The sequence below is a fragment of the Microtus pennsylvanicus genome, chromosome 7 (genome assembly GCF_037038515.1).
Source record: "Microtus pennsylvanicus isolate mMicPen1 chromosome 7, mMicPen1.hap1, whole genome shotgun sequence".
Lineage (NCBI taxonomy): Eukaryota > Metazoa > Chordata > Mammalia > Rodentia > Cricetidae > Microtus > Microtus pennsylvanicus.
The window spans coordinates 5,543,944-5,659,432 of NC_134585.1; the positions used below are offsets into that span (position 1 = coordinate 5,543,944).

General features: G+C 50.8%; 2 protein-coding genes across 5 annotated transcripts; both read left to right on the top strand.

Moving 5' to 3' along the window:
* Window positions 1-59,139: 59,139 nt before the first annotated feature.
* Cdkn1a (cyclin dependent kinase inhibitor 1A) lies at window positions 59,140-69,208 on the top strand. Of its 2 annotated transcripts, none has more exons than XM_075979721.1 (3): window positions 59,140-59,251; window positions 66,671-67,127; window positions 67,887-69,208. In XM_075979721.1, the coding sequence occupies exons 1-3, from the start codon at window positions 59,231-59,233 to the stop codon at window positions 67,934-67,936; spliced, it is 528 nt and encodes a 175-aa protein (XP_075835836.1). In that variant the 5' UTR covers window positions 59,140-59,230; the 3' UTR covers window positions 67,937-69,208. The 2 variants fall into 2 exon arrangements, with proteins under 2 accessions (XP_075835836.1, XP_075835837.1); XM_075979722.1 differs by lacking the exon at window positions 59,140-59,251 and adding an exon at window positions 61,814-62,011.
* A 6,955-nt stretch (window positions 69,209-76,163) lies between these two features.
* Rab44 (RAB44, member RAS oncogene family) lies at window positions 76,164-109,986 on the top strand. 3 transcript variants are annotated; one of them, XM_075979723.1, is made up of 14 exons: window positions 76,164-76,287; window positions 82,448-82,666; window positions 92,037-92,145; window positions 93,796-93,970; window positions 95,199-95,345; window positions 95,729-95,819; window positions 96,146-96,241; window positions 97,155-97,342; window positions 97,833-99,265; window positions 104,269-104,350; window positions 104,858-104,972; window positions 106,625-106,726; window positions 108,316-108,392; window positions 109,192-109,986. In XM_075979723.1, the coding sequence occupies exons 2-14, from the start codon at window positions 82,460-82,462 to the stop codon at window positions 109,280-109,282; spliced, it is 2,913 nt and encodes a 970-aa protein (XP_075835838.1). In that variant the 5' UTR covers window positions 76,164-76,287; window positions 82,448-82,459; the 3' UTR covers window positions 109,283-109,986. The 3 variants fall into 3 exon arrangements, with proteins under 3 accessions (XP_075835838.1, XP_075835839.1, XP_075835840.1); XM_075979724.1 differs by lacking the exon at window positions 95,199-95,345; XM_075979725.1 differs by lacking the exon at window positions 97,155-97,342 and having other exon boundaries at window positions 76,167-76,287; window positions 99,019-99,265.
* Window positions 109,987-115,489: the final 5,503 nt, after the last annotated feature.

Consider the following 115,489-nt stretch of genomic DNA (forward strand, 5'->3'; position numbering starts at 1 on the left):
ACTATTTTGTGGCAGTCATTTCTGTGATGTTTGAGACTGAATCCAAGGGTCTTGCGAGAGTAACATAAGCACTCCCCTACTGAAAGAGCATCAGTCCAGGTCCTTGAATGCCAAACAACACTCGGAGCTCTTGCACTAGCCCCAAGTGTTAGCTCCACCTAGCACTGAACTGTAGGTAGAAAATGTAGGTATGTAGCTCAGCAACAGAATCCCCTTGCGTCCTTCATACCCTAGGCTTGATCCTCAGTGCTGGAGGTGTATGTGAGGCCTTAATAATAAACAACTTATAAGTCTGACTAGTCATAGATGCTCAAAGCACACAGGGAAGATCCAGTGCACTCACTGATGTAACTGGCAGGGAGGTAATGAGCTGGGGAAGTAAGACGTGGAGGGCAAACATGCTGAACTGGAGGATGGCAAGCCCACTGCTTTGATCAGCATGCAGGTCCTCCCAGCCAACATGCAAATAACTAAGTGCTGGAACCTGGGATGGGGTGGCCTACCTGCTCCTCCATACCTGATAGGATGGCTGAGATTGCAGGTGTGTGCCACCATGCAGCCCCTAGTGCTCAAGCTTTTCCATGCATTTTTATCTCATACTAGTGGATTCAGTCCCTTGAATGATAGTTTCTAGCATGCCAAGCAGTTAATATCTGCACCATTTCCCCAAGCTAACTGCCGCAGGGCATGCTGACACTTTCACAAACCTCTGAAGATTCAGTTGCTCAGCTCCCCACTAGGAGGCAGTGCTGCCCTGCTGAGAATCCAGGGACCAGGTCCTTTGCCTGAGGCCATACATCCAGAGCAGAGATGAGTCAACATTGACAGGAGTTACTGAAGTGAGTATTCCTTGGAATTAAGCATTTTATTTCTCTTCCCACAAGGTCTGGAGCTTCACTGACTGGCTGAGGTGGGTCCTTGTCATATGTTGAAACTGAGGCTCAGGGCTAAGACTCTTAGCAGTTTGTGTGGAAGAGTTTTAACTTCCGTGTTTCACCTCCAGAACCTAAAGCCATAGAATCGCACAGGCAGGAGAAGTGCCCTGCGGGAACCGGTAAATCCACAGCCCTGTAACTTTGCTGAGGGTAGTGACTAAAGAGACCTTAGGGATGGCTAGAGGTGGTAATTTTCTAATTTCGAAAGTAGAAAAGCAAGCTGGATATAGTGGTGCACACCTTTAATCCCAGTACTCAAGAGGCAGAAACAGGTGGATCTCTAAGTTCAAGGCCAGCCCACTTTACAGAGCGAGTTACAGGACATCCAGGACTATACAGAGAAACCCTGTTTCGAAAAGATAAAAACAAAAAGGGTTTATATTTGTGTGTGTGTGTGTGTGTGCGCGCGCGCGCGCGCGCGTGTGCGCGCAGCTGGGGCCACCTCCCTGCTCGTCCAGTTCCCTGGCTGATCAACCCTTCACGGTGAGAGGGTGCTGGCAGCTTGCCAGCTACCCTGGCAGATAGAGCTTCAGACAGATGGCAAACAGTGCTCTCTCTAAGAGTCAACACAGGTCTGATTCAGCCCATGGTTTGTGCCTGTGCCAGCCCTGAGGGTGCCTTCTCATTCTCTGCCCCTTTATCACTCCTGTTCCCGTGGCCAGGCTGGGACTCCTGTGAGCCTGGGACCTACACTGATTATAAAGAGGCTGTTCAGACCCAGACTGGCCTGCCCATCCCCCAGGGCAGGCGCACACAGCAATGCCCATCATCACAGTTTCAGCATGAGGGTGGAGCCTGCACAGAGCTGGCCGCAGCAATGCCAGGTTGGCCCTCGGTAACAGACTCTTTGCCAACAGGTATTGCCTCTGAGACACAGTGGAATAGGTGAGCTGCCCACCTCCAGGGCTTCACAAGTGTCATCTGTTCTGGGCTTTGAGAGAGACTGTCAACTTGCAGGTGGCAGAACTCTTAGAAAATTTTGTTTGGTTTGATTTTCTGAGACAGGCTTTCACTGTGTAGCCATGGCTGTCCTGAAAATTGCTCTGTAGACCAGGCTGGCCTCGAACTAAGTGATCTCCCTGCTTCTGCCTCCCAAGAGCTGCGGTTAAAGGCGTGTGTCACCCCCACCTGTTTTTTGTTTTGTTTTGTTTTTGTGTTTTAGCATATGTGGTAGCTTGAATGTTTTTGGCTCCCATAATCTCAGAGGTTTGGCTTTATTGGAGTGGGTTATGGCCTTGTTGGAGAAAGTGTGTCATTTTGGGGAGGGCTTCAAGGTTTCCTATGCTCAGGATACCACCCAGTGTGTTAGTTGACTTCCTGTTGCCTGCAAGTTATAGCACTCAGTTCTAGCACCACCTCTGCCTGCATGCCACCACGTTCCCTGCCATGAAGATAATTTACTGAACCTCTGAAACTGTAAACTAGTCCCCTCAATTCCTTTAATCCCAGCACTTGGGAGGCAGAGACAGGCAGATCTCTGTGAGTTTGAGGCCAGTCTGGTCTACAGAGTGAGTTCCAGAATAGCCAAGGCAGAGAAACCCTGTATCTTTTTTTTTTTACTTTTTTAAAAATATTTATTATGTATACATAGTCTGTCTGTGTGTATGCCTGCAAGCCAGAAAAGGGCACCAGACCTCATTACAGATGGTTGTGAGCCACCATGTGGTTGCTGGGAATTGAACTCAGGACCTTTGGAAGAGCAGGCATCTCTCCAGCCTTTTTTTTTTTTTTTTTTTTGGTTTTTCGAGACAGGGTTTCTCTGTGGTTTTGGAGCCTGTCCTGGAACTAGCTCTTGTAGACCAGGCTGGTCTCGAACTCACAGAGATCCGCCTGCCTCTGCCTCCCGAGTGCTGGGATTAAAGGCGTGCGCCACCACCGCCCAGCCAGCCCTTTTTTTTTGACTTTTCGAGACAGGGTTTCTCTGTAGCTTTGGGCCTGTCCCAGCACTAGCTCTTGTAGACCAGGCTGGCCTCAAACTCACAGAGATCCACCCACCTCTGCCTCCCGAGTGCTGGGATTAAAGGTGTGTGCCACCACTGCCCGGCGAGAAACCCTGTCTTGGGGAAAAAAACAAAAAGAGTTGCTCTGCATGGTCTTCAGAGCAGTAAAAACCTAATCAAGGCAGAAGCTGTTGCCTGGAGTGGAGTATTGCTGTCACAGGGCCTGATCATGTTTTTGTTTGGAATAACACAGACCTTGGAACTGTGGATTAGAAAAGCAGTTAAATGCATGAAGTGCTGTTTACTGAGTCATCCTAGTAGGAGCACGGAAGGCAGCACTGGCAAGTGTGATTGGATAAAACTGTTGCACTTTGACCAATAGCCTTTCATAGAATCTCACGGTGAGGGGGTACCTCAGGAGGTTTCAGAGAATTTTAGTATGTTTCCTAGAAATCATTCTTGTGGTATTTTTGGTGAAGGAAGTGTCTGCCTTTTGCCCTTGTCCAAAGAGCCTACCTGAGGCTAAAATGAAGTGTTTTAGATTAGTTCCATTGGCAGAAGAAATCTCAAAAGAGCCTAGTCTAGGGCTGGAGAGATGGCTCAGCGGTTAAGAGCATTGCCTGCTCTTTCAAAGGTCCTGAGTTCAATTCCCTGCAACCACATGGTGGCTCACAACCATCTAAAATGAGATCTGGTGCCCTCTTCTGGCCTGCAGGGAGACACACACACAATATTGTATACATAATAAATAAATAAATAAATAAACGAACAAATAAAGAGCCTAGTATAGACACTGTCATGTGGTTATTAGTGGTCGCTCTAATGAAGATACATAATGAAAGGAGCAAGCTGAGCAAGGAAAAATATCTGAGGAGAAAAGGGGCACAAGAAAGTGGAATGCAGCCAAATCCTCTGTTCAAGGAGTTAAACGGACCAAGAATTGGAATAGAGGTGGTAGTGACCTCAGACAATCGTGGCGCGTGATTAATGATAGCACTCCAGAGGCAAAGGCCAGCGGAGGCAGGCAGCCTGGTCTACAGAGCAAGTGTCCGGACAGTCATGCTTAGGCAGTGAAAGACAGAAAGCTGGTGAAGATGTGATTAACAAGGGGACCATGTTCCAGCCGCAGCAAGTGGTTCTGTCTTTAGAGACTCGGGAGGCAGAGGCAGGCGGATCTCTGTGAGTTTGAGACCAGCCTGGTCTACAGAGCTAGTTCCAGGACAGGCTCCAAAGCCACAGCGAAACCTTGTTTTGAAAAAAAAAAAAGAGAGGAACGTATTTAAGATTCTGCGGTTCTGAGAAGCTGGGGCTGAAGAACCAGCAATGAACCAGCTGTGGTTAACATGATACCGGCACTACTAAAGCATTTTTTTTGCTGGGATATTTGATGCTGGTTAGCTGGAGCTAAGAAATTGGTGGTGATTAAGAAGAAACCAGGGGCTGGAGAGATGGCTCAGAGGTTAAGAGCACTGACTGCTCTTCCAGAGGTCCTGAGTTCAATTCCCAGCAACCACATGGTGGCTCACAACCACCTATAATGAGATCTGGTGCCCTCTTCTGGCCTACAGGCAGGATACTGTATAAATAAATCTTAAAAAAAAATAAAAATAAAAAGAAGAAACCAGCATCCCTGGTGAAGTCTGGGAAGTGTTTCCGTAGAGCACAGAGAAGCTGTTCCAGAGGCAGCCCAGGCTGTGCCGCATGCTGGCACCCAGACTTGGGTGTGTGTAAGAGTCACCCAGGTGCTACTGGCTTTGAAGGCATGAAGGAGTCTTGGAAAGCAGCTGAGGCCTGGCACTGTGAGAGGCAGGAGAGGCCATTAGTGAAGGTGCAGCCTCACCGGCAGTTGAAGGCTCAGGAAAGACCATGAGATCCTACAAGAGGCTACTGGTGAAAGTGCAGACCAGCTGCAGCAGAAGAGACGCCAGTACCCTGGGATGATCACAAGAACAGCAGCAGCAGTGGAGTGGAGCCAGCTGGAGCCTAGAAGAGGAGCAGAGCCGGAGAAGTGGCCCAAGCCCTTTGAGTCCAGCAGATCATGAGTGGATCCCAGATATTGGACAGTGTAATAACATATTGTGTAATGTTAGACATGCCAGAGTCATGGGATACCTGCCAAGGAGAGCCGCTAACGGAGTGGAACCAGCTCAAGGGGAAGAATTGTGTTGCAGACAACAAAGCTAAATGGAATCGGAGGTGCAGAGAGCGTTTTGACATTAGACATGGAGATGGAGAGTTTGGAGTTTTAGCTAAGAGATCACATGAATCCCAGAAGAGACTTGGAGCTTCGGACTTTTAAACATGTTGAAACTGTGATAGACTATGGGATTTTTGAAGTTGGACTAAATGTGTCTTGCATTATGATATTGTTAAAGGGTATGGGGGCCAGGGAGTGGAATGTGGTAGTTTGAATGTATTTGGCCACCAATTCTCACAGGGAGTGGCACTATTAGGAGGTGTGGCTTTGTTGGAGTGGATATGGCCTTGTTGGAGAAAATGTCATTTTGGGGTGCGCTTGGAGGTTTCCTATGCTCAGGATACCACCCAGTGTGTCAGTTGGCTTCCTGCTGCCTGCAAGATGCAGCAATCTCAGCTCCTGCACCATGTCTGGTTGCATACCCCCATGCTTCCTGCCGTGACAATAACTGACCAAACCTCTGAAACTGTAAGCGAGCTCCCTCAATTAAATGTTTTCTTTATAAGAGTTACTTGGGTCATGGTGTCTCTTCACAGCAATAAAAACCTAAGACATAAACATTATTTTATGTGTATGGGTATTTTACCTGCATGTATGCCTTTGTACCATGTGGGTGACTGGTGCCCACCGAGGCCAAAAGAGGGTGTTGTGTCCCCTAGAACTGGAGTTACTGTTGTGAGCCACCATGGGTGCTGGGAATCAAACCTGGGTCCCCTGGGAGAACAGTCGGTGCTCTTAGCTACCTGAGTCATCTCTCCCTCCTCTGTTCTCTCTCATTTTGAGGCAGTGTCTCACTGTAATCCTGACTGCTCTGGAACTCCTATGTACAACAGGCTAACCTTGAACCCACAGAGATTTGCCTGCCTTCTCCTGAGCTCTGGTATTGAAGATGTGTGCCATCAGCACTGGCTGCTCTTCCAGAGGATCCGGGTTCAAGTCCCAGCACCACATGGTAGCTCACTACTGTCTGTGACTCCAGTTCCTCACTCAGACATACATGTAGGCAAAACACCAATGTAAATAAAAATAATTATCTAGAAAGATGTATGCCACCCACACTCGGCTATTTTCCTTCCTCCCTCCATCCTTTACTCCTTTCTTCCTCTTAGAGAATGACTTTAGAAGTTAGGTAGTGACCTGGGTGCCGGTGGCACACGCCTTTGTTTCTGGATTAGGACTGTCTTCCCTACCAGAGCCCAAGGACTAGCGGTCAGAGTATTTTTCCTCACTTTCAAGGATGTTTTGCTTTTTCTTTGTTTTCTGTCTTTCCTGTTTTCGCATGATTGTTTTGCAGTTCCCAGCAGGTACTGCCATTGTTTTCTGGAACAGACACATATTTCTAGTGCTAAATATAATCCCATGTTGAAACTGCACACGGTCAGTGAACTGTGAGAAAGCTGTGTCCCCAGATTTACATCCTGCAGAATGCAAAAAAGTCGTATCTAGAAAACCTGGCAGTTGATAGCTGTGTTATCACTTCAATGTTCCTTCAGGGGCCCACACAACTGGCATGGTCAGATCTGCTGGTTCTGAAGGTCCAGAGGGCAGGGACAGCCAGGCTGAGCTGGCACACACCTGTGTGAGATATCACAGCTGTCCTGGAGCAGATGGTGATACGTCAGACTTGGCTGGCGCTTCAGGCCAGATGTGGCCTTGATAAGGAGACACCTTGGGCTGCGCGGTTTCTTCCCAAACCAGTGTGTCTAAGATTCAGGGTCTCTAGAGGAAGAATGATGCTTTGTGAGCATGGCAGTTCTGGGGACAGGGAGATGTCCCCAGGGATGGGATGGTTCACAGGTGATCCCCTCAAGGGATTTGGAACATACTAGTTAGTATTTAGTCAAGTTTGGGATATTTTCTTAAACTTAATCTGGGGCCAGACAGATGGCTCAGTGGGTGAAGCACCTGGTGTCATGTCTGGCCACCTCAGTTCCCCGAGACCCACCAGAGTATTGAGAAAGAAGAAGTCCTTGTTGCCCAAGCTGGCCTAGAATTTACTATGTAGAATTTGTTATATTATCATTTCTCAATAAGTAAATAGCCGTGTTTTGAAAGAACAACAAAAAATGGTTTGCATGTTGTATCAAAAATCCACTCTTTCAAGCCATCCTCTGGCCTCTCCATACACACACACACACACACACACACACACACACACACACACACACACACACACATTGCCTGCCTGCTTGCTTTTCTTTCTTTCTTTCTTTCTTTCTTTCTTTCTTTCTTTCTTTCTTTCTTTCTTTTCCTTCCTCCTCCTCCTCTTCCTCCTCCTCCTCCTCCTCCTCCTTCTTCTTCTTCCTCTCTCTCTCTCTCTCTCTCTCTCTCTCTCTCTCTCTCTCTCTCTCTCTCATTTCTTTCTTTCTTTTGAGACAGGGTCTCTCTGTCTAGCCCTGACTGTCCTGGATTTTACTCTGTAAACCAGGCTGGTCTCAAACTCATAGAGACCCTCCTGCCTGTGTCTCCCAAGAGCTGGAATTAAAGGGGTGTACCACACCTGGCCACACACACAGAATTTTTTTTCCCAAGACAGGGTTTCTCTGTGTAGCCCCGGCTGTCTTGGAACTCTGTAGACTAGGCTGGCCTTGAACTCAGAGAGCCCCCTACCTCAGTCTCCTATATGCTAGGGTTACAGGTGTGCGCCAGCACTACTGCCCAGCACACACACAGAATCTTAACAAAAGTAAAAAGACTCAATCCTCCTAGACCTCCTTTGAATTCCTACCTTCACTGCACAGAAGGAAACTGAAGCTTGTAGAAGGGAACGCTACAGCCAGGACTAGGACCCCAAGTAGGTTTGTGTTTGCGTGTTCTTGCCCGTGTATATGGGGGTGCATGTGTGCCTGTGCTGTAAAAGTCCCCTGTGAGGGTATGCAGAACTAGGCTGGCCTTCAACTTGGCAGAGATTCTCCTGCCTGCTAGAGGCTAAGCATGAGCCACACTTCTGGCTATCTATCTATCTGGCTATCTATTTCAATCTTCTTTTTGAGACAGGGTCTAGACTCAACATCCTTCCACTTGAGCTGCTGAAGTGCTGAGATTACAGCCCCGTGCCGCCTTGCCCACATTAGAAGATGGCGCGGAGTGTCAGGGACAATTTGAGGTAGACGGGCTCTCAGGAAGGCTTTTCTTTAACCCTTTCTTGAGGGCACAGGGCTCGGGAGGTGAAAGACTTGGTATTCTGCTAAGCCTGCGGAAGCTGAACCAAGGGACCACATCTCCAGCAGCCACATCAACTCAGGGTGCCTATAGTCCACAACCTTGAGTGTGTGCTCTAGGGAATACAGCTTAGCCACAAATGTAGGCGCTCTGACATCATTACAACAGAGCCACCACCCTCTAGACTACATGCTATGACCCAGTCCTCCAAACACATTAACATTCAATGTGCTTCAACAATGGTAGCAAGTGCCAGGGATGTGGCTGGCTTGGCAGAGAGAGCTAGCTTAGCACATAAAACCAGACATGATGTACACGCTTGAAATCCCACACATAAACCAGGCATGATGGTACACACACACCTGTAATCCCTACCTAAACCAGACATGACTTACACACCTGTAATCCCACATATAAACCAGACATGTACACACCTGTAATCCCACACATCAACCAGGCATGATGGTACACACACACCTGTAATCCCACACATAAACCAGACATGATGCACACACCTGTAATCCCACATATAAACCAGACATGATGGTACACACACACCTGTAATCCCACACATAAACCAGACATGATGCACATACCTGTAATCCCACACATAAACCAGACATGATGGTACACACACACCTGTAATCCCACACATAAACCAGACATGATGGTACACACACACCTGTAATCCCACACATAAACCAGACATGATGGTACACACACACCTGTAATCCCACACATAAACCAGGCATGATGGTACACACACACCTGTAATCCCACACATAAACCAGACATGATGCACACACCTGTAATCCCACACATAAACCAGACATGATGGTACACACACACCTGTAATCCCACACATAAACCAGACATGATGCACACACCTGTAATCCCACACATAAACCAGACATGATGGTACACACACACCTGTAATCCCACACATAAACCAGACATGATGGTACACACACACCTGTAATCCCACACATAAACCAGACATGATGCACACACCTGTAATCCCACACATAAACCAGGCATGATGGTACACACACACCTATAATCCCACACAAACCAGACATGATGCACACAGTTGAAATGCCAGTGCTTGGGAGCAAGAAGCAAGGAGATCAGAAATCCAGAGTTTAAAAAAAGCAAACAAAAAACAGAATAAGAAATATCCTGGGGGGAGTTGGCTCAGTGGTTAAGAATGCTTCTTGCTCTTGCAGGGGACCTGAGTTTGGCTTCCAGACTGTGTCAGGTGGTTCACAACCGCCTGGAACTCCAGCTCCAGGGGATCTGACACCTTCGTATGGCCTCTGAGGGCACACACACGTGGCATACACACATGACCATAAAAATAAATCTTAAGTTCAGAGTCATTCTTAGCTACATAAGGAACGAAAGGCCAGCCTGAGGGGTGGGGAGGATGACGGTGCAACGCTGTGTGGTAACCCATGCCTACAATACTCTGGGCATGAATGCAGCAAACAGATTACCTGAAAGGCTGCCTATCAGGCAGGGGACCTCGGAGAGAAATAATGCATAAACTGAGAGGCGAGACTATCAACCTCTGCCTGGGGACATCCTTAAGATACCCACCACATCTGGAAACTAAAAAACAGTGAAGGACAAACACAAACGAGACCGCTCAGTGGTTAAGAGCACTGGGTGCTCTTCCAGATGACCCAGGTTCAGTTCCCAGCACCCACATGGCAGCTCACAGCCACCGTTTGACAGCCCCCTTTGGCCTGTAGGGACAACAGGCATCCACATAATGTACATCATACATGCAGGCAAAACATCCAGACAAATAAAAAAGAAAGGGAAGCCAGATAAAGTGCCTCTGTCTGGAAGCACTGGGGTCTGGGCGCCTCACCACAGCAGGGCTCTAAAGAGCACCCGGGAAGGTGAGGATCATTAGCCACACCCATCGCTGCCAGCTCCAGGATATGGGCCGAGGTCATCACGAGCATTGGCCAAACTCACTGCTAGGTTCACGGTTTTCTGTGCCAAAGGAGTGTATCTGTAAGACAGCAGTCACTACTCCTGGAGTGGGGGAGGAACCTGTGCCTTTAGCCAGTCTGTACTTCAGAAGAGAGCACGCAGCCTTTCTACCCTGGGGCCCGCCTTCCTCCCTGCACAGAGTCTGCAGTTCCACCTCAGTTCACAAGGTGGCAGCAGGTGGCGGTTCCTGGCAAGCAAGGTACCCCAAGGAGTCCTTCAAAACCAGATACTTTATTTCATTTTTATGTTTCATATATTTTATATTTTAACCTTTTCCTCCCTCCCTTCCTTCCTTCCTTCCTTCCTTCCTTCCTTCCTTCCTTCCTTCCTTCCTTCCTCCTCCTCCGTTTTTTTTTTTTTTTGTTTTTTTTGAAGAGGTTCTCTATGTAGCCTTTCTTTGTAGACCAGGCTGGCTTTGAACTCACAAAGATCTGCCCACCTCTGCCTCCTAAGTGCTGGGGGATTAAGGGCATGCATCCCCTACAAGCAACCTCTAACTTTTTTTCTTTTTTTTTTTTTTTTTGGTTTTTCATGACAGGGTTTCTCTATAAACAGCCCTATCTGTCCTGGAACTAACTCTTGTAGACCAGGCTGGCCTTGAACTCACAGAGATCCACCTGCCCCTGCCTTGACCTCCTGAGTGCTAATTTCAAGTCTGGGCCACCACTAAGCCTGGTTTTTGCGGTGCTGATGCTTGACCCCAGGTCCTGTGCATGCTCTACCACTCCAGATGCAACCCCAGCCAGGACTGGCTTGTGTATTAAACATGAACGGGGGCTGGACAGACGGCTGTGCTCTTGCAACTTCTCTAGAGGACCAGAGTTCACTTCCTAGCACTTCCTGGAACTACACACACGCTCAGACACATAAATTAAAAGAAAAAGAGCCAGGTCTGTGGAGGCGCTTCTCCCTTTCCACTTCACGTGGGTTCCGGCATTGAACTCAGGTCACCAGGCTTTCAAGGCAAAGGGGACACAGGCTTTACATCACAATGTCGTCCCTTGCCCTAGAAGGTAATCTCTGTAGACCTCTCTAGGTCCTCCCCCATTCGCTGTCACAGAGGTGAATGCACCCGTGTGTATGCATGTGGGCACCCTCAGGTACATGCACGTAAGGTGTGACTATGTGCCTCTGTGTAAGACTATAGTGTCATGTGTGACTGTTCCTGTAGCCGGGAGTGTGTGGGGCGTGCCCTTGTGACTAAGTCCGGGTGAAAATGATGTAACTGTGTGTGAGAGGTTGTGCAGGTGACTGGCCATATGGGATGTGGCCCTGTGACTGAATACGGATTAGTGCCGCTGTAGGACTGCGGGGTGGGGGTGGGGATCAGCAGGTTCAGGTGTCGCCAGAGAGGCGCGGAGGAAACTATAAACCTGGGCAATGGCCCCTTATCAGTCAGTCTTTCTGCTGGGTCCACAAGGGCAGAGGGCAAAGTCCATGCAGATAGGCGTGCTGAGAGCCCGAGCTATCAGAGGAGGTGGGTCCTACACTTGGAGTCCTATTGGGACAGCAAGGGCCCATACGGCATTCCATCCAGCCCCCAGATCTGGGGTGCAACAGAGCTTGCTGCCCAAACAACCCAACCACTTTCTACAGAGCAGGCAGGAGAAGTGACCTCTCCCAGGTCAGGTTCCACACCTGCCAAACGGTAGAAGGCTGTGGTCACCCTTACAGGACCCGTGTATAATGAGAGAGTCTGTCCTAATGCATTTGGAAGGAGGCCTACTGTGGGACCATCGCCCACGTGGCAATGTGGACAAGGGGCAGGAGAGGAACCCACTCAGAGCCTGGCACAGCTCTGTTGCCCTTGGCTGGCAGTTTTCTATCCTCTGCCGCCTCAGCCTTCCAGGGACCACTGCCTTCTGGCTAGCATGAACTTACTATCCCAGGGTGTGGGTGTCTAAGTACTAGCCAGCCGGGAGGGGCTGACATCCTAGTGACCTTGGATGGCAACCCTACCCAGTTTCTGCCAGGGCTTCTGGCAGCTGAGCCTCCCGGCTCTCTAAAAACTCCAGCTTGAGTGTCACCCCGTTTCTCTTTTGGGAACTGGGGAGGGGAGCTTTGACTGTCATTAGGGAGTATTTTCAAACTACTGCCTTCCATCAGGTCCCGGCTAGAGTCAACTGGTCACCATGGAATTTCTTTTTTTAGTGTGTCAACAGCTGGGTTGTGGGCAGCTGTCGCCCAGCCAGGGCGGGAAAGATGCCTGCTACATGGAGCTGCTTGGCTCGGATTTCCTGGGCAGACATTTGCCTGCCTTTCATCTCATAGTCAGGGAGCCGGAAAGCGACTTGGAGACCACATGTCTCGTTGTGTCTAGTTATTCCGACGGCTTCACCTGGGAAGCCCTTTTCAAACGTCAAAACCACACGAAAAAGGCCAGTCAAGTATCTGGAGTGTCTGCTACTTCACAGCAAACCCCCCCCCTGCCTTGGCCACTCCCAGAGGTGGTGAGCATGAAGTACCAAGTCAGAGAGGAAGCTGAGAACCACGAGCCACTGTAGTGAGTTTCCGTGCAGGTTCTGAGGCTGGGGAGGGGAGGAGAGGTGGTGCTGGAGCCGGGAATGAGAGCTCTGGTAGGAACTACCGGAACCAGGTCCTTTAAGGAATGCAAGAGCAAAGGTGTGTGTGTGCATGCGTGTGTGTGCGTGTGCACACATGCGCGTGTGCCCTTGTGTGCACACCTGCATGCACTCAAGTACCTGCGTGTGTTAGGAAAGCAGTTGCCCTGAACAGATCACAGAATGAAGAAATTCCACACATTTATTGAACAGCTCTTATGTGCCTGGTACTTTTCCGGCCCCTGAAGTTGGTGAATGAGACAAAATCCTTCTTCTACGGGACTGTGGGATAAGAATAGAAATATAGATGGGGTGGTGAGATGGCTCAATGGGGAAAGAGGCTTGCACCAGGCCTGATGATCTGGTTTTGGTTTGTTTTTTTTTTTTTTTTTGGTTTTTCGAGACAGGGTTTCTCTGTGGTTTTGGAGCCTGTCCTGGAACTAGCTCTTGTAGACCAGGCTGGTCTCGAACTCAGAGATCTGCCTGCCTCTGCCTCCCGAGTGCTGGGATTAAAGGCGTGCGCCACCACTGCCCGGCATGATGATCTGGTTTTGAATCCCAGGACTCACACACGAGAAGGAGAAAATGTATTCCTGCATCTGTCCTCTCATCATACATGTGCTGTGGTATGCATACACACACATACATGTACACAGACAGATATGCATGCACAGACACATACATGCCTACACAAGACATACATACAAGTACACACACAGAGACAGACACATGCACACAGAGAGACATGCATACTCAGACACACACACAGAGACATACATACATACATGCATACATAGACATACACAGATACACACACAGAGACACATGCACAGTTCACATACATGCACACACATACACACACAAATATAATACAGTTTGTTTTGTTTTTGTTTTTGTTTTTCGAGACAGGGTTTCTCTGTGTAACAGCCTTGGCTGTCCTGGAACTAGCTCTTGTAGACCAGGCTGGTCTCAAACTCACAGAGATCTTCCTGCTTCTGCCTCCTGAGTGCCTGGATTAAAGGCATACAACACCACCACCTGGCTGTAATACAGTTTTTAGAATAGTACTAGCTAACATGTAGGAGTTCATGGCAATCCATGATGGAGTATGACTTAATCCCTGTACCCCATAGCAAGAGACAGGCAGATCTCTGTGTTTGAGGCCCGGCTGGTCTACATAGTAAATTCCAGGCCAGCCAAGGCTACATAGTGAAACCCTACCTCAAAAAAATTATTTAAAGGTGTATGTGGGGGTTGCTGAAGAGATGGGTTTTTTGGTCAAGAACACTAGCAGAGGACCCAGGTTTGGCTCCCAGCTCCCACATGGTGGTCCACAGCTGTCTGTAACCCAGTTTCAGAGGATCTGGGGCCCTCTTCTCCAAGGGCACCACACACACATGTACTTCAGGTGAAACAATCAGACATCACACAAAACAAAACCGAAGCTGGAAAAAAAAAGAGTTTATGATGCCAGGTACTGTTCTTATTTTCCCTTTTCTGGGCTCAAACCCGGGTTCCCCAGCTAAGTCGGCATGGCTTCCGCTGTGAGTGGCACCGGCCAAGGCACCACTTTGTGTCCCTTACCCCACCATCAGCACACAAAACTCTATGTCCCTTATTGTCCCTGTTCTGCCCATGGGGCTTCCCTGTTCCACAGCCTTCGAGAGAACAGGGCAGGAGGGAGCAGGGAGCTGATGTTTTAGGAAGATGAATCTGGGGAGGCCTCATGGGGCGGGGGAGGAGTGAGAAAATAGATAACAGTAGACAGGGCAGAGGGACATTCCGCAGGCCATGCCCTGGCTGGAATTAGCTTGGAAGGAATCCTCCTTCCTTGGCGGAGGACAGACAGCTCCTATCTCTCTGCAAGGCAGTCTCCTCACAGAACTGTAGTCCTGGGGTACAGAGCGGAGGGCATCCAGGCTGAGCCAGAGGACAGGGTAACACCCTTCCAGAGATGTCTGATCTCTGTCCTCAGCTTCCCTCAGCCAAACTCAAACTTGGTAGTTTTTGTTTTCTTTTTCAAAAATCTCGTTATTGGGCTGGAGAGACGGCTCAGCAGTTAAGAGCACTGGCTGCTCTTCTAGAATATCCAGGTTCAATTCCTAGCCCCTACAAGGTGGCTCATAACCATCTGTAACTCCAGTTCCAGGGGATCCGACTCCCTCTTCTGCTCTCCTTGGGCACCAGGCACACACGTGATGGGCAGACATACATGTAGACAAAACACCCATACGAGTAGTTTCTTTGAGAAAGGGTTTCTCTGTGTAGTCCTGGCTGGCCTTGAATTCACAGAGACCCAGCTGCCCCTGCCTCCTGAGTGTTGGCACTAATGAAGGCGTGCAGTACTTGGAGGGCAAAAGGGACAACTGGAGCAGGAAACCGGCCAATCACAGAGCACCCCGACTCTGAACCCAGAGTCAGAGAAAGAAACACACTCTGTATTTGAGACCTGGGCCAGAGAGCGAAACATCTTTATCCCTGAACCCAGGACTAAAGACATGAGCCCTGGCTCTGAAACTAATGTCAGAGAAACACACCTTGTCCTTAGAATCACAGCCAGTGAAAGAAATATGCCCTGGTCCTAAGATTAGAGTCAAAAAGCTAACAAGGACTAGTGAGAGAAACACAGTTTGGCCATGAAGTCAGAGTCACCTCTGCCCCTGCCCAACTGCCTAACTGCCCAACTGAACCAACCAATCCCTGGGCAGGAAACCAACCAATCACTGAGCACCCTGACTCTGAACCCAGAGCCAGTAAAAGAAATACACCCTGTATTTGAGGCCTGAGCCAGGAATGAAACATCTTTATCTCTTAACCCTGGACTAAAGATAGGTGCCCTGACTCTGAAACTAGTGTCAAACATACTTTGTCCCTACAGTCAGAGCCAGTGAAATAAATATGCCCTGGTCCTAAGATTAGAGTCAAAAAGGTAAAAAGGACCAGTTAAAGAAACACAGTTTGACCATGAGGTCAGAGCCATCTCTGCCCTTGACCAGCTAAACTGACCAATCCCTGAGCAGGGAAAAACTAACCAATCCCCCTTCTCCCTGAGAAAACTCCACCCCTAAGAAGCCTTATATAAACCTCTCTGCCCTTTCAGTTAGGGGCTGCCATAAGGCTTTCCTGAGCCTGCTGTTACTCTCTCCCTGGCAGAGGCAGCCACTCTCCTGGACTCCTCCTTCCCAAATAAATCTTTCTCTAGAGTCTTGGGTGATGACCTTTATTCACCTGCGCAGAGCAGAAGAACCCGGCTGAGACCTCCCTAGGGGGCCTCAGCAAGGCAGAGCAGAACAGAAGAACCTTGTTAGGCTGCCCCTTAAGCAGGGCTGAGCAAGGCCAGGCAGGGAAAAGTAACGACTGGAGCCGGAGGAGATTGCTATGTTTCTGTAGGGGCGGAGTTTCTCTTTAGCAGAGTGTTAGCAAAAGAAGAAACATCTTGGGCTGGAGAAGCAGAAAGCTAGGCCAGGACATTATATACCCTTAAGGGAACAGAGCAGAAGTCAGCTGTAGCAGCTCTCCAGGAGAAGAGCAGGATCCCTATATCCTGCGGGGAGACCATTCCCCTACCACACCCCAACTTTAGGTAGCCTGGTTTCCCCATAGTCAGGACACCTGTCCTCTAGGGCTGAGCTGTGCTCTTGCGGCTCCAGCCTATAGAGCTGTCCTATTACAGTTCTAACCTCCAGGGCTGAGCTGACCTATTGTGGCTCCACCCTCCAGAGCTGTCCTATTGTGGCTCCACCCTCCAGAGCTGTCCTACTGTGGCTCCACCCCTCAGCTGACCTATTGTGGCTCCACCCTCCAGAGCTGTCCTATTGTGGCTCCACCCCTCAGCTGACCTATTGTGGCTCCATCCCCCAGCTGACCTATTGTGGCTCCACCCCTCAGCTGACCTATTGTGGCTCCACCCCTCCAGAGCTGTCCTACTGTGGCTCCACCCCTCCAGAGCTGTCCTACTGTGGCTCCACCCCTCCAGAGCTGTCCTACTGTGGCTCCACCCCTCCAGAGCTGTCCTACTGTGGCTCCACCCTCCAGAGCTGTCCTACTGTCGCTCTAAGTATGTCCTGGCTTCCTCTACACTACTACTGCCCAGCAATAAGTAATTTTTTAATTAATTAAAAATCCTTTTCATCATTTGTTTGTTTTGGGTGCGTAAGTGTGGACATGCATGGTGTGGAACACGTGTGGAGGTCAGAGGACAAATTGCAGGGGTAAGTTCTCTTCTTCCATCCTGTGGGCTCCAGAGAGTTAGGCTTGGCAGTAAGCACCTGTGCTAGCTGACCACTCATTGGCTCCCATCTCTCAGCCTCTCTTCATCGCCCTTCCTGCAGCCCCGTTGTGGCAGCCTACAGACCCATTGCCTGGCCAGAGAATGCTATCATGAAGGTAGCCTGGTTTCTGTCATCTCCTTGTGGGAATTCTGGCTTAGGCAAGAACTCTGAACACTATTTTGGGGCCTCCAGCACTGGACTAGTCCCAGGACTCCATGTGTCTTCCCAGGTGCCCCCAACTGCAGAGCTCTGTCGTGTTTCCTCCTCTTCACAAGCTGCCTCCAGAAGGGCCTGTGCCCTCAGTGACCTTCCCGTCAAGGTCCCTTTTCCCAACGTCCCCTTAGCCTTACCCTGTCCCTAGCCTCACAGTTGACCTTGTAAACTCTTCCCTGCCTTCAGGCCCACTTGGCAGGGGTACTGGGCGGTGCTTCCCTGAGCGGGGAAACAGGGAAGGAGTTTCCAGGTTGTCAGCCTGAGGAGTCCCTGAGGCCTGGGAATTCCTGCTGGGAAATTTTCCAATATTCTGACAGCTGTTTCTTCCCTTTCGGCGGTTTTATTATTTTTGCCCAGTTCCAAATCCTCCTTTCGCTTTCAGTATGGCAGCTAGGACTGGTTTGGAGGGTGGGTGGGGACCTGGCATGTGCTGTGTCAGGAGCTATGACCTCTGCCAGGAAGGGGATGGGACCCAAGAGAAAGCAGGAGTCAGGAGAGGAAGCGAGACCTGCCGAGGGGCCTCCGGTCTTCCCGACGCTCCAGATCCCTCTGACTGCTGTGGGCTCAGGACCTGAGGAAAGCCCCTGCTACCTCAGGAAAGCCTCTGTCCAGGCCAGCGAGATGGCTCAGCAGGTGGAGACACTTGCTGCCAAGCATGGTGCGGAGACCATACCTGGAATCCACATGGAGGAAGGAGAGGGCCAGCTCCAGCAATTCCTCTCTGACCTCCACAGACGAGTACACACACACACGTGCACACACACGTGTACACACACACTAAATTAACACATAAATGTGATTTTAAAGATTTGGGGGCCACTGAAATGGCTCAGTGGATACAGGTACCTTCCCCCAAGGCTGACCTGCACTGGATCCCCAGGACCCTCAAGGCTGAAAGGAAGAACCGACTCCTGCAAACGGCCCTTCGAACCTGTACTCTGGAGCTGAGTATCACATGAATGTGACCACACATGCTCAGAAAAGCAACGAAGATTTTATATATTTAAAAACCTGCTCATCTCATACACGGGGAGGTGACATTAGCCTAGCTTGTTAGACATGCTGGGTGCTGCCTCACAAAGCAGGAGGGTGTTGGGGGCTGTGGACCCCCAGACCTGAATTTCCTGGAAACAACTTGTTATGCTTGCAGCTGCTCTGAGCACAAGACCCTCAGGAGTTCCTGATGGCAGGGGAGTGGTTTCTGGTGGGTTTAACTGGGGCGTGGCTATCAGTTAAAAGTTCCCTAAATGAGCTGCTCTGGAACACAATAAAGGAGGCATTATTGTTTCAAGGATGACCTGTGTCTCTGTGTTTGTATGTTTCAATCTCCAGTCCCTAATCCGACTTGCAAATGGTCCTGTAAGCTACAGGTGTAGTACCGTAGTACACATAGTACAGGTGCTATAGGACCTATAGGACCGTAGTACACATAGTACAGGTGCTATAGGACCTATAGGACCGTAGTACACATAGTACAGGTGCTATGGGACCTATAGGACCGTAGTACACATAGTACAGGTGCTATGGGACCGTAGTACATAGTAGGATGGATGTGTACAGAGGGCCCAGGAAACAAGGTCTGAGGTGTCATAATACCCAGAGCAGCAAGGATGCAGAAAAGGACAATTCCCAACTAGAGACATCTCTCACTACACAGTTAGGCTTGAGGGGGCTGAGGAGATAAGGAGAGTGGGGAGGTGGGGAAGTGAAGGTGAGGAGGGAGGGGGGAGCAGGGGAGGAGATAAGGAGGTGAACCTGACCTTGAGGCGGGAATCCACTGTCTACCAAAAGTTGTTTCCTGACCTCCACACACATCCAGGCACAGGGGCACTTACACAATGCAATAATAATGAATTAAAAATGTATGTTTAAAAGCCTAGCCTGGGGGCTAGAGGGGTGGCTCAGCAGTTAAGAGTACTGTTGCTCTTCCAAAGGAACTGGGTTCAATTCCGCACCCACATGACAGCTCACAACTGTCTGTAACTCCAGTTCCAGGGGATCCGACGCCCTCACATAAATATACATGAGGCAAAACACATAAAAATAAATTTAAAAAAGATTAAAAAGTAGTACATGCTCAAAAAAAAAAAAGAAAGAAAGAAAGTCTAGCGTGGTGATTCATGTCTGAAATCCCAGGATTTAGAGAGAGGCAAGAGGATTGCCACAAGTTGGAGGCTAACCTTGACCATCCAGGCTGGTCTAAGAAAAAGGCAAGGAAAGTAAATAAATGAGTCACCCTTGGCTAGGCTCTGCCAGGAGGTTCCCAGGCAGACCCAGGCTCCTGGTGGGGCGTGAAGAATGACTCTGCCTTGTTCAATTTCCCAGCTCCTCAGCCTTACTTCTCGGTCTCATCTCAGGGTCTGCATCTGGGAAGGTGTGATGCTGGTGACGACGGCGTGGCAGAAAGGAGACCACGTGCTCAGCGCCACAGTCCAGACTCCGCGGTCTGGACAGGGCAGACTGCTTCTAAGTCCCACGTCATTGACTATCGCAGAGCTTGCCCTGGGGCAGCCTTAAGCCAGGTGATGGTTTGGTGAAGTTTTCTGAGGACAGATGTCCTGGGATGATCCCTATGGGCCAGAACATCACTGCTTCAAACTTTTTTTTTTTTTCTTGAGACAGGGTTTCTCTGTAGCTTTTAGAGCCTGTCCTGGAACTAGTTCTTGTAGACCAGGCTGGCCTCGAACTCACAGAGCTGCCTGCCTCTGCCTCCTGAATGCTGTGATTAAAGGCAGGCTCCACCACCGCCCGGCTGGCTCAAATTTTTTAGCTCACTGAACCAAAATGTCCATGTGTTGGGTCAAATTTGTTACCTCTACCCAGGCCACTGGTGCCCGAATCCAGCCCCTACAGCCAAGGGCTTGCAGCCTTTCAAACCCAGGCCCTCTGGCGGGCCACACACTTGATCTGAAAGACCCTCAGAGAGGACCTTTCCTCTCTGATGAAGACCCCAGAACCAGGACACTCCGAGACCAGGCCACAGGATGCAATTAGCAAGAGGTTTATTGAGTAAACACAGGTACCTGCGGGCAGCAAGTCTTTCGGAGGACTTGCGCACCTGCCAACTGGGGGGAGGTCTTTTTATAGGGAAGAGCAAAAAGCAAGTTTACAGAAGCAAAAGCATGGTTATCGGTTGACCGGAATGAGGCGGGGGCATGAATGGTTTCCTCTCTCAGCATGGATGCCTGGTAACAGTCATCCTGTTCCTATCTTATAGCTAACCTGCTTTGTTGATATCCTATCTTATTGACATCTTGCCTTGCAGTCTTCCTATCTCTATCTCCTGCTCTCTCAGGCACCTGGGATGTTCTTACGGGAGCAGGCTGGCTGCTGATCCAGAGATTTGTTTAAAACAAACAGGACATTCCCCCGGGAGCATGCTAGCTGCGGGTTTTGAGGAGGGGGTCTGTGGGGTCTTTCATTTCCCCCTTTTTCTTTTTGTTATTGAGTTAAATCTTTTACTCAAAGCAATTACAGAACCTCGGTATCTTGTTGTGGTAACATGTGATACTGATGGGTCAGTACTAGGGCCCGAATGACTGACAGCCTGTCTTTTATAAACTGGACCAGGCGGTTTAAGATGCAGGGCCCAAACAGGAGAATCAGAAGGAGGATAATCAAGGGACCCATCAAAGAAGACAATAGAGTTGTAAACCAGGGAGACTTATTAACCCATCCGTCGAACCATCCTTGTTGTGATTCGAACAGCTTTGTCTCTGTCTTAACCTCTCTCTAAGCTTGGTCATGGATCTTCTAACCAATCCAGCATGGTCAGCATAAAAGTAACATTTTCCCCTGAGTGTAGCACAAAGACTCCCTTTCTTTAAAAGCAACAGGTCCAGGCCCCTCCTGTTATGGAGCACCACCTCTGGAAGATTTGCTCAGACAATAGCCATATGAAAACTAGTACAACTGATGGGACAAAATAACTTATACTTTACAGAGCAGTATTGGGAGAAGATAGTAGAACATCTCTAGGGTGTACATAGCTCTTAACAAAATTATCTGAATGAGGCTTGAAAGTAACTACATGGTAGACATTGTGAACCACTGTAGACCCGAGAATAGCACCCAACACTGTGGCAATAATAGTCTATTGACTACAAAGAGCTTAACTCAGCCCTAAGAAACACATGGATGCCTTCTCATAAGAGGCAAGTTCAGTATTATGAATACAAATCTCTTTTGCTGTAGACACCGGGAGTGTTGTTCCTCAACTCCAGAGAATGTGCCGGAGAAGTCAGTTTCGGTCCAGCTGGCACCACATGGCATCTACAGGTTTCCATTGCATCCTGTAGCATCAGCTTTATCCAAATGTACAGGGTTGTGTCCATTGTGAGAACTTTAACAAACAATGAGAGAAAATGCAATACAGAATGACAAATGTTTAAAACAAAACAAAAAGCCCTAAAGCCAGAGGACAGCGAATGAGGACATAAATATCTTTTTGAGACTGACTTACTCAGGCTTTACATTTGTAAGTACAGCATTAAAAAAAAGTTTTAACATCCCATTGATATCTATTTTATCAAATATTAAACCATATCTGTTTATCTTTTGAAAGCCATATCATTTCATAACCCCACAGATTAAAACAAGATTTTCCTGTAGAAAAACAAAACCTATCAAGAGGTAAGGAAGCTTTAGGTGTGTTTGCTTTTTCTCTGAAGTTATCTGCACAAAACGGTCTGATCCGGAAAAATCTCAAACTGTAAAAATAATTCCTGTCAATAGGTCCCAGACACACAGTGGAGGAACAGAACAGAATTGCCTTTTGTTTCTGCTGTCTGATATTGTGCTTCAAAAGACCCTAAAAAAATGAGCAGAGCCCTGTGGGTTTCTGACTCTAGGAAAGAAGAGCCTTAAAGGTGATGTAAGCCCACCTTATAGCGGATGTGCCTGCCCTGTGCAAGGCTTGAGCTCAGGATTTCATCACCAGGGTCAGCCACTGTCAACGGATACATGAGCAGCAGCTAACTAGCCAGGCAACAGAACTAGTGGCAGCGATTGCCGGGGTGTTTTGAACCCAGGACAGGACAGGAGGGAGGGAGGTCTGTCCAGTCATTTTTGCTGGTCTCCAGGGCCAATTATGTCAATTTGTTCTTTTAGAATCTTATTTATCCTATTTATCTGACCTGAGCTTTGGGGTTGGTAAGCTTAAGTTCCAATTGATACCCAATGTCTTGGCCACACCCTAACTTACCTGGGCAACAAAGGCAGGTCTATTATGGGGCATGATTATCTTGGGCATCCCAAACCTTAGGATGATTTTTTTTTTTATGATCTTCTTAGCCATTACATTGGATATCTCAATCTTGGTCAATGTATGATGGCTGTCTTCTTTGGCAAATGTGTGGCCTCCTGGAGGCTCAAAATTTCAGCAGATGTCAACAGTCCTTTTTGTCTGTATATTGCTTTAAAGCATACCTGCTGTTAGTATAGACGTTCCCTCTGCCATCTGTAGAGCTTGTATCAAAGCCACAAGTTCAGCGTTCTGGTCAGGCCGCCATCCCTGAAGGGAGGTTACTGGCCCAGATCATTTGCTTCCTGTCCACCAATGTTGCCCCCGCCTTCCGCTTACCTTCAGTCTTGTGTACCTGCTTAGCTCGGACTGCCAGCCTTGTGCCCCTGGCAAGCTTCGCCCTCATTTTCGGCTCTGCCTGGCACAGCTTAGCCTGCCATTTTGCCATTCGCCTGTCCTTTATGCAGATGCTGGTAGGATCCTTAGTCCATCGACGTCAGCCCAGCACAGGAGCAGTAGTCTGGCACAGGAGGGCACCTGTGGTAGCATGGTGACTGCTGTATCACAGTCTGACATGGGTGAGGGGAGCAAGACTGTAGAGTGAGCAGTCAGGGCTCATGCAGGCTTTAGAGCAAGCACAGCACCAAGGCAGTTGCTAGGAGGTGAGGATTTCTTCAGCGGTGATGGCAGGGAGAGGTGGTCATCCTGGTGAGGAGGGCGTGGTAGAGGCAGAGGCAGACAAGCAGCCTGCGTCTCCTGCAGAACTGAAAACAGCAGCGAAAGCAAAAGTCCCTCGTTTGGTCAACAAAAGGCTTTGGTCATACATTCAGAAGTGACCAGGGAGGAACGAGTCATTTATTTGTCTTTTTCCCAAATTTCTAGTTCGTAAGGTGTCCAGTTTGTACTTTTTACTCAGTTCCAGTGTCCCTCTTCATTTGTCTTTGATCTTCTGTTGCCCAGGCTCCTAATCTGTCTGAGTCCTATCTTTCTTTTGCTTCCCGCCTCTCTCTCTTTCGCTTCCCTTTCTCTGTCCTTCGTTTAACATTTTTTTTTTTGGTCTCTCCAAATTTTACTAGGTATAATCTTGTGACCTATCTACTTGCTGTAACTTTTTCTTATATCTGATGTTGCCTGTCCTATGTAGGCCATGGCTACTGCTGTCTGCTGATCTTCAGAGGTTGGGTAAAATGCCTGTAAACTTTTATTAATCATTTAAGGAGCATAGATTTTAACTGGTCCCTGGAGAACCTCTCTTACCTTGGCCGAATTAGTGGGGTGCCTTGCAGCCCCCCCCTGAGATTTGCCATGAGCCCAGAATTTTGACTGTCAGTTTCTCCCTTTAAGAATTAATTAGACATTATTATGTAGAAGAATGAAGCTAGATCCATATTTATTTCTATGCACAAAACTGAAATCCAAACAAATTAAAGACCTTAACATAAAACCAACAATATTGAACTTTTTATAGAAGGAAAAAAAAGTTTAAAATTCATTTTCAAACACAGCCTCAGTGGCATAGATATTGAGAGAAACAATCAATAAATAAGATTTTTAAAACTGAGACGCTTTTTGTATAGCAAAGGATATAATCAACGGAACGTAATATCAACCTGTAGAATGGGGGTGGGTATCATGAGACATATAAGGAACTTAGGAACTTAATCCTCATAAAAACAAATATTTCAGTACAATTATGTCACAGACCAAAACTGTAAATTCTCAACAAATGAACTTGAAATGACTGAAAGATATTTAAAATTTGCTTGTATATAACATCCTTAATCATCAGGGAAATGCAAATTAAACAATTCTGAGATTTTATCTTATTCCTGTAAAACTGACCAAGATTAAAAATATCATTTGACATAATTTATGCTTACAGCTACTTTGAACATTAGCATGGTGGATTTTCAGAATTAGATAACATATTACCTTAAAAACTTAGCGACATCCTTTATATTATCATTGACAGAATCTGAAAACAACCCGAAATGCACCTTTTTTATATTAATAATAAATGAGAATCTTTGCCATGTTTTTTTTTAAATAGCCATAAACATTATAAAGAGTCAAAAGGGCCATTTTAACTCAACCTCATCATTCAATAACACCCCCTTTGCCATCGTAGTGGGGTGAGAGGCTTTAGCAGGTCTTTGCCTTGTGGGGCAACTCGGGGCCCCCACCTTATCACAAGCATTGTGAGCAGACAAGTGTTAAATTCAGATCTAAACATGGGCTGGCTTAGAAGCTCAGCTGGGCTGTTCATAGGGCCCCGGCCCTGTGCCAGGGCTTTTACAGCAATAGTTCTTGAAGACAGTGTAGTCCTGCATCCATCTAAACAGAGCTGGGAATTTATTTTCCTCTGGACACACTGCATAGTAAGAAATATAGAAACCAACAATCTGTAGTTTTTTTTATAAGCATATTATTTTAAGGTGACTTAATTTAATTTTCCCAATTTTTAAACCAGAGGCTTTTACCTGGATGCAGCACATGATGACTGGTATAGAGCATCCCCAGAAGACAGATGTTATCAGGGCTGGTAGGCCCTTTTAATGTCAGCTTACTCCATTACCTGCCACTCCTGAATCCACATTCACCATTTACCAACAGCCACAGGGATATTTACTTGCAATCTCTTGCCCTACTGCCAAAATGGAAAGGTCCAGGTTCTTTAGGGGACCTTTGCTTTTTAATAGGGTATCCGACCCCAGAGAAATAGCCTACTGTAGGTTCCCAGGCTTACTGGGTCCTGTGGGGAGGAATTAGCACCAGCTTGGACCCAACTGGCTGGCATGTGTCTCCACAGGAGGCCTTAGTTCTGTGACCCTGGCGTTAGCACCAGCTATTTCCCCTGGGCAAGGGCCACAGATCTTTGGCACAAGGTTTTACATGGCAATTGCAGATGGGGGCTGCCATTCAGTCTCTAGCACCTTATTTTCCAGGGAAAACAAGCCTTCTCCACAGGGAACCCCACTGGGGATCCTCCCAGGACCTGGCTTCAGTCTCAGCTCCGTCCACAGTGAGCTCCTAGTTGTATAGCACAAGCTTCCCACACCCCACCTCAGTACTCACAGCAATCTAGCAGCTTTTCTCTGAATGGGATTCCAGAGGCCCCAGGAGGCATTCCCTCCAGGGAACTTCTGAGGTCAGGATTGGTCCACCATCTGGAAGCCTCAACTCAGTTCCTCTTAGCCCTCACACTGCCAGTAGCAGCTGGGAAGACCTTTGCATTGGCTGTATGGGGAGGGAACACCCTAGACTGTCTAAGGCAGCCCTCCTCCCCCAGTCCTCCCCTGCGGTGCTGGTGGGCTTCAGGTCAGCAAGGGAGGACATCACTCTCAGCACAGGGATTTCAGGGGGGCCACAGCTGCCCCCTTCTCTGACTTGGGCCAGGATTGCTGCCATGCCCTGCCCTGCGTCCTGCTGAGAAGTTTGCTCAGAGGCTGGTTGCCCGCCTAGGCCTGGCTCCAGGCTGTGCCGCAGGAGATCACAGCCCTGCTCCCTCCTCCCTTGCAACAGCAAGCAGGGCAGTTCAGCAGCACAGCCTAGAGAAGTAAAGGAGGGGCAGACTGTCAGCGTTCCTTTTGGATTTTCATAGAGTTGGGGTCAAAGAGGTGGTTATTTACTGCCCCATGGTACCAGATTTAGACTCGAGTACAAACAGATATACAAAACAAAAAACATATTAAGCACAAAAATACACAGACAATACAGATGCGCGGGCGCGGTTTCGGCGTAATGCCGAAAGCAAAATTTCAGACGGAGACTATGGGAGTCCGGACCTCCCTTCTCCAACCAGATCCACGTATCTTTCCGACACGGGTTGAGCCCCGAAGGCTCCAGACGCCCCTGGAACGTCTTCCAAAAGGCTGCGAGGGAAAGTCCGAACTCGTCAGTTCCTTTCTACCTCGCCAGATTCAGAGCACTCAGATCTGAGCGTACAGAGTTTAACAAAGAACACAAATGACACAGACACAGACTAACGAATCGGTGCTGTCCAGCTTACCTCCCGGTGGTGGGTCGGTAGCTCCTGGGTGGAGGTCTTCAATTCCCGGCCAATGCACCAAATGAAAGACCCTCAGAGAGGACCTTTCCTCTCTGATGAAGACCCCAGAACCAGGACACTCCGAGACCAGGCCACAGGATGCAATTAGCAAGAGGTTTATTGAGTAAACACAGGTACCTGCGGGCAGCAAGTCTTTCGGAGGACTTGCGCACCTGCCAACTGGGGGGAGGTCTTTTTATAGGGAAGAGCAAAAAGCAAGTTTACAGAAGCAAAAGCATGGTTATCGGTTGACCGGAATGAGGCGGGGGCATGAATGGTTTCCTCTCTCAGCATGGATGCCTGGTAACAGTCATCCTGTTCCTATCTTATAGCTAACCTGCTTTGTTGATATCCTATCTTATTGACATCTTGCCTTGCAGTCTTCCTATCTCTATCTCCTGCTCTCTCAGGCACCTGGGATGTTCTTACGGGAGCAGGCTGGCTGCTGATCCAGAGATTTGTTTAAAACAAACAGGACATTCCCCCGGGAGCATGCTAGCTGCGGGTTTTGAGGAGGGGGTCTGTGGGGTCTTTCAGATCAGGGTTTGTTTTATTGTAATCCTCTTGGATACTTTAAATTCTTCCACATGCTTTATCATTTTTTAAAGATTTGTTTTATTTGATTATTATTATTATTGAGACAGGGTCTCTCTCTGTGTAACCCTGGCTGACCTGAAATTCACTACGTAGACCAGACTGGCCTGGAACTCAGAGATCCTCCTGCCTCTGCCTCCCGTGGGCTGGAATTGCAGGCATGTGCCACCACACCCAAATATTTGTATTATATGTAATTATGCGTGTGTGTCTCTGTGTCTGTGGGTACACGCACACGACTGCAGGTGCCCCCAAAGGCAGAAGTGTTGGATTCCCGGGAGCTAGAGTTACAGCTGGTGGTGAGCTCCCTTAAGTGGGTCCTGGGAACCAAACTTTGGAGCCCTGCACGAGGAGTATGGGCTCATGACTACAGCCTCCTGGTTATGGGGTCTCACAGGTAATCAAGTGCTAGCTTCAAACTCACTAGGTCGGCAAGAACGGCCTTGAATTTCTATTCTCACCTCCCCAGTGCTACACAAGACACAAGTTTGCATTACTGTGCATTTGAAGCGACAGCCTTCCCCATACCTTTTAAATGCAAAAGTCGTCAAACTCCTGAGCCTGGGGAGCTGGCACGCGGTCCTGCTGTGTGTGCTGGGAGATGAACTGGAGCCACTTGAAACTCAGCTGAGCGCCTGACTCTGCAGAACAGCTGTTTCCTCTAGCTTTGTGGGTGGCAGCTGCTGCCTGCCCACCTCCCTGGAACTGGTGGGCGGAGGAGAGCGTGGGTGGCAGCTGGGAAGAGGAGGACAGATCAAGGACGGAGGGGCACCTGGTGGGGAGCTGGTGGCTGGGGCTGGGGAGGCCAGCTTTGATCACTCAGCTTTGGTCCCTTCAACCATAGCCTTTTCTTTTCTCTGCAGAAATACCCCGGGGAGCGGGGGACGACGGGGGGGGGGGGGATGGGCAGTCCTCTCATCTCTTTCTTTAGATGTTTGCAGAGCCAGCCAGTCACTCCCCCTAGTCAAGCTGACGTTTCTATTGCTTGGGGTCTGCAGGAGCCTGGTGGGCAGCTGGAGGGGGTGCTGGGGTCCCCTCTTAAGAACGTGGGTAGCAGCTGTGTCCCATGTTCCTGGGGCACCAATGTCAGCTAAGTCAGATGTTTAGGCTCTGAGAGCCAGCTGTGTTTTCTCCTTCCTTTTCTTTGTTCGCAGTCCCGGCTTGCCTGGGACTCTTCTATGTAGATCAGGCTTGCCTGGAACTCCCTGGGTAGATCAGCCTGTTCCGGAACTCCCTGCGTAGACCAGGCTGACCTGGAACTCGCAGAGATCCACCCGCTCTGCTGGGATTAGCGGGGTGCCCCACCACGTACAGACTGACCCTTTCTAGTTACCGCTGCTCTTTGCTGGGCTGCGAGGTTTTCCTCTCACACCTCCCTTTGAGCTTCCACAGCCTGTGCTTGCTGAGCCTCGCTTCCCAGCTGAGACCGCTAAGGGTTCCAGGTCACCTCTAATCCAAGATCGCCAACCACTTGGCAGTCACTCCCACTGTATCCAAGAGAACGAGTCTGCTGCTCCCTCCGCGTCCCTCCGTCCAGGCTTGGGTGGGCCTGAGGCTCACTCAGTCCAATTTACTGGTCTCAGCTAGCAGATCAGCTTCCCCACAGAGCTGGAATTTGAATCAGGGCGGTCCAGGGATTCTTAATGGTTGATTGCCTGAGATCACGTTTTTGTGGTTTTGTTTTTAAATTTTTCTTTCATCACCCAGGTGTGGTGACACGCACTCGTTATCCCGTCACCGGGGAGGAGGGGCAGGTGGATCTCTGTAAATTCAAGGTCAGTCTGGTCCACAGAGCGAGTGTTAGCCAGGCTGCATAGTGACTTTGTGTCTCAAAAGTTGTTTTGTTTGTTTTGGGCTTTTCTAGACAGGGTTCTCTGTGTTGCTTTGGAGCCTGTCCTGGAACTAGCTCTTCTAGACCAGGCTGGCCTCAAACTCACAGAGATCCACCTGCCTCTGTCTCCCGAGTGCTGGATTAAAGGCGTGCGCCACCACCACCTGGCTGTTTTTTCTTTTTTTTTTAATTTTTAATTAATTAATTTATTTATTATGTGTACAGCCTTCCATGTGTGCCCGCATGCCAGAAGGGGCGCCAGGTCTCATTACAGATGGTTGTGAGCCATCATGTGGTTGCTGTGAATTGAACTCAGGACCTCTGGAAGAGCAGTCAGTGCTCTTAACCACTGAGCCATCTCTCCAGCCCCCTGGCTGTTTTTTCTTATAATATTTTTATTTGGGAGCTGGAAAGATGGTTCAGTGGTTAATAATAGCATTTGTTGCTCTTGCAGAATAACTGGGTTTGATTCCCAGCACCGATATGGTATCTCACACCACCCATTCCAGGGATCAATTCCCTCCTCTGACCTCCACAGACACCAGGCATGCATGTGATGAACAAACATATATGTAGACAACTTCTCATACACACAACATACAACAAATACATCTTTTTTGTGTGGGCATTGGCTTTTTGAGACATGTTTTCTCTGTGTAGCCCAGACTGTCCTAGAACTTGTTCTGTAGACCAGGCTGGCCTTGAACTCAGAAGTCCACAGCCTCTGCCTCCTGAGTGCTGGAATTAAAGGTGTATGCCACTATGCTAGGCAGCAAATAAATTTTTAAAAATATTTTTATTTATTTATGGGGAGGCCATCTATAGTGTGTATGTGTGTGTGTAGGTGTGTGTGTGTATATGTGTAGGTGTGTGCATGTGTGTGTGTGTAGGTGTGGGTGTGTATGTATGTGTGTGTATATGTGTAGGTGTGTGTGTAGGTGTGGGTGTGTATGTATGTGTGTGTATATGTGTAGGTGTGTGTGTGTAGGTGTGTGTGTGTAGGTGTGGGTGTGTATGTGTGTGTATATGTGTAGGTGTGTATGTATGTGTGTGTATATGTGTAGGTGTGTGTGTGTGTAGGTGTGTGTGTGTAGGTGTGTGTGTGTATGTGTGTGTATATGTGTAGGTGTGTGTGTATGTGTGTGTGTGTGTGTATATGTGTAGGTGTGTGTGTAGGTGTGGGTGTGTATGTATGTGTGTGTATATGTGTAGGTGTGTGTATATGTGTAGGTGTGTGTAGGTGTGTGTATATGTGTAGGTGTGTGCATGTGTGTGTGTGTAGGTGTGGGTGTGTATGTGTGTGTATATGTGTAGGTGTGTATGTGTGTGTGTATATGTGTAGGTGTGTGTATGTGTGTGTGTGTGTGTAGTTTAGAGGACAAACTTTGTGGAGTTTGTTCTTTCCCACTTTGTGGATCCCAGGGATCAAACTTAGGTTTCAGACATGATGGGAGGTGCCTTTCACCAACTGAGCCATCTTATTGACCCCTGGATTTTTATTACATCTTTTATTGATTCTTTGATTTTATTTTATTACATCTTTATTCTTTGAATAAATTATTTCTTTATTCTTTATTCATTCCAGTTCCCCCCTCTCACTTCTACGTCACACAGCAGTCCCCTCCCCCTGGTCATCTACTAAATTCAGTCTGTGCTGTCTGCCAGAATGCTGGCGATGTCATTGGCCTGACTGTGCGCCGTCATGGGTCCGCCTATCATGCCAGGACCGGAAGACAGCAGTTCACAGCATCCCCTCCCTCTGCCTCTTGCGTTCTTTCTGCCACCTCTTCCAGATTGTTTTCTGAGCCTTGGGGGTTTATGAAGTCAAGGCTGATTTTGAACTCTTTATGTAGGAAAAGGTATTTTGGGAGGGAGGGTTTCGAGATAGGGTTTCTCTGTGTCGCCCTGGCTGAGGAAGAGATTTTTGGACTGTTTTCTTATTTCACAGATTTACAAATTTTATATGTCTGGTTGTTTTGCCTGCGCGCACGTCTGCATCATGTGCTCGCCTGGCGCCCACAGAGGCCAGAAGAGGACAATGGAAATGGAGTGGCAGGCAGTTGTGAGCCAATGTGTAGGTTCTGGGAACTGAACCCAGGCCCTCTGCAAAAGCAGCCGGTACTCTTAACTGCTGAGCCATCTCTCCAGCCCAGGGTCAGCATGTTTAGATCGTCCTCCATCGATCTAATACATATCCATTGCTTTGACACGTATTAAAGGCAGAGAACCTTTATACTCCACACCTGGACTAGAATGTTCTAGAATATAGCCAGAGAGTAGCCAGATTCAGAGACTCCTGGAAGGAATGAGGAGGGGACTTGAAGTCTGGGAAGAAAACACCAGGTAGTTCAAGACCCTTTTCTTTTTGGAGGCAGGGTATAGAGTCACAGGCTGGCTTAGATCCCACAGTGAGGCAGAGGATGGCCTTGAACTTCCCAACTGCTGGGAGTACAGTTGTGTGGTGCAGGCTGCATCTGGTTCTATTCTGTGCTGCAGCTGGAACCCCGGGCTTCATGCAAGCTAAGCAAAGACACTCCCCGCCCAGGTAGCTCCTTCTCCAGTGGCCTCCAGCAGGGTCCGGGAAGACTGCAGCTCAGGGGAGGCCCGGACACCACAGCTGTTTGTCTTGGCATTTGCCAAGTAGACAGTTTGTGAGTGGAGCTGTGGTTAGTTCCTTTGTGTGGCTTAACTGTTGGTCCGGTTTCCAAGCCTGATACGGTGTCCCCGCGCACAGGGTGCACGCACACCGCGTACATCACCTCTGAGGACTCGGGACAGTGACAGAAGCAGTAGTCTCCTTTGCTCAGGCAAGCCAGGCTCCTGCTTCTAACCCTGTGCCTCTCTGAAGAGGCCTCAAGCTTAAGGAATCTGGGGGCGGATCAGCCAGGGCCCAGCAGGAGACAAACTGTTGTTTTATCAGAGAGAATTGCTTAGACACTGGGGTGGGGCATGCGAGAGATGCTGAGGTGTCATGAAAGCCCTGGACACAGGATGCTTTGAGGGGTACCCGAGGGCAAGAGAAGGAAAGGGGAAAGGCTAGTGTTGAATCCCAGAACTTGAGACTGGGCCTGTGAGCTGCCTTCTGGACCTGGTTCTCTCAGCTGGCTCAACTGGGCCCCTCTCCAGGACTGCTGCTGGGGTTGCTAGGGTTGGGAAGGAGAGGCGGAGGCTGCCCCAGTTCTGCCCACCCTCTGTCCTCACCTGCAAGCTGAAATTGCTGTGTCTCCATATTCTCCTCTGCAGGAACAATCCGGGGTTGTTGGCTCAATCGATAAGCCTTCCTCGAATGCCGGGGAGACGCTGCAATCTCTGGAAATCGAAACTGCCCCTTCTTGTTATCAAAGGCCCTGGCAGACACCATCCCGAAGAAGCCATTGGAGGAGCTAGGTAGTGAAAAGCAGACATAGTCAATGTGGCCACATTGGGAAGGTCAGCAAATAAAGAGGCTCAGTTACACCCCCCCCCCCTTCATGTTTAAGCTGTTCACATTTAAGCTGAGGCTGAAGCTTGATACAGGTGTGTGCCGTCTGGCTGTCCCACCAAAGCCCAGGGCTGCCCACCACGGACCCAGCGCCATCTCTGCTCCAATCTCTCCAGCATGGAAACTTCCTCCTGGGAGACAAATTCCCCCTCTGACTGGCACAAGATTTCAGCCTTTTTTCTTCTCAGGTGTGAGACTCCTTGGGGGAAATTCCAACCCCTAGGAAAGTTTTATCTCAATAGTCTGATAGCCAAAGGAGGGGCACAAGAGTCCCTGTAGAGTACCTATGCTTATGCCAGGATGGTTTTAATCTTGTGCCAAGCACGCCATGCCTATGAACTCACTGTGACAGGTGGGGAAACTGAGGCACAGAGCAACTGATTAGAGCACAGAGTTGAGAAGGCCAAGGGGAGAGTGCCTGGAAGGTAGTAACTCATTCATGCATGCATTCATTCATGCATTCATTCATTCATGCATGCATTCATTCATTCATGCATGCATTCATTCAAGCTTCAGCCAGGTGCGGCGGCACACGCCTGCACTCCTGGCTGCTCCCTAGGCTAGAGCAGGAGGCTTACTTGAGCCCCGGAGTTTCAGGTTGGTTTAGGCGACAGAGTGAGACCCTATCTTTAAAATAAACAAACTTAAGCAAACCTGCAGACTGGTTAAACAAACACACCACACACTCTCCCTGACCCCAGGGAGGTTCCAGTAGGAGACATTATGTGATTTTTTTTTTCCACACTCAGAAAGTGAGCACCAATGCTCTGTTGTGAAGTCACAGGAACTGGGTGGAAAGGTTGAAAGCCAGGCTGGGTGAGGTTCCAGACTGTGTCCTCCAGCTCTTGGGAGGGGCTGTTCAAGGCCATCGTCAGCTAGAGAGTGAATTTGAGACCAGTCTGGGCTACACAGGGCTGTCTCAATGACACACCAGGAGGAGAGAAACCTGGACAGAACGTGTGTGTGTGTGTGTGTGTGTGTGTGTGTGTGTGTGTGTGTGTGTGTGTCTGGCAGGACAGGAAAATGACACTGGATTGATAGCTCCCGTGGGTGAAGTGCTTGACTTCCAAGTAGGAGGACCTAAGTTCACCTCCAGACCGCAGCTGGGCACGTGTTGCATGCTTGCAGTCTCATAGCTGTGGTAGGTAGAGACAGGTGGATTCTAGAGGTACTCTGGCTAGACTTTCAGACCAGTGAGGGGCCCTATCTGGTAGGTAGAGACAGGTGGATTCTAGAGGTACTCTGGCTAGCTAGCCTAGCCTAATCGGAGACTTTCAGACCAGTGAGGGGCCCTATCTGGAGATTAAAAAGGGGGGTAGTGTCTGAAGGTGTTGGATTCTATCCGCTGGGACTGTAGTTATAGATGGAGCCACCATGTGGGTGCTGGGACTTGAATCCGGGTCCTCTGCAAGAGCAGCCAGTGCTTTTCACAGCTGACACATCTCTCTTGTCCACTAAAATAAAAATTTAAAAAGACTTTAAATAAACTGGGCATAGTGGGATTCAAGCCAGCATTTGGGAAGCAGAGGCAGGTGGATCTCTGTGAGTCTGAAGCCAGCGTGGTCTACAGAGTGAGCTCCAGGACAGCCAGGGTTACACATCCAGCCTGAGTGGTGGTTTATTGGTCGGGAAAGGGGACAACTCCCAGTTCCTGAGCCTGATAAGATTATAACCCAGTTATGCCATGATAAACGGGGGCAGGGCTGGCTCACAGGTAGGATGCAAGTCCCTCTGCTCAGTGCTCAGCAAGCAGTGGAGCCTATGTTCCCTGGTGGGAAGGGCAGCTAGTGGCTGCTGGTTCTCCACCAGGCACTCCTGAGAGTGACGGAGGCTAAGCTGCTCTCCGCCTTATGCTTAAGTCAACCAGGGTGCAGGACACCTGGTCACCAAGTCAGAGCCAGGCCAGAAGCGGGAGATCCTGGTGAGAGTCATGGTTACAGAAAGGGTCTCTTGTTGGCAGTGTACAGGGTGTGTGCGCGTGTGCGCGCATGTGTGTTGAGGTATGTTAGAAACCAGTGTCTGCTGAGTTGCCTGGAACCTGGGTTTTTATGGCCCTTTGGAGGCTTATCTCACTGGTGCAGACTTTTTAGTCGCTGCTCCTGATTGGTATGGATAGTTCCCCCCTCCCCCTCCCACTTCTTTCCCCCTCCATTCACACCCCCCCCCCCCCCCCCGCTTATTACAGCCAGGTCAGGTGTTCACTTCTGATATCAACTCTTTTTGATGTTAGGGACCCTGAGCTGGAGGGTCTCAATCTGCCATCTTTACTTTCTTTATTTTGTGTTCCAAGCGTTCGCTATAAGGGCTACACAGTGAGACCCCAGGTGGGGTGCGGGGGTGGAATATTAGAAGCGGGGATCAGACGCTTGGGATCAAAGCCAGTTTAGGATACATGAGAGCCTGTCTCTAAAGAAAAAAAAAAGGATCAGATTAGAGGGAAATATCCCAAATGTTCAGCAGCTGTCTCTGAAGTGAGATAATAGGTCAGTCTAACACTAAAGTGACCGGGAGTGAGTGGCCAAGTGTGGTCCTCAGAAATGACAGTTGTGATCCGGGCGGTGGTGGCGCACGCCTTTAATCCCAGCACTCGGGAGGCAGAGGCAGGCGGATCTTTGTGAGTTCGAGACCAGCCTGGTCTACAAGAGCTAGTTCCAGGACAGGCTCCAAAGCCACAGAGAAACCCTGTCTCAACCCCCCCCCCCCAAAAAAAAGAAATGACAGTTGTGTTAGGGAGCGAGGTTAGCGGTCATTTCTGTTGCTTTGTTCACTTCCCAAACTTCTCATTATGTAATTTTGATGTTATTTTATCCAGAATAAAACCAGCTCCACCATAGGCAGATAAAGAGCCAATGATCCCAATCACTTAATAGGGCCCAAGGGGCTGCTTGGACACTGGTAGGTTGCTACTGGTGACATGTCATGGTGAGAAAGGAAAACATTAGAGGGGCCAAAGATTCGGCTTAGTTGCTGGAGTGTTTGTCTAGCCCACGGAGGCTGTGGGTCCTTTCCCGGAACACTTAAACTGGACTTGGTGGTACACACCTGTGATCCCCAGCTCCCAGGAGACGGAAGGAGGGAAACCCAGAAGTTCAAGGTCATCGCTGGTTACATAGGGAGTTCTGGGCCAGTTTGGGCTGCACGTCCTGAAAAGATTATACTAGAACCCTCTACCCTGTAAAAACACCTTCCCCCACAGACATTTATAGAGTTCCGATGCTGGGCTGGGTGCCGGAAGAACACTGGTGGCAGGATCCGAACCCTACCCAGTCTTCGGCTCTATCTCCCATGGCATTTTGAGGTGAGATGCTTTGTAAGATGCTCAGGGGGTCCCCAAGGAGACCCCAGAGGAGCCAGGCCCAATCCTGGAGGCAATGGTGAACTTTCCAAGGAACAGCATACCTATAGGGGCTAGAGACATGGCTCAGCAGTTCAGAGCACTTCCTGTTTCTCCAGAGGCCTAGCCCCACATCGGACAGCTCATAACTGCCTAGAACTCCAACACCACAGGCACCCCCTCCTATGCACAGACACTTATACAGACATACGTTCAGAAATAAAAAAGTAAAATGGATAAAAAATTAAAACATGGTATAGCCATACAATGTGCTATTATTCAGCCATAAAAAAGGACTAAAGTATACACACAGCAACATGGATGAACCCAGAACATGCTAGTATACGAGAAACAAGCCAGATACAAAGACAAAGTACTGTATGATATCATTTATGGCGTGTCCAGAACAGGCGAATTCACAGAGATGGCAAACAGGTGAGTGGCTGGGACTTTGAGGAGGAAAAGGAGAATGGATAGAGGGTTTCCTTTAGACTTTTCAACATTTTTAAAATTATTTTTATTTTTATGTATATGTCTGTGTTGTATGTGCACATGATTTTAAATGTTTTGTGTTTCTGTGTGTATGAGTGTTAACCTGTGTATATGTATGTACAACAAATGCATGCTGTTCCTCCAGAGGTCACTGGAAGGTATCAGATCCTCTGGAGTTGCTTGACAGGCAGTTGTGAGTTGCTTGACAAGGGTGCTAGGAACTGAATGCTGGCCCTGTGTCTTCAGCCCACCCCTCCCATTGTTTTGGTCCAGCCAAGGTTGCATAGTGAGACCCTGTCTCAAGAGCAACTACAATAGATTACTGCCATAGTTAGCAATCCAAAGGATTAGGGTGCAGAACTTCAGAGCTCACTCTGAGCCTGGACCGAGTGAGGGGGAAGCAGCTCCCCTCAGAAATGTGCACAGCCTCACGGACAGGTCCAGTCAGTTCCTCCCGGGGAGGCAGTGACCAAGGAGAAGAATGGCAAAGTCGAAAGGATGCTGACTAGGACGTTTCAAAAGCTTGTGTGGGCTCACCCTTTCATCTGGTTGCTCTTGTGATCTCTTGGGGGGAAGATGAATCCTCCCACCTTCCTGCTTCACGCTGTTCCCCAGCCAACTGGAAGTGCTTCCGAGTTCTTGCCACAGGTATGACTTGTAGGGACTCTTGTAAGACCATGACTCATTCTTCTCCTCTTCTTCCTTTTCTCTTCCCTCTTCCTGCAGTGCTGGGGACTGAACCAGGGCCTGGCGCTAGCCAAATGCTGCACCTCTGACTGCATCTTTAACTTTAGGTAAGGAATTTTTGTTATTCGTTTAATTTTGTGAGACAGGGTTTCACTGTGTAGCCCAGGCTGGCCTGGAACTCACAGAGCACCACCACCACCTGGCTAGATCTGGGATTTTTTTAAAATTTTGTTTTATGTGCATTGGTGTTTTGTCTGCACTTACGATTGTGTGAGGGTGTTGGATTCCCTGGAACTGGAGTTGCAGACAGCTGTGAGCTGCCATGTGGGTGTGTGAATTGAACCTGGATCCTCTGGAAGAGCAGTCAGTGCTCTTAACCGCTAAGCCATCCCTCCAGCCCCTGATGCTCCCCAGAGGCTCTAACTGGGGACACCACTGCTCAGATAGTCCTGTCTGAAGAAGGGGCCTCCTCTGTGGAGGAGCAGACACACACCCAGCCAGCCAGGTCAGCCACGTTTACTCTGGCTGTCAGTGACAGCGAGGAGCTGTTTCGGTGACATGAATAATTTATTCCTTGGACACTCGGATGAGAAAATATTGTTTCTCTCGGGTTCTTTTTCCAGTTGCTGACTCAGTGTGTCTCAGGAGACCCACTGTGGGAACTGCAGAGGGAAGGGGTTGCTTGGGAGGTGGGTGGACGGCTTGGTCGTCTACTCTGTTTAAACCACACAGGACAGATAAGGAATCATTCATGAACGGGACCACCTCTCTTGTCTGTGTGCTCCATCCCCCATGTCCTGTGGGGAGGAGGCTGTTCTCTCACAGGGAACCTTCTGCTTCCTGTGTCTTGCCCCTCTCCAGCCCACAGGCAGCCATACCCTTCTGTCAGCAGCTTAGTTGAAAATGCCCACCCAACTCGGAAGGGCCTGGGCTCGGTGGGCAACTGAGAGGATTCTTGTTTCTTCTGTCCTAGGAAGCAGAGAGTCAGGGAGCTAGGCCTGGGAATATAGCTCAGTGGTAAAGACAGAGAGACAAAGTCAAAGAGATACAGACAGAGATAGATATACAGAGAGACTCATACACAGAGACAGAGATACAGAGAGAGACACACACAGAGAAGAGACAGACAGACAGACAGAATGGGTAAGTCCTAAACATCCACAAAGCAAAATTCCCTTCACCCCAAAGCCACTTTTTCAAGATTTAATTCCAGCACTTGTGAGGCAGAGGCAAGCAGATCTTTTGTGACTTCAAGGCCAGCCTGGTCTATATAGCAATCTCTAAGCCATCCAGAGCTACATAGAAAGTCTCTCCCTCTCTTCACACAGACACACAGACGCACACAGAGTGACACACAACACACACACATACACACACAGAGAATCTTGCTGCTCTGTAGCTCTGGGTGGCCTTGATTAATTTTGCAGCAATTCTCCTGTCTTGGCTCCTGAATGCTGGGCTTGCAGGATCATATCCTCCACACCTAGTGTGTGTGTGCGTGTGCACGTGCATGCCTGTGTGTGTGCGCGCATGTGTGTGTGCATGCGTGCGTGTGTGTCGGCATCTCTATTTTTGGCTCTGTGGGGCCGTGATTAAGGAAAATCAGGGTCACTTGCGCATGTGTGCTGCGATGCTGTGGCCGTCAATCTGATAAACCAGCTGGCCGCCGAGTGACTAATGCCGTATTGTGGTGGTGTCGTGTAACCTGCACAAAGGGCTGATTCACAGCCCTAGCAGGACAGAGAGGGGTGGCGCAAGACTTCGTGCTGCTTAGACTAGGGCACAATTAAAACTCAGAAATTTATTTCTGGAATTTTCCATGTACTGTTTTCTGCCAGTTGACTGGTTCAGGACAACCCAGAAGGCTGAAGTGTCTTGCAGATTGCTGTACCCCTTGCTGGAGATGCAGCTCTCCTTTTAAAGAGGTGCTGGGGATGGCGTCGTACATGTGTGCCTGGTGAGTGCTGTACCCACTGAGCCACATTACCAGTCCCAAAGAGGCTCGGTTGTCCTAAGGTCTGCGGGAGATAGTTTTCAGTCACTGGGGTACCACTCCTAACTTGACACCGAGGCCCCTTGGGAATTATCTCCCGCCACCCTGTTTTATGGCTGTAGAAGTCCCTAGCCCTTCTGAGGACTAGCCAGCAGGAGGGCTGGCACTCTAGCTCCAGGGGTCCTCCTGGGCCTCAGGCCTGTTCTGTCACCCTGGACCCGACAGTCATTAATGCTACCACAAGTTGCTTCGGACAGAAGATGCCAAGCTATCTGAGGATGGTAGAGCCCCAGGGGACCCAATTCCGCCCTACCAGCTTCCTTAGCTGCTTTGCTTTTGTTTTTTAGTATCAGCAGACTCCTTACATATCCCAGACTGGCCTCGGACTCCTGATCCCCCTGCCTCCACTTCCTGAGTGTGCCTGGCCGGAGCTGTTGATTCTGCTGCTGTGGTGTGCCTGCCTGGCTCCAATCCCTCCCTCCCCCTTCCCCCACCTCCCCCTTTCCTCCTCTCCTCCTTGGGACGTGCATGGCACATATGGGAGCCAGAGGAAGCTGAGTGGAGTCATTCTCTCCCTGCACTCTCATGTGGGTTCGGGGGATTGGATACAGGTGCCCAGTGCCTTTACCTACGGAGCCATCTTGGCGGCATTGGCCTGAATTCTTAATATTTGCCAGCAGTGGTGGCATTACTGTCCTGTGGCCCTGTCCCGAGCTTCCCTTCAGCTGAGGTCTAGTAGCGCACCTCCCTGGACCATGCCTCTCGTCTTTAACAGTTCCATATGCTCTGTTTTACAGATATTTGGAAACCAAAGGCTGAGGTGAGGCCAGAGCTCCAGGAAGGCCCCAAGCTGCTTGGTTCACAGGGTGGGCGAATACTGAGGCAGAGAACTTTTCTGAGGGTGTGAGTAATCGGGATAAGAATCCTACTGACGGGCTGGAGAGATGGCTCAGCGGTTAAGAACACTGACTGCTCTTCCTAAGGACCCAGGTTCAATTCCCAGCACCCACATGGCAGTTCACAACTGTCTGAAAATCCAGTTCCAGCGATCTGACACCCTTACACCAATGCACATAAAATAAAGTTAAATAAACCATATAAAATTAAAAAAAAAAAAGAATCCTACTGACTTCCACAACCTGGAAGGGAAGCTGAGACTCTCAGGTGGGGGATGAAGGACGCTTGCTTGCGGATGAAGGACGGCTCGCGGAAGTGTAAGGGGAGGCTGGGCTCCCTGCTCTATACTAAACTTTTGTATCAGGGTTGTTTTGTTTAATTCTCCTCTTGTTCTGTAAGATTAGAGCCTGTGCCCCCATTTTACAACGGATGAAACCAGGGTTCAGAGAAGGTAACTCTCTGAGGTCTCAGCATTTAAATGAACATTAAATGTTTCAGCATTAAATGTTCAACCCAGGAACCTAGGATGAGAGGATCAATTCCAAAACTCATTCTGTTACTGCTAAGACACACATCCCTAGTCTAAAATGATAACAAACTACATGTTATGTGTGGTGGTTCAGATGAGAATGGCCCCCATGGCTCATGCACTGAAATCCTTGATCCCCAGTTGGTGGAACTGTTTGAGAAGGATTAGGAGGTGTGGCCTTGTTGGAGGAAGTGTGTCACTGTGGGTGTTGAGGTCTCCTATGCTCAAGCTCCATTCAGTGTCAGAGCTCACTTCCTGTTGCCTGGATCAAAATGTTGAGCTCTCAGCTCCTCCAGCACCATGTCTGCCTGCACACCGCAGTGTCCCGCCATGATGATAATGGGCTAAACCTCTGAAACAGTAAGCCGCCCAAATTAAATGTTTTCCTTTATAAAATTTGCTGTGGTCATGGTGTCTCTTCACAGCAATTGAAACGCAAACTAAGACAAATTTGTCAGTAGATCAGTAGAGGCTGTGATACAGAAAGGGGCCAGGAAGGGGCAAAGGAAAGACCTGAGGATCCATTTTTAGGTTGAAAAAGAAATAAACCAAACCTGTGCAATAAGAAAAGAACATATGAGCAGAGAAGCTGTGGAAACACATCACTCCACTTCCTGTTCCTGGTTCCCATGAGCCTCCTGTGTCCTCTCATTAGAGCCCCTTCCCTGAGCCAGCCTGAGTGGGCTTCTGTTTTCTGTGGTAGCAGGAAATGTGACAGTAAGAGGTTTGTGTTCCTACGTGGCCAAAGACACCTTAGGTTACAGCCTGTGATTCCAGATGAAGGGGATGGGACATCGTTGGCCTCTGTGGGCACCTGCTCTTACACGCACAGACTCCCACACAGAGGAACATGAGTATACATAACCAAAAATAATAAAAATGAAGTCTTTAGAAAGCCAGGTTGACCATGAACTCATATGTACCCAAGGATGACTTTGGACTCCTGATTTTCCTGCCTCTGCCTCTGCCTCCCGAGTGTCGCTACTACAGGTATGGGACAAACTTCTCTGGGAATCTGGGCAGAACAGCATTTGTCTCTCTCTGGGATCCAGCTGTGGAGGCCCCCAGTTTCCCGAGCCCGCTCCTGTTCAGGGAGCCAGCCCCAGCTGTGTCCTCTGCAATGAAGTGTAAGTGTGACTTTCTGGTTTCTACAGTCCAGGCAAACATGGAGCTAGGAGAAGTCAAGGGATCCCGTGAGGTACCCCTCCCTCTCTCCTATGCTTTTTTATTCTGAGACACGGGGTAGGGGCAATCTTAAACTTGATGGGCAGCCCAGGAAGATCTTGAACTCCTTGATCCCCCTGCCTCCACCTCCCAAGTGCTGAGGTTGCAGGCATGCACCGACATGTCCATTTCGTGTGTTTCTCCATTGTATAAAGAGCCCAGTGTTAGGCACAGGAGCTCAGTCGATGCCACACTCGGGGAGCACTGCCCATGCCCTCCACTCCTCCAACACTGACTTCTGGGCTCAGCATGAAAGACAGACAGGGCATTAGCCCTGGGAGAAAAATACATCATTTCTTTGATGCTAAACCAATTAGCATAGAAATGGGGGGTTACTCGTGCTTTGTTTGGGTTCCTCTCTTCCTGTTTTCTGTGTGGCGCTCTAGCTAAGAGCCACATACCTTCCACTCGGGCAGCATTGCTCTGGGGTGACAGGGCTTCAGAAAGCCAGCAGGTCCCGGGCAGGAAGGGACCGTGATTGACGCCTGTGGGAATATGAAAGCCAGTCCCTCTAGCCTTGAGTTGAGGTAACTGCTAAGGCATAATTTACACTCCAGTCAGACTGAGCTCAGGATTTTGCCACAAATTATAACCTTTCTTGGCTTTGCCTCCTCTGTCCGGCTCCCTTGTTCTCCTAGGAAGACGGTCTTAGTAAATCACTTACCCACAAACCCTTGACTCAGGGTCCACTTCTGGGGCACCTAACCTAAATCCTTCTAACTATTCACCACTCAGCAGACAGCCATGTGACTCTACTGGGGAGGGGACCCACTCAGCCCTCCCACCCATGGAATGTCCCTGGAGTCCCTGACCTGCACTGCCGACCCCTCACAGGACCCTGGACTCACTAGGTCCATGTGAGGGGTTCCTCCTTCAACCTGGACCCCAGAACAAGCCCCATCAGGCAGCCCCAGAACTGAGCGACTGCCAGACATGGGGTGTCAGCAACAGGGAACCTTTATTTATGTAAGGTGTGGAGAGACCCGGGGTTGGGACTCCCATCCCACCGCACACTCACAATGCAGGCTGGGTGGTGCAGCCGGGGACAGACAACACAGGGACAAAGCCAAAGCTGAATTTCTTTCCAGTCACACAACTATGGTCAAACTCTTCAGGTTCCCTGAACCTTAGTGTCTCCATTTGTGGAATGAAGACGTTAAGCTGAGGATGGCAGTGTGTGTCTGTAATCCTAGAATCTGGGAGGTGGAGGTCATCCTTGGGTACAAACTGAGTTTGAGGCCAGCCTGGGCTATAGGAGACCCTGTCCCGGAACAAACAAAGGATGAAGCTATGAATATTTCCAGCCCCAGGTTACTGTGGGGGTCAAATGAGTTAACGTATATATAAAGTCCTTCAGACAGGCTTAGCATATGGTGAATGTTTAATGAATATTAACTAAAGTGAACTCGAGTTATGAACTGCCATAATTCATGCCCGAGATTTCACCTGGAACCGCTGAACTTGTTGGTGACCTCCTCCCCCTGTGGATAGACTTCCAATATTGTTTTTAAAAAGCATTTCTATTACGCCTATTAATTGTGTGCATGCGTGTGTTTGCCCATGTGTGGAGGTCAGAGGACGACCCGTGGGAGTCAGTTCTCCCTCGTCTCCGTGTACATTCAAGGGATCGAACTCAGGTCCTCAGGCTTGGCCGCAAGCACCTTCACCCACCAAGCCATCTTGCTGGTCTGCCCTGCAGTCTCTAAATCACCCGAGAGCTTTGAGAACAGCACCGGGTGGGATCTATGACATCTCCAGCATTTGGCCAGTTTTGATCTACACCCAGGAGGCTTCATCCGAACAAACTCAGGTGGACAAAAATACACGAGACACGATGGCGGAAGTGGGGAGAAGGGTAAGAAGAGGGAGGGGAGGGGTAGCGCCCCATAGGGACAAAAGTGAAGGGTGACCATTCATAATTTAAAGACTCCTGTCCTCGTTGGGTATTAACCATAAGGTTGACAATTAGGTATTTTATGGTTAATCTTGATGGTCAGCTTGAGGGGTTCAAACAAGCCCCCACACTGGGCAAAGAACTCACACCACAGCCAGTGACCACTCTCCGTCCACCACAAACCAAGCACCACACACGTATATTAGTGCATCACGCTCACGTGAAAAACACAGCTCATGGTTTTGCCCGAGACCTCATGGCTCACTGCACACCAAGCTCTGCTCGTACATAGCATGCATACCGTCCTATTTCCACATACATCGTGCAAAAGGAAAATCTAAATGCATTTACACCACTGTTGGGAAAACCCCGCGTATTTCCAAAAACTAACAGCATTACTCATGCAAGCTAAAATACACACACACAACCCTCTCACAAACACACCCCGTCTTCCCACACAGGGCAACAGGAGTCCAACAGACAACGTACCAGCAGGCCTACTGTGCACAAATGCCTTGAATCTTACCCATGTGGCACCTCGATACACACAGCATACCCCAATGACACCACACGCGTGCCTGACCTGCTGCTGGGTCCACCTAGCAGGAACAGTCCTGTCTGTGTGCCTGGGGCTGGATCACCTGAGTGCTGGAACTCAAGCCCTCAACTCCAGAAAACCCTTCAATCCCTGGTAATCTCAGACAATTAGTTTTCACCCGACACATGGCTGTCACGGGCGCGTGGCTGGATCCCTGTGAAAGAATCTGAACTGCTTGTGGGAGGGGATAGAGTTGGGGATTCCAGCGGCTCAGGGAACACAGGGTGCCAAGCCACTAGCCCGTTTATCCCCTCTGACTAGAGGGGAGCTGTGGCTCACAGACACAGGGAGAGGCCACGGGACCTGCGGGGTGACTAGGACAGGCAGAGCCGGTCTGGGAGAAGCCCTGAGTCCTGAGGTCCTCCACCCAGACGACTTCATCTGGCATGCTGTCTGTCTTCTCTCAGCCCCACACTCTCCCATTCTGGCTGAGACACTGGCTGCAACCAAAAGACCACCTGTCTTGAGCCACCACCTTCAAAGCCTTTCATTCCGTCCTAATGGGCCCAGGCGCCCAGGCTGCCCCACCCTCGGGCGGGATTAGCTCCCGGGAGCTGGTTAAGACACATCAAAAGAGTTCCTTTTACTAAAATAGCTCTTGGGGCCCTGCCTGCTAGCCTGAAATTACACCAGGAGTGTTCTTTTAGGTAAAAAACCTCGTGCAGCCTAAAGGTCCTTGCTAGGAATGCACCTGTGTCAGTGGGCGGAGCTGCTACGCCGCAGCCTCCAACCCCCTCCCGAGGTTACGTTGCTGTATTTCAAGCATTTGCAGACATCGAAGAAAGTCAGCGTGCTGATGGTATTGAAGCCATCTTGAGATTGCCCTGTGGGAACAGAGCTCAGTCTGGAGAAGGACACAGACTGATTGGAGACAGGGACCTGGATAATGGATGCCGAGAGGGATGGGACACAGTCATGGCAGAAGTAGATGAGCCCCTGGGGTGGAAGAGGGAACACAGAGGGGCTGGGCTGTCCAAAGATACCAGGCAATAGCATAGTGTAAAGAATGAATGCTTTTGGGTGGTAGGGTAGGGAGGGTCTATGTCTGAGAGGGGACCATTTATAGGGTCACTTTAGGTCATGGGCAACACCAGAAAGTCTGAGCATGCACTAGGAAATATGACCTATAAAAGCAGGCGAGAAAAGGCTTCACACAGAACAAGGCGTCAAAGCCGTACTTTGTAAGACTGGCGGGAAGATAGCAGAGGCTGCTGTTGTCTTTTGCTGTCTCCAGGGTGACTTGCCTTTCTTCTGGAACCTTCCCGTGCTTTCTACGATGAACTTGGAACACAGAGCTAGGTGTGGAACGCAGGGTTTTGCACATGCCAGGGTTTCCCACACACTCCTGCATTCGGGTTTGATTTGATTTTTGAGACGGTATCATGGAACTCTCAGACTAGCCTGTAACTCACTACACAGCCAAGGATGACGTTGAACTTCTGAACCTTCTGCCTCCACTGCTAGGATTAGAGGTGTGCACCATCACGTACAGTTTAGGAGATGCTGGGCGAATGCCAGGCAGGCAGTGTACCATCTGAGCTGCGTATGGAATACCATTAAATATCATAAAGATCTTTAGAAGAGGGTTCGTTGGCTAGTAACTGAGTCCTCGTCAAATTCTCCACAACGGAAGATGCGGAGAAACACAAGCCAGGGCTCTCACACTCATCCTAACAACTCATGATTGCGCAGGGCTGTAGTTCAGTGTAGAGATCGCATGCTCCGGAGTTGCACCGTTTGGATTCCGATCTGTCCTCTGTGGCTCTGTGACTGGGCAGGTGGCTTGGCTTTTCTGCGTCTTGGCTGTCTACGTGTAAAGTGCAATGGCCGCCTGCACTTGTAAAGCTTACCTGAGCTGCTGCGCACGAGGCACAGCTGGAGCGGGGTAATCGCAGCCTGAGCATCAGCTGAGGCTGTCATTAGTGGTTAAGTGCTTGGCTGCTGGAGCCAGCCTGTCTGGGTTCAAATCCTTGTTCCGTCTTGGTCTGGTTTGGGAAATAACTTCATCTCTATCTCTTCCTCAATTTCCTAATCTGTAAAATGGGGATGAAAGTCACGGTACCTCCTCCATGGGATGAGTAAGGGGAGCATTAACCAAGTGGTCATGGATGCTCAGAAGAGAGAGGGAGCCTTGTGGATGGGAAGTGCTCAGCAAGCATGCAGCACTTTAGTGCTGATTGTCATGATCATCATTATTTTCATGTTGGGGGCGTGGGAAGTGGGAGAAGCCACAGAGCACCCTGTGTAGAGAGTCAGGTTGCCCGAGGGAGCACGGGTAGAGTGTGGGGGTGCCCTGGGAAGGCAACGACTGGGTTTTCTTTCTTCCTTTTCCTTTCTCTTTCTTTTTTTTTCTTTTTTGTAACTTTGTTGTTGTTGTTGTTTTGTTTTTTTGAGACAGGGTTTCTTTGTGTTGCCTTGACTGTCCTGGAATTGGCTCTGTAGACCAGGTTGATCTTGAACTCACAGAGTTCCACCTGCCTGCCTCTGCCTCCCAAGTTCAACACAGTTTTAATCGTCTTTTACATTTTATTACATTTATTTCTTTAAAATAATTTTCAAGACAGAATTTCTCTGTTTTTTTATTACATTTATTCTTATTTAGTGTATGTGTGTGTGAATCTGTGTGCCCCAGTGTGAGTGTGTGTGTGTGTGTGTGTGCATGAATCTGTGTGCCCCAGTGTGTGTGTGTGTGAATCTGTGTGCCCCAGTGTGTGTGTGTGTGTGTATGAATCTGTGTGCCCCAGTGTGTGTGTGTATGAATCTGTGTGCCCCAGTGTGAGTGTATGTGTGTGAATCTGTGTGCCCCAGTGTGTGTGTATGAATCTGTGTGCCCCAGTGTGTGTGTGTGTGTGAATCTGTGTGCCCCAGTGTGTGTGTGTGTGTGTGTGTGTGTATGAATCTGTGTGCCCCAGTGTGTGTGTGTGTGTATGAATCTGTGTGCCCCAGTGTGTGTGTGTGTGTGAATCTGTGTGCCCCAGTGTGTGTGTGTGTGTGTGTGTGTGTGTGTGTATGAATCTGTGTGCCCCAGTGTGTGTGTGTGTGTGTGTGTATGAATCTGTGTGCCCCAGTGTGTGTGTGTGTGTGAATCTGTGTGCCCCAGTGTGTGTGTGTGTGTATGAATCTGTGTGCCCCAGTGTGTGTGTGTGTGTGAATCGTGTGTGTGTGTGTGAATCTGTGTGCCCCAGTGTGTGTGTGTGTGTGTGTATGAATCTGTGTGCCCCAGTGTGTGTGTGTGTGTGTATGAATCTGTGTGCCCCAGTGTGTGTGTGTGTGTGTGTGTATGAATCTGTGTGCCCCAGTGTGTGTGTGTGTGTGTGTGTACGAATCTGTGTGCCCCAGTGTGAGTGTGTGGGTGTAAGGACTTCTTGTAGAACGGATCCTCTCCCTCCACCATGTGGGAGGAGGGATTAAAGGCCAGTCTTCTGGCTCTGCAGTGGCTGAAGCATCTTCACCCACTGACTGTCTCACCTGCCCTCCGTGGCCTTGGCTGGGAAGGTGGTTCAGCGGCTAAAGCCGCGGTTGTAATGCCACACTGTACAGTCATGAGACCCAAAACTCACATAAAGCTGGGAATGCACCAAATAGTTTGTTTCTTAACTTTTTATTATATTTTATTTGTTTTTGGGGGGTGCCTGCGTGTGAGGACACCCTTGGAGGGTGACTTTTGGGAGCAGGTCCTCTCCTTTCACCGTGGGATTAAGCCCAAGTTAGGAACCTCAGTAGCAGGCAGCTCCACCCCGGGGAAGTCTAGCCGGCCTATTCTGTTCTTCTGAAACAGGGTTTCACTGTGGGTTCAGGCTGCACTCTTAATTCTGCCTCAGCCTCAGGAGTGGGGGGGCTACAGATGTTTGCCCCACTTGGGGCTCGGGGTGTTTCTAGGCTGGGCTCAGAAGCTCACAGTGAGCTGTCCACTCCCTGCTTCCTCGAGGTGATTTTCATTGGCTCAGCCTTTCACCCTGCTCCAGTTAACTGCAGGGACGGAGACGTCCAAGTTCATCCTGGAGAATTGCTCCAGGCTGAAGAGCGTTCAAGGGGAAGCATTGGGCGGAGCTGCAGGACTCAGTAGGCTGTTGAGGCAGGCAGTTGACACTGACATTGCTGGGAAGGTGTGCATGTTTCAGCCACTACTATCATGAAGTTTTGATTACAACCATTTTTGTCGTGAGCTGACCAACGATTGAGAGGCACAAAGGAGGAATAGACTTATCCTTGGCTCAGGGTTTTAGAGGGTTCCGTCCCTGGTGCCCTGTGTATTTATGTGGAGCATCATGGCTGGGGAGCTTGGCTCATCATCTATGGGATATGGGAAGTAGAGCGCAAGAAGACACGGGACCAGGGCGACCTTCCAGGACAGCCTCCAGTTACCCACTTCCTCTAGCCAGACCCGACCTCCCCAGATAGCTCAGCCAGTTTGGGACCATGCCGTCAACACAAGAGTCTGTGGGTCACACTGCCCATTCACACCACAACAAGCTGTTCCCCTCCACAGTGTGTGGCCTGCGCCCAGTCTCTTAAAGGCCGTAGAGAAAAAACGACCGAAAGAGAAAAATGACGCCGATTGCCAGGAGAGGAAGGAAGTCGGCTTTCGGGCGCCTGTGGAGCCAAGAGCACAGCACCGCCAGCCTGCCCTGAAAATTACGGACTTGCCAGCCCACAATCAAAAGGGCTGTTTCTCAAAATAGATCTGTCTTAGGTCTCTTCATCTTTTCTTCTTCCTTTGATTCTGTCTCTCAGGAAACTCTGACAAATAGAGTAACACAAACACACGTTATTTTCTTTTTCTTTTCTTTCTTTCTTTTTTTGTGAGACAGCATCTCATAGGGGCTAGTCTCAAATTCACTGTATAGCCAAGACTGACCTCGAATTTCTCAACCTCTTGCTTCTACATCCTATACGATGGGGTTCTAAGGTTTTCTTATTTTTATTTTTTTAAGATTTATTTATTTAGGTTTTTTGAGACAGGGTTTCTCTGTATAGCCCTGGCTGTCCTGGAACTCACTTTGTAGACCAGGTTGGCCTCAAACTCACAGAGATCCGCCTGTCTCTGGCTCCTGAGTGCTGGGATAGAGACGTGCGCCACCACTTCCCAGAGTGCTGGGATAAAGGCGTGCGCCACCACTGCTCAGAAGATTTACTTATTTTAATTTAATGTGTATGAATGTTTGCATGCATGTATATGTATGCATTGTGTATGTGGCCTGCGGAGACCAGAAGAGGGCATTGCATCCCCTGCTACTGGAGTTAGGAATCCATCCTGGGTCCTCCGTAAGAACCACCAGTGTTCTTTAGCTGCTCAGCCGTCTCTCCAGGCCCATTTTTGTTCCTGTTTGTTTTTGCTTGGATTTCCTACCTTTGGAATCAGGGTTTTACTATGTAGCCTAAGCCGGCCTTGAACTTGTAAATTTCTACCTCAGTTCCCAGTGCTGAATGCAACCACACTCTCCTGGAATAGCTACTGCCAAAAATAGCTTTCATGGGGACGAGCAAGATGGCTTACTTATGAGCAAGTAAAGGTGCTTGCTGCCAAGAGTACCTGAGTTCGACTCCTGGGACCCACACAGTGGAGGGGAGAACTGACTTTGGCCAGCTGACCTCTGACCTTCACACCTGCTCCCCTAATGAAGAAATAAGTAAATAGGAATAGCAATGAAAATAACACGTCCGTGACACATGGAACATGGGAAAGTCTGGCTTCTGCAAGCCGTCTGCTACTCAGCGGTTTCAGCCAGAGGGCTGTCTCTGGAAGGAGAGCCATGCAGTCAGTACCTCTGGGAAGGAAATGGGGGCTGGAGGCTGGGGTCCTTCTGGGGCCTGGAAAGACTTTTCACCAACATCCTTTTTCATCTTTTCGGCTGCGGCTCCTGGGAATGTATTATGGCCTCAACAAAATAAATACAGGAAATGAAGGAGAAATGAAACTGTACTTTGGACTACACTACAAATAGAATTTTAAAGGTATTTGGAAAAAGAAACGAGGGACCAGCTGCTATTGATGGTGTCAAAGCAGGACTTGTCTTCCCGAGCCTGCCGACTCCAGTGTGTCCCGGCTCAGGGCAGCTCAGGCTAACAGCTCTGAGTCGGGTGCCGGGACTGGACGGGACAGGACAGGACGGCATCAAGTGGGGGTGGGGGAGGCTCTTCCTTCTACAGAAAGCCACGCAGCCCCAGCACAACTTGTTTTTGTTTTGTTTCATGTGGTTATTGGTATTGTTGGGTTTCGTTTTCTGACACAGGGTCTTCTGCAACCCAGACCGAGGGTCAAACTGTAGTACATGGCTGGTGCTTATCACCTTGAACGTCCCGGTCATCCGGCCCCCATCTCTGGAGTTCAGTGATTGCCCACCACACCTGGTTTGTGAAGTGCTGAGGCTAAAACCCAGGGTTGCCTGTATGCTGGATAAGCTCTCTACCAACCGACTACATCCCCAACTCCTTGTTTTGTTTTTGACAGGGTCTCATGTACTCCAGGCTGGTCTCAAACTTTCTATGTAGCTGAAGATAGCCTTGAACTCTGGATCCTCCTGCCTTAATCCACCGAGAGCTGGGATACCAGGCAATATCACCACACCCACTGTGGTTGTTATTGTTATTATTTTGAGAGAGAGAAAAAAATCAGGAGCACCCATGGGAAGCAAGTGGGAGCAGGCCAGGCCAGCTGAAGCTGCCCACATGCTGCTGCCTTGGGTCTCTGGTGATATAATTAGCTGGTTTTTCCAGCGATGAGTGGGTGGCTCACTCCTGCACCCCTGGCAAGACTGGGAGATGATGCAACCAAAGGCAAGCCCAGGCAAGTGGTGCTGAGACAACCCAGTCCTGGGCGTGGGGAGTATGGGTCAGACTGCCCGGGAAGTCATCCCCCAACGCCCCGCCCCACCCCACCGTGCTGCGACAGCTTCTATTCTGAGTTTTCTCTCTCTCCCAGAGGTGGGAGAGTCTGGGAAGAACTTCTGGAAGCCAGATAGGGGGTTCTGCTCTGTGGGATTAAATCAGGCATTGAGGATGAAGAGTGGGGTTTGGAATCAGGTCCCCTGCTCTTGATGCCAGCCATCCTTCACCCACTCATATTTTACATTGTTTGGTTTCTTGAGGCAGGGTCTCTATGCAGCTTAGGCTGGCCTCAAACTTGCTATGCAGAGAAGGATGCCTTTGAATTTGTGACCTTCCTGCCCCATTGCCCTAATGCTGGGACTATATGCTTGCACCATCACATCTGGCCATGGGGTATAGTTTTTGATTAAGTTAATTATTATATAAAAAGATAGTAAGGGCTGGCGAGAGGGCTCAGTGGGTTAAGGAGCTTGATGCCAAGCCTGACACACGGAGTTTGGTCTTAGAACCTACGTGTTGGAAGGGCACTGCTGACTGTCGGTCATTGTCCTCTGACCACCACTAACGTGCCCTTGCACCGGTGCGTGTCCACACCCAAGAGAGGATGCAATTTAAAATATAACAGGTTAGAATGATATTGACTATTTTTTAAATATTTATTTATTTGTATTTGGATAGGCATCTTGCCTGCACGTACGTCTGGTACTTCCTGTGTGAAGTCCTGGATAATGGGGTCTTGGAGTACAGGCGATCACCTCCTTTCTCCCTCTCGAGAGGGACCTGCTTGTCCTAACTTCTATTCTCTTCCTGTGGAGAGTCTCTGTGTACGTAGGACCTGAGATCTTTCCCGAATTTTTTATTGATTTTGTCGTGTGTGTGTGTGTGTGTATGTGGGTACATGCATGCCAGGTTCTCATATGGAGGTCAGAGAACAACTTTTTGGAGTCGGTTCTCACCTTCTGCAGGTAGGTTCTAGTGACCCGGTTCAGGCTTGGTGGCGAATCAGCCGAGGACATGACAGCTTCATGGTTCATTTATTGTAGATATGAGATAGAGGGCAGCCTGAGGGAGAGTCCAGAGCAGAGACAGGAGTAGCCTGAACATGGCCAGCAGAGAGGAGCAGGAGCAGAGCAGAGACAGGAGTAGCCTGAACATGGCCAGCAGAGAGGAGCAGGAGCAGAGCAGAGAGGCGGGGGAGAGAGCAGAGAGACAGGGGAGCAGAGAGACAGGGGAGCAGAGAGACAGGGGAGCAGAGGGGGGGAGCAGAGAGACAGGGGAGCAGAGAGACAGGGGAGCAGAGAGACAGGGGAGCAGAGAGACAGGGGAGCAGAGAGACAGGGGGAGCAGAGAGCTGGCCACAGGAAGCTGGGTTTTTTTTTTCTAACCCCTGAGGTTTTTTCTTTCTTTCCTTTCTTTCTTTCTTTCTTTCTTTCTTTCTTTCTTTCTTTCTTTCTTTCTTTCTTTCTTTCTTTCTTTCTTTCTTTGCTTCAATACTAGGCCGTTGACCCTAAGGCCTTGATGTGCCCGGTGAGTGTTCAACCACTGAACTGCATCCTCCAATTCTTTCACTCGATGCTTGAGGCTTCACTTGGTTGTCCAGGTTGACCCTGAATTCACTTTACAGGCCTTGAACCTTCCATCCTCCTGCCTCAGACTCCCAAGTAGCTGATGTTCTAGGTCTACACCACCAGGCCTGAGAATGTGAACATTTTCCCCAAAGGCAGGTCTCTTCCCCTCTGCTCAGAAACCCTGGGTTAGGAGGAGGGTCGGCTGTTAGAGCCGTTTCCAGTCAGTTGAAATTTAGAGAGGAAAACTGGACCTTTCTTGGGGTCTCAGGGAGCGACGCCCCCACCCTTCCAGATCTAGGCTGAGCACAAAGCACCCACTATAAGAAATGCCAGGGGCTTCTTCAAGGGCTGGCTCCTAGGCCCCTGGGGGATTCCAGGAGGGTTTGCCAAATAAGGGATTTCCTGCTTGTGGGCCCAGTGACTCCTTAGGCTTTGATGCTCTTTTCTTTTTTTTTCTTTTGAAAGCTGTCTACCAGAAGGAGGAAGTGGGGTCCTGCTGTGTGAGGAGACAGTGAGCACTGTTCCTTTGTCCCCGTGTGGACCTCATGGTTTCATTTCTGGTGGAGCTGGGAATCCACATCTGAAAGGATTCACTTCCTAGGCACCTCTGCGACGTTCTTTCCCGTCTAATGAGTCAGCGGGGAAAAGCCTAGGACGCAGGGGCCGGAGGACATCCATGCAGCCGTGCACTGAAGTCAGGGAGGCGGTTCCTTCAGAAGCTTTGCAAGAAGCAAGTCGTCTGTTGTCTGGGAAGGTGCCCCCCCCCAAACATGTCCCCAGCCAGGGACTGTGGAGACCTGTGCAGCCAGAGGGGGGGACATCAGTCAGCTTCTCATCTGTGGATTGGTGTACGGGAGGTAATTCGAGTCCTCCTGAGTCAGGTCTTGTGAACCTTCTCCTCCCTCCAGCCGAGGGAAGAGACCTTGGGGAAGCTATGGGATGGAAAGGGCCTGGACCCCCGAATCGCCACGTGGCGGTCGCCTGTCACCTACAACACTTTTCCTGGATTCATGATTGTGTGAGAAATTTAACCTCCCCCTCCCTCAAATTTTTTGTCTTGCTGAAGTAACTGACTTTGTTCTATTTTGGTTTCAGTTGGTCTCTTGTAGAATAGCTGGCCTCGAACTTGTGGCAATTTTCCTGCCTCTCCCACCTGAATGTCAGGATTTCAGGTGTGTGTTTCTACACCTGGTTCTTTATTTTAGACAGGATCCTAGGTAGCCTAGACTGACCTCAAAGGCAATCTTCCTGCCTGGGATTATAGGTGTGGGCTACCAAGCAGGCTCTTGTCACATTTCACGGTCTGTCTGTTTCGCAGCACCATACCCCTCTCACCCACCCTTGCCAGTGCTTCCTAAGCCCTGTCCTAAGCCACTAGGATGTTTCCTGGAGGAAACCTAGCATCTGGTCCCCTCTGCACAAGTGCAAGTCTCTAAGAAGTCACAGAAGATCGACAGAGGACATCACACTACCCCTGTCTCAGCAGCCATAGTGGGGCCGCTGTCACCGGGGCTTAGAGTAGCTGCTGCTGCCTTCCGGGATGGCTCTGGGGCTAATAGGACCCTAGAGGGACCCAGAGACACCTTAGGGCAAAGACAGAGGTGAGCAGCTGAGAGGAGGAGGAGGAGGAAGGGGCGGAGCCACAGGAGAGACCTAGACTTGCCCTGACCCCTGCCTGAGTGATCCAGCCATGGCCAGCAGCTCTCAGGGTCCTGTTTCCCCGTCATCTGCAGCACCTGTCCTGGCCCTGAACTTCTGAGGCCAGTGTCCCACTGTACAAACAGAGGCTCTGAACCCCAAATCCTTAGCACTTTGATGGTGTGTGCTGGGGCTTATCTTGGGAAGGACTTTAAAAGGCTTTGTTAGGGAAGAGAAAGAGTCAATAATGCCAAGTCCTTTCTGTGGGGTTCACCCAAAAAGCTGGTCTTGAGGGAGGACGGTCATCTTGTGGCTGTTTGTTTTTGTTGAAACGGGATCTCATGTAGCTCAGGATGGCTTCCAAGTCAATATGCAGCTGAGGAAGACTTTAAGTTTCTTTTCTCCTTTTAAAGATTTAGGTTTTAGTTATGTGCATATGTGTGTGAGGTTTATGCACGTGAGTGCAGGTGCCCAACGCAGCCAGAATGGGGAGTCAGATCCCCTAGAGCTACAGCTGGTGGTGAGCTACCCAACGTGGATTCTGGGTGCCAAATTCAGGTCCTCTGAAAGACCACTGCATACTCTAACTGCTTAGTAATCTCTCCAGCCCCAAGACCTTGAACTTCTGAACCTCCTGCCTCTACCTCCTGGTGCCAGGATGACAGGTGTGTGCCATCCCACCCAGTTTATTCCGTGTTGGCATGGATCCAGGGCTTTGTCCGTGCTAGACAAACTATTGACTGAGCTACATCTTCAGCCTATAATTAGATATTTTAAAAACAAAAATGATTGAGCCACATTTAAATTATGTGTTTCTACCTAACAAGCCACATTAAAGCCCGCTGGTGTGGGTTTGATCCTCACACCACAACAGACAAGGATGGAAAAGGACACAGCGAGGGCTGGGTGTAGTGGCATTCACTTTTAGTCTCAGCACTTGGGAAGCAGAGCAGGAACTGGGCAGTGCAAAGGGTAAAGGCACTCGCCATCAAACCTGACTGAGTTCCTTCCCCAGGAGCCTTCTGGTAGGAGAAGACCGATGCCTCTAACATCCACAGGCATGTATACGCACACAAAATAAATAAACAAATTATATATGTATATACGTATATATGTATGTACATACATATGTATGTGTATGTATATGTGTGTGTGTGTAGTATTAAGAAACACAAGCTGAAGCAGAGCACAGTGGCGCATGACTTTAATCCCAGCACTTGGGAGGCAGAGGCAGGTGAATCTCTGTGAGTTTAAGGCCAGCCTGGTCTACAGAGTGAGTTCCAGGACAGCTGGGGCTACATAGAGAGACCCTGTCTCAAACAAACAAAAACAAACACACACACGAAACATACAAGTTGGAGCAGACAGCATTTGAGGGATGACACCCAAGGTTGGCCTTTCTGGTGTGACACCCACACACACTTCCATGTGCACCTGTACCTACACAGATGAACGCATACATATAAATACAAGAAAAAAAAGAAGTTGACTTCTTTGGCATAAATTCTAGTTTTCATTATGTAAAACTAGAGCCAAGCCAGGAACACAGAAATCTCTCCACAAACCTTATTATTATTATTGCTGGTGCATAGATACTCCCAGTGAAAGGGTCCCTTCAAATCACTAATCACTTAAACTTCTGATTGGTTGGATGTGGGCAGTGGTGTGTGTGTGTTACATTTATAGTGTGCACACCTCTCTGTGTATAAAGATAATTGGGTTAGGCAGAGAGAAGAGATGGGCTCCAATGGACACTAGAAGCCCAAGAAAGGCTCCTCTGTTCCTCCCTGGACCACTGGACCTGGTTCAGCAGTCTAGGCTCTGCCATCCTGTTAGTCCTCTGGGTGCGCCTTTGATGTAGGCCCCAGGCAGAAAGCAGTCTTCTCTGAGGCAAGCCCTGAAGAGGGACTCAGCTCTCCTATCAGCCAGCCTCCTGGAGCCTCTGCAGTGAACCAGAACCAGAGCTTTGGGAAACCTGTTACAATCCTTTAGGGACTAGCAGAGGTGAGGTGTGAAGGGCATACCACTCCTTGCCTTCTGGTGTGGGAGGTCCTTCTGTTTATTGGTTAATGAATAAAGAAACTGACTTGGCCTATAGCATGGGAGGAGGAAGGCGGCGTCAGAAGGAGAAGTCATGGAGCTGCAGCCAGGGTCAGACATGCTGAAACTTTGCTGGTAAGCCACTGCCACATGGCGATACACATATTAATGGAGATGGGTTAAATTAATATGTAAGAGTTAGCCAATAAGAAGCTAGAGCTAATGGGCCAAGCAGTGATTTAAACAATACAGTTTCTGTGTGATTATTTTAAGGCTAAGCAGCTGGGAAGAACTAGCGGCCCCTCCTCCAACAGCCTTCCAACCTGTCTACATATCATTCCTTCTTCCTGGACCCAGGCTTCTTGACCAACTTTCTCCTTCTCTAATCTACTCTCTGTCAAACTCCTACCGACCCTTCACACCCCACCCCGCATGCCCACCTTAGTTACTTTTCTATTGCTGTGATAATCCCCACAGCCGAGGCAACTTACAGAAGCCGAGTTTAGGGGTCAAGCCCATGACCGTCATGGCGGGAACCATGGCAGGCAGGCAGGCCCTGGAGCAGTAGCTGGGAGCTCACTCTTTGAGACACACTTATGAGACAGACAGAGCTAACAGGGACCAGTGTGCGCTCTTAGAAACCTCAAAACTGGCACACAGTAGACACCTCCTCCAACAAGGCCACACCTCCTAATCCTTCCCCACTGAGGACCAAGTAGTCTGAGGAGCCTATGGGGCCATTCTCATTCAAACCACCCTGCATACCCTTCTGAGGTGGGGCCTCCATATAGGTTCCCCTTGCTCCCCAGTCTCCTAGAGAGCAAGCCTGTCACTGGACTCTACTGTCCTGCCTTTTTTTTTTCTGTTCCTGCTGCTGCACCCTGGGAGCAAGTCCCACGAAGAGATCCGTGTTTTATTCATCTCTGTACCTGTGAGGTCAAGCACCGTCCACCTGAAGCCCATGGATGGTTATGGGCTGTCCATTTCTAGCTTCCAGGCCTCTGCATACCCCTGTTGATTTCTTCAGACATCGACTGGTTTGTTTACTGAAGTAGCACCATGAGCTTTTACTGTTTAGACTAGAAAGTAGATCACACTATCAGTCCAGTCTTCCCCGTTCTGTGCACTGGGCTCGTATGTGTAACTATTTAAAGCAACCATTAGCTGGGCTGTGGTGGAGCATGTCTTTAATTCCGGCACTGGGGAGGCAGAGGCAGGCAAAACTCTGAGTTGGAGGCCAGCATGTTCCTACAGAGTGAGTTCTAGGACAGCCAAGACTACACAGAGAAATCCTGTCATGGAAAACCAAAAATAACAAACATAAATAAAGCCATCATTGTAACACACGTGCCTAGACAACAATGCCCTCCCCACTGCAGATTTGACAAAATAACGTGACTGGCTCCAGACAATGAAATCAGTCTCCAGCTTTCTTGTCCTCTACAGTTTGGGCAAAGGCAAGGACTCACAGTCTGATGGTGTGGTCAAGCTGCAGTCAACCTGAAGCCTAAATCCCTGAAAGACCATATGGAGTAGAGTGTCCTATGACTTATTTTGGCATAAACAATTGAGAAGTAACCTGTGATAGCTTTTTTTTTTTTTTTTTTTTTTTTTTTTGTCAGCTTGACAGAAACTGGAGTCACCTGGAAGAAGGTGCCTCAGTTGAGGACCGGCCTCCAACAGGTTGGCCTGAAGGCAAGCCTGTGGGACATTTTCTGGGTTGGGGTAATGATTGATGTGGGAGGGCCCTGCTCACTGTGGGTGGTGCCACCTCTGGGTAAGTGATCCCGAGTTGTATAAAAAAGTGACCTGAGGGCCTGGCAGTGGTGGCGCAGGCCTTTAATCCCAGCACTCGGGAGGCAGAGGCAGGCGGATCTCTGTGAGTTCGAGACCAGCCTGGTCTACAAGAGCTAGTTCCAGGACAGGCTCCAAAACCACAGAGAAACCCTGTCTCGAAAAACAAAACAAAACAAAAAAAAGTGACCTGAGTGAGCCAGGAGAACTATAGTGTTCCTCCAATGTCCCTGCTAAGGTTCCTGTCTCCAGTTCCTGCCCAGGTTCCTTCCCTCACTGTTGGTCTATGACCTGGAAGCATAAGATCAAGTAAACCCTTTCTTTTCCAGGTCGCTTTTGGTCAGTGTTTTCTCACACAACAGAAACCCTAAGACATTCACAGAACCATCCTGCCAGCCGGCCTGCCTGCCGCCTTGTTTTCTGAGAGTCTGATATTAGCTTGGAGCTTGCTGAGTAGACTAGGCAGCTGTCCAGGGAGTCCCAGCAATCCTCCTGCCTCCAGCTCCTCAGTGATGGGATTATAAGAGCGTGTGGCCAGGCCTGAACCCTTCCTGTGGGTGCTGGGGACTGAACTCAGGTTCTGCACTTGCAAGGCAAGCAACTTTACCAACTGAGCCCCGATGGAATACATGTCTAATTCTAGAACTCCGGTGTGGGAGGCTGGCTGAGTTTTAGAAGCATCATTTCTGTCTTGGATCTCTCAGGGATCTGATCCACTCTGACACTGATGCTTAGGTTATTTTCTGTTCTGTCTTTGCTCTGGGGTCGCACTTCTTGGGAGTCTGTGTGGAAGTGAATTCTTCTGAAATCTAACCTTCCCTGTGTGGGACTCCCCAGTCCTTTTCTGAGAAACTGGTGATATGGGTCCCCACACTTCCTCTCTCTCCCTGCTCCAGTAGCTGACGTGGAACCTTCCTTACATCCTCCTTCAGCCTCAGTCCCACGTTTCCTTTCTACCAGCCCGAGAGGGTCCTGCAAGGTTCGATCCCTGGCTGTCCTCTCTCTGAGCGTGGCAGCAAATCTCAGCAGTCGGCTGCGGTGGGCCGGGACTAGTTTTCTAACCTTCAGGAACATGTCTTAACATGCCCAGCCCTGGAACTGGAGAGGTGGGGCTGCTTCATGCAGGGAGGTGGGGACGTGATGGCACACACACTATTTGCTGTGGGTGCAGGAGGGACAAGGAAGGCGACAGAGACCCCAGATAGCCTAGGGATACCCCACCCTGCAAGCTTGAGATGGCAGCAGACCAGAAGATGGTATGTATCTTGTGACATGTATCGGGTGATGACTGCTTTTGTTTGTGTGTCTGTGTGTGCTTGGGGGTCAGGTACTGTGCATGTGACTTTACCCATTTGTAGGGGCTGAAGGGGTTCTCCAACCGTGTGTCTGAGTTCAAGTGCAAGGCTAAGCTTGTTTGTTAGAAAGCCTGAGTTATCCTAGACTTACTAAATATTTGTTGAGTACTTCTGTGGTGCTCTGGGAAGCCAGAAGTTATTTTAAAAATCTCCCCAACGTCAACAGGACAAAGGCACAGGAGGTCACAGTGCTCAGCAATTCACTCCAGGCCTTTATTAAAACTGTGTTCTCCCAAAGTAAACAGACAGACAATGTCACGTCTATCTGAAAGGCCTGGAGGCCAGAGGGAGTTGAGCAGTTGGACATCCTGTGCTGGCCTGTGACAGCCCAGCCCTGGGAAGACCTGGGTACAGGGAGGAGATGGCGCAGGAGCTGGGATGTTTGGGAGAGGTCCTGAGGACCGATTCCAGCCCTGGCTTCAATCCAGAGCCAGGCTGTCGAGGGGATTAGAAGGGTGCCCCGTGCCCTTCTCAGACTTCCATCCCCCACCATAGAGGAGAGGCCTGTCCTCCTTAGGTCAGCTAAATCAGAAGAGGAAGACGGGGCATGTCTGGGCAGTGATTTCTAGCATCCAAGAGCAGGAGATGAGAGAATTCACAGCTCCTCCAAAGCAGGATACGATTCTTTTAACAGATTTCTGTTGAGATTAAAGGCTCCATTCCCTGCCTTTGAATTTTTTCTTTCTGTTCTTTTTGTTTTGAGAGAGGGATCTGTTTTTGGTTTTGAAGCAGGGTCTTTTGTAATCTAGGCCAGCCTCAGACTTGCTATGGGGAGCTGGGGATAGCCCTGATGAATTACCGTTCCTCCTGCCCCCTGCCACCTGAGGGCTCAGATCACAGGCACATACCCCCCAGTTAATGCAGTACTGGGGAATCGAACTCAGGGCTTCGTCAACGTTAGGTAAGCTCTATTAAGGGAGCTACATCCCCAGATCTATCTGATTGGTTGTGATGGGGTGTCAAGCAGCTCAGGCTGATTTTGTAAACCCTGCCTCCCAAGTGCTGGGATTACAGACGTATCTCACCATGCCCAGCTGAGATGGGGGTCTTGCTAAGTAGCCCATGTGGCCAGGTTGGACCACGTAACAAGACTGTCTGAAGAAAACCCCCAACAGCTGTGCAGGATGGGTCAGACCTACAGTCCCAATTCTCAGGAAGGAGGTTAAGGCAGGAGAATTGCTTTGAGTTTGAGGCCACCTTGGGCTACACAGCAAGACATTGTCTCAAAAATGCCAAAGCAGAGCAAATAAAACTGATTAGGAAGCAAAACAAAACAAGGCGGGAGGTGGGAGCTGATGACAACTCACCTCTGGTCTGTCAGGAGCAGCAGTAGGCATTTTGGAAATGTCCTTTATGGATGTCATATCCGTGAACTGTCTGGAACGGAGGGCTATTAGGCATTTTCCTCGTTTTGGATCCACAAATAAGATGCCCAGAAATAAGAGAGCTCTGGATAGCGCCCCAAGACCAAGCAGGCGCCATTCCTTGGCTGTGTGGTCTGAATCGGTTCTGGGCCTCTCTGAGCCTTTGTTTCTCCATTGAGGTATATGCTGGCTGTGTGAAAAAATATCCAGATGCTGGCTTCCACAGAGGCGAGGGGGAGGGCTGCAGTTTTCCCTGGTAACTGGTGCCCCTTTCTGAGAACTGGACCTAGTCTCCTCCCTTTCTGAGGCAGTGGCAGCAAAACCTTGGCATCCTTCACTTCTTTAGACCCAGTTTCCTTATCTCTGAGACGATAAGAGCATGTTCTGAACCCAAAGATGCTCTGTTGGGGTGTCTGAGAGCCTCAGATGCTTCTGGGAAAGAGGGCCTACCGAGGGAAGAGCTCCGGGAATAGTGGGATTTCTGGGAATTTCAAAGAAAGTCTCGTCATTTTTATCATGTACGGATTTTGTTGTTCTGAGATGGTCTCCCCGTGTAGCCCAGACTGGCCTTGAACCCATCACACTCTTCCTGCCTCAGTCTCCCAAGTGTGAGCATTCTTGTCCTTTGCCATCATAACTCAGCTTAGATATTGATTTATCTATTTATATTTGAAACAGAGTGTCACATATATCTCAGGCTGGCCCCCATTTGGCTAAGTAGCTGTCAACAATGACGTTGAACTCCCAATTCTCCTGTCTTCACCTCCCCAGCACTGTTATTACAGACGTGAACCCGCATGTCCAGTTTATGAGGTACTGCGGATCCCACCTAGGGCTTCCAGTAAGCTGGGCAAGCACTATACCTACTGACCCACCTCCCCAGACTCAGGTTTTTATTTGCTGACATCATCTAAGGAACAGACCCTTAAACGCTCAGCCTTAACCCATGTCTATGACTCCGTTGGTGGGGTAGGCGACCAGCAAACAGTCAGGTATCTGGGGGGAGGGGACGGCGCGCCCTCTTGCCGCGCGCGGGTTCGGGCTGTCTGGAGCCTAGTCAGGCGCGGGCTTAGTTTCCCGGAGGGGAGGGCGGGCCAGCGCGTCCCGGGGATGGGTGAAGGAGCGGCTGGTCCTGCCTCCGAGGCGGGCCGGGGCGGGGCGGGAACCGATGCTATAAGAGGGTTGCTCGAAGCCAACCGCAGCAGTCGAGCGGTGTGAGCTGCTGTATTGTCACAGTCGAGGGGAATCGGAGCCAGGCGCCAGACACAGAGTCACTGCGATATCGAGACATTCGGAGGTGAGGGCGAAGGGGCAGGGAACAGTGGTTTACCGGGGACAGCTCTGCGCTGAATCCCACATGTCCCCAGAAGTGTTTGTGTGCGGTTGTGTGCAGGGATGGGTGTGTCACTGGTGTGTGTGTCTGTGTGTGCCCGCCAGATAGATTCAAAGGTGTGTTCGCGGCAGGTGTATGATGGGTGTGGGTCTGAGCGTGACCGTCGTGGCCATCGCCTTTGTATGTTTTGAGTGTAGCGAGGGTCGGGCTGTGTCGCAAAGTCGGCATACAGAATCCGAGTTCCAGGACCAGGGATGGCAGTCACCCTCCCAGTTCTTGCAGACCCGGCCGGACCTGGCTGACGGGAATCCACTGCTCAGAGCTCGCTTCTTGCTGCCAGTGCTTTTAGGGATTCCAGGTGCGGCTCGCCAAAGGCGTGAGAACGTAGCCGGTGTCCCGAGAGAGGCCCGGGGTGGCGGGGACAAGCTGCGGGGAGTCCATCTGTGGTCCGGCACAGAGCGGTTGGTTTTCCGATCCCCCGGGTGCCGCCCGGTCCCGGGTCGGTGTGGTCCAGGTGTCCTGCTCCGCAGTAGCCACTACCCCGCTGGGCGCTGAGGTCAGCGCGGGCTGTGTCCTCCGCCCTCGGGAACGTGCCTGGGCACGTCCTGGAGGACAGGCAAGGAGGTGACTCATTGTGACAAGGAGACCCCCGGGCACCGGATTGAGATCAGGATCGCACCCCAGCTGGGGATGGATCAGTGGTAGCCCAGAAGCCCCCTTCTCTGCCCGGGCAAAGCCTGGTCCCTGCCCCTGTCCCCTCCCCCGCGCGGCACAGTGACCTATTTGGCGGGCACAGTATGTTCCCAGGGAACACGGGACACGGGGAGATCCTGGACACGGTGTCCGGTCCCCGCTCGGTGGCGCGCCCTCGGGGACAGGGAGTTTGGGCGGTCCCTGTCTACACTGCCAGTCCGGGAAGCGCAAAGGGTCCCACCCACCGCACCCACCACGGCGGGGTCCAGTGGCCGCTGGGCGCGAGAGGATACCGCATTGCAGAGCAGCGGGGATCCCCGGGGAGACTTGCTAGGTGCCGTACATCAGACTGGCGTCCCCAGACCTAGTCACACCCGGTGTAGGAAGATGACTGGGCCGGGCCAGGCTGAGTGCACCGAGTAGGGCGCATCCATCCCACTTGGAGCCCTTGGGGAAGAGGGCCACACTTGCCCTGATCCTGCGGTATATACTCGGGCTTTGGTTTGGCATTTGGGGGCGCGCTGGCAGCTTCCTCTCTTCCCATTCCTCTACGTCGCGTTTCAGCGAGGACACTCGAGCGGTTTTTGTTGTCCTCGCCCTCATCTATTTTTATTTTCCAGGGATCTGACTCATCGCGTGCTTTGGGCGTGGAGATCAAGGTGGAGGGGGCCAGAGCTAAGAGTACTTACTTTGCTCTCCCCCTCCCCTCCCCTCCCTTCCCCTCCCCTCCCCTCCCTTTCCCTCCCCCCCCCTCTCTCTCTCTCTCGCGCGCGCGCGCGGGTGTGCGTGCGAGTGTGTGTGTCTGTGTGTGTGTGCGCGCGCGCTCGCGCACTGGTTTCCCAACATAGGCGGGAGTTTAGGAAGCCCGGGCTCATCGTGACGTGTTTTGCGGCTCAGGGTCCCCCTCCTTTCCTCTCCCCTCCTCACCCCAGGGTGACGTGCAGCTCCGGTGCCCATGCAGTTTTGGCGGGCGGGCAGTGCTGGGCAGGAAACTGACTCACCATGCCTGGCTCTGCCTACGCGCCGCCCACAGTGCGCCGTTTCCCGGGAGCACAGCGCCCCCTCCCGGCTGCGGTGGGAGCAGCAAGGCCGGCTGTGCACGGCTGTGCGCGGGTCCCAGTGCCACCCGCGCTGCCACCCCCACTGCGGCTTAGAGAGGCCTTCGCTGACTGGATTGTGTTTAGGGAATTAAAATATGGATGATGGCCAGCGAGGGAAGACGTTGCCTTTGTAAAATGAGGGCTTATGAAAGAAGTGGTTTTGAACAGGGTGCGGAGCGGACTTTGTGGGAGGCGTGGCCCCGAGAGTCAACGTGGGGAGCGGCCCCTGTAAGAGATTCTGCTCCTAGGAGCAGGGGACTATGCAGATTCCCGACAGAGAGTTAGCTGGGCTCTTCCTCGTGCCTAAGGAGCACTGAGACTATTGGTGTTCTTTTTCGTTCTCTGGCCCCTATGAGTTGCCCTCTGGGGAAGGGCACAAAACTTGGGCTTGGACTCTGTTTGTCTGAGGAAATAAGCCCTGGTTCAAAAAAATCTCTCTCTCACGCACGCACACGCGGCGTGAGACAGGTTTTACTATGTGGCCCCGGACTGCCCTTGACTCACAGAGGTCCTCCCGCCTCTGGCTGGAGCGTTGGGATTAAAGGTGTGTGCTGTGACAAGGAACCTGACTAATGTTTTCAAAAACTCCCAAGTGATTCAGCTGGATCTCTGTGGCTATGACCCTTAAAATGAGAGGGAGAGAGAACTGTTCCATACTAGAACAAATGGAAGTGGGTTCAGACCGCGGCTATGCCACTTGTGAGCCCTGCGACTTTGGGACACCTTATTTAACTCCTGAGCCTTGTGGTTAGCTCTGCCTAAAAGGAGGTGATAGTGCCGTCTATTGACAATAGGTGTAGAGACTCATGACTGCCATCCCTGGGGGACGACTGTGAGTTCAGGCCAGCTTGGCCTACATAGTGAGCCCTTACCTCAAATAAATCAAAGGGGATGGGGGGAGACAGAAAGGAAAAAGAACTAATGAATACAGCCATTCTTTAGGAGGATTGGCAGTCGTAAACCACTTAGAGCAACCCTTGCACTAACAAGGTAAATATTCCCCAAATTCTGCCTGTAGGCAGAGGCCATCTGAGGCTCTTTCCACAATGCCAAGGAACCCCTTTCATGGGCGGTGGGCATCTGTCTTGGTCCTGTGTTTTGTTTGTTTGCTTGTTTTTGAGAACAGGGTCTCACTATATAGTCCAGCCTGGTCTTGAACTCACGGAGATCCTCTTGCCTCTGCCTCCCATGTGCTGTGGTCCTGTGTTTTGGGGAGGCACTGCATTTTACTTATATTTTGAAAGAGTCTCTAGCCTACAATGCTGGCCTCGTTCCCCCTGTAGTAGCCAAGGTTGACCTTGAACCTCCGCTTTGCCTCTTTCTCCAGAGAGTTATGATTACAGGGTGCGTTGCCACACCCGGTTTTACAGAGAGTGTCTTGTTTGCTAGGCCCAGGTTTTTACCATCTCAGCCCCCGGCCTTTGGGGGCGAGTTTCTTCATCTCTTCTGGCTTCTTACCATACTTTGATCTGAGTGCCTACTACTCTTCCAACCCTGGGCAAACTCATCCTGAGGAGCTGAGGGTATATGTGGTGAAAGCCTAGGAAGCTACAGGGTAGACTTTGCAAGCTCAAAGGCTGGAGGGCTGGACGGGTGCCCAGGAGAATCTAGTCCCTCCTTAGGACCGGCATCCCTTAGTATTGGAGTCAAGCCAGAACAGGCAGGAGTGGCCTGGGTCCCTCAGGTATCTCGGGTATCTCTTGTTCCCTCAGCCAAGCCACCTTTGATTTTCTGTGCCTGTAAAACGGGTTCCTTGGGCACAGGCAGCAAGCAGGTCTGGGAGGTGTCTAGACTATAGATTGTACGATCCGCCTGGCAGGATGTGGCTTAGCCTGGGAGAGAGCCCTGGCATCCTTAGGAAAGGCCTCCAGCAGATAGCACCTGCCAACTGCGGTCTGGAGGAGGTGCCCAGGAGGGGTGAGGAGGCAGCTCTGTCAGAACGGGGTCAGAGAGTCATGTTATCTATCTGTTGCTTCCATTTCCCAGGGTCACCTACACTAACTTAGTTCCTCCTCGTATCTGCTCTCAAATAGAGCCCAGAGATGTTAAGATACATATTTGGGGCCACCCAGCAAAGCCTTTTCTGACCCAGGCAGTCTGGCCCCAGTGGTTTTTTTTTGTTTTTGTTTTTGTTTTTCTTTTTGGAGACAGGGTTTCTCTGTGGCTTTGGAGCCTGTCCTGGAACTCACTCTGTAGACCAGGCTGGCCTCGAACTCACAGAGATCCACCTACCTCTGCCTCCCGAGTGCTGGTATTAAAGGCGTGCGCCACCACCGCCCGGCTGGCCCCAGTGTTCTTGCCTCTCTCCCAGTCACCTTGACAGCCACCAGAGCACACTGCCACAGCTACGCTAAAAAATCCCAGAGACACCGAGCGCTTTTTAACTGTGTGCTGAATAGCAGCGCCAATGCTGGTTTAAGCGTCTTATCCCAAAGTCCAGGCACTTGGGATTGGCTGGGTGGAATTAGCAGCAGCAGGATAGGGGACTGAGGGCTGGCCCAGCTGCCAGTGGCGTGGGGGGTGGGGTGTGTTTGGGAAACCATCATATTTGGGGTGTTCACACCCGTGAAGGACACGTTAGCACAAAACATTGATTTTAGCCGTTAGTAGCCCTGGTGTAAACAGGACTGTGACCCCTACTTCTGCAGTGCATTGGCCTCTGTGGACATCAGCTGTGACCTTGACTTGCAGGGCTGGCTGAACTCAGCGCCCACTTTGGGTCTCTTGGTGAGGCGGGTTCTACTAAGCGGTGGGAAAGCACCTGGGAGGAAAGAGAGGGGTCAGGAAGTTGTGCGGTTCCCACAGTGACCTGGGTCTTCTTGTGTTTCAGCCACAGGCACCAACCACCATGTCCGATCCCAGTGATGTCCGACCGGTCCCACACAGGAGCAAGGTGTGCCGCCGTCTCTTCGGACCCGTGGACAGCGAGCAGCTAAGCCGCGACTGTGAGGCGCTCATGGCCGGCTGCCTCCAGGAGGCCCGAGAACGGTGGAACTTCGACTTCGTCACCGAGACGCCTCTGGAGGGCAACTATGCCTGGGAGCGTGTTCGGGGCCTAGGGATGCCCAAATTCTACCTGAATCCTGGGTCCCGTGGCCGTGATGACATGGGAGGGGACAAGCGGCCCAGCACCTCCTCTGCCCTGCTGCAGGGGTCAGCTCCGGAGGACCACGTGGCCCTGTCGCTGTCCTGCACTCTGGTGTCTCATGCCCCTGAGCGGCCTGAGGACTCCCCGGGTGGTTCTGGGACGTCTCAGGGCCGAAAACGGAGGCAGACCAGCCTGACAGGTAAGGATGGGTATAGGGAGGTAGAATCCTGCAGGAGATCTGGGGAGGGGAGGCCCCCTGCCGAGGGTCACACAAGTCTGCAGCCCTTCGCGGCTGGCTGATGTGGGTGGGTGGGTACTAATACTCCGGGCTCTAGAAAACAGTGCTTTAGAGCAAAGCCTTCCGCAGAGAACATTCCAGTCATTCCCCAGCACCAAGCCTTTCTTGCCTTCCTACTGTAGGTGTGGGAACCCGGGGCTTAGAGGTGGTAAAGAGGACACAATAACAACTAAGCTGACAGTCACGTGAACCAGGCATTTTACAGTCACAGGACCCAGGCATCTTCTTTGCAGTGACGGGAATGCTCAGAGGAGGGTGGGGTTTGGCGGTAGAGCACTGGCCTAGAACCCACCCGGGAAGCTGGGGGTGTGCCTTTGCCATAGCTGGCTGGAGTATCCAGTTCACACCACAGGTTCCATCCCCGGTATTGCCAAATAAGTAAATAAGAGGCGGGGCTAGAGAGATGGCTCAGCAGATAAGAGCACTTGCTGCTCTTGCAGGGGCCCTGAGTTTGATTCACAGCACCCACGTGGCTCACAATCTAACACCCTCAAACTTTGTGATCTGGGCAGGTGGAGGAGGCCCTCTGACTGTGGGAGGTGCAGTTCCCAGGGCTCCCCCCACCTCCCAGTGTGGCCTCCCGTTGGGCTCCGGGGAAGGGTGTCCTTCCCCCTCTGCCTCCCTCTGCCTCTGACCCGACACTTGTTTTTCTCTCCACAGATTTCTATCATTCTAAACGCCGGCTGGTCTTCTGCAAGAGGAAGCCCTAACGTGCCCACAGAAGCCTCACCCTCTTCTGCAGTGGCCGGGAGGCCCCTTCCCCACCTCTGCCTTAGGCTTTCCTCCACTTGTGTGTCTTAATTATTATTTGTGTTTTAATTTAAACTTCTGTATATACTCAGCCTGCCCTCCCCCCTCCAGCATTAGCATTATTTAAAAGAACTAAAACGGTAGGACGGTCACCCCTTAGTGCGGGGATTTTTATTATGTAGACTATTATTTAAACCCTCCTCAGCCCAAACTCCGTGTTCCCTATCCTGAAGGGCCAGTCGGACTGGCTTCATGCCAGCTGCACCCTCCTCCACCCACCCCCAACCCCCCTCCATCCCCTGTCTGGGTGATGCTCTCCCTAAATGACCTGGTTCCCTGCCACCTGTCTCAAGAGGGTGATCCTCAGACCCGAATAGCACTTTGAAGGAGGGCCAGCTGAGTGGGACTGTGGGGTCTCCTTGTTACCTCTAAGGCTGGCCAGGGTGATGGTGAAGTGGTCACAGCCTAGAACAGGAATGAGACTTAGCCTGGTTGGGACCCAGCTGTAATGTCCTGACCCTTGATACTCACTCAGACTTGTAAAGACAGGGAATGCCTCCCACTCTGGTCCCCTTTGCCTCCCCTGTGGGTCTCTCTGCCAGTTGCCCCTCTATTTTTGGGGGTTCACCCGGCACTCAGCAGCTCTCCCCTCTCCAGATCCTTGCCCCCTCCCCAATACCCCCAGGAGGCATCTCTGGGCACCGGTAAGGGAAAGGGGTACACTAAGTAGGGTTCCCTGGTTCTACCTCAGGCAACTCCAGTGATAACCACCTTCCTTGTGGTTCTAGGGTGGTGAGATAGGCCAGGCCTCCCAGAGCAGCGAGCACCCCTGTGGTACCAGTGTGTGGTGGGGACCCTAGTTGCTGAAGTCATCAGTGACCTCTCCCGTCTCTTAGAACTTTGAGCAGCAGAAATACAAGGAGCCAATCAAGATAGCGCCTCAAGGGCTAAGCAATCTAACAGGAGACCAAGAATGGTGACTGACCCTTACCCAGGACTGAATCCCCATGGATGCCAAAGCACTTACAGAGTCTGACCCCAAACACCCTGTTTCTGTAACATCCTGGTCTGATTGTTTGCCCTTAGCCCCCCACGAAGATGTATTTTGGCCGCCTCCCTGTTTCCACTCAGACTGTCAACCTTCCAAGAGCAGGGACCATGTCCTGCACTGTTCCCAGTCCCACCCCCCACCCCCAAAGCAGGTGCTCAATAAATATTTCTTGATGACTTGTGATGATTTGCCATTAGAACATGTGGGGAGGGTTTGCTGTGAGTGTGTGTGTGTGTGTGTGTGTGTGTGTGTGTGGTGTCTGGCTCCAACTCAAGGGCACACTCATGCAATCATATTCCCTCCCCCCCCCCATGGGAATTGAACCTGCATTCTTTAGCCTGACAGGCAGGAACTCGCTCCGCCCCTGAGCTGTAGCCCCGCCCCTTCGCTTTTCATTTTGAGACAAGGTGAGTAGGGTTTTTTTTCCCCCATTTGGGAAAAGGAATGTTCTTATCTTCAATTTAATTTTACAGAAATGGTTCTTTGAAGATTTTTGTAAATTATATTTTATTTACGTGTGCACATACACACGTGCTACAGCAGGCTGTTCTCAAGGGGGTTCTGAATCAAATTCAGCTAGTCAGAATCAGTGGTAAGTATCTTCACCCACTGAGCTATCTCACTGACCTCAGAAATATTTCAAATTAATTTTTAATAATTTATCTTATTCCTCAATATTTTATGCATATGTATAATGAACTTTAGTTCTTTTTTACTTCCTATGTTACTCGATAAGTTGCCTAGATGGGGCTTGAACTTGTGGCCCTGCTTCAGCCTCCTGAGGGTTACAGGACTGTTATCAAGTCAGCTGCCCTTAGAATTAAAATAATTTTGTGGGTCAGCAGGGTGTCACTTGAGTGTGACCCCGAGGACCCAGATGACGGAAGGGGTATCCGACTCATGCAGGTTCTTCTCTAGTTGTCTGACTCCACAGTATATATATGTATATATATGCTCACACACACACATATGTTGAGTAGTTGTATGTCAATTTGACACAAGATAAAGTCTTCTGAGAGGAGGGGAACTTCAATTAAGAAAATTTCCCCATAATATCAGGGTATAAGCAGGTCTTTAGAACAGTGGGTTTTTTTTAAATTAATTTTTATTTTACGTGCATTTGTGTTTTGCCTGAATATATGTCTGTGTGAGGTGTCAGATTCCCTGGAACTGGAGTTACAGACAGTTGTGAGCTGCCATGTGGGTGCTGGGAATTGAACCTGGTCCCCAGGAAGAACACTGAGCTATCTCTCCAGCCCTTAGCACAGTGGTTCTTACCCTTCCTAATGTTGCGTTTAATATGGCTCCTCATGTTGTGGTGACCACCAACCATAAAGTTATTTTCATTGCTACTTCATAACTAATTTTGCTACTGTTATGGATCAGGATGTAAAGACCCGTGTTTTCCAATGGTCTTAGGTGACCCCCCAGAGGGCTGCAACCCACAGGCTGAGAAACACTGCTGTAGATCATTTTCTTAATTGGTGATCAGTGGGGAAATGTCCAGCCTGTCTTAGGGTTTCTATTGCCATGAAGAGACACTGTGACCATGACCACATGGGGCTGGCTTACAGTTCAGAGGTTTAATCCATTGCCTTCATGGTGAGAGGTGTGGGGCAGGCAGGAAGATAATGGTGCTGGAGGAGCTGCAAGTCCTACATCTTGATCCACAGAAGCAACTGTGTGTCACACTGGGCATATCTTGAGCATAAATAGACTTCAAAGCCCACCCCCATAGAGATTCACTTCCCCCAACAAGGCCACACCCACTCCAACAAGGCCACACTTCCTAATAATGCTACTCCCTGTGGGACAAGCACTCAACCACCTGAGTTTATGGGGCCATACCTATTCAAACTACCATATTCTACTTCCTGGTCCCCATAGGCTTGTAGCCATAACGTAATACAAAATGAATTTAGTTCAACTTCAAAAGTCCCCATAGTCTATCACAGTCTCAACAATGTCTAAAAGTTCAAAGTCTCTTCTGAGATTCCTGCAATTTCTTAACTGTGTTCCTCTATAAAATCAAAATCAAAAAATAGATCACATACATCCAACATATAATGAACAGGGTATACATTACCATTTCAAAATGGAGGAAGAGGAGGATAGTGAGGAAGCACAGGACCAAAGCAAGATCAAAAACCAGCTGGGAAAACTCCGAACTCGGCACCTCCATGTCTGATGTCAAAATGCTCTTCAGATCTCCAACTCCATTCAGCTTTGTGGACTGCAGCACGCCTCTTTCTCTTGGTTAGCAGCTCTCCTTGACAGGGATCCCATGACTCTGGCATCTCCAACACTGGGGGTCTCCAGAGCAACCCAGGTTTTGCCTTCACAGCGTCATACAACGACCTCTCTGGGCCTCCATTTAGGGACACCCTTCACATACCTGGTCTCAGCATCTTTCCTTAGTCTTGGAGGGAGACTCCATAACTCCTTTCTTGTATCCTTGACTCTAAAGCCAGAACCACATGGCCAAAGCTGCCAAATTGTGCTGCTTGCTGAGGCTGGAACATGGCCCTCTTGTTCAATTCTATCTTCACCAGCTTTCTGTTTTCCACGGTTCCCTCCACTACCTAAGCTTAGCTGTCCTGGAACTCCATCTGTAGACCAGGCAGGCCTCATATTCAGAGATCTGCCTGCCTCTGATTTCCAAGTGCTGGGATTAACCTTGTGTCCCACCACATCCAGCTCTAAGATTTTCTTTAATTCCTTTTCACAAATTGGAAATTTAGCTGGTAAGGTCTTGCCCTGAGGTCACCACTCCCTTATTCTATTCAACAACCAGCTCTTCTCTAATCTGTTTCTCTCCTTGAACACAGGTTCTAGCTCCATTCCACTCCTGGTGCCCTTTTCTCCTCAATCTGTGTGTTTTGTATGTTTCCTTGCTCAGCTTGGTCCTTGTCATTATAAATCTTCTTAAGAATGGACACCAGTAACCACATGACGGTGTCTATGCTAGGCTGTTTTGAGATTTCCTCTGCTAAGGCAATTAATTCAAAGCTCTTTACTTTAGCTTCAGGTAGATTTTTGGAAAGGGCAAAACCAGCCACATTCTCCACCAAACTATCACAAGAACTGTCTTTAGGCCACATATTAAAATTCCTCTCCTCTGAAACCTCTTGAGCCAGACCCCCACTGTTGAAATCACCTCAGCACCACTGTCTTCCATGCTCCCACTAGTGTGACCCATTACACAGTGTTTAAAGCATTCCACTGCTTTCCTAACACAAAGTCCCTGAGTCCACATTCCTCCAAACAAAAACATGATCAGGCCTATCACAGCAGTACCCCAGTCCCTGGTACCAACTTCTTTCTTAGGGTTTCTGTAGCTGTGAAGACACACCATGACCACAGCAACTCTTATAAAGGAAAACATTTGCCGGGTGGTCATGGCGCATGCCTGTAATCCCAGCACTTGGGAGGCTGAGGCAAGCAGAGTTCAAGGCCAATCTCATCTACAAAGTGAGTTCCAAAACAGCCAGGACTGTTACACACAGAAACCCTGTCTCCAAAATCCAAAAACCAAACAACATAAAAATCAAAACACAAAGCAAAATTAATTGAGGCTGGTTTATAGTTTCTTCATGGCAAGAAGCCTGGTGGCATGTAGGCAGACATGTTGCTGGAGAAGGAACTGAGAGTTTTACATCTTGATCTGTATGCAGCAGATGCAACTGTGTACCATGCTTGAGCATATATGAGACCTCAAAGCCCACCCCCACAATGACACACTTCCCCCAACAAGGCCACACCTACTCTAACAAGGCCACACCTCCTAATTGTGCCATTCCCTGTGGGTTGAGCATTCAAACACATGAGTTTATGGGGGCCATACCTATTCAACTACCATACAGTCGTTGTGGGTGGTGCCATCCCTGGACTGGTGGTGCTGGTTCTATAAGAAAGCAGGTTGAACAAGCCATGGGAAGCAAGCCAGTAAGCAGCACCCCTCCATGGCCTCTGCATCAGCTCCTGTCTCCAGGTTTCTGTCCATGTGAGTTCCTGCCCTGATGAACAGTTCTGTAGAAGTTTAAGCTGATAGACTCTTTTCCTCCCCAACTTGCTTTTGGTTTTGGTGTTTCATCACAGCAATATAGACCCTAACTAGAACAAAATAAATATAAAAATATTGACTATAATTTGGTTTTTCTATTTATTTTATGTGTATGAGTGTTTGTCTACATGTATATCTGTGTGCCATGTATGTTGCCTGCAGAGGTCAGAAGAGGGTGTCAGATCCCCTTGTACCCGCAGTTTAGATGGTTGTGCACTGCCATGTGGGTGCTGAGAACCAAACCCAGGTCCTTTGCAAGAACAAGTGCTCTTAACTATTGAGCCATCTCTTCAGCTCCTCTTGTATTTTGAGACGGGGTCGCTGGTTTCCAATCAGCCACTGTAATCAAGGCTGTCCTTGTGCTCTGAGCCTCCTGCCTAGCTGTCTTAGGTGGTTTTTTTTTTCCCATTTCAACTAACCTTTATGGTTATATCCTCTACTTTACAGATGAAAAAATAAAAAACAAAAAAACCCCACAGCAACAAACTGAAGTCCCAGCATGAGGTCTCGCTCCTAGCTCAGAGTATCAGAGCCCTGATATCTACCATGAGGTCTGCAGGTCACACAGCCTGCTTGTTACCCCTAAAAGGAGAAGTGGTGACCCTTCCACGTAGGGACTCATGGGGACCAACTGTGCCACTCTGAAATCTTTGATGTAACTCTAGGTTTCTCAATATTCCGGAAAAGGCTGCCAGATGCTATCTGGTCCCTTCCCCTCTGGGCTTGCCACCCACCCAAGCTTCTGTTAGACATATTTTGGAACTGACAGCTGGAGGCAGGGACCCTGGGAGCTCTCTCTGCTGTACCCCAGAACGACCGTGTCTGCGTCAGGGATTACCAGACTGTGACGTGAAGTCAAGCAGTTATGAGGAAGCAAAACTGTGCCTGGAAGCCGCGCTAGCTGCAGGGTGGTCTCAGGGCCTCTTCTCTTGATTTATCAATCCCATTCTGTAAGATTTGATTCCCAAGTCCAGCAACACTGGACTTGAAAACATTTATTATTAGTATTTGTTGGTTTTAATTTTTATTGCCTGGTTCGCATGAGGCCTTCTACCACACGGTGGGAGGAGAGAACTGACTCCTGCAAGTTGTCCTCTGACCTTCACATGTGAGCTGTGGCATAACACACACCTACACACACACACCTACACACACACACACACACCCTATACCTACACACATACTTACACACAGAGACACACCTACACACACACACACACACACACCTACACACACACACACCCACACACACACACCTACACACACACCCACACACACACACCTACACACACACACACACACCCTATACCTACACACATACTTGCACACAGAGACACACCTACACACAGAGACACACCTACACACACGCATACATCTATACTTACACACCCACACCCACATACACTCACACACCTACACCCACACACACACCTACACCCACACACACCTATACCTACACACATACTTACACACAGAGACACACCTACACACAGAGACACACCTACACACATGCATACATCTATACTTACACACACCCACCCACATACACTCACACACCTACACCCACACACACACCTACACCCACACACACCTATACCTACACACATACTTACACACAGAGACACACCTACACACACGCATACATCTATACTTACACACACACACCCACATACACTCACACACCTACACCCACACACACCTACACCCCCACACACACCTACACCTGTTGTGAGGAACGACGGGCCGCTTCCTGCTGCCTGGCTCCCAGCCACTAGCTAGCTTTACCCCCAAAATAATTACACGGAAACTGTATTCTTTTAAACACTGCTTGGCCCATTAGTTCTATCCTCTTATTGGCTAACTCTCACATCTTGATTAACCCATTTCTAATAATCTGTGTAGCACCACAAGGTTGTGGCTTACCAGAAAGGATCTTAACCTGTGTTCAGTTTGGAGAGGAGAGCTATAGCATCTGCCTCACTTCCCTTCTTCCCAGCATTCTGTTCTGTCTACTCCATCCACCTATGTTCTGTCCTATCAAAAGGCCAAGGCAGTTTCTTTATTACCAATGAAATTAACACATAGACAAAAGACCTACCTATATCATACATCCCCACACACCTACAAACACACACACACACACACACACACACACACACACACACACACACACCTTCCACCCCTCCATACATCCACACACAAGTATTTGCATACAGAAAATAAATTAACAGTGTAATTTGTTTGTTGTTTTTTTCAAGACAGTGTTTCTCTGTGTAGCCCTGGCTATCTCGGAACTCGATCTGTAGACCAGGCTGGCCTCAAACTCACAGAGATCCTCCTGCTTCTGCCTCCCGAGTGCTGGGATTATATATGTGCACAATCATCATCAGCTGATAAGTGTAATGATTTTTTAAAAACATCTAAAACTTATATCCACCTGGGATGATTTTGAAATTAGAAGGCTCTGGCTTTGGGGTCCTCACCCAGCCTCCCAAGGGCTAATAAAACATAATTTCTTCACTCATGCTTGAATCTATTGCTATCTACTTTGTCCTTCCTTCTCCTTTTTTCTTTTCTATACCTGAGACAAAGCCTAAGCATGTAGTCCAGGCTGGCCTTGAACTCAGGTCCTCCTGCCCCACTCAGGTTCTGAGTACTAGCGTGGCAGCTGAGCAGCACCCCACCTGGTTCATTCCCATCATCCATAGCGCATTCACCTGTCTTCATGCTCCTCTGCCACACTGTTCTCATGATAGTGGCTCTGCAACATATTTTGATATTAGCTTATGTCAGACTCCTCAGAATGGAGTCTGACATAAGCCTCCTCTCTAGTCAAACAGGCTGTCCTTGAGTGAGAACCGGAGGTGAGGAGGGGTATTTTCTGCATCAGAGAAACCACACTGTAGCCACAGTGGTTTCTCTTGACCTTCCTCCTGGACTGAGGCCCAAGTTCTGGCCTCGTTACTATGGGCTGAGTGTGGAACATACCAGGACCCTGGGCATCAGATGAGACAGAGAAAGTACAGCCAGGGCCCCTTTCTACGGGAAGTTCCCGAGATGATCGCAGGAGATGGGCAGCCAGGGAACGGAAAGGGGCGGTTGAGCAAGAGACAAGACTGTTGACAGTTGCAGAGTGCGTGGGCTCTGTGGGCCGCAGTCACCAGGAGCTCCGGACTGCAGACGGCAGCCTCTGAGAGGTGGGAGCGGCTGCAACAGGCAATGCTGCTGCTTGGAGGGGCTGGGGGCGAGGGGAGAGAGGTAGTACAGGCCCCTTCCTTCCTTCCTTCCTTCCTTCCTTCCTTCCTTCCTTCCTTCCTTCCTTCCTTCCTTCCTTCCTGACAGGGTCTCCCTGGTAGCCTTAAACTCAAAGAGATCCATTTACCTCTGCCTCCTAAATTGGGGGATTAAAAGTATATACTGCCAAACCGTATTTTTTTTTTTGAGATGGGGGTTTTTAATGTAGCCTAGGCTTGCCTTGAACTCACCACATAGTCAAAGATGACCTTGAACTCTTGCGCTTCCTGCCTCCACCTCTGGGGTGCTGGGGTGCTGGGGTGCTGGGGTGCTGTGGTTATACCGCCCAATGTGGCTTTGGTACTTCAGACTGTCTGGCAGAGAGGCCCAGGCTGTGGGTGTCCTCTCCAGTGAGTGTTACAAGATGGTGAACTTGTAACACTGGCCAGGTCTTCTAGCTTCTTGGACACTAGAAGTAAGTGAAGTGGTTTCTCTAGTAGTAAGTGAAGGCGGGGAGAAGGCTGCCAGAACAAGTCACTAGGACTAGGTGACTCTCGGGGTCATTGGCCATGACCATTACTGGCCTTTCCTAAGGTAAGTTTCACGCTGAGCTGACTCAGTTTCTTAGCCCTCTGTCACAGGGTTGGGGGAATACGAGGCCCTGCTCCTACTGTGGCCCCCGCGCCTACATTCTTGTTGGAAGGGAGGCCTCAGGGTTCTGTTAGCTAAAACCCATGGCTGTTCCATTGTGGAACCCGGTCCTGAAGGTGGCTGAGAGCAGGCCTCATTGGCTGCTGCCGGGTTTTCTTCAGGTTCTAGGAGGTTTTTCAGGAGAGTAACGTGAGAGATCCCTGGGAGCTGAGGGGCTGCGTGTGTTTTACAGGGGGGTGAAGGGTCTCTCTCTGAGCAGGGTGTGTGTGCAAGACACTAGGGCGGAGACAGTGCATGGACTGAGAACACTCTGCAGCTGATGCTAAAGGTTCCTGTTCTGGCTCTGGGTGCCTGCAAACTGGTTGTTTGCTGTCACCAAAGGAAGGGTGAAGGGTATTGTCTAAGAGCAGAGGGGATTTGGATGATAACTGAAGAGAGAGAGAGAGAGAGAGAGAGAGAGAGAGAGAGAGAGAGAGAGAGAGAGAGAGAGAGGAACAAGGAGGAGAAGGGGGAGGAGGAGGGAGGGAGAGAGGGAGAACACATACCTTCATGGACTCAGCAAAGGAGGTCCCCACCGTCTCTCTCAGTGACTATTCCTGCCCATGAAAGTGTCACAGACTGATTTAGGCTATGCTGTAAGGGAATGGGGTGGTGACTTACAGACATGTCTTGACCCATGGTAACCAGTGCTCTGACACTGGAGGCCTCGCTGGCTGCAGGGGACAGGCGAACTCCCTTCCCTGGACCTCCTGATGGTCTCGCCACTGAGATCCCTGCCTAGTGGAGCTAAGAAAAGTGACCCCAGTTGCCGCCTTCCTATGAAGTGTGGGGTTTGGGGAGCAGGGGGATGCTAGGAACACTGCAGAGGGGAGTCCTCCTTTGGCTGTGAGAGCCTGGCTTGCAACACTTACTCTTCTCTGGAGGGCTCTCCCCCAGCATGGGCTCTGTGGGGAGTCTTATCTAACTGTTCTGTGTGCTCACCAGCTTGCAGGAAGTACTGCGAAACTGCCCTGACTTTCTGAGCTCAGGGCCAGCCCTTGCTGCCCTGGAAGCACAGCTGGCTCACATCTGGACGGCAGGGAAATCTTTGTCTCTTCCTAGGGCTGCTTCCCTGGGCATCCATGCCCCCTCCCCAACTGCAGCCTCATGACTCCAGAAATTGCCTTGGGGGCACCCATCCTGGGTGAGATGGCAGCCAGTTTCCGTAGTTTTTGGTTGGAACCCAACTACGACACCCAACTGCTATAGGGACCATTTTGAACCCCACCCATACCAATGACATCACCTCTATGGTCATTGCTACTTTTACCGAGCATCCCTGAAGGCCAGGCACGGTGCTTGGTCAGAGTCAACAAATATTTGCTAAGCGCCAGCTGTATGCCAAGCACTGGTTTAAAGTTCAGGAAAAGGAGATTTGAATCTATAGGACAAATGAGTGGAATACGTTTCAGGGATGGAAACTAAAGTGGAACCAGAAAGGGGGTACAGTGAGTGGAACCAGAAAGGGGGTGCAGTGAGTGGAACCAGAAAGGGGGTGCAATGAGTGGAAACAGAAAGGGGGTGCAATGAGTGGAACCAGAAAGGGGGTGCAGTGAGTGGAACCAGAAAGGGGGTGCAGCGAGTGGAACCAGAAAGAGGGTACAGTGAGTGGAACCAGAAAGGGGGTACAGTGAGTGCAGCCAGAAAGGGGGTACAACAAGTGGAACAAGAAATGGGGTGCAGCAAGTGGAACCAGAAAGGGGGTACAGTGAGTGGAACCAGAAATGGGGTGCAGCAAGTGGAACGAGAAAGGGGGTGCAGTAAGTGGAACGAGAAAGGGGGTGCAGTGAGTGGAACCAGAAGGGGTCTTGCTGCGGGGGGAATGATTTCAATGTCAGTTATTATGGTTAATCCTCGCGTGATTCTGGTGGTAGATGTTAGTCTGATATTTTTATCTTGCGCCTGCATGCACGTGTATATGTGTGTGTGTGTGTGTATCTCTGTGTGTATCTGTGTGTGTGTGAGAGACAAGGTCTCACTCTGGAGAATAGGCTGGTCTTGAACGCACAGTGATCTTCCTGTCTAAGATTGCCCAGGAATTGTTGGCAGGCATTGCTACATCCAGATAATTCTCTCCTTCTAGCGAGGAAACTGAGGCACGGAGTCGGGGAGTGGGTAAGCTACTTGCCTGAGGCTGCTTGCTTAGAGATCAGCAGGGAAGGAGGTCCACTGAACTGCAGAGTGTTCTGACATCACTCTCCTCATGGAGCCTCCCTTCCCTCCTCTCTAGGCCACGAGGGTGGCCCCACCCTCTGCTGGTACCTGGGCTCTTTCCTTGACCCTAACAGCCGTGGAGGGCCACGTGGTCACGGAGGGAGGGGCTTTCCTCTAGGGGATGTTGCAGGGAGGTAGACAGTGGCTTTCTGGGAGTGCACAGATGTGGCCCAAGGAGGGGCACATGCCCATCACTGTGCAAGGGAGCAGCGTAGGGTGACATACGTGGCAAATACTGGTGACATTCAGGCAGCTGAGTGCAAGGACATCCCCCAGAACCGTTCTTGCTTGTTTCCCTTCAAGCCTTTCCCTAAAGGCTTTGGGGTCTACAGAATCAAGGCAATAATACTGTGACCAACACACTGTGAGATGGGGACACTTTGCCCCTCACCTGTCCCATGGCACCCACTCTTTCTGTTGTCTGTCTTTATTGTAACCATTGGAAGGCAGACGGCAGGATCATAACTCAGCCCTCTCTATCAGGTATCTTTGCCGTTGATGCTCTGAGACAGGGAATTACCATGTAGTCCTGGCTGATCTGGCCTGGAACTCACTGTGTGGACCAGGCTGGCACTGAACTCACAGAGATCCTCCTGCCTCTGCCTCTTGAGTGCTGGGATTAAAAGTATGTGCCACCATATCTGACTCGATAGATGACTTTTAAAAGAGGGTTCAATCATGACTCAGCATGACGGGTCACCTCATGGGAGCAATGGTTTCCAGACACAACCTATGTTTGCATTTCCCTAGTTGTTCCCTCCAAAAAAAAAAACTTTAAGAAAGTCACATTTTGTGTGTGTGTGTGCCTGTACACGTGCGCATGTGTGTATGTGTGTAGGTAAATGAGCAACCTACAGGATCAGTTCTCTTCTTTCACCAGCGGGTTCCTGGGGCTCAAACTCAGGTCATCATGCTCAGTGGCAGGTGCCTTTGTCTCTGCCGGGCCACCTCACCCGCTTTTTCATTTGTCTTTTGGAGCAGGGTCTGTCTATGTAGTCTAGGCTGGCTTCGAACTCACAGCGCTCCTCCTGCTTCATTGTGTATATGTGTGTGCGTGTGTGTGGTGTTGCATACACACATGTGAGTAGGTATGTGCATTCATGCACACACATGCATGGGCCAAAGAATGATGTCTTGTGTAGTCCTCTATTTCTCTCTGCCTTGATCCCTTAAGAAAAGGAACCTGGTCCGAACTAGAACTCACCATTTGGGCTATGTTGGCTGGCCAGCGAGCTCCAGTGTCCACCTGTTTCCTCCCCATCCTTGGGTTGAAGGTGTGCACAGCCCTTTCATGCAGCGTCGGGGATTTGAACTTGGGTCCTCATGCTTGCGCAGCGAGTTCTCTCACGCACTGCACCATCTCCTTGGCTCTGGCCTCTGGAGTGCTGAGACTACAGCTGTGCACCTCTGCACCAGGCTCCAAACACTTCTTTCCCCTCTCCTTTTGGCCAAGGAATCCAGTTAAGGATCGGGCATTATCTTTAAGTTCACTTCTTTTGAGTCTCTTATATGGGTCAGAGCTTACTTTCTTTCTTTTGTCGGTATTGGTGTATTCCGTCCGGGGTACAGGGTCTGCTTCTGCCTGCAGGATAAGCTTGGGGGAGAGAGAGAGAGAGAGCGAGAGAGAGAGAGAGAGAGAGAGAGAGAGAGAGAGAGAGAGAGCGAGAGAGCACTTTTGTTAAATTTGGGGCCTAGACAGGTGAGGGCTTGATTTCTCTGACCCCTGTGCTGCTGCTGTGTGGGCACTTGCCTCAGGAGAGGACCCACCGCTGTCATCTGTGCCCTGGGTGGGCCACCATTCCTACAGCGACCTTCTGATCTTCTCTTAGTATGTGACTTTTGGTCCCCGCAGAGCAGAGATATCTTTCCATCTCGGGCTCAGGTGGAATCTGCTTCCCTCTCCCATCCCTCTGCAAATGCTGTACACTTCCTCAAATACCAGCAACCTCCCGGAAACTCTGCTCATGTCCCGATACACTGGACGGCAGGGTCCCCCACAGTGCAAGGAGCCTATGCTCAAAGCATGGGGGTGCCCACAGAGAGGGCCTATGGGGTGGGAATGGAAGATGTTAGTTAGCTAGATGGGGTGATGCTTTGGGATGCAGGGAACCGGGATGGGAGGGAATTTGGTGTTCAGGGAACCATCAGTGGTTCTGCAGTGGTTCCCATAAAGAGTGAGGGCACAAGGAAGGGAAGAGAAAGGGACTGAGCCATGTAGGCCTTGAGAACTGGGGAGGCAGGGAAACTTCCGTTTATGTCAAGAAAGAAATGAGGGGCACATAGCACATAGGTTAGACAGGCAGTAACAGAAGATCACTAGGGCTGGCTTGCCGGCTGGCCTCGCTGAAAAACAGCAAGTTCTAGGTTCAGTGAGAAACACTCAGTGGAACAGGGCAGTTGGTGAGAACAAGGCATCTTGTGTCCTCCTTTAGCTTCTGAACACACATGAACACACACACATACACATATACATACATACATACACATACATACACACATACACAGATACACACATATACATACACATAATACACATACATACATACACATACATACATACACACATACACACATATACATACACACAATACACATGTACACACATACATACATACACACATACACAATATACATACACACAATACACATGTACACACATATACACACATACACATATACATGCATACACATGCATACATATACACACATACATACACACATATATGTATACCTACACGCACATACATACAAACACACATATGTACATATATACACACACACACACAGTGTGTTGAGAAGAGGGAAAGATGGGGGGGATGAGGTTGAGAGGAGATGACAATGGAGGCCACGATCAGTCACTCTGGTGCTGCTGGAGGGGAGGACCCGAGCTGGAGGGAACACAGCAAGAGACGTCCAGCAGTTCCTCCTGCCTCCAGACAACAGTCCCAAGGACTCCAGGTCTCTCCCAGGTTAGGAGGCAGGACCTTCCCTGTCACGAGTTCCTTCACATCGCTATCTGTAGAGTCTTTGAGAGGTCTGAGGACAGCTCAGGAGTGTTCCAGGCTGAGAGGATCTTCCACAGGGCGTAGGCCTAAGCAGGAAGACGTGTTGATCATGGTGTGTGGACCAGGCCTTGGGGGCTGTGCTCAGCAGACGGGTGCAAGGCTGGGGCTTTCTGCATTGTGGCCCATCACCCTCTTACTTCCCCTCTGTCCCCAGGTCAGAGGCACCATGGAGAATGGAAAGGGAGGGTTCAGAAAAGGCCGGAAGCTGGCGTCCAGTCGCCGGAGGCAGATACGAGAGCCAGCAGACGGTCAGGATGCCCCTGCGACTCCAGAGCCCATGTCCTGGCCCTCTCACTCCGAAGAAGAGCTGCAGTCCTTCTTCCAGGACTGTGGTGCCAGAGAGAGGGGCTTCGTCACCAGAGAGGACCTGGCGGTGAGCATGAGGTTCCTTCACACTTGGAATCCCTTTGTGCAGATTCTCAGGTTTTCCTATTTTAATCAGGGCTTAGTTTGCCTGCCTGTTCCCTTCTGCATCTAAATCAACTCTCAGAAAACATGAGAATTTGTTTATACTGACATGTAGGTGACTGCTGAGAATTAACAGATCATCCTTTCCCAGAAACATCTGCATTTTAATGAAGGAGAGGACTTTATGCCACCAAAGTAACTCACAAATGGTGCTGGGGGAGTCTTTTTAGCTAAGACATTGTTATTGTTGAGACAGGGTCTCTCTGTGCAGTCCTGGTTGTCCTGGAACTCACTCTGTAGACCAGGCTGGCCTCAAACTCACAGATCTTGATCTCTTGAGTGCTGGGAATAAAGGCGTGCGCCACCACTGCCCTGCTGTGAGAGAGATTTTTGAGACAGGTCTCCCTATGTAGCTCAGGATAGCTTCTAACTCTCAGCTCTCCTGTGCTCCCCAGTGCTGGGATGACAGGCAGGCTCCTCGCTACCTGATGGAGGTGTTTAGAGCAGGATGTTCAGACTGGGGAGCAGTCAGAGCACTAGGAACCAAAGCAGGTTGATGAGTGTGAACCTCGAGAGTGGCCACAGGACTGGGTTGCACTCAGAGTCTGAAAGCCTGGGGTCCAGACCAAGGTGGCTGAGGCTTACTCCTCATTCACGGCAAAAGCGCCTGTGTGGGTTGCTCTCTTGAGGGGTCTGCTGTTATTTCTGCGTGTCACTCCACACTCCATTTTGTCCTTTCCCTAGTAAGACTGTTACTATGGAGACCGGGCATGGGGCTCAGTTAAGAGAGTGCTTGCCTGGCATGCACAAGGCTCCAGGTTCAGTCTTTAGTCCCAGAAAAACCGGGCGTGGTAGCACACACCTGTGAGCCCCACACTCAGGAGGTGAAGGCAGGAGGCTCAGAAGTGTGTAGTCCTTGTTGGCCACACATCGGGCTATTTGTGTGCATGTGCAGGCGATGGGATGTACGCGCAGCACAGCACACGTGTGGAGGTCGGAGGGCAGCCTGTGTGCACCGGCTCTCTCCTTCCACGAGGGTTAAGCTCAGATTGTCAGGCTTAGAGGCAAGCGCCTTTACCTGGGGAGCTGTCTCACCAGCCAAAGAAGATCTTATCTCATTTATTATTAATTAACTAGGGATTACAGTAAAATGTCATGACTAGTGCCCAGAGCCTTGAGCTCGGATCCTCATAGGCAGCTTGACAGGAAGGTGTTAGGGGGAGATTGCTGAGTTCAATTAGAAAAAATGGCCCATGTCCAACAGCTCGTAAATCCTTGCCAGAAACTGACTTCATAGTTCCTAGACAAAACTCTTAAGTTACTGAGTGAGTTCAGTAAGTCTGGGACTTTTAAAAATAAGATTGTGTGTGTTCATGCATGAGTGTGTGTGTTAGTGCATGGGTGTGGTCGTGTGTGTGTTTGTGAATGGGAGTGTTTGTGTGCATGGGTATGTGTGTTTGTGCAAGGGTGTGTGTGTGTGTTCATGCATGTGTGTTTGTGTGTGGCGGGGGGGGGGGGACAGGGTCTCTCTTGCTTTTCCCACTGTGCGAGCTTCTGGCCAATTCTGTCTCGGTCTCCATCTAGCAGTAGAAGAGTTGGGATTACAGACAAGTTACCCAAATCTAGCTCGTTTTTACAAGAATTTCTGAGATCAAACTCAGGTCATCAGGTTGGCTTGGTAGTATGTGACAGACGTTCTGGGGAGGTGTAACACACACACACAGCGCTACAAGCAGGGACTCTACTGCAGACCAAGGTTCAACTTGGTTGAACCGATGAGTTTTTGTTGGGGTTCCTAACAGGAGCAGGGGTGACCAGGAAGCAGTTACGTCATCAAAGAGCCCACCACTGGTGACTCACAAAAGCTGTGAGCTCTGCCCAGTTTACGGGCAGTGGGATAGCCCAGGAATCTCGGCTCTGCTGCTGGCTGGAGTCCGTCTGTCTGTGGCCGTCCTCCCCCTCCCCCCGCTGCAGGGAGTTGTTTACCTCTTCAATAAAGCTGCTTTCCTAGACACGTGACTCAAACCAGGAGGTCTCATGACTTCCTCTGGGAGGAATGTTTAGATTGAGAATACATCACTTCACACCATGCGGAGCTGTCGCCTGGCCTGAGTCTAGGCTTTTCATCAAGAAGCCCATCTACATACTGAGTTCCAGGCTAGCCAGGAACTGTCTTCATTACGAGCCCCTTTCTCAAAACAAACAAACAAACAACAAACAAAAAGTGAGATGCCCAGTCCCCTCCGCTCTCCTGGACAGTGTGTGGCCAGCCTCCACCTCTGGATAGTTGCAGACAGATCTTACCTCTGGATAGTTGCAGGCTGATCTTACCTCTGGATAGTTACAGGCTGATCTTACCTCTGGATAGTTGCAGACAGATCTTACCTCTGGATAGTTGCAGACTGACCTTACCTCTGGATAGTTACAGGCTGATCTTACCTCTGGATAGTTGCAGACAGATCTTACCTCTGGATAGTTACAGGCTGATCTTACCTCTGGATAGTTACAGGCTGATCTTACCTCTGGACACAAAGTAACCAGCTGCTCACTCTCCTGCCACCATGGCTTCCCCACCGTGATGAACTTGGACTGTGAGCCACAATAAACCCTTTTCCCCTAAAGTTGCTTCTGTCAGGTTTCATTTCAGGCTCTTACTGCTGTGGCAAAGAGAAAAGGAATTTAAACAGTCGCTCATCCACCAGCCACATCAGCAACAGAGGCACTAAGAACCTATGATTCCATGTGGAAATTCTAGGCAGAAACTAATTTTGGTCTAAGTGTTGATTTTGCAGCTTAAATCTAAGGAGGCTCATGTGTTTGCACCCTGGCTTTGCCTATAGCAATAACTAGGATCAACCCAACCAATTCTTCACACATCGAGAAACACGGAAGTTATTTGTAGCCACAAGAAAAATGATCTGAAACTTGAGAGTAAGACAAAAAGGTAAGATCCGCCTGCCTCTGCCTCCTGAGTGCTGGGATTAACGGTGTGCGCCCCCACCATCCACCCGGAGGCTTTCTTCTTTTTATTCAGTCCAGGACCCCAGCCCATGGGACATAACACCCACACTTCAGGTGGGTCTCTCTCCTGGCTAACCGTCTCTGGAAAGTCCCTCACAGAAATGCCCAGAGGTGTCTCCCAGGCGACTCTGAATCCAGTCACGTTGATAACAATTAGTCATCCACCTTTCCAAGGACTGAAAAGAACCTGAAATGTGGGCCCTTGAGTGCCAGTGCTGGGCCAGCCTTCCTCCAATGTCAGGCTACAAACCCAGCTGCACTCTCCAGCTGGTGACCCCTGTCTGGAAATGACCTTCCTCATTCCCCAGGCCCCAGGCCTCCTGAGAGGGTTCCACAGCACAGACTCCAAGGCTATCCCCAAGAGCCAGCTTGTCACAGCTGATTGCGTGAGGAACAGAGAGAAAATGACACTCCAAGGAGGCACTGGGTTCCATGATTGACTTATCCAGTTCTCTCCTGCTAAAATAGGAAGGCAGACTCCTTTGAACTTTTGCAAAAAACCTAGAATGTTTTGGAACGTACGGAGAGTCAGTAAAAGTGCTCGTTGGTTTCTGGATCTCTTATGAAAGGCAGAGAGAGTCAATTGCCGTCCCCGTGCTCTGCTTCGGTTTCCCAAAGACCGAAGGGCCCTGGAATGTGGAGTCTGAGCCATAAACGGGGAAGTCCAGGGCGCTTAGATCAAGGTCCTAGCAGAGAAACCAAGCCAAGGATTGGAAAGAACTTGAAATGTTTGAGCCCAGTCTGGTCTATAGAGCAAGTTCCAGGACAGCCTGGTCTACAGAGCAAGTTCCAGGGCAGCCAGAGCTACACAAAGAAACTCTGTCTGGAAAAAAAAAACAACCAACCAAACAAACAAACAAACAAAAATTAAAAAAGAAAAAAAGAAATAATGAACGTAAAAAGTCAGAGGTAGAAACATCTCTCAGATCTATTGACAGAGTGCTGAATTGCCAGGCCTGGTGGCACACTCCAATAATCTAGGCAGCTGGGTGGTAGAGGCAGGGGGACCTCAAATTCAAAACCAGCATGATCTACATAACCAGTCTGGGTAATAGTGAAACCCTCTCTCCAAAAATCAGGGAGAGTTTGGGGACCTCAGTTGGAAGAGTGCTTGTCACACAGGGAATTCGAGGCCAGTCTGTCTTCCCTGGGCTATGAGATCACAAGAACCAGGCCATCTCAGGGTATCTCTCCTGCTCTGTGGGAAGGTTCTAGAAAGCTCTGGAAGCTTAAGCCATCCACACAGTCTCTTCTTGTCTCCAGGGGAACTACCTTGTAAGCCTCCAGCTATAAACGTGCCCTGTAGGAGGTGCCACTAAGAAACGAAACACACACAGCCTTCTGCTGCCCACTAGACCGCTTCCCTCGGGGGCCTGGAAGTTTAGGCTAAACGAGACCTTGTTTAGTCTCAAAACAACAATAACAACAAAACAAACACCCCAAACCCATATAGGTCAGCAAGACCCCAGTACAGACAGCTCCATGCCCTGCAGTCTTCCCGTTCGCACCACACTGCTCGCTCTACCCTCTGTCGGGGAAGCCATGAGTCCTCTAGCCAATGTGAAGGTCACCCAAGGCCAGCTTGGAAGCTGGTGCCCAAGTGAAGCAGAGCCTGGGACAGGCTTCTTCCCTAAGCCTGGACTCATCTTTCATGGCTGAAGACACAAGCAGGGACCCGTAGTTCATGGCCGGGCTTCCAGGCCCCCGAGGGAAGCGGTCTAGTGGGCAGCAGAAGGCTGTGTGTGTTTCGTTTCTTAGTGGCACCTCCTACAGGGCACGTTTATAGCTGGAGGCTTACAAGGTAGTTCCCCTGGAGACAAGAAGAGACTGTGTGGATGGCTTAAGCTTCCAGAGCTTTCTAGAACCTTCCCACAGAGCAGGAGAGATACCCTGAGATGGCCTGGTTCTTGTGATCTCATAGCCCAGGGAAGACAGACTCTCCCTCCTGATTTGATGGCTGTTCCCACGGCACTTTCTTTTGTTTTTAGATGCAGTCTCATGTAGCCCAGGCTAGCCTCTGACTATGTATCTGAGGCTGGACTGGAGTTCTGATCCTCCTGCCTCTGCCTCTGGGGTACTGGAATTACAGGCATCAGCACACAGGTTTATGGGGGGCTGGAGGTTGAACCCAGCACTTTGTGCAAGTGCTTTACCCCCCCCCCCACTGCACACAGCACCCCCAGCCTAGCCTCTTACCGATTATTATTAATATCATCGTAATTGTGCATTTAGGATGTGTATGTGTGAGTCAAGGTGCACGGGTGGAGGTCAGAGGTGAGCTTTCAGGACTTGGTCCTCTCTTTCCACTGTTGGGTATGGAAGTCAGGGCATGGGGCTCGCAGGGCAAGCACTGTAACCAGCTGAGCAATCTCACCAGCCCTTCTTTTGATTTTTTTTTTTTTGAGGTAGTGTCTTGCTGTGTAGCTGAGAGTGGACTTAAATTCATAGCAATCCTCCTGCCTCAGACTCCCAAATGCTGGGATTACAGGCATGGACCAGTATGCTCAGCTAAAAGTAAAAACAAGGGGGAGAGGGAAGGAAGAGGAAGAGCCCAGGAAAACAATATATTTTGAAATAATTACAGAAGATTGTGAGAGAATTCAGCTCCTTCCTAATGGAGGCGTCCTGCTTTTTGTGTTTTTAAAGATCAGAGTGATTGCTCAGCAGTTAGGAGCCTACAGCGCTCATGAGAGCACCCAGGCCTGAATCACAGTGCCCACGTGGTGGCTCACAACCTCCTGCTGCCCCTGGCTTGTGAGGCCACTTGCACCAGCGAGAAAGCTTGCCGCTCACCCCCCTCCCCCGTGTCTGCGCTCCGTGTGCTGGCACCCAGTTACCAAGCTTCGGGCAAGGGAGCTGGAGGTAAAATACACAGACACACACAGACAGAGAGACAGCAACACAGATCATCCTTGAATTCCCCAAGAATGACCCCTTTATTGTGTTCAGGGGCAGATTATATAGAGATAGCCACGCCCCAGCCAAACCCACCAGAAACCACTCTCCTGCCATCAAGAACTCCTGAAGGTCTCGTGCTCAGAGCAGCTGTAGGCACTCAGATCAGGGGATTACAAGAAATTCAGGATCTGGGGTCTCACTGCTCCCAACAAAAGCTCAGAGTCTAAAGAAAGGGAGCTTGCTCTACAAACCTGGTGACCTGAGTTTGAACCCAGAACACACACACAAGTGGAAGAGGAGGTGGGGTGGTGGCGCATGCCTGGTGTTGTCTGAGTTAGGGTTCCTATCACTGTGATAAAACACCATGACCAAATGCAACCTGGGGAACCGGTTCACTGAAATCAGGACAGGAACTCAAACAGGGCAGGAGCCTGGAGGCAGGAGCGGATGCAGACGGATGCAGAGGCCATGGAGGGGAGCTGCTCACTGGTTTGCTCCCTGCGGCTTGCTCAGCTGGCTTTCTTTTTCCATCTTCCTTTTTTTAATTTAAGATTAATTAATTAATTAATTATGGTCAGTGTTCTGCCTGCACCCACCCCTGCAGGTCAGAAGAGGGCACCAGATCTTATTGTAGATGGTTTTGAGCCACCATGTGGGATGCTGGGAATTGAACTCTAGTAAGACCAGTTAGGGCTCTTAACCTCTGAGTCATCTTTCTATCCCCCCATCAGTCTGCTTTCTTATAGAACCCGGGCCACTAGCCCAGGACGACACCACCCATAACAGGCTGGGTCCTTCCCCAGAAATCACTGATTAAGAAAATGCCTACAGGCTTGCCTACAGCCTGATCTGAAGAAGGCATTTTCTCAACTGAGGCTCCCTCCTCTCTGATGACTCTAGTCTTGTGTTAAGTTGACACCTGGAATCCCAGCACTCAGGAGACGGAGGCGGGAGGCTCAGAAGTTCAGGGTCATTCTTGGCTGCAGAGTGAGTTTGGAGCCAGCCTTGGCTACAAGGCATAGCATCTGGGGAGGAGGGGCACAGGCACGTGGGGGCAGGTGCAATAGCAACAAAGTTTCTAAAACCCTGTTACATTTAGCCCCTCCTCCAACAGTTAAGAAACCCTGGGGCTCAGAGTACCCTGAGGTAGGCCTGCACCTGCGCATAGTAGTGGTGCGTGTGCCTGCGTAGTAGTGTTTCCTACTTGACTGTAACTGAATTCACAGGACCCTGCCCTAAGTACAATGAGAGGGTAAGTGTTCAGAAAGTAAAATCATGACCTATAGGCAAATACAAAACCTACTCATGTCAAAGTGGGATGTTTTTTCCCCCTTGTTTGAGCGCTCTATCACCAAGCCACATCCCAAGCCCTCAGAGATTTTATTTAAGGCGTTAATTAGCGTTATACATGGTTCAAAGAGCACTTTAAAAAGTTGGGCAATTTAACAAAGACAGATTAGAGCCAGATTTTTTTTTAACAACCAGTGAAAGTCCAACAGGCCATAAATCTTGGTGTTATCTGTCTCATCTGACAGAAATTTATCTATGATGTTCCTGGACGGAATCTGCACGTTCACACGTGACTGGACCTTAATCAGTTCTGTGAGGTAAATTACCTACACTCTGTGGTCTAGCGCACGGCTTCTAAAATTTTTCCCTTGGCTCCTTTAACCGGAGAAACACTTTACACTATCTGGGAATATAGGCCTATAAAATAGATATATGCATTAAACATTTCTAGAGACACACTAGTAGTCCCAGTCCCAGGGAGGCAGAGAGACGCAGGTCCCCATGGCAGTCAGCCTAGCCATGTGGAGAGCCCCAGAACAGTCTGGGATTCTCAAAAAAGGATGGCTAGTTCTTAGGGACCAATGGCTAAGGTTGTCTGTCCTCCATAAAGATGTGCACACGTGTGTCCGAGTGCTGGCGCCTGCAGAGGTTTGAAGAGAGAGCTGGATCCCGGGAGTTAGGGTTACAGCTATTGCGAGCCGCGTGAGAGCAGTTCAGGCTCTTCGCTATAGAAGCCATCTCTCCTGCCCATAACAGAAAGTTTTAAAACTTTTCTTTTCTTTTTTTGGTTTTTTGAGATGGGTTTTTCTGTGAAGCCTTGGCTTTCCAGGAACTCACTCTGTAGACCAGGCTAGCCTGGAACTCAGAGATCCTCCTGCCTCTGCCTCCGCCTCCCGAGTGCTAGAATTAGGACCACCACTGCCTGACACAGGACAGCAATTTTTAAAATGAAACATTCTAACAGAATACAGTTCGGACATATTGATTGATACTTCCGGGATGAAGAAAGCTGCTAAGAAAATACTAAATGTCTTTGTCTTCCATAGTTGTAACATCATTACAACTTTTTTCTTTCTTCTTTCCCACCCTCCCTTCCCCATTTCTCCCTCCCTCCTTTCTTTCTTCCTTTCTTCCTTCCTTTCTTTCTTTCTTTCTTTCTTTCTTTCTTTCTTTCTTTCCTTTCTTCTTTCTTTCTGGGTTGTGGTGGTGTTCAGACAGTGTCTCTCCATTAGTGTAAACTGTCCTAGAACTCATTACATAGATCCAGCTGGACTCAGACACACAGAGATCACCAGCCTCCGCCTCCAGAGTGCTGGGATCGAAGGTGTGCGCCACTACACCCTGCTCATCATGGTTTTTCTAACAGCAGAAAACTTTGCGTACGAGGTCAATCACTGCAGTTCAAGATGTACTGTGGCCTCAACTCTGAGCCACGGTGTTTTGTTCAGCACACACAATATGCAGATACTGTGTTTAGAGCTGTGGCTACAGTGACATCACATGGTGGAGCGGGGCAAGCTCTGCCAGAAGCATCTCAGATTCTGAATCCGTAATCTTAGTGAAGACAGTGCTTACAACACCCCCTCCTTCAGCCATGCACCCCGAGAGCCACAGCTGTAAAAGCTTGCATGGCCCTTGTCCCTGGGTCATGCTGGAAGAGCATGCTGTGGTGGTTTATAACAAGTGTCCGGTGGCTAGGTGGCCTGATGCTACACATCTGGGATCCCAATGCCCTGGAAGCAGAAGCAGGTGGATCTCTGTGGGTTCGAGGCCAGCCTGGTCTACATAGCAAGTTCCAGGACAGCTATGGTTACATAATAGAGAGACACCATTTCCACTCCCCAAACAAACAAACAAGGTGGCAGATGGCATTCAAAGCCACCCTACCAAGGGCTGGGGCGAACACTTACGTGGAGATTTTGGGTGGCAATAGGGAGGTGACTTGGAGCCTGCTCAGGGCCCTACTGAAGGATGCCTAGTATGGTATGGGAAACTGCCGGGCAGGCCCTGAGTGACCCTCCCCCTGGGAAGAAGGAAAGCAGGGTGGTTGGAGACAGACACCTCCCGTCCTGTGCACAGCCTCTCCTGTCAGAACAGTAGCCAACTGACTCATTCCTTCCTTTCAGGAGGCCAAGTTCAGCTTCCTGGGTAACGAGGAGCCACAGATGATCTTTGACTGGGTAGACACGGAGCACAAGGGCCGCCTGTCGCTGGAAGAATTCAGTTCTGGACTCAGTATGTGTCTGTCCTGGGAGGACCCTGGCGGCTTCTAGCACAGCGTTGGGCTGTGTGACAGGCCAGGGGGCCCTCGCTACATCTGAGAGCTATAGGCTGCTCCCCTAGGACCCTCCCTGGTATTCTCATGTAGAGGATAAAAACTTCCTGGCTTTGATGTGAGACTGTGGGCTGCAACTACCCTACCCCCACCCCAGGAAGTCACTTTCCGAGCTCTGCCCAGGCAACTCCAGGCTCCAGATCCCAGGGGCTATCCACAGAGAGGAGGTGGAGGCACCAGCATTGAGGTAGAGGTGGTATCTAGGAGACAGACCTCCCATCACTTGCCCCTCAGAAGGGACCCAACTCCCCTAATGAGCCTTTCCATGGGGCAGGCATTTCTGGCCTAGAGCAAGAGAGATGGCTTCCTCTCAGAGCCTCAATAAGACTTCTCAGCCTTGAGCAGTCACGTGGCCACTTTGTGTTTTCCTAGGCCACAGGACTTGAAAGTTTAGGGTGTAGGAGACAGCAGAGAGGCCAGGTATCAATTTTCACAGTGTGAGACGGCACATGTTTTGGTGATTGAGAAGCCAAGGAGGGGGGGTAGAGTGGAGGGACGGGCCCAGAGCTGGGGTAGATGGTGCTGTTCAGAGTCCCCAAGTGCCATCTTGAAGAAGCCAGTCTGTGGATCCCCCCCCCCCTACTTTCTGGGATCACAGAGCAAGCACACCACACAGATCCTGCCAGCCTCTGGAGCTCACTCACGACCATCTGCCTCTCTGCCATACCAGCCTTGTTTCTCACTCGGGCCTGTATGTGGGGTTCTCTCTGCCCAAAGGGTCCTCCTCTGGAAACCCGCTCTGGGTCCTGCTTACAGGTCACATCTCAATGTCCCTGCCATCACCTCAGGACACTCCCAGGCTCCCCTTCTCACAAAGCCCCACCCCCATCCCTGTGGAAATCATTGCTATTGGTTTCATTTTGTTTTTTGAAATGAGGCCTCATTGTATAGCCTTGGCTGGTTTAGAACTCCCTATGTAGACGAGGTTAGCCTTGAACTCACAGAAATTCTCCTGCCTCTGTCTCCTGGGTTCTAGTTTATTTTTTGAAGTTACTTAAATTTGTTTTATGAAAAAGAAGAAGAGAAAGGGCCTGGAAGATGGCTTAGTGGGTAGGGGCAATTGCTGCCAAGTCTGATGATTTGAGTTCAATCTCAGAACCCACTCGGTAGGAGAGAACCAACTCCTGAAAATTGTCCTCTGACCTCCACATGCATGCTGTGATACATGTGTGTGCTTGCGTGTGCACACACACACGCACACACACACACATGGGAGGAGACTTAGCCTCTTCAACCGTTGAGCTACAATGTCAGCTCCCCAAGGCCTGAGATTTGGGTGTGAATGCTGTCACCAATTTGCAGCGAAAGCTCAATGAAATCCTTCCTGAGTGGGTGAAAACCCTGTTAGCTACCCTGGAGCTGCTGTGTGACTCCCAGAGAGTGTCTAGGCATCTCTGGACCTCCGATGACATGTGAAGAGGGCACTCCCACTTCACGAGACTCCCAAAGCTGACATAAGGCGTGCATGAATGTGTCCCAGTGTAAATGTGGGGTGGGGTTCAAGGGAAGTCAGAGCCTCATCACCCCTTTGTTCCCCTCTGCCCCTCTAGAAAATGTCTTTGGCTTCAGCCCCAGGACCCACAGGCTTCGCAGAAAACGACCGGTGCCCTCTCAACGAGCATCTGGGGCCTTCAGCTTGCCTGCCCTCGAGGAGGCCGATGCCAAGGAGAAGGAGGCCTTCCTGGCCCTTGTAGGGCAAATGGGGACCGGCCACTCCCTTTCTGAGTAAGGCCCTGACTGTTGGTAGGGGTGAGGGCTCAGGGTAGGGCTGGGTGCAGACCCCAGCTTGGCCACTTGATAGTGTGTGACCTCTGACCTCTGTTCCTTGCTGCAGAGGGTCCCCTCTCTCCACAATCCCTAGAAAGATCAGCCAGCTGAATCATCACCTCTGAGAGGGACCTGGAGACTCCCAAAGGGTCCCTCAGTGGGATGACTTCAGACATGGTGGTGGGCTGGGCTGGGTGGGTTTGGAGACAGGAGGTCAGTTCCTGCTGGGCGGGCATCTTGGGCTCAGGCTCTGAGTGTATGTGGGTTGCCTTATGTGCTGAGAAAAGTGGCCCTTCCAGAGTTGCCATAGCCTCGAGGCCTGCTGGAGCCAGCCAGGGACTCCCCCTTAGTGGCTCTCCCCACTTGCTCCTCCACCCACAGGCTTCTGAAGGATAAGATTGCTCCCATCTGGTTCAGAGGGTGGGGTTGCTGCAGTGGGACAGGCTGGGAGGGACCTGGGTGTAGGCTGGCGGAGCAGGTGAGGCAGGGAGCCATTTACCCACTTGGCAGCTTGGCCCTGCTCCCTCACCCTCTGGGCCTCTGTCTTCATGACTTAATTAAGTCCATGCGAAAGTAGTATGTACTGAGTGCCAACCGTGGGCAGGGCCCCAGGCTGGCACTCACACTTGGCATGTCTCTCATTCCCCAAACAATCTTGCTTGGCAAGTATCGGCCTTTGTATTTTCCCAGTGAGCACAGGGAGGGTAAAGGCAGAAACCACACAGCTCCAGAGTGGGAGAAGAGAGGAGATGGAAGCCTTGAGCTGTCCTGAGTCTACCCCGCCCTACCCCCACTAACCACTGACTCACAGGGAAACAAGTGGTGGTGGGGGGGGGTGTTCAGGAAGGGCCAGCTCACATACGGAAATGTCCCAGGAGGAGGTGGCACTTACTTGAGTTAAGCTTTGTAGTATTTTGTTCCAGGTCCTCAAGTCCCTGGGAGGACCAGGGGGGAGGATACAGTAGAATATGCTTGCCTAACATATGTGAACCCATACATGGGTTCCCTCCCCAGCACCACACAAAACAGGACACAGTAATCCCAGCCTTTGGAAGGTGGCAGCAGGAAAATCAGGAGTTCATGGTCATCCTTTGCTGCATAGCAAGTTGGAAGTTAAGCTGGGCTATAGAAGCCCTCTACTTCCTGGCCCTCTTGGATCTAATCTCTGGAGGTTCCTGTACTCCAGGCAGGCTGAGATCTGGAGGCTGTGGGGGGAGCTGCAGCAGGAGGAGCCCCAACTGGCAGGCAATTTGGAGGGCTTCCTGGCCAAGATGAGCAGCCGTCTGCAGGAGGCTCGGGCTGACCGGGAGGCCCTGGAGTGGACACTGAGAAAGTGAGTGAGGATGTAGCAGGTGTTCCTGGCACACTGTGGAATCCTAGATGAGTTTCTGCTCCTTTCTGGAGTGTCTGGGTAGGCAGAGGCAGTTTGAAGAGGAAGAAACTTTAGGGGCCTGGTTCGTGACCCTGTAACTGTCTGGGTCACAGACCTGGCCTGAGTCACGGGGCAGGGATGGTGACTGACGGTGGTGGGGGTATAGAGTTGGGACAATGAGGACCACAGATAGGGTGGGGGGTGGGGATATCGACAGAGGTACAACCAGTGTCATAGACCCAGGGTGACCTGATAGGGGCCGAGACCACTGAGGGCAAGCGAGGTAGAAGGGCCCCAGGCAGAGTTCCTGAGGGGCTGTCTGGTGCCACCTCTTGTCACTGCAGGCAAGACTCTGATCATCTCCACAAGGTGAGACAGCTCTATGAGGAGACGGAGGAGCAGATCCGCAGGGAGAAGCAGCAGCTGCAGGCCCAGGTGAGTGCCTTGGCCCTGCATCTCCAGGCTAAGTAGTGGCTGAGAATTAGCAGGGCAGCAGAGGCCACTGGGAGCACCCCCCTACCCCCCACCCTGCAGATCTGCTCCCCAGAGAGATGGGGTGGGCCTGTGTTCTGTCTCTGCGAGATATCAACGTTCCCCAGGACTTCAGTGTCCTTGTGAGAGTTTAGACATCCCAAACTCCTCTTTGTGGACACCTTTCGGCCCTTGAGCCCCAGGCCATGGTTGAGGTGAGGTGGGGCAATCCAGCCCAGCCTAGCTGGCTCCGGAGTCTGCAGAGCAGGGCTGACCCGTTTTCTCTGCAGAGCGACTCCCGGGGCATGGCCCTCAGCACCCACATGCAAGAGGTTCTGGAGGCCAAGGAGCAAGAGGTTCAACGGCTGGCAGAGGGCCAGAGAGAGGTGGGTACGGGCCTTCTGGGGAGCCCAGACCCCAGACAACCTTCTCACTGTTCCCAGCTGAACAGGTCCCCTGAAGCCACAGGCAGCCAAGAACTGCTGGCTTCTCCCTGCCAGAGCAGGACTCCCTGCCCAGGGCTCTGGGGACACTGCCATGGTTCAGATCAGGTCCCATAAAGAGCCAGGCAGGCCCAGGGAAATGAGCCTGAAACTTACCCTAGCCTCAGGTTTCCAGCATCCTTGAGAAGGAGGTGCCTGTCTTGGTGGCATTTCCCAGGCCTCACGTGTCAAATGAGATTGTGTATGGAGACGCCTGGAAAAGGAGACGCTTTGGAAGGCTGGGTATGGTGGCGCTCGCCCGCAACCCCAGCTCTTGGAGGTGGAAGTAAGAGAATCAGGAGTTCAAGACTAGCCTGGGCCATGTGAGACCCAGAAGGGGGCGAGTAGGGAGAAAGAATGGAAAGTTCTGGACTCCAAGAGCTCACAAGGGCTCCACTGTCATCTGAGCAACCTTGGTTCTTAATGTCAGCACCTGCTGGGGGTGGGGAGGCCGAGGACTCTACAGCCGCTATAGAGGCTGTGCTTTTGTTCCATGGGACCTTGTTTGCTGTTGGAATCTTGTGTGTCAGTGTTGGGTCAGAAGCCCCTGCAGTCCAGATGGAGTCAGGAACAGTGGCAGCTGCAGGGCTTGTGTGTGGGGGTGATGAGGATCTCCCGTCCTCTGACCATGGTTCCCTCCCCACTGTCCTCACTGTGTGGGGGTAGAAAGCAGATAATTGGATGCTGAAAAGTGACCTCCCCTCCGATCATCACGGGTCTGCAGGAGCTGAGCAGTGGGGGCCACGGGACAGGGGGCAGGGTGTCCTTGCCACCCCAGAGGGCAGTGGCAACCCTCTCCTCTCCCCACCCCTCACAGCTGGAGGCTCAGCTCCTCCACCTCAGCAGCTCTCAGCAGGAGGCCAGCTGGGAGAACCTGCAGCTGAGGGAGGCTGAGCGAGACCTGGCTGGGCAACTGGAAGAGGTGCGGGGACAGCTGCAGGTGACAAGGGGCCATCTGAACACTGCCAGGGGCCGAGTGTCCTGGCAGATAGAGGAAGAGCCAAGGCAAGTAGCAGCCCTCTCTGGACTCAGGTAGAGAGCAGTGGCTTCTGGAAGCCAGGAGAGGCTGTTCTTCATGGAGCTGGTTAAATCTCAGTACACACACACACATACATACACACAATCAATCACACACGTATACATACACAGTCACACACACAAACACGCACACACACACATACATACACAATCACACACACAACCACATACAGTCACATACATACATAGCCACACACATGTCACACACACACACACAGCTCCTAGGCAGGTACTCACCCTGTTTGTAACAACTCAGAGGCAGAAGGCTTGCCAGGTCAGGGCAGGCTTCCTGCAGGGGGTGAAGTTTCATGCAAATTTTGAGGTGCAGAATGGGATGGGGGGACTTTCAGTCAGCCCTGGAAGAGAGCTAACCACAGGAAAAGTTATGCTATTAGGATTTGGGGGATACCACTAACTCCCACTTCCCTAGCCTTCACTTCCCCCGCTTTCTTTCCAGTGTCCCCAGAGAAAACGAGAAGGCCCCAGACCCCCAGGCTGTCCCCACTGAGGAGGCTCCATTGCCTGAGCTGTTTGGGGACAATGACGACTGGAACCAGCTCCTGAGCAGCTTTGGAGACCATTCCCACAGAGCCCTGCAGCTTTGCTGGAGCCCACCCCCAACCCCAAGTGGCACCTCAGGCCCCCAGACTCCCCGAATTGTTAGGCAGATCTCTATCTCCCAGATGCCAGCTTTACAGTTTACTCAGGCGTCAACCTCAGATCCAGACCCAAGTCCCAGAAGCCCTGCCGGGGTGCCTGCCGGTGCCAAAGACAGGCAAGGGGTGGCAGACCCCGAGGGACAGGATGGACAGGATGGCAGTTCTGAGCAGCCTGTGGACACCCCTGGCCTGGAAGCTGGATCCAAGTCCCCCTTTCCCTGGAGCCTGCCAGCAGCCCAGGCTGAGGAGTCTGGGAGTGTGGGGGCAGAGGCTTTCAGAGTGCTGCTGGCTCCTGAGGCTGAGCCCCCTCCTCAGGGCCCCTCTCCGCCTCCTCAGTCTCCTGCTGGGTCCAGAAAACAGTCCCAGGCCCCAGATCTCAGTGACAAGAGCCTTTGGCCTGAACCTGATCCAGCTAAGCTGCCCATGGAAAAAGAGGTCTTGAGAGAGAACCTGAAGGACCTGGGCTTAGAGTCCCAGGGTGCCACGGCCCTCCCCGAGGGGGCTGCAGAGCCCTCCCTCAGCCTGGAGCCTGTGAGCCAGGTACCCACAGAGATGCCAGTGCATGGTGAGGCACACCTGGCCAGGCAGGAGGGTCATCCTAGGGACTTCCAAGAAGCCCCTGGCCAGGTCCTTAAGCTGGATAGCCTGTCCACTCACCTTCTCCAGAGTCCCCAAGTGCAGCACAGGCCAAAGGAAGGAAACTCAGGAGAGGGAGGCCAGGAGGACCCGAGGCCAGAACAGGAGGCTCACTGCCTTGAAGCCAGGAACCCAGAATCTCCCCAACAAGATGATCCCCTGTCTGACACATCACAGGTTCCTGCTGAGACAGAAGTCCCTTCTTCTGGCAAAATATCTCCTCTAAGAGGCTCTCCCCTCATGGGGCTTGGGGCTGGGCTTGCAGTGGGAGCCCCAGAGACCACACAAGCCCTCCTAACCTTGGCTGAACCAGAAGCCCAGCCCAGGTCCATATCCATACCTATTCAGGTGGAGAGCAAGCCGGACATCTCACAGCCCACGGAGCCAGGGCTACCGAGCAGGCCGGAGGACCCAGGAACAGACTCAGGGGAGGCCAAACTGACTTTCCCCGGGGACCTCACTGCTGGCAAGCCTCAGGCTGACCCTGACTACCTCTACCATGTCATCTTCTTGGGGGACTCCAACGTGGGCAAGACCTCATTTCTACACCTGTTACACCACGATGCCTTTGCCACCGGGCTGACAGCCACTGTAGGTAAGGCCCCTTGGGGAACTAGCACTGGAGGGAAGGTCCTGGGCCAGGGCCAGCAAGCTAGAGCAGTCCCTAAGGAAGCCATCCCAGACATGGCAGATTCTGCCTTGGCCACGGGCCTTCATGAGGCATTATTTTATATGGGCATAATCTTAGCATTTCACTAATCGTCTCTAATTACAGGTAATTTGCTTTCCCTACACTGATCTGGCTAGCTTGTAAGGTAACAAAGGAGCAAACTGTGCAATTTAGGTCCTGGTGTTAGTGGAGGGTGCAGACAGGCCAGTCTCCGCCCACGTGGTAGGCAGTTCCCTACAGAGCCCAGGCATGTTCACAACATGCCCCAGCTCTACCTGCATGCCCTGGCAGGAAGTCACAAGGTGGGTATCTTACATACAATATATCCCAAGTGTGGCAAGTTAGGACCCTCAGGTGCCTGGGTTCAAATTCAAGCTCTGCCACTCACTAGGGCCGTGAACTTGGACACCTTGTGAGCCTCCTGTGTCAGCTTTGTATCACAAAACCCGGAGGCAGTGGGGGGGGGTGAAGAGAGAGGGAGAGAGAGAGAGAGAGAGAGGGAGGGAGAGAGAGAGGGAGGGAGAGAGGGAGGGAGGGAGAGAGAGAGAGAGAGAGAGAGAGAGAGAGAGGGAGAGAGAGAGAGAGAGAGGGAGGGAGAGAGAGAGGGAGGGAGAGAGGGAGGGAGGGAGAGAGAGAGAGAGAGAGAGGGAGAGAGGGAGAGAGGGAGAGAGGGAGAGAGGGAGAGAGGGAGAGGCTGAGGCTGTTGGTCCTATTGCCTCTGGTCTGCAGCAAAGCAGTGTATTATGGCGGGAGACCATGCTGGAGCCAAACTGCTCATGGTGCTGCAGGAGAGAGAGGGAGAGGGAGAGAGACAGAGAGAGAAAGAGACAGAAAGAGAGAGAGAAAAAGAGGGTGAGAGGCAGGTGAAATGGGTTTGATCTCAGCATCGCAGAAGCAGAGCGCTCAGGAGGCAGAGACGAGATGGGGGAGCAGAAGTTCAAGGCTATCTTTGGCTGCCTAGCAAACTTGAGGTCAGCCTGGGCTACATGAGACCCTATAGAGATGGGTGGGAGTTGGGGGCAGAGAAGAGGAAGCCAGGGTCCTGCGATCCACTTTGACGGACTAATGACTAGATTGCCTAATGACAGAAGAGGTCAGTGCCGGCCGGGCCTCATCTTTGTTTTTTGTTTTTTTTTTTCCTTTCTTTTTCTTTTTTTGGAGACAAGGATTTCTCCATGTAGCCCTGGCTGTTGTTCTAGAACTCACTAGACCAGCTTGGCCTTGAACTCTCACAGATCTGCCTGCCTCTGCCTCCCAGGTGCTCTCACCTCTTTTTTTAAACAATTTGTGTGTGTGCATGTGTGTGTGTGGTGGGTGTTCTGCCTGAACCACGTGGAAGCCTGATGCCCTCAGAGGTCAGAAGAGGGAGGTGTCAGACCACCTTCAACTGGAGTGACAGACGGTTGTGAGTTGGGAACTGAGCCCGTGTCCTCCGAGCAGCCACTGATCCTAACAGTGGGTGCCATCTCTCCAGCCCTCGGGCCTCTCTTAGTTCTTCTGCCTCCCGATGGCACCAGGCTGGGCACCAAGCCATAACTCCACGGACTTCCCAGGGAGACAGTCCAGGTCCAGCTCCCTTTGAGTCCCTCTGATAGTGGGGATGGGAACAGACCCCACTTCCAGCAGTGGCTGCAAGTTCCCACACGCCAGGAACAATTCCTGGCGTGTGTGATACCGTGGTTCCTGTATTATAAGTAAATATTTGAGCATGCTAATTCAGTGGCTCCTGTAAGAGGGACAAAGGTGGAGCGGTGTGTCTCCGTGTTAGTCCAGGGTACAGGCCAATTAAGAGTCAGTGCCAAGCAGATGTCTTAACACCACCCTGTCGTAAGAGAGGCCTAGAGCAGGCCCTAGGGTTTCTCTGCCCAAGAATTCTTACCAGGAGTCCTACCTTGACCTCAGAGGGAGGAAGGATTTAGCAGCCCACCCCTAAGGGAAGACAGGGCAGGAATTCAAGGCGGGAACCTGAAGAACTGCTACTCACTCACTGGCTTATGGCCAGTAACTTTCTTACATAGCCAGGCCCACCTGCCCACCACCTAATGACACCTGTGGGGGGCTGGGCCCTTCCACGTTGATTTCTATTTGTTTATTTATTCATTTTTGAGACAGGGTTTCTCTGTGTAACAGACTTGGCTGTCCTGGAACTTGCTTTGTAGACCAGGCTGGCCTTGAACTCAGAGATCCCCACCTGCCTCTGCCTTCTGAGTGCTGGGGTTAAAGACTTGCGCCTCGACCACCCGGCACTCCCACACTGATTTTCCAGACACTGTAAGACTTACAGACATGGCCTGTCTGATGGCGGCAGTTCTTCAGTTGGGGTTCGCTCTTCGCAGGTGACTCCAGCTTGTTTTATTGTTGACAGTAGAAACCATCTAGGACACCATGTTAAAGACCCAGTGTCCTTGAAAAAGAGGGGCCCACAGCAGACCTGAGCTACTGTAAAGTGAGCCACAGGGCTACATGACCACCATCATTAACACCTAAGCCGCTGTGTGTCTGCTGAGAGCCCACATGTTCCTGGCATCTCTGCTCTCCTTGTCTTGGTTCCCGTGGCTGTGAAGACCACCGTGACCAAAGCAACTTAGGGCACAAAGGGTTTGTTTAGTTTGCATTTCGACGTACGGTCCAGCTGGACGCCTTACATTTAGTCGAGAGAACCGTGAGTCAATACATTTCTGCTGGGGCTCAGCTCACCGTCTCTCTTTTTCACTGAGCCCAGGGCCCCAGCCTGTGAAACGGTTTCCGCCCGCATTCAGGGAGGGTCTTCTCATCTCAACCCAAGTAAGAACATCCCTCATAGGCAAGCCTACAGGTCAGCCTATTCTAGACAGTTCCCCACAGAGACTGCACTGCCATGTGATTCTACATTGTGTCAAGTCGACATTCGAAACCACCCACCCCACCCCGTTCTTACTATGTGGCAGAGAGATCTGCCTGCCTCTGGGAATGGGCTGGAGACAAGGGTTCCTTCTGCGACCTCCCCTCGGGTGAAGCTGGGACTCTTGACTTTGCCACAGGGAAGAGGAGGAGGAGGCAATGTGAATCCGAGTCTGAATTTATTGAGTTTGGATAGAGTTAAACTTTGGTGTTAAAGGACAGTTGCTCACAGGGAAGGGTGTAAGACACATACAATGTGCTCCAGAGATCTTTGTCCCCACCACCCCAGGCTGGGTTTATAGCATGTTTTTTGCGTGCGTGTGTGTGTGTGTGTGTATGTGTGTGCACATGGAGACACACGTCTGACTTTGGGAAACATCTTCTGTTGCTCTTCTGCCTTATTCACTGAAGCGGTCTCTCTCAATTAAACCCCCAAACTTGCCAATATGGCTGGTCTCTACATGGTCTGGTCTCGACACCATCTTGCTCCAGGATTGTGGTCTCTGCCTTCTGAGACTGCGTTGGCAGACAGGCTGCCACGCCCACCCAGCATGTATGTGGGTTTCTGGGTATCTGGTCTCCAGTCTTCAGGCTAGCATGACAAGTGCTGAAGCCTTGAGCCATTTCCCCTGCCCCATAATGCCCTGGCTATGTCATTTCCACACAACTCGATGGCACTGATTCAGACAAAGAGCGGGTTAGCACCTTTAACCAGCAGGTGTCCACCCTCTATTCTAGCCCCTCTCCAAAAGCCAGAACTCCTGCCCAGTGTATTTAAGGGCAGTGGGTGGAGACAGCGATTTCCTGTGTGATTCTCAATAGGGTCCCTACCGGTGGCCAAGAACTGAGTTCTAGTTACGTTTTTGCCCTCACTTGGCCCTAAGGTTTAAGCTCAGGGGTCCCACTTCCAAAGCTTAGGCCCTACCTGGGAAGGCTTGTCTCCTGTGTGTCCAGCTCTTCTCTTGATTGTTGTGAAATGTGGACTGCCCCCTTGAACCAGTAGTGCCCGACAAAGACCAATCTTCGCCTCTCTGGTGGTTTATGTGGCTTAGCTGAACAGAGTTTTGGGGCTCACAGGATGGGTTACCAGGGGACAGAAATCAAGGAGGGGAGGTGCAGGAATGGCTGAGAGCTGTTGCTGGGTGGCCTGGTGGGCGTGTCTCTGAATGTGACAGTCTCTGGATCCTGCAGCCCTGGGCTCCCAACAGCCTCAGGAAGGGGCTGTAGAGAAAAATCGCTTGCTACTCAGGAGCCGCCTTGCTCGTGGGCAGGGTCAGTCTTCGGGGAGACCAGGGGGCTGTGTGAACCACCACCAGGGGGCAGCAGCATGTACTTACAGGGGTCACCACAGAAACCTCTTGCCTAAACTGTGGGTGTCAGGAGCTGCTGCCAGGCTGCAGTGGGCTCCATAGAGGGTAGGTGGGGACAGGGACAGAGCACTCCCTCCCATTTTTAAAAAAGACTTATTTAATCATTTTTTGAGTGCAGCCTATGGAGGCTGGAGAGTTGTTCAGTACCCTAGAACTGGGGTTACAGCTGCTCGTGAGCTGCCTCATGTGGGTGCCAGGGCCTGAACTCATGTCCTCTGCAATAGCAGTAAGGACTCTTTAACTGCTGAGCCATCCAGAGGGCTTCTTTGGCAGGTGGGGGTTGGCTCGAAGGAGCATAAAATCTCATTATCAGCCCCACCCCTTATCCCAGGGTCTAACTGGGTCTGTGGCTGGGACAACAGGGAAGGGTAGGGCTATGGGACTCAGCCTATGGAGGGACTCAGCCACGCTGGTTACCTGGCGAATCCTCGCACAGAGCCTTTAACCACAATAGAGGCTCAAAGACAGAAGTCGACTGAGCCAGAGTCCCAGAGCATACAGCGTGGTCCCATGGGTCCTTTGCCCACCTTGGGAAGGTTGCTTGGAGAGCAGAGAGGAGCCCAGCGTGTGGCCCCATCCTTCTAAGGCTGGGGTTGGGAGTGGACACACACCTGGGGCATCTGGGACTGGCTGCCCTGGGCGGAGAGTAAAAGGCCTCTTTTCTCCTGTGTGGCCTAGGAGTGGATTTTCGTGTCAAACGCCTGACGGTAGACAACAAGAACTTTGCACTCCAGCTGTGGGACACAGCTGGGCAAGAGAGGTATGGAGACTGTTCCAGGCAATGGCCAGGGACCGGGGCTGTGCTCGGAGTGTGGGAGGAAAGGGGGGGCATACAACCGGGGTGACAGAACACAAGGTTTACCCACCGAAGCGATGAGTTACAAGATTCAGGGAATCAAGAAGGGGGGACTGGGAGCTCAGGTGCCCCCACTCTGCACTGTCCTAGGTGGGGGTGGGGGGTGGGGTGGTGGTCAGTCTCCCCTGACCAACCTTCTCAACAGCAGGCCTTCCACCTAACACACCGACCACAGGAAGGGGAACTTTAAAGGCACGCAGGTTCAACTCTGCAATCCAGTTCTGGCATCGTATTCTAGAAATAAACTCATCCACAGAGCAGAGACCCAACTACTCAAGGCTTCATTGCAGATCTCACAAAACACAGGAGGCCCAAATGACCCCAAATACATCAAATCCACCCCTAGGGTAGGACAGTGGCATGTGGGGGTGTCCCCAGACGCTGGTGGTCTCACACAGACCCGTTGAGCAGGTACCACAGCCTCACTAGACAGCTGCTTCACAAGGCGGACGGGGTGGTGCTCATGTATGACGTCACCTCCCGAGAGAGCTTCAGCCACGTGCGTTACTGGCTCGACTGTCTGCAGGTGAGTGAATTCCAGGCTGCAGTCTGGCCCCAGGTTTTGGAGTTAAGAGGAATCTTGGAATCTGCCCACACACCTTCCTCTTTCTCCCAGCCATTACGAGTGACACTATCTGCTGAGGGATGTGTGGGTAGATGAACTAGGAGCCCGTAGCACAGAGAAAGCAAGACCACACAGTTCTGCCCCCAAAGCTCACACATCCTGCGAGCAGCTCTTTTCTATAATAGCACTTCCGCCTGGGATGTCTCCTAGGCGGGAGTTCTGTAGTAGGTTGATGTTACGCTCTTTGGACTCTTTGGGGGGCCCACCACCCACCTCCCAAATGAATCACACACCGAGTCTTGTTACTTATAAACGTCTGACCTTAGCTTGACTTGTTTCTTGCCCGCTTTTCTTAACTTATATTATCCTGTCTACCCTTTGGCCTCTGTGCTCTTCCCGTTCTCTTACTTAAATCTTATTCTGTGGCTTGCTGTGTAGCTGGCTGCCCTCATGTCCTCCTCGGGCTAGTACTCCTCCCAACCCCTTCTCCCAGTTTTCTCCTGTTCATCCTCTCTGCCTGCCAGCCCCATCTAGCCTTGTTCCTGCCTCACATTGGCCGTTCAGATCTTTATTAGACCATCAGGTGTTTGAGACAGGCAAAGTATCACAGCTTCACAGAGTTAAACAAATGCAGCATAAACAAAAGAAACACAGCTTAAAACAATATTCCCCTAATGGCATATGCTTTTGATCCCAGCACTTGGGAGGCAGAGGCAGGCAGATGTCTGTGAATTCGAGGTCAGTCTGGTCTACAGAGCGAGTGCCAGGACAGGCTCCAAAGCTACACAGAGAAACCCTGAAAAAAAAAACCCAACAAATTTCCATTAACAATGTCTAGCTCTGTGTCCCATGTAACTAAACTTTATGCTGGAATTCTGTAGGGCATGAGCCCAACATGAGGCTGAGTTAGGACCAAGTGAAGTATGTGGCCTCTCTAGAGTTTCTAGTCTAATGGATAGATAGATGAGGGAGAAGTCCGGGTCTGACAGGATGTGGGTCTGTCTGTCTGTCTGCTTCACCCCCACTCTGTGACTTCGGACACTTGGCTTAACCTCCCTGAACTTCTGTCCCTCTTGTGGGGGGGCTGGGAAGATTTGCCCCCACAACCGCTTCGGCCCCTGGAGGAGAGTAGTCAGCCGCCAGGAACTATAATGATGACGGTGACCTGGTGACCTGAAAAGCACTTGGGGACTAGGGAGAGGGCTCGGTGGGGGAGTGCTCTTCCAGAGGACGGCAATCAGCAACCCACAGCTGTCAGTAACGCCAGCAGCCAGGGACCCTCTGCTGGCCTCTGTGGCCACATATGTGTGTCCACCTGTACACACACAGTGCACATATGAACACACATACACACAAGGAAAAAGAAAAATTAGAAGAAAGCCAATCAGAGACAAGTGTTAAGGCAGCCTAGGCAATCCGAGGCGCAGGTCATGAACAATCTGGAAAGACTCCAAGGGGGAGGTGCCCACAAGGTTAGCCATGTGTCTTGTAAGCAGAAAGGAGAAGAGAGGGTCCAGGTGAGAGGACACCTGATAGCTTCGAAACTTCTAGAAGCTTCTATCCTGGGCCTGGCATCCACTGAGAGCAGCCGAGGGCATATGTCCTGTTTGCAGGATGCGGGTGCAGATGGGGTGGCCATGGTCCTGCTGGGAAACAAGATGGACTGCGAGGAGGAGAGACAGGTGCCCACTGAAGCCGGGCGAAGACTGGCCCAGGTGAGTACTGGGACCCCCTCCCCACAGAGGCTGACTGCTCAGCCGCTGCAGACTGGCCCTGGGCTCAGACCAGTCTGTGCCGGCAGGCTCCACCTTGAACACGGCATGGAATTGGCAGATTCCCACACGCTCCCAACCCACGTGAAAAACATCTTCAGAGTGAAAACAGTTTTAAAAGCGTCACCGAAATCCCCAATCAAATCTTAATTTTATCTCTGGTCTCTAATTAACATACTCCCTTCTCATTTATTCTATTTTAAGACTCAAATGTTTTCCTTGGGAAGACGACATCAAAAGCTTTGCTGCCAGACGGGGGATACTATTATTTATAAATGAGATTTAACCACATTCTAGAAAAGTCATACATATATATGTGTATAATTTTTTTAAAAGTTTAAAACCTAGGGAGTCACTCGGTCCCACCCTATGCCATTGTGGCTCCGGGTTGGCAGATTGTCCCCTCCCTAGAACAGTTGTCTGTCCCTTTAAGATTCCTTCTCTGAGAACTTCTGTTGCTAGGGGATTAAGAGGAAATACAGAGTTGACTCCTTCCTAGGACCTCCACTCAGACGCTGGCAGGAGGCCACTCCTTATGGTATTGTTTCTGAAGGACAGTTGGCAGAGCCTGGCAGCTCACATCAGAGGCTCATGTGAGAAGCCAGTGTTTATCATGAAGGAGCCTGGGCCGGGGCACAGGTGGCTAGTGGGCTCAGAGAGAGAGTTCTGAACATCTCCGTGAGGCTCCCATCAAAGCAGATGGATGAGGGGTTTTCACTGGACTGCTCTCCCCACGGCGTCTCCGGTGGCCCCTCAACCGGTTCTCCAGCTTCAAGTCAGCAAAATCCCTTGACTATAGGAAGGGGAATGAGGGAGAAGCCCAAGGGCTCATGGTCCTTGGTCATAAAAGAAGAAGAGGGGAAAGATAAAGGAAAGGGGGAGGAGGAAAGAAAGAAAACAAAAATCCTGGCCTTCGGCCAACAAGATGTCTCAGGGGTAGAGGTGCTTGTGGCCAAACCTGACGACCTGAGTTCGATTCCTGGAATGCACCTGTTAGACGGGGACTGACTCCCAAAAAGTAGCCCCGACTCCACGTGTGTGCCTTGTCATGAAGCGCCTTTTACCTGCTCAGCCATCCCCCTCGCCTCTTTGGCTGTTTGAGACAAGGCCTCATGTAGCACAAGCTGGTCTCAAGCTTGCTACTATAGCTGAGGCTGACCTTGAATTTCTGCCTTCACCTCCAGGGTGCTAGGTTGTAGGCATTTGCCACCATGCCAGCCTCTTGTTGTTTTGTTTTGGTGTTGCTTGTGAGGAGGTATAGCCCCGGCCCAGAAGTATTTTAGGAAAACATACAAACAAAATCCTGAGCAAAAAAAAAAAAAAAAAAAAAAAAAAAGTCCTGTGTGTTTCTCTGAGTCAAGCAGTCAGTTTGTCTTCTACCCCAGGTCTGGGGGAAGTCTCCAGGATGGCACCCTGCATCCTGCAGCCAGCTGAGGGGTGGGTGGTGGGCAGAGGTCCAGCTGGAGAACCAGGGTGGCTGGTGAGGGGCTGGCAGGGCTGGAGCCAGCCTCAGCCACTCTGTGTGGCTGCAGGAGCTGGGGATCTCCTTTGGTGAGTGCAGCGCCATCCTGGGTCACAACATCCTGGAGCCCCTGATGAACCTGGCTCGGTGAGTGCTCCCCATACCCAGAGTGCTCCAGGGTAGCCCTGCCCTGTTTTGTCCATCTCCAGCAAGTGGCCAAGACAGACCCTGGTTACAGACCCCACGCTCTGTCCTCACAGCTGCTACACCCCCCCACCTCCTTCTCCTGTCTAGAAGGTTCTTGCCCTGGCCTTCTGGTGGCTTCATGACTTAGGGTGAATGCCAAATGCCCCCATGGCCTACACTGTCATTCTGCCTGTGGCACCTTTCTTTTACCTTCTCTCTCCCATTTCTCTCTCTCTCTCATGACATTCTGCTCCTGTCTCAGGTCTGTGCCCTTCTGGACTAACTGCTCTTGTATCTATTTTCTTCTCGCTGTCTGGGAGGTGTCCATCTGTCTGTTCAGCCCTTTTTATATGGGGCCTTGCACCCACCATGTGCTCCAGGAGTGGTTGAGATGGGTGCTGGGAAGTGTCCCTGGCATGTGGTTAGATGTGTGTTGCCTACAGGAGATAATCTCCTATATGGTCTCAGCCCCAAGGGAACTCAGCTCTCTCCTGTGGTACAGGGTGTCCATCCATGACCAAGGTCTTAGTTCATGCTGAAGCCCTGGAATGTGACTTCTTTACCCTTGTTGGAGCTGCTCATTTGTGTGGTCTGTGTGTGTGTGTGTGTGTGTGTATTGGCACCCAGTGGGCCAGAAAAGTCCCCCAGCCCCATAGAAAGGACAAAGTGGTGGAGGCTCCAAGCCCCGAGTCCCAGCTACCCCACAGCCCTTCATGCTGTTCCTGGAGAGGGAGGAGTGACCGGGGACATTGCCATACAGGACACTTAAGATGCAGGAAGATCGCCTGAAGGCCTCGATGGTGGAAGTGACCCACCAGCAACCACCCAAGAGAGCTGGCTGCTGCCGCTGACCACCAGTCTGGTCCCGTCTTGGAGTGTCTCTTCTCATGGCTTCCATTCTGCTTCCTGGACACAGCCTCACCAGAGAAGCCCTGCAGGAGACAATGTCACCTCTGTTTCACCGAGCAAACATGGCTGGGGTGGAGGATACTTTCCCTGGATGGGGTACCCTCAGATCTTTCATTTACCCAGGCGGCAAGATGTCGGGGTATTCTAGTTTAATTTCTGCTGTGATAAATACTGGCCAAAAGCAGCCCAGGGGAGGAAAGGGGCTCTTCGGCTAACACTTCCAGGTCACTATCCATCACTGAAAGGAGTCAGGACAGGAACTGAAGTGGGAACCATGGAGGGACACTTCTTGCTAGCTTACATGCTTAGCCTAATGCTCAGCCAGCTTTTTTATAGATAGCCCAGGCCCTCCTGCCTAGGAATGGCGCTGCCCACAGTAGACCAAGCCTTCCTAAATCAATCATCAAGCAAGACAGTGTCCCACAGACATGCCCACGACGGGCCAATCTGGAAAAGGCCATTCTTCATTTAAGTTTCCCTCTTTCCTGTGTTCCTCTAAATTGTGTTAAGTCGATAATGAGACTAACCAGGACACAGGGCACATGTGGGGTGCTATTTTCCTTTTAAGTATTTTTGGATTTTCTCCAGTGTCTAGGGATGCTTTGTACAACCAGGGGATCAACTGTGGAGGAGGAAATAAAGCTTGCAGAGAATCTGTTTGGTGCCAACTCTGAATTTACACAATCAGCCAATTCCCACTCCTCTTGTGTCTGCCTCAGTTTCCCTGCTCAGACGTGGATTCCTTCCTTGCAGAATCCAATCCTGAGAGCAGTGTCATTCTGACGGCCCTGGCACGCCCTGAGCTCTCTGGAATCCTCTGGAGAGTTGCACCAGGGTCTGGCTTCTTGTCCTGGGGTCTTCAGTAGCCACTGGGTGCCTATGATTGGTGGGGTCTGGACTGTAGCATGGAAACCTGGCAGGATGCTGGTTCTGTGATCTAAGAGGGTCAGGAACGGCCTCTGAGTTGGGGCAGCTGCTGACAGTCGTCTCTGCACTGAATGGAGAGTACATGAGAACCTGGAGTGGGATTGATGCTTTGTATCTTTTGGGAGAGGGTATTGAACTTGACGAAGCCTCAGTGTATGGAGAACCAGTGGAAATGGCAAGCGGAGAGAGGAACGGACATTGTTTCATGCTCACCTGTTTGCCACACTCCCCATGCTTCAAGCCAGCACCTTCTTTTGACCATTTAGGGAGGCCTCAGAGGCAGGAAGCTGGCACACAGGGCAGCCGGTGGTACCTGGCCAGGTTCAGAAGTTTCAAGCATCCGATGGCTCCAAAAATGGGGTTAGATGCCCTTAGATACCCATTCCACTCCAGCATGGATGCAGTGGCCCTAGCCACTGGGCTTGCTCTCTCCCTGGCTCCTCACTAGCTCTCCCTTACCTTGCTGCCTTCACCTTCTAGACCCTTCTTCTCCGGCAGCTCTCACGAGGGGGAGGGGCAGGTCTTGCCGAGCTGATGCTATCTCAGGGGTCCAGTTTGACCCCTGAGAAGCTGGTGGGGGTGGTGAGCAGCCTCTGGACAGCCAGCTCAGCTTCCCTCAGGTTGGTTCCAGAAAAAGACATCTTTTAGAAACTTAACTTTGCATGCTGGGTCCACCGTGAGCCACAGAGCCCAGCTGTGTCAAGGAATATTATTTTCAGGTGTGTGACTTTTGGTTCGTTGCATTTCTTTGACTCTGTGAAGCTCTGTTGCTTTGCGTGTCTAAAACACCTGATGGCCTAATAGTTGAACAGCCAGTAGCTTGGCAGGAGCAAGGATAGGTGGGGCTGGCAGACAAAAAACAGCAGGAGAAATGAGAAAGAGGAGCAAAGAGAACAGAAGAGGACATCAGGGGCCAGCCACCTTGGCCCCTGGAAGCTGTGTGGGAGTGAGAGACCCCTCTATCACAGCCCCTCGGCCCTCTCACAAGTGGCTTTTTGGAAAGGGAAGGGTTTACTTCATCTTATGTGTCCAGGTCATAGTCTGTCACACAGGGAAACGAGTGCAGAGCAGGTCAGAAAAGTGGCAAGGGCAGAGGAAGACACCTGACAGCTGGCTCTGGCCATTGCATGCTGGGACATGGGCACAAACACTGGAACACTTCCCTGTGTGTACCACACACATACATAAAGACAGGGAAAGAACGCAGGGCAGGAACCTGGAGGCAGGAACTGAAACAGAGGCCAAGGAGGGGTGGTGCCTTCTGATCTGACCTCCATGGGGCGCTCAGTTTGCCTTCTTAGAGCACCCAGGATCACCAGGCCAGGGGTGGCCCCACCCCCACCTCCCTCAGCAATCATCAATCAAGAAAACGCTTCACAGCCTTGCCACAGGCCAGTTTGGTGAGGCAGCATCTCAACTGAGGTTTCTTTTTCCAAAATGACTCTAGCTTGGGTCTCATTGATATGAAACTAGCCAGGAGAGACGCCAAACAAGCTTCCAGGTCCCTGTTGAAGAGGCTTGAGGACCCCTCAGGCTGGCAGAAAGCTGGCAGGGGGAACCTGGCTCGCCTGACCCCAGTGTGGAGGGAGAGCCTCTGGCTAGGGCTGGTAGGAAATGGGGAAGGGGACGGCCTGGCTTAGCTTGTTGCTTCTGAACCCCCAGCACACGAAGTGGGGGAGCAAGGTGTGGCGTGTCACAGACAGGTGTCGGTCCCAGGTTGCTTCCAGCATCAGAGCCAGCCATGTCCTTAACCTGTGCACCCAGAGGAAGGGAACATGCTGCAGCTTTGTGTCAGAGAGCTGCCCTGACCCAGCACAGGGATAGCTACTGTTGGCCTCTGGTTTATTTCCTCTGTCCTTACAGTCTAGGTCACCGAGGCCAAGAAATGCTGTGGAACTTTCTCTTGTTCCCCAGTTCCTGAGTGGCAGAGGCAGGATTGGAACCTGGGTTGTGCATGCAGGACACCTGGTTGGGTTGCCTCGAGGTCTGAAGTTCAGTGGCAAACAGAGCTGAGACGGATTTGAGTCGGCCATGACGGCCAAAGCCTGCGAGAGGGTTTCTGAGCACGTGCGTGTGCGTGCAACCTCTGGGCGTTCGTGAGATTGCCTCTAAGTTTGCAGGGCCCTCCCCCCACACACTCAGGTTTATTTTATTATGTATATGAATGTGCATCAGTGTGGGCAGGTGTGCAGGAGTGTAGTGCCTGAAGATCAGAAGGGGCATCGGTTGGGTTCTCGGGAGCTGAAGTTACAGGTGGTTGTGACATCTGATGTGGGTGCTTGGAGCTGAACTTGGGTCCTCTGGAAGAGCAATACATGTTCTTCACCACTGAGCCAAGTCTCCAACCTCACTTCTCTCTCTTTTTAATTCCAGGGCTTTATTGTACAGCAGGGAAGGTCTGGCACGCCTACCCCCAACCCTTTGTTATGAAAACCTTTCTCGGTTAATGTCCAAGGGAGTCACTGGGCCAGACTGTCCTTTGGAGGAAGATGTTTGTTAAGTGTTATTAATGCCGTGAACAGACAGACGACAGCATGGCGGGGGTCCTGCCTTAGGGAGACAGGTATTCTGAGAGAGTTCAGTAGGCCCGCCAGGCAGAGTGTGGATCCCTTCTTATAGGTCTCAGAGGAAATCTGGGGGGCGGGGTGCCTCAGGTTCTGGCAGTCTTATTCCTGAGGGGCAGGGGTAGAAGGGGTAGAGGGACTTCTGGGGTAGGTATGCATGACCGAGGCTGTGGGGAGGTGAAGAGGGTGTGTCTCTCCCTGGAATTACAGGGGGTGCTGGGATGAACTGTGGGGACAGAAGAGGGGAGACTGCAGATGGTGTCACCAGAGCAGTGTCTGGCTTGGGGTTCAGAGTCCCAGTTCTGGAGCCTGTCACAGACTCACTGCCAGGTTAGCGAGGACGCCAGCTGGCAGCTGTGAGCCCACGTGTGGATGTCACTGATCAGCCCCTAACTTACACCTGAAGTTTCCGGCAACCCCCTTTGTGATTTCCATGAGGATTTTTATGACAGTAGAACTAGAAAAACTTTTGAGCTTTCCTTCCTAAAACAAGAATACCATTATTTATAGAATTCACCAGCACGGCGCCGAATGCCAGTCTCTAAGCAGGGTTGGCAGCCACCCAGAAGTGGCTCCACCTGGTCTTTTTGGGCTTCTACAGCCTTACCCTGCTGGAGGGGCTGCCGGCCAATGGGCTCCTACTGCTGGGGTCCTCGAGTTTCTCGCTTGCTCTTGGCACTGACCACCAGCCTTATGGTGGGAAGCTGTCTGACCTGCTCGTCTCATCCTTTGTGGTACGTTCCCGGCTGCTGAGCCTCTTGCATCGGGGTTGGTGGCTGGCTGGGCCCTGCCATCTGTGCCACCCGCCAGGCCGCCAACACAACCACAATGTTCTGCCCTTTCTGGGCAAGACTCAGGGTCACTTTCCAAAGTTTCAGAAGAGCAGTACTTCCTGGAGTAGCAGGAGGTATCTCGCCATGTCAGGGACCCCAGGACCTAGCAGGAGTCTGAGAGGACAGACTGAGCCCAGAAAAGCTGAGCTTCAAGGCTGAGAGGAGGAGTCTTCCTCATCTAGAGCCTGCCTCTCCATTTTCTCATGGGGACACAGAGTGTCACAGGCTGCCACAAACAGCAGCCAGTGGAGTAGATGGTGACAGTCCAGGCTCCGTGCAAGAACTGTGAAGCTCAGACACCTGCGGGCTCCCAACCTTAGAGTTTTGTGATCTTGGGCCTCTGTGCCTCAGATGAGAATCTCTTCTTCACAGGGGGATTCCCAGGAGGAACCCACATGACGTGTGAGGAGGGGCAGGAGTTACCAAGATACCACCACCATCTCATGTTTACCAATTCTGGGCACTTGAGTAGATTAATGGGGGGCTGGAAAGCTCACCACCCTGGGGTTCTTAGTCCTGCAGGCCACGGGCAGGCTGCCCCAGCCAGGTAGAGTCCAAGGGAGCCCCTCACCTGCCTTGCCCGTCCCTGTACACCCTCTCCAGCTCTGTCCTACACACCCTCAGTCCCAGACAGGAACAAAAATAAAGTCCACGCTGGAGACGCGAGTCTGGGCTTGTGAATTACTGGGCCCTGCCCTTCCTTCTGTGTGGTTTCCAAGGCCGCACCTTCCCGTTAGGGCCCACCTTTCTCTCTCTGACTCTTTAGATGTGGCCTCAGCTTCTGTGTTGGCGCTGGAACCAGGAAGGTTGTGTCCACTATCATTCTCAAGACGGCTTGTTTAACTTAACATTACCAGTTAAACACACACACACACACCAAGAGCAAGACAGGAGCGGGAGGGGAAACTCTTGGACTGTGTGGTCAAAAACCCCAGGTCTATTGTGTTGAATCAAGTTAAACCAGTCCTTGCTATGGAACTTGTCAGGGCCTTGGGTGCCCCAAAGGGCACTGAGGCTATCCCAGAGGGACTCAGAGAAATCATCCGCCTCAGACTCTGTGCAGAACACACCTCGGGAAAGAACCCAGCAGAGAAGTCACACCACAAGGAAGATTCTTTCGGTGTTGTGTTCCCCCACCCCCACCCCAGAGGCAGCTGCTCTGTCTGGATTCCCCTGCTGGGCACCTATCTCTCCCCACACTTTCCCATGGCTGCTGGTTATGGAAACCTCCCTTCTCTCAGGCCATGACCCCACCCCAGGCCCACTCAGGGCGTCACGGGAGTTGCAGGGCATCTGATTACAGGGGCGGCTCTGAGTCAGCTCTAATTTACCATGAAGTCACCAGAAGCAAACAAGCCCCGGACCGGAGGATAATTAGTACTGAATGCCTCCGGGTACAGGCTCAGCATGGCTGCCCAGAGGGCTGATGGGACAGCATGCGTAGTTTGTGTGTACGTGTGTGGAAAGTCCTTGTCCCCGCGATCCAGGCCGGTGATGGAGGGACCAAGAAAGATGTTTATTGTGTGCCCAAGTACACAGGGCCCTGGGTATGGCACACCATCAGGGCACACTCTGCTGGGCACACACCCCGGGGGTCACCCTGGATGAGCCAGAGTGCCCGTTAGTGCCACAGCTCCCAGCCCTTCCTGCTGGCGGGCACTGCTGCCCTGTGGGTGACTTAGCCCGGAGGGTGACGCTGGGGAGGGAGCCAAGGCCTCTGACCCCTGTAAAGGCTGGAATGGGTGCTCAGCAGATATCTGTTAAGAGATGAGGAACTACGTGATTGAATGTGATAGGGATCCCGTGTTGGAGAGGTTCAGGTCAC

Coding starts and splice junctions, on each gene's coding strand:
- Cdkn1a (XM_075979721.1), top strand. CDS start 59,231: ATGGCAGCAGACCAGAAGATG. Junction 59,252..66,670: donor TGGCAGCAGACCAGAAGATG/GTATGTATCTTG, acceptor CTTGTGTTTCAG/CCACAGGCACCAACCACCAT. Junction 67,128..67,886: donor GAGGCAGACCAGCCTGACAG/GTAAGGATGGGT, acceptor TTCTCTCCACAG/ATTTCTATCATTCTAAACGC.
- Rab44 (XM_075979723.1), top strand. CDS start 82,460: ATGGAGAATGGAAAGGGAGGGTTCAGAAAAGGCCGGAAGCTGGCGTCC. Junction 95,820..96,145: donor AGCAGCAGCTGCAGGCCCAG/GTGAGTGCCTTG, acceptor TTTTCTCTGCAG/AGCGACTCCCGGGGCATGGC. Junction 97,343..97,832: donor CAGATAGAGGAAGAGCCAAG/GCAAGTAGCAGC, acceptor CTTTCTTTCCAG/TGTCCCCAGAGAAAACGAGA.